At 36.0% G+C, this 144,179-nt stretch overlaps 2 protein-coding genes, 1 long non-coding RNA gene and 1 pseudogene across 5 annotated transcripts; 2 read left to right on the top strand and 2 right to left on the bottom strand.

The window, feature by feature from the left end:
• Positions 1 to 53,275: 53,275 nt before the first annotated feature.
• LOC482182 (sulfotransferase 1E1) lies at positions 53,276 to 73,552 on the top strand. Its single transcript, XM_038556241.1, has 8 exons — positions 53,276 to 53,402; positions 59,421 to 59,583; positions 62,554 to 62,679; positions 63,955 to 64,052; positions 67,601 to 67,727; positions 69,364 to 69,458; positions 69,861 to 70,041; positions 71,932 to 73,552. Exons 2-8 carry the CDS (start codon positions 59,436 to 59,438, stop codon positions 72,042 to 72,044), a joined length of 888 nt encoding a protein of 295 aa, XP_038412169.1. The 5' UTR covers positions 53,276 to 53,402; positions 59,421 to 59,435; the 3' UTR covers positions 72,045 to 73,552.
• A 9,553-nt stretch (positions 73,553 to 83,105) lies between these two features.
• On the bottom strand, positions 83,106 to 90,414 carry LOC100686131 (annotated as a pseudogene).
• A 291-nt stretch (positions 90,415 to 90,705) lies between these two features.
• Positions 90,706 to 126,960, top strand: SULT1D1 (sulfotransferase family, cytosolic, 1D, member 1). Of its 2 annotated transcripts, none has more exons than XM_038556239.1 (8): positions 90,706 to 90,859; positions 110,435 to 110,592; positions 113,793 to 113,918; positions 114,841 to 114,938; positions 119,090 to 119,216; positions 120,269 to 120,363; positions 123,871 to 124,051; positions 126,589 to 126,960. In XM_038556239.1, exons 2-8 carry the CDS (start codon positions 110,445 to 110,447, stop codon positions 126,699 to 126,701), a joined length of 888 nt encoding a protein of 295 aa, XP_038412167.1. In that variant the 5' UTR covers positions 90,706 to 90,859; positions 110,435 to 110,444; the 3' UTR covers positions 126,702 to 126,960. The 2 variants fall into 2 exon arrangements, with proteins under 2 accessions (XP_038412167.1, XP_038412168.1); XM_038556240.1 differs by having other exon boundaries at positions 123,871 to 124,131.
• On the bottom strand, positions 125,158 to 131,727 carry LOC102156718. 2 transcript variants are annotated; one of them, XR_005369073.1, is made up of 4 exons: positions 131,647 to 131,727; positions 127,751 to 127,868; positions 126,056 to 126,162; positions 125,158 to 125,340 (listed from the first exon to the last, which is right to left on the bottom strand). It is a non-coding gene; the product is annotated as an uncharacterized LOC102156718 (long non-coding RNA). The 2 variants fall into 2 exon arrangements; XR_005369072.1 differs by lacking the exon at positions 126,056 to 126,162.
• Between the last annotated feature and the right edge of the window lie 12,452 nt (positions 131,728 to 144,179).

Here is a 144,179-nt window from a genome sequence, read left to right as displayed (position 1 = left end):
TGGAATCTCAGAATTTGGGAGAGGAAAGGGCTAGAAAATTGTTACCTACTTGAATGATACAGTGTAATAGAATTTAGTTCTGTTACTGATCTGCTAATATTGATATATCAGTTCTTACCATTTAAAATATAATTTGGCAAAATTTATAAATACTTATCCTCAGGATTTGAAGCCATATTGAGCTCAGGAAAAAAAAAGTTAATCCTTTAATATTTGAAAAAGAAAAAGAGGTACAGAAAAATGTTGATCATCAAAGATAATACTATTATGCCTCATGATATGAATATGGGCACTGATCAATGGCTTAGGTAATGAGAAGAAAGACATACTTTGAAAATGAAATTCTAAAAGTGATATTTATATTTAATATTCATAAAACAAACATGGTTGCTAAATATGGTTGAAATTTCTAATTAGCAACCCTAGATCATTATCTAACCAGTAAATATCAAACCAGTAAATGGCTAGCATAAAACCACAGCAGCTACTGAGGTCCCTGACAGTCTCAATCAGAAATCAGTTTCACCCAGTTTTTGCTTTTGGACTTCGTTCTTTCTTACAATATATTTTGGCCTGATCTCATCGTTTGGTCCATGAGGTTCAAACCTATTTTTTCCCCTTACTAACCAGATGAAATTTGTACTATGCTTCATCCCCCCAATTCAGCTGATGATTCCAAGTCTTCCTTGATCCCTTGAGACTTCATCTTCAAATTTCCCTCTGTAACCACCTGTTTGCAGATGAGGCATTTGCTTTTGTGAGTAGCTAAATGGTCATAACGATCCTAAAGAGGCTTACCTATGCCTTTGGGCTCAAACTCAAACATATCAAAGATGAGAATAGAAGTGAATTTACTGTGTGACAGGATGTGGGAATTTAGAAGAAAAGAACATCAGGAATAGGAGTCATGAGGAGAAAGCAGAAGGGAGAGGAAATAGGGAAGATAAATTTTTGAACCTCTGGCTTACTCAGCACATTTACAGTATCTGAGATGGTTATCTAGTATCCCAAAGGCTGAATATTTTCTTTTGCTTGAAACATTCAAATGTTAAAAACATCAAAAATCTTTCATACATAATTCAGTAATTGTAGCCTCTCTTGATATAGCAGATAACTTGACAAATCCAGGTCTACCATACCACAGGGCTATATTGACAGTTCAGGTTGTAAGTAGTTGCTTTATACAGGGTATGCACTTTCATTTAACACACGTTCAACTAGACCCTTTCAACTTATATGCAGCCTGCTTTGTTCATTTCCTTTTGCTGTTAACTGCCTAGTCCCATAGAAATTTGAGTCTACACAAAGCCCAACGACTAAACTGTTATTTATTTACTTATGTATTCAAAAATACTTATTAATGATTTAGGCTGTGCAGATTAGTGTACAAATGATACTAAGATACTTTAAAATATGGGCCTTCTCTTTGTGGAAACTAGAGTATATGAAGGGAAATAAATGAGTGCAACATCAACTATAATAAAAGTAGAAGAAAGTAAGTCTTCCAAGAGATCTTATCACTATAAAGAAAAGAGAGAATGTATTTCCAGTTGGAATATTTGGGAAAGCTTGATGAACAGGGTAGAATCAGAACAGAAACTTGATAGATAACTGGTAGGTAAATATTATGGAGTTATGTTGAGAGGGTAAATATTATGTCTCTGTAAGACTGTCAGTATTAGGCATTACATGAAACTAATTTAGGTTTATTTATATGTATATGTATATATGTATATGCATATGTATGTAATTTATATATGTGTGTTATATTTATATTATTTATGTGACATATTTGTATGGTCTATATAGATGTAGAGATAATATCAATATTAATCACTTGTGTTTGTGTGTATCAGAAATTTTATTGGAAAGTCTCCAAGAAAAAAAAAAAAAAAAAAAAGGAAAGGCTCCAAGGTTTTTAATGATTATATTCTATACTCTTTTCCATGCACCTAGAAAATCACCATTAGATTGTTTAGTATAATAATAATAATTCACATTTATTGAATAATTAAAGTTCCAAGTACTTTATATAAATTATGCCTTTTATTCCTTAAACAACCTATAAAATTATGTGTAGTTTATAGATGTGGAGTCTGAGTCTAAGAGAGGTTGAACAATTTATCCATGGCAAGGTAGAAAGTGGCAAAGCCAGAATCTGAACCTAGATATTCAACCTCAGAGCTAACACTACCATGATATATAATGACTGATTCTGCAATAGCAACTTCTTTTATCAGTAGAAAAGAGTAAACATTCAAATCACAACTCAACAATTCACACAACTCAACAACTCAAAGACACATACTTTTTTCATCTGGTTTGTTAGTATCTTGAGCCGCCTTCTAGAAATGAATAGCACTACCCTCCTCTGAATTCTCAGGCGACTGTGATAAAAAAAAAAAAAAAAAAAAAAAAAAAAAAAAAAAAAAAAAAAAAAAAAAAAAAAAAAACAAGAATTTGAAATATTCTGGAACCTGTCCTGTTAAACATTAAATTATTCTCTTGAAATTAAAGAAATTACATCTTAATACAATATAATATGACATGTTAAATAAATGGGAATTTAAAGAAAAAATCATGTATTATATTAATCAGCTGGCTAACAAAACTATCTCCTTTATGATACTATTTTTAATTTAGTTTTTTATTTTAAGTAATCTTTACACTCAATGTGGGACCTGAACTCATGACCCTGAGATTAAGAATCACATGCTCCTGAAACTGAGCCAGCCAAGTGTCCTCTTTATGATACTAATATTAACAATGAATGTCCTCAGGAACCAGGGATGTAGGCTAAGGGTTCTTTGACTTGTCACTTTTCAGTAACCCCTACATTCAATTAAATACAAATTAATCAGAACTACCCTTTAAGTCTCTTGCAAATCAGCCAGGATCCTCTCCATTCCCTTCATTGCAATCTTCCCACCTTCACACCAACTCCATCTCTCTCCATTTGCTAGTCACCTCCTGACTGGACTTGACTTTTTCATATTGCAGCTTCAGTGATGTTTCTGAAGCTTAAATATGAAAATGTCGCTCTCCTGCCTTAACCCCTAAACCTTCCATAATCTCTAAGGCTATTTAGGTATCTCTCCTCTATACTCTTAACCTCTCATGCCTATCCTTAGCACAACACTTATCTCATTATAGTGGCCATTTACTTATTTTTTTCCAGGACTGTGAATTTCTTCGGAAGAAACAATAACAATAAAGGCTCGTTTAATCCCATATTCTACTGCTAGGCTTCCAAAAGTTTCTTGTAATAATGTCCTACACTTATGCTGCTTACATTCTTCCCATTCACTTCCTTATGTACTATAAATTTGAACTTTGCCTCATTATTGCCAGAAACTGCCTCCCCCAGGGTTACTAATGACCTTCTCTGGTGGGTTCCCAGTGGATACTCCTAGTCTATCCTGCTAAACTTCTGTGCAGCATTGGTGTCACTGATCTCCTGTTTTCAAAGAACACTCTCTTCAGATGTCATCCCTAAGAACACATCCTTCTGGTTTTCCTCTTTTCTCTCTCGTTTCCTTAGCTAGCTCTACTTCCTTAGCCATCCCTTATATACTGATATTTTCAGGGTTTTTTTTTTTTCTGAGGCATTGTAGTATATATTTCTTATGTGCAGTGGTACTCAATTTCTTTAGAATGCCATCTCTGCATTTTGCTAATTTCTCATATTATGACTCATCTTCTCATGGTGGAAATCTAAAATTTACTTTGTGAGCCTCCCTCACTGCTACAGTAAGACATGTGACCTGGGTTCTGCTCATTAGATTCATTCTCAAGGTACTACATATGGAAATTCAGTGAACATAAAGAAGCAGGTATCTGGGGAATTAACCTCTTAGTGAGTATGATGGTTGAGGGCACTAGTTTTTTGCTCTTCAGAGTGGTAGACTTTCTGGTGCTTTATCTCTAGTATCATTTATATGAACTATAAGTCCTCAGGGAACTGGCATAATCTGTGTGAGCTTCAGTATTTCCCTAGAAATGCTTTGTTTTAAGGTTTTAGCACTGTTCCTGTCTAGTGCTAGGCCTGGATCTCTGAACTAAATTTTGCAAACTACTAAATATCTTTTGATGCATTCTTTTCCTGCTTAAACACAGAATAGATTTTTATGTCAGCAACTGAGAATAGTGATCAATATAGCCTTGATTTTCTTCCTTCTTCCCTCCCTTCCTATTTTCCTTCTTTTCTACTCGCATGCATTCCTTGAGTGACCTGATTCACTTCTATGATTATAATGATTATTACTTTTTATTTGAAAAGACACCTGATTCATATGACCTGTGCAGACTGGTTTCTTAAGCTTCATATCCATATATAAAATATGCTCTGTACCTCTCTGCTTCATTTCTTTATTCAACAAGTAAAAAGTATGTGTTCACTATCTGCCAACATCAGACTAGGCTCTTTAAACACCAAAATGACTTAAGATAAGACTGAGTCTTGTCCTCACGAAAGCTGACTTAGTGGGTCAGGAGACACAATCAGCATAAACATATGCAAAAGTGCAATTTTGACAAGTTCAGCAATAGAGAGGTTGCATGGTGGTTTGGATGCTGTGAAAGAGATGCTTGATCTAGACATGACCTGTTAAAGTGTTTTTCCTGAGGAACTGGCTTTTAAAGCTGCAGTCAGTCAATAGAATGAGAGAGCTGAAATGAGTATTGAAGGGAAACTCTGGAAAAAATAGAGCATGACGTGCAAAGCCTATTGAAGAAAGATCAAGATGCAATTGGGGACTGGGAGGACCTGCTATTTGTTGGGGTGATATATGATATATGAGCTTGGCCATTCAGGGATTTGTGGGCCAATTTAAGGATTTGGCCTTAATCCTGAGAACAACAGGGAGCTATTGAAAGGTTTTAAGTGGGATTATGGTTGGAAGCAACAAGATCAGAAATATGTACTTCAAAGCTCACTCTGGCTTCATAGAGGAGTGAAAACAGGCAGACCAGTTCAGAACCTTTTGAAGTTATCCAAATAATAGATGATAATGTTAAAATAAGAAGGTTGGTGGGGATGGAAAAAAAACTGGACAGATTAAAGAGACTTTGAGCATGTAATGAACTTCACAGCAAGGATATGGAGGGTAAGGGAAATAACACACAGGTGTTAGACCTTTTCACTTGACAGTCAGTTCTGCAGAAAAGATCAGGAAAGCCTTACAGGCATGTCAAACTCAGTAAGTCTAAGAGGAACATACCACCTTCTGCCTGAGCCTAGCTCTTGTTTCTCTAGATCTCCCCTCGATTGTTCAGTTCAGACAGCTCTCTCTTTCCCCAACTGCCAATGTAGTACTTAATGGTTTTTTGAGTCTACCTACCAAATGTCCGATGTCTACGTACCAAGAGCATATTATGAAGGTGCACACATGAGCTGTGTCTTTCCACAATGTCCGCTTTATTCAATCATAAAGCAAGGTTAATCACAATTATAAAGCAGGTGCAGGATTCCAAATTCAATGACATTTCACCAGGTGATTAAACTTGGCTTCTTACACAGCACACAGAGCAGGGCATAAGAGAAACTACACAACAAACAAGGTAACAGAAGGGTGTAGAAAGTCAACAAACCAAACACAAAGTCAGTCTGTGGGTGCGCAGTTGAGATAAGGCCTCAGTCTGAAGTACCAGTCAGCTGTTAGCACTTACTACTTCTTGTGTTCAAGGAGTGAAGGATTTTGGTTCTTTTTGGAGATCAAGTGGGCAGAACTTTGGGTGACAGTTGCCTATTTCAAGTGGTCAGACATAGAGGGGGTCATGTCTGAAGACTCTGACAGTTTCCTGCCCAAATCCTTATTTTTAATGAGTCTCTGGCCCCTACAGACCTTCTCTGGTTCTACTTGTTATCAGTTCTGGGAGGTCAGCTGGTGCTGGTCCTGGCGATATCTTGTAACACAGAACCTTTAACTACTTGTATCATTGCCTGACACAGGACCCTACTTGACATGACAGACTCCATTTTTGTTCTCTACAGTGTGCCATCATCAATTCACTGAACAGTCATCCTTTCAGTCCTCTCATTGTCTCTAATATTGCTCCTATCTGATCTGTGTTCCAATAACAAGGAATCTCTCAAAATGCAAAGCTGATATGGTACCTGTTTTTCCATTGGCTCCCCATTGCTTATAGGATAATGGTTAACCATCTAAACTCACTCATAAATCCCTGCATGATATGACCATTGCTGACTTCTTTAGCCCCATCTCTCACCAACCAGCACACTCATCATTTCTGAAAGGTATATCCACAACAAATTTTTGGTTTCAATAATGCATGAAGCTCTTACTCCTTCATCCCTATGCATTAGTTTTTTCCTTCATGTAGAATATCTCCACGTTCTGTGACTTCACTACATCCCTGCTCTTCCTGGCCTTCCCCTGCTTTGTCACCATTTCCCTTCCATTGTTTAAGTGCGCCTACTTTGAGGTCTTTTGGACAGTGTTTAACTTCCACATAATCAACATTGTACTATATTGACACCATATTTTAATTGCCTACTTACACTTTTGTCTTCCCTTCTCGATTGTGAAATCTTTGAGGGCAAGAACAGACATCACTGTTTCATCAGCAACATTCAGCACTTGAAATATAAATTGAACTGAAATTGAGTTAGCTATTCATCCCTACCCCATAGTCTTAACATAAACTCAAAGAAACAAAGAAAGACATGCATGTAGGTAATAAATTTATTTGTGCATTTCATGTCTAGTAACTAATGATTTTAAATATCTAGAAGCTGATCCATTGGTGATAGGAATATCTAGACAAATCAAATTAGTAATGCTTTTTTTATCAGCAAAGACAAAATAATTCATATATCAAGTCATATGTTTGTGGAAGTTTTTTTTTAAGATTGTTATTTATTTATTCATGAGAGACACAGAGACAGAGAGAGAGGCAGAGACACAGGCAGAGGGAGGGAGAAGCAGGCTCCATGCCAGGAGCCTGACATGGGACTTGATCCCGGGGACAGGATCATGCCCCCGGCTGAAGGTGGCACTAAGCCACGGAGCCACTAAGGCTGCCCAATTTGTGGAAGTTTTAACTGAAGTATTTTGCTATGATCTTTAGTGATTGACAGATCTTTCAGGAAATTTTTAAATAAATTCATTTAATATTACTTCAGTCCAGTCCTGCCTGTCTAATTGAAGATGATTATTGCAGGACCTGTTTAGTTTTTCTCTTTTACTTAACATTTATTGATCTGAGCATATTATGTTGCTCTTTGGTGCCACCTAATGATCAAAGGTGATACTTCTTTCCTGAAAAGAAAAGAATCAAAATGAAAATAGATCTATTATTCTTTCTCAAATCTATAGGGTACCGAGTGGATTAAGTCTCCCTTGATTATGAATGTGTTTGTGTGTGCGTGTGTGTGTGTGTGTGTGTGTGTGAGAGAGAGAGAGAGAGAGAGAGACAGAGACAGAGACAGAGAGAGGAGAGTGAGAGAGGAGAGTGAGATGTAATGAAAGACTGAGACAGAGAAAAAAAGGAGGTGTAAGAGAGGAGAGGTGGTACTTTGTAGTTTCCAAATCTTAGTCCATTCATTTGATATTGTTTTGCCACCACAACTCTTCCCTAGTCACAAAATTCAAATATCTTCATTTAGAATGGTCAGAAAACACGTAACCTAGGGGGCAAAACTTGGAATTGCCTCAAGACTCATAGTATGCTTCACAGAGGTGTGTGGAGTTAAATTTCGAAGTCTGTGTTTTCCTCTTAGTTTTGTTTCTTTTCTGATGCTTCCCTTTAAAATCCTTAGGTTTTACCTCCTCCTACTGGAACTAAAGAGAATATCACTTGCAACACAAGCAGAAATGGAAATATCAACAATTCTTTGTCCTTTGAATATTTATTAGATCTCTCCTGTGAAACTGTCAAATCTGATACTTATTTTGTAAAGCACTAAATAGCTTACTAAGTTTCTTTAAAGGCTACAATATTATTTAATTGCTGAATAAATTATTAAATTTCTTAATGTGGCAATATAGTATTCAATAATCATTAAAGAAGTATAACAAAATAATGGTTTTGATGTTTTCATTTGTTGCTGATTAGAATCATATTTTGTAGAGAATGTTTTAATTTCATCTATTTTTTAAATTTGCTAACAAAAACAAAGGTGCCTATAGATGTCTTCATCACTTTCATGTTTAAATCACTTGTTCTCATTTCTGATACTGTTTATACATGTGATATTTTGTCTTTGTCCAATTTGCTTAGATGCAGATGCAGTGAAACGCCCATCCCATTTTAATATTTATGTTTATTTATTTAATTTTTTTTCCAACATACTTATTTTAATTTAATTTAATTTAATTTAATAATTTAATTTTATTTTATTTTATTATTTTATTTTATTTTATTTTATTTTATTTTATTCTGTTTTGGCAATAATACTTTTTATTTATTTAATTTTTATTTATTTTAAAAAAATTTTTATTGGAGTTCAATTTGCCAACATATAGCAAAAGACCCAGGGCTCATCCCGCCAAGTGCCCCCCTCAGTGCCCATCACCCAGTCCCCCGCCCACCTCCTCTTCTACAACCCCTTGTTCATTTCCCAGAGTTAGGAGTCTCTCATGTTTTGTCACCCTCACTGATATTTTCACTAATTTTCTCTACTTTCCCTTTATTCCCTTTCACTAATTTTTATATTCCTCAAATGAATGAGACCATATAATGTTTGTCCTTCTCCAATTGACTTACTTCACTCAGCATAATACCCTCCAGTTCCATCCACGTTGAAGCAAATGGTGGGTATTTGTCGTTTCTAAAGGCTGAGGAATATTCCATTGTATACATAGACCACATCTTCTTTATCCATCATCTTTCCATGGACACCGAGGCTCCTTCCACAATAGTTTGGCTATTGTGGCCATTGCTGATATAAACATTGGGGTGCAGGTGTCCCGGCGTTTCACTGCATCTGTATCTTTGGGGTAAATACCCAACAGTGCAATTGCTGGGTCGTAGGGCAGGTCTATTTTTAACTCTGAGGAACCTCCACACAGTTTTCCAGAGTGGCTGCACCAGTTCACATTCCCACCAACAGTGCAAGAGGGTTCCCCTTTCTCCACATCCTCTCCAATATTTGTTGTTTCCTGTCTTGTTAGTTTTCCCCATTCTCACTGGTGTGAGGTGGGATCTCATTGTGGTTTTGATTTGTATTTCCCTGATGGCAAGTGATGCAGAGCATTTTCTCATGTGCGTGTTGGCCATGTCTATGTCTTCCTCTGAGATTTCTGTCCATGTCTTCTGGCCTTTTCATGATTGGATTGTTTCTTTCTTGGGTGTTGAGTTTGGTACGTTCTTTATAGAGTTTGGAAACTAGCCCTTTATCTGATATGTCATTTGCAAATATCTTCTCCCATCCTGTAGGTTGTCTTAGTTTTGTTGACTGTTTCTATTGCTGTGCAGAAGCTTCTTATTTTGGTTAAGTCCCAATATTTCATATTTTTGCTTTTGTTTCTCTTGCCTTCACAGATGTATCTTGCAAGAAGTTGCTGTAGCCAAGTTCAAAAAGGGTGTTGCCTGTGTTCTCCTTTAGGATTTTGATGGAATCTTGTCTCACATTTAGATCTTTCATCCATTTTGAGTTTATCTTTGTGTATGGTGCAAGAGAGTGGTCTAGTTTCATTCTTCTGCATGTGGATGTTCAATTTTCCCAGCACCAGTTATTGAAGAGACTGTCCTTTTTCCAGTGGACAGTCTTTCCTGTTTTGTCAAATATTAGTTGACCATAAAGTTGAGAGCCCATTTCTGGATTCTCTATTCTGTTCCATTGATCTATGTGTCTGTTTTTTTTTGCCAGTACCACACTGTGTTGACGACCACAGCTTTTTAGTACATCCTGAAATCTGGCATTGTGATGCCACCAGCTATGGTTTTCTTTTTTAATATTCCCCTGGCTATTTGGGGTCTTTTTGGATTCCACACAAATCTTAAGATGATTTGTTTCAACTCTCTGAAAAAAGTCCATGGTATTTTGATAGGGATTGCATTGAACGAGTAAATTGACCTGGGTAGCATTGACATTTTCACAATATTAATTCTCCCAAGTTATGAGCATGGAATATTTTTCCATCTCTTTGTGTCTTCCTCCATTTCTTTCAGAAATGTTCTGTAGTTTTTAGGGTATCGATCCTTTACCCCTTTGGTTAGGTTTATTCCTAGGTATCTTATGCTTTTGGGTGCAATTGTAAATGGAATTGAGTCCTTAATTTCTCTTTCTTCAGACTCATTCTTAGTGTATAGAAATGCCACTGACTTCTGGGCATTGATTTTGTATCCTGCCACATTGCCGAATTGCTGTATGAGTTCTAGCAACCTGGGGTGGAGTCTTTTGGGTTTTCTGCGTACAGTATCATGTCATTTGAGAAGAGGGAGAGTTTGACTTCTTCTTTGCCAATTTGAATGCCTTTTATTCCTTTTTGTTGCCTGATTGCTGAGGCTAGGACTTCCAGTACTATGTTGAATAGCAGTGGTGAGAGTGGACATCCCTGTCTTGTTCCTGATCTTAGGAGAAAAGCTCCCAGTATTTCCCCATTGAGAATGATATTTGCTCTGGGCTTTTTAGATGGCTTTTAAGATGCAGAGGAATGTTCTCTCTATCCCTACACTCTGAAAAGTTTTCATCAAGATTGGCTGCTGTATTTTGTGAAATGCTTTCTCTGCATGAATCATATGGTTCTTGTTTTTCTCTTGTTGAGTAATATTTATTTAAAGAGAAAGATTACATGTCTTTGTTTTTTGTCTCTAAGTATTCTTTCATTTTCTGCTCTTGCTTGTAATTGTTTTCTGCATACTTGAAGTTTATTCTGATATATTGTTATTTTTTCTAACTTTTAAGTTGAACGATTATCTCATTATGTGTTTATTTTAATTGCCTTTTAATTTCAGAACAGCTTTATATTTATAGAAAAATTATGGAAGACAGTAGATTTCTCACATAACCCAACCCAATTTTCTCTTCTATTAACATATTGCATTACTATTGTGCATTTGTTACAGTGAATACACTAGTATTGATACATTATTATTAATTGAAATTCATATTTGATTCAGACTTTCTTAGTTTTTACTTAATATCCTTTTTTCTGTTCCAGGACCCTATCTAGGACACTACATACAAGCCCTTATGTCCCCTAGGCTCCCCTTGGCTGTAACAATTTTTCTTGGTTTTGATGACTGTGGAGGCCGAGAAAATTAAGGCCATTCCACTTTAAGTTCAGTGTTAGCACAAGTACAGCCATCCCAGGCCGCTGTGAATAAGAGCTGAACTTTACCTTACTTCAGTTACAGGAAGAAAACAGCTTGCAGCTTAATGTCCTAGAAAGCCCCATATTGGAATAAAAACAGAGCCCTAGCCAGTGGCAGGAAGCCCCTATTAGAATAAGAATAGAGCTCAATGCCCTTGAAGGCCCCATATCAAAATGTAAACAGAACTTGAGGAATTGCTCCAGCCCTTCTGGAGGTCCCCTAGACCAGCCCTTAAAACTAAGCTGAAACCCACCTCGGGGTCCAAGTCCCTGCTCGGCTGTGTCGGATGTACTTGGACCCAAGCTGGAGCTTGTAAATAAACCCTCGTGTGTTTGCAACGGTATCACCTCCTCGGTGGTTTCTCGGATTCGCAATCTTGGGCACAACAATGACCTTGATAATTTTGAGGATAATTGCCAGGTAGAATGTCTCTTACTTAGGATTTGTCTAATGTTTTCTCATCATTAGACTAAAGTCATGAGTTTTGGGGAGGAGCAGCACACAGAGTAAGTGCTATTTTCATTTCAGCATATCAAGGATATACACTATTAACATGAATTATCATTGTTGATGTTAACTTTAGCAAATCTAACACACAACTTGTGTTTGGATTTCATTCCCTCCTGAGTTTCTGATTCAGTAAGACTGAGGTAGACTAACAACTTTCCAAGTGATGTTGAGACTAATAGTCTGGGGACCATACTTTGTATAAGAACCACTATTGTAAAGGAAAAGAATGAATTGTGGGCAGTGACTGGCCCATAAAAGATGGTGAATTTTACTCTCTAGCACTATGCCTCAGTATATCTGATTTAAACAAACAAAACAAACAAAAAAATTTAAAATATTATTTAGAAAGATGACTACTATGCATTCTGGGACAATTATCCTGGCTCTCTTACCTTCTAGTTGAAGGATGATGCATGCATTCCTTATCAATTCTGTGCCTCTATTTCTTTATATACAAAATGTAGATGATAATTCTTTTGACTTGATAGAGCTTTCTGAGGACTGAAATAGTACTTGGCATATGGTAACATTCAATCTATGTTAGCTAGTAATATAATACAGTGGGGATGTCTCCTTAAAATGAAAGGGAAAATTATTAGGTGAGTATTGTCAAAGACCACCAGAGTTAATAAAATAATAGACCAGATTATTAACCATGATTTTATTGTTAATAGAATAGATGTGGGGAAACATATAGTAAGATTTTTATTTATAACCGAGTTGTAGTCAGAGTTGATTATGCCTGAAAATGCAAATGGCAAGTTTTATTCAAGCTTGCCCTTACAGAGCTGTGTGACGTTGTGGAGGCCGAGAAAATTAAGGCCATTCCACTTTAAGCTCAGCGTTAGCCCACGTCCAGCCATCCCATGCCCCTGTGAAGAAGAGCTGAACTTTACCTTACTTCAGTTACAGGAAGAAAACAGCTTACAGCTTAACACACTAGAAAGCCCCATATTAGAATGAGAACAGAGCCCAGGCCAAGGGCAGGAAGCCCCTATTAGAATGAGAACAGAGCTCAATGCCCTTGAGGGCCCCATATCAGAATGTAAACAGAACTTGAGAAATTCCTCCCCCCCTTCTGGAGGTCCCCTAGACCAGCCCTTAAAACTAAGCTGGAGCCCACCTGGGGGGTCCAAGTCCCTGCTCCGCTGTGTCGGGTGTACTTGGACCCAAGCTCGAGCTTGTAAATCAACCCTCGTGTGTTTGCAACAGTGTCGGCTCCTTGGTGGTTTCTCAGATTCGCAATCTTGGGCACAGCAACGTCATAGAATTTGACTTAATGTATGATATAAATATTCACAAATAAATCCAATTGTGACATTGCTGAAAAAAAATATTATTACAATTCCTTAAATGGGTTGATACTAGGCCTTAATTAGTTCCTCTACTTAATGTATCTGTTTATGTGATCTTTGGAATGAGTTAGACTAGTGGTTTTCAAATATAACATGCTTCAGAATCATCTCGAGGGCTAATTAAAATACAAATTATAGATGCCCCACTTTCAGAGTTTATGATTCACTGGGTTTGAGGTGGCATCTGAGATTTTGCATTTTTCAACTGTCAATGATATTGATGCTGCTGGTCCAGGGCTATCACATTTTGAGAACTGTTTGGTTAAAACTATGTGGGAAGACTATTACAAACCTGTGGCATCCTACAATCCTTTAACAATTCATGGATGCCTTTTAAGGTATGGGGTCTTTGGATAGACTGCCTTGCCTTGTCAGAGAATTGTAAAGACTTATTCACCTATTTCCATGTTCCTCTGGGAAAAAAAAAAAAAACTGCAGGTAACCCTCCTGACACATTGTTGCTGTCATGGGTGTGGCTAGAAGCTTCCCAAAGTAAAAAGCTAACCACCTCTGTGACTCTTCAAGCTTTGCTCTCACTGTTGCTCCAAGGACAGCCTTCTATCAAATGCGGCCAGTGATCTCCTCTCTATCAAATTAGTAAGGTTCAGGCCTTTTGCCTCCTGCCTCAAGCTTTTCTATTCTACCCAGAAATTGGTCTTAGAACTACTTAAAATGTCAATCTGAGCATTCAACTTCTTGCTTAAAAACTATAAAACTCTCCTGAATATCCTGCCTGCAGGATATACACCGAACACTTCACGTTTTGTCTTTGCCCACAGGACTCGCTAGCCATGTCTTGCATTACATTGATCCAAGCTGTGTGAAGTTCTCTTAATGCTCTAGTCTGTTTTCCTCATTGATCCTTATTAGCACTGCTTTATGGCCTGGGATGCTGTTTCTCTCCCATTCTACATCTGATTGGTGAGAGCCTGGGGCACTGATTCTCAGCTCGGACCTCATCTACTGCATGATTCTCAATTCCACAGGTAGAAGTGACCCAACCTTGTGCATAGTTCCATCTTAGATTTGTCACACTGTGTTTGACTTACCTGGGTACATATCTAAATATCTCTTCTGGGAGGAACCAGGTTATACCAGGTAACAGCTGCAAAGAGGACTTCTTTCAGAAAGTAAACATTTATTTGTCCACATTTGCAATTTAATGAGTCTGTGTGTCTTAGCAATACACTCAAGCAACTTTGAATATGCCAAATGTTTATTTTTTTTTTCCAAATACCACAATGGAAGTTGAATTGGGAGTATCTATTTTCTTGTTCTTCCAGCCTGGATCCTTCAGCAGGTTGGATTCTAGAATCATTTACCTATTCTGGGCTGAGTCACTGCAGCTCTGTAAGTCAATCTGCCCAAGGCAGAATTTCAGCACCACCATTCACCAAAGTTTTAGTGAAGTTATCCTAGAACCAAGCCTTATGTTATAATGTTGGACAAGGGGCTCTACCCTTTACTCTGATGCCTAACTGGGCCCTCTGCTCTGAATTTTCTCCTTGATTACCTTCAGATGTCCTATATCGGTGTCCATGTTTATGTTTTTTCTGTATGCATTGCTATTTCACTATGGAAAAGAACATTTCTGTGAGTGTGCTAAATGTGCTTATGCAGAGAGCAATTAACTCTCTATCTAGCCATTAGAAGCAGCTCATCAGACCTCTGCCTTTGGATGTCAAGAGTCTACAACATGACTTATAATTTGCCTTTCTGATTTCTTTATATTTACGTCATACATGGAGAAAAAGGTCAGATTTAACAGAAAATGCTTACTTATCAGCAAATAGAAGAAAGTCCTTGCAAAATCTAATCAGTTTGTTTATAAAGATATTAATGAAAGTTTCTTTCTTAAAAAGATGTGGAAAGGTCTGTTTAGTTCTGTTTGGTTTTATTTGTTTTTTCATTTTTACTGCTTGTCACTATAATAGTTCTTTTTAAAAAAACGCTACTTTGGGTTTTTTTTTCTATTTCCTTTGCATTGCATTTTCTCATGTCTATTTTTCTAGAATACTTATTAAATGGGTCTTTGAATATCTAGGTACCTTTGAATATCAGGTACATATTAATTCTTCTACATTTTATGTCTTCTTGACCTTTGCAGTAATCTGTCCCCCCAAAATTCTTTACTTCATCTCCTAGGTGGCTGATTTGAAATTTTACTTTAATATCTAGAGAATTTATTATTTCAATAATTATGTGATTAACTTCTAAGTGTAAAAATTTCTCCTTTTTCAAAGCAGCCAATTTTAAAATAGGTATAACATTCTACTGAATAATGATGAGCAAACCAATCATTCACCTTTTAAAGTTTTTTTGAGAGGGAGGGGTAAGATGGTGGAGGAGTAGGGGTCCTCAACTCACCTGGCCCCACCAACTCACCTAGATAACTTTCAAACCATCCTGAAACATCTCCATCCTGAGACCTAAAGAGAGAACAGCTGGAATGCAACAGAGAAAAGTTTTTGCTTCAAACAAGATAGGAAGGCGGGAAATAAACAAAAAACAAAAAAACAATAAAAAAAGAATAAAGTGAGGGAGGGGAACCACGAGTATTCAGGCTAAAGGGGAGCAGCAAAAGCCTCCAGGGCAGGAAAGCCCAGGCCCGGAGAAGCAGGAACTTTAAAAATCCACACTGGAGTTTTCCCTGATGGAAAAGTGCTTAGCAGGGAAATTGGACAGAACCGCAGGAAGGGCAGTGAAGCCTCCAGATTCCGGGAGTCACATAAGAGGAGCAGCGTCTGGGGGAAAGGCACTGCAAACCGTGGTCTGGTATCCGTAAAGGGCTGAGCACCACAGCCCTCTGGGACATTTGAGAGAAACCAGTGGGTTAGGTGGGCCTCCTCTGGATGGAGGTGGCTGTGCCCTATTCCCTGCAGGAGAGACAGTCGCTGGGAGCACAGTTCCAGCAGCACAAGGCCCCAGATCCCAGGGCTCCAAGTGGACACAGTTGGGATCCTGTGCTGCCCCCAGGACAGGTGGAGGCAGGGAGGGCTCAAGACAGCGAAGACTCTCCTGCTGCTGGGCGCCCCCACGCTGTGCAGATCAGTGCCCCCCACCACTCTGGGAGCATCCAGGCCAGTGCAGACTGGGAGACTGGTTAGTTACTGTGGGAGCTGACTCCAGAGCTAGAGATCTGGCCGCTGCCAGTGTTGTTCTTCCTCCTTGTTTCACTGTGTGCCTGGGAAAGGCAGAGCCATCAGGGAAGAGGGGCTTCACCAGGTAAACAGCTCCCACTGATCCCTGCACCTGGCAGGAGGCGGGGCAGCTTCCCCAGGCACACATACCTGAGAATCAGCACAGCAGGCCCCTCCCCCCAGAAGACCAGCTGGAAGGACAGGGGAAGAGCAAGTTCTTGACCAAGCATCACTGGAAAGCTCCAGAACTGAGGGAAAATAGGATATAGAACTAGAGGGTCCATTTTTTTTTCTTTTTTCTTTTTCCATTATGACTTATTTTTATTTTATTATTATTATTTTTTGAAGATTTTATTATTTATTCATGAGAGACACAGAGAGAAAGAGAGGCAGAGACACAAGCAGAAGAAGAAGCAGGGAGCCTCACGTGGGACTGGATCCTGGGTCTCCAGGGTCACGCCCTGGGCTGAAGGCGGCGCTAAACCGCTGAGCCACCCGGGCTGCCTTTGACTTATTTTTATATCAGACTAAAAATTTCCAATATTTTAACCTTTTCTCACCTTAACTTACAATATTTTACCAGCTCTTCATTTTTAAGTTTTTTCCTTTTTGACTTTCATATTTCTACAGTTACATGTCTTAGATATACTTTTCGCTTCTGGGTTCCCTTCAATGTATTTAATTTAATTTCAGTAGATATACAAGATATGTTTTTTTTTTATTATTTTTTTATTTTTTATTTTTAAATTTATTTCTGCCTCATTTTGTTTTATAATGGTGGAAGTTAGTACTTTCTAAAACACGACCAACATACACCCAGAACCAAGTGGAACACCATGTTAGTTTATTTTGTGAGATTATATTCTCTCTTCTTTTCCATTCTGCCTGCGGGACCAAGAAATTTAACAAAAATCCCCTACCCCTGGACAAGCAGAGCTGGACTAACTCCATTTTGTGCTACACCCACCATCTCATGTATAACCCCCACATGACCTGCTTATTGTTTAAGGCACTCCCCATCCTAGTCAAGCTGCTGAGCACACCCTTACTGGAAACCGGCTCATAAGAATGTAAACCCCACCTTTTGCCCGCCAAACCTGTGCACCAATTCTGACCAGAGTGATAGGCTAGTTCAAAAGGTCCCTGTAGGGTAAATTGTAATTCAATTGGCCACCTGCGTGTGAACCGACATGACTATGCAACTTTCTGTGTGCGTTACAATCTCATTGGCCATTGGTCCCTATAAAACTGTTACGCCTCTTTTTTTTTTTTTTAAAGATTTATTTTTGTTTATTTATGATAGACATAGAGAGAGAGAGAGAGGAAGAGACACAGGCAGAGGGAGAAGCAGGCTCCATGCAGGGAGCCCGACACGGGACTGATCCTGGGACTCCAGGATCGCACCCTGGGCCAAAGGCAGGCCCAAAACCGCTGAGCCACCCAGGGATCCCTGCTAGGCCTCTTAACCTTGGGGTCTAAGTCCCTGCTCCGCTGTGTCGAGTATACTTGGACCCTAGCTCAAGCTTGCAAATAAACCCTTGTTCACTTGCATGGGTGTCAGCTCCTTGGTGGTTTCTCAGATAGGCAATCTTGGACACAACACTGCCCGCCTCTTTTATCTTGTTTATGTTTTAGTGGTCAATGTTGGGGCTTTATAAGTATTGCTGGTTTATATAAATTTGGGTTTGAGCATCTTATAATTTACAGAACAAAATACACTCAGAGCCAAGAAGGTGACCCTTTAGAACCCCTTAGGTAGACTGCATTCTCTTCCCACTACCATTTCCTCACCACTACCATCCTTCCTCCTTTTCTTTTCAACTTCTTCCTCTTTTCTTTACTTTTTTTTTCTTTTTATTTTTTCTTCTTTGCTTTGATTTTTGGCTTTTTATTTTTGTTATTTTGTTTTAAAATTTGTTTTTCACTTTAGCGGTCCTTTTGTTTTATTTTGTTCTGTTATTTTATTTTATTTTATTTTATTTTATTTTATTTTATTTTTCTGGTTTCTGACCTCTTCAGAATCATCTAGGGTATATTTTACTCAGGTTCTGGTTGATATTTTTGACTCAGCCTGCTCATACAGCCAGTCTGCACTGGAGAAAATGAGGAGAAGGGAGATGTCACCACAAAATAAAGAACCGGAAACAGTATTCTCTGCCACAGAGTTACATACAGCATTTGGATTTCAATATGATATCAGAAATTCAATTCAGAAGTATAATTTTAAAGCCACTGGTGCTCTGGAAAAAAGCATAAAGGACTCTAGAGACTTAGTTACTGCAGAATTGAGATCTAATCAAGCTGAAATTAAAAATAGATTAAATGAGATGCAATCCAAACTGGATGTTCTGTTAGGGTTAATGAGGTGGAAGAGACAATGAGTGACATAGAAGACAGGTTGATGGCAAGGAAGAAAGCTGAGGAAAAAAGAGAAAAACAAGAGCCCATGAGGAATGGCTTAGGGAAATAAATGATAGCTTGAGAAGGAAGAATATACAACTAATTGGGATGCCAGAAGAGACAGAGACAGAGAGAGAGGAATACAAAATATATTTGAACAACTCATAGCTGAGAACTTCCTAAATCTGGGGAAGAAAACAGGCATTCAGATCCAAGAGATAGAGAGCACCTCTCAAAAAACCAATAAAAACCATTCAACACCTCAACATTTAATAGTGAAACTTGCAAATTTCAAAGATAAAGAGAAAATCCTTAAAGCAGCATGAGACAAGAGATTCTTAACTTATATGAGGAGAAAGATTCCCCATGTAAGTTAATCAGATTAATAGCAGACCTCTCCACAGAGACCTGGCAGGCCAGAAAGGGCTGGCAGGATATATTCAGGGTCCTAAATGAGAAGAACATGCAGCCAAGAATGCTCTATTCAGCAAGGCTCTCATTCAGAATAGAAGGAGAGATAAAGATAGGCAGAAACTGAAAGAATATGTGACCACTGAACCGGCTCTGCAAGAAATATTAAGGGAGACTCTGTAAAAGAAAGAGGAAGCCCAAGGTAATAAGCCACAAAAACAGGGACTGAATAGGTATTATGATGACACTAAATTCATATCTTTCAATGGTAACTCTGAATGTGAATGGGCTAAATGATCCTATCAAAAGACACAGGATATTGGACTGGATAAAAAAAAGCAAGACCCATCTATTTGCTGTCTACAAGAGACTAATTTTAGATCTAAGGACACCTACAGTCTGAAAATGAAAGGTTGGAGAACCATTTACCATTCAAATGGTTCTCAAAAGAAAGCTCCAGCAGCAATCCTCATATCAGATAAATTAAAATTTATCCCAAAGACAATAGTAGAGATGAAAAGGGACACTATATCATAATTAAAGGGTCTATCCAAAAGAAGACCTAATAATCATGAATATTTATGCCCCTAATGTGGGAGCTGTCAAGTATATCAATCAATTAATAACCAAAGTAAAGATGTACTTAGATAACAATACACTAATAGTAGGAGACTTCACATGGCACTTTCTGCAAGTGACAGATCTCCTAAGCACAACATCACTAAAAAACAAGAGCTTTAAATAATGCACTGGACCAGATGGATTTCACAGATATATAAAGAACTTTGCATCCAAATGCAACTGAATACACATTCTTCTCAAGTGCACATGGAACACTCTCCAGAATAGACCACATACTGGGTCACAAATCAGGTCTCAACCGACTCCAAAAATTGGGATTGTCCCCTGCATATTTTCAGATCACAATGCTTTGAAACTCAATCACAAGAAGAAATTTGGAAGAAACTCAAACACATGGAGATTAAAGGGCATCCTACTAAAAGATGAATGGATCAACCAGGAAATTAAAGAAGAATTAAAAAGATTCACATAAACTAATGAAAATTAAGATACAACCATTAAAAATCTTTGGGATGCAGCAAATGCAGTCCTATGAAGGAAATACATCACAATACAAAACCAGCAAGTAAAACCTACACCAGGCAGAAGAAGAGAGATAATAAAGACTCAAGCAGAACTCAATAAAATAGAGACTCGAAGAACTGTAGAACAGATCAACAAAACCAGGAGTTGGTTCTTTGAAAGAATTAATAAGGTAGATAAACCCCTACCCAGATTTATTAAAAATAAAAAAGACTCAAATTAATAAATTCATGCATGAAAGAGATCACAACCAACAGGAAATACAAATGATCTAAAAAACATATTATGGGCAGCTTTATGCCAACAAATGAGGCAATTTAGAAGAAATGGGTACCTTCCTGGAAAACCATAAATTACCAAAACTGGAACAGGAAGAAATAGAAAACCTGAACAGGCCAATAACAACCAAGGAAGCTAAAGCAGTTATCAAAACCCTCCCAAGACACAAAAGTTCAGGACCAGATGGCTTCCCAGGGGAATTCTATCAAAAGTTTAAATAAGAAATAATACCTACTCTACTAAAGCTGTTCCGAAGGGTAGAAAGGGACAGAATACTTTCAAACTCATTTTATGAGGCCAGCATCACCTTAATTCCAAAACCAAAGACTCCACCGAAAAGGAGAATTATATACCAATATCCCTGATGAACACAATCCCTGATGCAAAAATTCTCAACAAGATCCTACCAAATAGGATTCAAAAGTACATTCAGAAGATTACTCACCACGACCAAGTAGGATTTATCCCCGGGATGCAAGGCTGGTTCAACACTCATAAAGCAATCAATGTGATTGATCATATCAACAAGAGAAAAAACAAGAACCATATGATCCTCTCAATAGATGCAGAGAAAGCATTTCACAAAATACAGCATACAGCATCCAAAACTGATAAAAACTCCTCAGAGTGTAGGGATAGAGTGAACATTCCTCAGCATCTTAAAAGCCATTAACAAAAAGCCCACAGAAAATATTATTCTCAATGAGCAAACACTGGGAGCCTTTCCCCTAAGATCAGGAACAAGACAGGGATGTCCACTCTCACCACTGCTATTTAACATAGTACTGGAAGTCCTAGCCTCAGCAATCAGACAACAAAAAGAATAAAAGGCATTCAAATTGGCAAAGAAGAAGTCAAACTCTCCCTCTTCACAGATGACATGATACTGTACATAGAAAGCCCAAAAGCCTCCACCCCAAGATTGCTAGAACTCATACAGCAATTCGGTAGCGTGGCAGGATACAAAATCAATGCCCAGAAATCAGTGGCATTTCTATACACCAACAATGAGACTGAAGAAAGAGAAATTAAGGAGTCAATCCCATTTACAATTGCACCCAAAAGCATAAGATACCTAGGAATAAACCTAACCAAAGAGGTAAAGGATCTATACCCTAAAAACTTCAGAACACGGGCAGCCCGGGTGGCTCAGTGGTTTGGCACCTGCCTTCAGCCCAGGGCGTGGTCCTGGAGACCCAGAATCGAGTCCCACATCAGGCTCCCTGTGAGGAGCCTGCATCTCCCTCTGCCTTGTCTGTGCCTCTCTCTCTCTCTATGTGTGTCTCTCAGGAATAAATAAATAAAATATTTTTTAAAAAAAACTACAGAACACTTCTGAAAGAAATGGAGGAAGACACAAAGAGATAGAAAAAAATTCCATGCACATGGATCGGGAAGAATTAATATCGTGAAAATGTCTATGCTACCCAGGGCAATTTACACGTTCAATGCAATCCCTATCAAAATACTATGGACTTTCTTCAGAGAGTTGGAACAAATCATCTTAAGATTTGTGTGGAATCAGAAAGGACCCCAAATAGCCAGGGGAATATTGAGAAAGAAAACAGGAGCCAGGGGCATCACAATGCCAGATTTCAGGTTGTCCTACAAAGCTGTGGTCATCAAGACAGTGTGGTACTGGCACAAAAACAGACACAGAGATCAATGGAACAGAATAGAGAATCCAGAAATGGGCCCTCAACTCTATCGTCAACTAATAATTGACAAAGCAGGAAAGAACATCCCTGGAAAAAGGACAGTCTCTTCAATACATGGTGCTGGGAAAATTAGACATCCACATGCAGAAGAATGAAACTAGACCACTCTCTTGCACCACACACAAAGATAAACTCAAAATGGATGAAAGAAAAAAAAAAAAAAAGGATGAAAGATCTAAATGTGAGACAAGAGTCCATCAAAATTCTAGAGGAGAACACAGGCAACACCCTTTTTGAACTTGGCCACAGCAACTTCTCGCAAAATACATCTATGAAGGATCCTACGTATCCTATGAAGGATGCAGAGGAAACAAAAGCAATACTGAACTATTGGGCCTTAATCAGGATAAAAAGCTTCTGCACAGCCAAAGAAATAGTCAACAAAACTAAAAGACAACCTACAGGATGGGAGAAGATATTTGCAAATGACCTATCAGATAAAGGGCTAGTATCCAAGATCTATAAAGAACTTACCAAATTCAACACCCGAGAAACAAATAATCCAATCATGAAATGGCCAGAAGACATGAACAGAATTTTCACAGAGGAAGACATAGACATGGCCAACAAGCACATGAGAAAATGCTCTGCATCACTTGCCATCAGGGAAATACAAATCAAAACCACAATGAGATCCCACCTCACACCAGTGAGATTGGGGAAAATTAACAAGACAGGAAACCACAAATGTTGGAGAGGATGTGGGGAAAGGGGAACCCTCTTGCACTGTTGGTGGGAATGCAAGCTTGCAGCCACTCTGGAAAACAGTGTAGAGGTTTCTCAAATGTTAAAGAGAGCTACTCTAGACCCACCATTTGCACTACTGGGTATTTATCCCAAAGATACTGATGCAGTGACATGCTGGGACACCTGCACCCGAATGTTTACAGCAGCAATGTCCACAATAGCCAAACTGTGGGAAGGAGCAATGATGTCCTTTGACAGGTGAATGGATTATTATGCAGCCACCTGAAAAGACGAATACCCACCATTTGCTTCGATGTGGATGGAACTGGAGGGTGTTATGCTGAGCAAAGTAAGATAATCAGAGAAGGACAATCATCATATGGTTTGATATGCAATAGGCTCTAAAGTATAGTTAATGGTATTCTTGAGGTATAGATCACACTTAACAGCTAGAAAAAGTAAAACATATATTCAGTGAGTGTTTCTTTGTGGTGTACATCTTACTTCTGTTTGATAGTCAGTTTGTTTTCTTTAGTGGTCTTAAGTTACCAGAGTTTTTTGTTTTTGTTTTTGTTTTTAAGTTACCAGAGTTTGTACTTCTCTATCATATTTGTTCTAGAAATTTATGTTGCCTACTAAAATTTGATTATTGTAAATTCTGTTGTCAATTGAAATTTGTGCTGGAAAACCCCATTTTATTTTATTTTTTATTATTATTATTATTTAATTTTTATTTATTTATGATAGTCACACACAGAGAGAGAGAGAGAGAGAGGCAGAGACACAGGCAGAGGGAGAAGCAGGCTCCATGCACCGGGAGCCGATGTGGGATTCCATCCCAGGTCTCCAGGATCGCGCCCTGGGCCAAAGGCAGGCGCTAAACCGCTGCGCCACCCAGGGATCCCGAGGAAAACCCCGTTTTAGATAGCTTCACTCACAGCTTTTTTCCAGGAGAAATCTCCAGAATCAGAAGCAGAGCATTAGGACAGCTATTCAGGTTAAAAGCACAGTTGCCTCTACAGGTATCCTCCTTCTGTCAGCTTCTGCTATCTCTGATCTTGTGGTTGTCCTGTTCTGCTGAGATAACTCAGTATCTTTGAAGACTCTTGTCTCCAGGAGGTTGTAATTCTATGGACAATACAATCTCACTTGTTTTATATATTCCAGATAGTTGTCCCTATTTTGGTCATTTGGTGCTTATCAGATGTATGCTTATGGTTTTTCTATGATTTCAATATTATTTTGGAAAAATAATAATTCATTTTGGGAAAGTGAATAAGTAGATATATTTTCAATCAGCCTTCTTAGCCCAATAAGTGTTTATTTGTTTCCCAGATGTTTAAATATTTTAACATTCTGGACATAAGACATAAAAAGACTTACAAGATTTTTTTTTTTTTCATTCTGCATAAATACACTGTTCAATGGCTTTGGGACATAATGCATGCCTTTTACCTACTGGAGCTACTATAAAAGAATTGGACTGTAATGATAATCACTCAATTTTATTTCTTTTTTTTAAAGATTGATTGACTTATTTATTTATTTATTTATTTATTTATTTATTTATTTATTTATTTATTTATTTTAGACAGAGAGAGAGAGAGAGGGGCAGAGACACAGGCAGAGGGAGAAGCAGGCTCCACGCAGGGAGCCCGATGTGGGACTCGATCCGGGACTCCAGGATCATGCCCCGGGCCAAACCCCTGAGCCACTCAGGAATCCCCTCAATTTTATTTCTAAAGGGATATGCCTTCCAGGTAATCTCTAGAAAGCTTAATCTCAAAGTTAGTTGTTTCATCATTTAACACACAACTTTATTACTATCTAGCTAAGTATTATGTTCCTTTTCTCTTTTAAAAACACAAGGTTTTTTCCTCTTACACATCTCACCACAAATCATCATAAATATATTCATTTTTTTCCTCCTTCCCATTTCAAATCTCATGTTTTTTTAATGCTTTGACCATATTTTTTTTTCATTCTAAATGATTCCATACTTTGTTCCTCATTTTCCTCTAAGCAAAACAAAATAAACAACTCATAACATTTTTCTGCTTCTATATTCATACCTGGAAATAAAAAATTACCAGTGCCTCTCCTTGAATATAAAAGACACTCTCAGTATCCATCTTGAGGAACAGTCTCCCATTGTTTGCAAATTCTTTCTTTTGGGACTAAAAGTATAATAACATATGCTCAAGTGCTTTTCTATACTTGCAGATAATCGATTGTGGTTCAGAATGTAAAGGATGTGCTCTTATCTTACCGTTATTTCTACCGAAGGGCAAAGGTTCCCTATTTCAAGCATCTGAGACGATTTTCCAGATGAATTTATGACTGGGAAGGGCAAACTTACATATCGAGTTGATTTCAGAGTTCTGGGGAAGTGTTAAAGGAGGTTCAATTATACCTATGAATTAATAAGCTTTGTGAACACATAACTATCAGTGCAGTTAACTCCTGAGGCTCCAACATAAGCCTAAATAAAACCTAAGAGGATGTTCTAGAACATATAAAATCTCAAACATTGGTGCAGAATCAAGAAAACACAAGGTCTGTGTAAAATTAAGAACATACCAAATTGAATGGAGCTAAGATTTTTTGAAGTGCATTGGAAGTAAAGCTAAAGTAATGATTAAAATATATTACAGAAAGAATTAAACATCAGAGATTTAAGTATTTAATATGAAAAATTTAAATCATACTCAAATGTAAAGAATACAACATGATCCATCTACCCATCACCCAAGTTCAGCATCAACATTTTTCAAAGCTTGTTTCACTGATCCCATCCTCAGTTTGATTTTTCTTGGAGTATTTAAAAAAAAAAAAAAAAAAAAAAACTTTTTATAATTTTTTTTTCAATTTATGTATTTATTTTAGAGACAGAGAGGGAGAGCCTAGGGGAGGGGCAGAGGGCAATGAAGAGAGATGGGGCAGCCCGGGTGGCTCAGCGGTTTAGCGCTGCCTTCAGCCCAGGGTGTGATCCTGGAGACCCCGGATCCAGTCCAATGTCAGGCTTCCTGCATGGGGCCGGCTTCTCCCTCTGCCTGTGTCTCTGCTTCTCTCTCTGCCTCTCTGTCTCTGTGTCTCTCATGAATAAATAAAATCTTAAAAGGAAGAAGAAGAAGAAGAAGAAGAAGAAGAAGAAGAAGAAGAAGAAGAAGAAGAAGAAGAAGAAGAAGAAGAAGAAGAAGAAGAAGAAGAAGAAGAAGAAGAAGAAGAAGAAAAGAGATGCAGGGCTCTATGCAGGGCTTGACGTGGAGTCTCCATCTCACAATCCTGAGATCATGACCCTGAGCTGAAATCAAGAGCTAGACACTTACCTGCCTGAGCCACTCAGCCACTCCAATTTTTCTTGGAGTATTTTAAAGCAAATCCCAGATATCATGCCATTTTTCCCCTAAACACTGTAGTGTGAATCTCTAAAAAAGTATTTTCAAAAAATATAACAACTGCCATAGACTATGCCATACATAGATACTATATGTATCTCCAAAAGTTATATGTTGAAATTTTAATTCCTAACATGATGGTATTTGGAGATGGACCTTTGGGACATGATTAGGTCATGAAGATGAAGCCCTTTTGAGTGGGATCGGTGCCCTTATAAAATAGGCCACAGAGAACTTTCTTGCTCTTTCTGCCACATGAGGACACAGCAAGAAGACAGTTATCTATGACAAAGAAGAGGGCTCTTGAGCCAGATGCTGAATCTGCCAGCATCTTGTTCTTGGACTCTCAAGCCCCCATAACAGTGGGAAATAAATTTCTGTTGTTTATAAGCCATCTAGTCTATGGAAGTTCATTATAGCAGACAAAACGGACTAGGACAACCACAATGCCATTTTTATTCCCAGGAAAGTTAACGATATTTATTAAAACCATTTAACATCAAGTACTTATTCAAATGTTTCTGATAACCTTTAAGAAGTAATTTCTTTTTTTTTTTTTAACATCCTGATTATTTTATTTTATTTTATTTTTTTTTATGTATGATAGTCACAGAGAGAGAGAGGCAGAGACACAGGCAGAGGGAGAAGCAGGCTCCATGCACCGGGAGCCCGATGTGGGATTCGATCCTGGGTCTCCAGGATCACGCCCTGGGCCAAAGGCAGGCGCCAAACCGCTGCGCCACCCAGGGATCCCAAGAAGTAATTTCTTAATCTATTTTTCAAATCAGGATTTAAAAAGCTCTATTTTTAGTATCTTACTATTTTTTTCTGGAGTCTTTTCTTTAATCTAGAACACTATCAACTACTTTCATCATTGGTGTTGAAACATGGAAATATTATTCTTAATTTTTCTATGTATTTTGTTATATAGAATACAAATGTTTTCTTAAAAATATTGTGAGTTCTCTGTTACTGAAAACATGACTGAGATACTTATTTTATAAATCAAGTCTTCTTTTTTTTATAATTTTTTAAATTTATTTATGATAGTCACACAGAGACAGAGAGAGAGAGAGAGGCAGAGACACAGGCAGAGGGAGAAGCAGGCTCCATGCACCAGGAGCCCGATGTGGGATTCGATCCCAGGTCTCTAGGATCGCGCCCTGGGCCAAAGGCAGGCGCTAAACCGCTGCACCACCCAGGGATCCCTAAATCAAGTCTTCTTGTGATCTGATAATATTTTTTTATAGTACATCACAGAAATAAAAATTAAAAAATAGGGATCCCTGGGTGGCCCAGTGGTTTGGCGCCTGCCTTTGGCCCAGAGCACGATCTTGGAGTCCCGGAATTGAGTCCTGTGTCGGGTTCCCGGCATGGAGCCTGCTTCTCCCTCCTCCTATGTCTCTGCCTCTCTCTCTCTCTCTCTAGGTCTATCATGAATAAATAAATAAATAAATAAATAAATAAATAAATAAATAAATAAATATTTAAAAAATTTTAAAAAATAGTTTTAGGAACATATGTAGTTCCACACATTACTATATTTATAAATCATACAAAATACAATCTTCAGTGAAATCAGTTCATCACATTTTTACTAAGATAATGGTAAGAAATATTTTATGGAAAAACAAAAATTAAAGGAGAAAAATTACTTTCAACTCAAATTAGATTTCTAATGTTTTAAAAATAACATCAACTCTACAAATCACATTGTTCCCTTCTAATCAGTCATGCTAATAATAAGACATAGAAATGGCTCTGAATATGATAAATGGATTTGTTACACTTTAAACCATTTTCCTAAAATAAAGGATAATTTAAATCCTATAAGTTTATATTGCATTAAATCCTTAAGTTTGTATTGCATTAAAATGACTCTACATGAGGGCAGCCTGGGTGGCTCAGTGGCTTAGCGCTGCCTTCAGCCCATGGTGTGATCCTGGAGACCTGGGATGGAGTCCCACCATGTCAGGCTCCCTGCATGGGGTCTGCTTCTCCTTGGGGCCTGTGTCTCTGCCTCTCTCTCCCTCTCTCTTTCTGTGTCTCTCATGAATAAAAATCTTAAAAAAAAAAAACAAAAAACCTTTACATGAAAGACTAGCTAGGTTGCCTGGGTGGCTCAGTGGGTTAAGTATCTGCCTTTGGCTCAAGTCTTGATTCCAGAATCCCAGAATGGAGCCCCACATCTAGCCCCCACTCAGCAGGAACCTGCTTCCATTTTAGACTGGCATCTTTCAATTAACAATATGAATTTAAGGTTCCTCCATGTCTTTTCATTGATTGATAGCTCATTTGTTTTTATTGCTGAATAGTATTTAATGGTATGGATGTTCCACAGTTTATCTAGTCACCTATTGAGGGACATCTTGGCTGCTTCCAGCTTCTGCCAATTGTTAATAAAGCTGCTATAAAGATTCATGTGCACATTTTTGTATGGACGTATTAACTCATTTGGATAAATACCTAAGAGTGTGATTGATCAGATGGTAAGACTGTGTAGAGCCAACCTGTCTTCCAAAACTACATAATTTTGCATTCCCACCAACAACGAACAGGAGTCCTTACTGTTTCACATCCTCATCAGCACTTGATGTTTCCATTGTTTTGGATTTTGCTACTCTAATAGATGCATCCTAGTATATCTCACAATTGCAATTTGCAATTTCCTAATGGCATATGATGCTGAACATCTTCTCATATGCTTATTTGCCATCTATCTACCTGTCTTGCTGAGATGGCTGTTCAGATCTGTTATCCATTTTTTTTTTACAGTCATTTGTTGTTGTTGTTTTATTTTTTCGAGTTTTGAGAGCTCTTTGTATATTCTGAATAATAATTATTTATATGGCTACCTTTTTAAATTTTATTTTATTTTAAATTCTATTTATTTGAGAGACAGTAAGCTCAGGAGCATGAGCTGGGGGAGGACCAGAGAGGGGGAGAAGAGGGAGAAAGAGAGAGAGTCCCAAGCAGACTCCACACTGAGCTGCAGGGCTTCCAGAGCTCTATTTCAGAACTCTGAGCTCGTGACCCTGAGATCATTAACTGAGTGGAAACCAAGAGCCAGACACTCAACTGATTGAGCCACTCAGGTTTTTCTATATGACTGCTTTTCTAAAGCAATATTTACTTTTGTTAAAAATGCTAAAAATATGGGTTTTTTTTAAAAGGTGTTCTTTAGTGGAGTAAAATTATGAGAATTAAGAACAGTACTTCATTGTTGGTTTCTAAGCTATGTGTTACTGAACTTAAAAATTCAGCTCTCATATTTCTTTTTAGTGTTGGTCAGTTCTCATATTTCTGCTCCAACATAACCTATTGTTTATATTAATACACAACATTAGAATGTTTTAAAAATCATAACTGTAATGAAAAACTTGAGATAACATTATTTGCTAATTGCAACACCTTGAAATTAGTTCTACTTCCACATAGCAGTTTAAAACTCTTAAAAAAAAAAAAAACCTAATTACTTGGCATCAGCTTAAGGATTTTTCAATATCCTAAACTGCAACTTTTGGAATCAAAAAAGTATGAATATAGGAAGTATTTTTGATTTGTGAGGAATAAATAAAGGAAGAATAAAAAGGAAAAAATGAAGGAAGAAAAAAAAAAGAACTAAAATAGCAGTGGTTCCTGCAACCTGGTAAATATCCAACTAAATGTTCCATCTAAATAACATCTTATAAAGTAACATCTTATTTTTCTCTCTGATAGTTTATTAATGGGGATATAGGGTTGGGGGCAGGATTTTGTTTTCAGTCATGATAAAAAAACTATTTCTTAAGTTCATACTTGTAAAAGGAAAGCTTATGAGGGAATGCCATGAATGTAATTAAGAGATGAACCAGGATATAATCTTTTTGGAATTCCATGGTCTCCATAGACATGGTTCATTTGTTTCCTTTATGACAAAACACTTCAGATTCTGCCAAATTGTTCCTAATTGCATTTGCTCATGTTTACATCAAATGCACAGAACACTGTCTGTGTTGTTATTATTCCAGCAACATCACTGCGAATGATTCCTATTTAGGGGTGTTCCCCTTTCACTTAAACTACTAGGTACCCTGACCATGGCAAGAAGATAAGTGTCATATCTCGGTGGATCCAGTTATTAATCCATGCTCAACCAGAAACCCCCAGCTTTTCTAGTAGTTTTATAATGCTCGGATGCCCATAAACTGGCTTGAGCTATAGGGAGGGACTAGAATATTAATTGCTTCATTCCCTTCATATGATGTCAGATCCTGCCTTTGGGGAACAGCCCACAATGCAGAAAATGCCAGGGGTGGGATCATAGGAAGGGGTCAGCTGCTGCCGGGGCCACTGCCAGTGGGGAACTGCACTTGCCAAACCACGACCCAAGGCCATGGTTACAGGGTGCCTACTGCCTGAGCCTCCGGGCAGCTCACTTCCCATTCCTAAATCCCATTAGTCCTCGGGTCACTTCTTAGCAAATCCCTCACTTTAATTTTTGCCCAAGTAAATGGACCATATTGCCTGGATAGTTGCAAAAGCTCCAGTTATTCTTTCTGCTCTCCTCTCACCCCACCTCCAAGCTCATCTTTGTTTTTGACACAATGGCAAGGGTGAATCTTTTAAAATAGAATTTGGATCTCTTCGTGCCCTGCTTAGAACCATGTAATGAGCTCTCCCAGAATAGCCAAAGAAGTTGCAGTGGGCTACAAATCCTGTATCTGGCTCCCCATCTCTTACCTCATGTCCTCCTTCTTGTCCCTTTTTCTCCTGCATCCGTACTAACCCTGCTGCTCCTCAAACATACTGGGCATGTCCTTGACTTAGCACATTTGCATTAGCTGTGACCTCCTTTCTGGAGTGCTCTTTCCAAAATACCTTTAGGGCTCACTCAACTTATTTCGAGCTCTTCAGAAAGGACCTTCCTGGCCACCATATTTAAATAAAATATCCACACCCTACTATCCTGGTTTAAAACTATCCTTGGTTTAAAAAGTAAAGTTAATCACTATTTGATTTTCTGTTTGTTGGTTTGTCTATTGTCTGCCTCATCCCAAAAGACTGTGGATATTTAAACCTGTTTCTTGGTGCCTACTAAGCCCTTTATAGACACATGTGAAATAAATGAAGTGAAAATAATATCTTTCTTTTCTTTTTAAAGTATTTATTTATTTATTTGAGAGACAGAGAGTGAGGGAAGAGGCAGAGGGAGATGGAGAGAAGCAAACCAAACTCCAAAGCATGAAGCCTAATGTGGGCTTGATCACCACCACAGGATCATGACCTGAGCTGAAATCAAGGATTGGAGGCTTAACCGACTAGGCCACCCAGGCAACCCTATGAAAATAATGTCTTTCAATCTGTGTACTGAAAATGATGGGATTTAAAAAACCAGCTGGGAGACAGCCATCTTCAAACATACACACACACCCATACAATTGTGTACTAGCATACAATATAAATCCAAACAACTAGATAAAGCAAGTCACTATTTGATGCCACCCAATTTCACATCTTTTCTCAGAGGTCCTTGAAGATCAATTTGCAAGCATTTGCTTGTATGTATACATACAGTAAAACACATACACATAAATTAAGAAATATATATTTTGTTCATTTTACATTAAGGAGAATACACTATATGAATTGTTTTCCCCCCAATTTTTATCACTCAAGAATATTTTGAAGACAATTTATTTCAATAGATGCATATCATTATTTTTAAGTGCTAAGTCATTAGATGTCTTGTATCTGCTCTTCTCCCTATTTCTCATTTTCTTCTTTTAAGACATCTGAGTTGCCCTTGAAAGCCTCACTCAAAGGCTATCCCTTTCATGAAGGCTTTCCTTACCATCCAATCCACCATAACTCCTATTCTAATATCCTGTGAGGCAGGAGAAATAGAGGAATAACCACAGGATTAAGGGAATTGAACCATGTGCAGAGGGTGTACCCCTGGATGATAAATTAAGTCATAGTCTAGTGAAATGGGACTATGTGCTGGTAGGTGATTGTGGGCAGTATTCATACTCATGGGGGAAGAGTTTTAGGTGGGCAATCCCCAATGGTGGTGATATTTATAAACTGGAGAAAGGTGGGATGTAGGGCTTCTGGTCTATCCTTTTATGAAAAAGGATTTTCCCACTAATCAGAGTGGCTAGAGAAAGCATCAGATCCTAAAGGAGATAGAATTGAGGCACTTGTCAGAATCTCTTCCCGTTGAAGGTCAACACAGAATAGCAGTCCCAATATAAGGCTTACGGAAAAAGTAGTTTCTTGTGGATAAATACATTTTTGGGGTTAATGGAAAAGGTTGCAGTAATGTAGTGGATGAAGAAAAAACTTTTCTGATCATTAAATAACAAAAGTTTAACTGATTAAATATGATAAAATTGGCTTTATTCAACAATTCATGAATTTAGCAGCATCTCATCTAGCAATGAGCTTTAGAAAACAGCTGAGGAAAAGGAATGATTTTTAAGGGTGGAAAAGGGGCAGAAAAAGGAAATTATTTGCAAAGAGTGCATTGTTTCAGACAAGGTTGCCTTCCTTGGATAATGGAGGGCCTGTGGAGTGGGTAACCTCACTAGTGCTAACAAGGTAATTCCAGGTTGACTTGTTAAAGTTAGATTCAAGTTACATTCCTTACTAGGTGGGGGTGGGGGTGGGGGATAGGACTGAACGTGCAATTAGCTTAGGCAGTAAGTCTTGATTTGCTGAGGTGCTGTTTAGTGCAGTTGACTCCATTCTGAGCCTGATATCTCCTTTTTGATGTGAGGAATAACCTAGAATGAGAAAAATAATTAAAACCCTCTTCTCCTCAGGGCACTGGATGGCTCAGTTGGTTAGCTCAGGTCATATTCTCAGGGTCCTGGGATCCAGGCCCATGTCTGGCTCCCTGCTCAGCTGTTCCTTCCCCCTGCTCATATGCTCACTGTCTCACACAAATAAACAAATAAAATACATTTTTTAAAAACCCTCTTTTCCTCTCCCAAGCTCTAGCAAATTTGGTTCAAAAACTAGACATTGTTGCTGTAAATCTTTCATTTGCAACTGATCAAGGATGAGGAGAGTAAAGTCATTTACTTTACCATTATGATGAATGACACTTTCTGAGCTTCTTAAAGGTAACTACTGCTGATCAAAGTATGTGTGTCCAGTGACCAACATGATGTCTGGTACTTAGGTGATGCTTGGAAATTGCTTCTTGAATTAATTTTTAAAAATAATTATTTGAATTGCATTAAAAATGAGTCTTAGATTCATTTGCTCTCAACAGAGCTTAAAAAAAAACCCAGAAAATTAATATAACTGGCTACTTGTAAACTTTATGATCATTTTTTATTTTTATTGTGCTGCAAGCCAGAAATTCAAAAATGAAATAATGTTGTCTGGTGCAGATGTTGCAGATGTTGATATGTGCCACTTGAGAACAGTATGATCCTGTACTGCCAGTGACAAAGATGCTCTTCTTGACCAAACTTTCTTCAGGCTCCTCTGAGTCCTCTGCTCAATGAAGCCTGATCTTGGGCTTCACCTCAGTGCTTGTGGAGTCTAGTTTTGGCAAGTCCTGCCAAGTCACTTTAGTAAGAAACCCCAATGCTTAATATCTAATCACCCTCAATATCTGACCAAATTCCTCATCCTCGATTATCCCCCAGGGTAACATCTCATCATTCTGGCTACCTTCAGCAAGATCTGTTCAGTCAGTTTAGCAAAAAATTGCATTCTACCCTCTTAGTAATTGTCCATCTATTAATCCCCTCCCCCATAATGTGCACCTTATAAATCCCCATTTTTCCTTGCTGTTTTGGAAGCTGGGCCTAATCTCTCTCCTCTACTGCAAACCCCCCTTGTAGTAATCTCTATACATTGCAATCATCTGTGTCTGTCTTTCAGTCTTTAACAAGTTTCATGAATAATTTTTTCTTTAAAACTAGCTCATCTTAAAGCTTCAAAAAATTCTGGAGTTGATCAGGTGGCACGGTTTTCAACAGTAAACTAGGTAATTTTCTTTCTTTCTTTTGTTCATTCGTTCATTTGTTTGTTCATTCATTCATTCTTTAGTAGACTCCATGCCCAGCTTGGGGCTTGCTTGAACTCACAACCCTGAGATCAAGAGTCACATGCTTTACTGACTGAGCCAGACAGAGGTGCTGCCTCTACTTCTTTACATAGAAATGTACTACATAGATAAAAAAATAATAATTCAAAGAGTGAAAAGATATAGTTTTTACCCTCAAAGAGCTGGTATTTCTATAATTAACCAGTGATCTTTCCTTTTTGTTTTGTATAGCAATCTTATTCAAATCCTTCTTGGATCATGAGGCTTAAATATAGAAAGTTATGCTTATTTACATTATTTATTTATTTATTCATTCATTCATTCAATCATTCATTCATTCATGTGCCTTCTTTTTCTACTATATATCACAGAAAAATAAAAATTAATGAGGGACTGCTTCTAGGAAGTATAAAGAATGTTTACTTTTCATTTCATCTATTGAAATATTTTTGGTTTATATGGCTTTTTTTAATACAATGACTATATATGTCTTTTAAAATTAGAATATGAATGAGAGGAAAATACCTATAACATTTGGCATTAGCTTCTTTGTTTGGGTTAAGATTGGCCAAATCTGATCATGAGGAAGTAAATAGAAGGGCAAGAGTACTCAACTCATGTCTGCTTAGTAATCACCGTCAAAGTTCCACCTTCTCAGATGAAAGGCTGGCTTTGAAATGAAGCTGTCAGTGCAAGAACTTGCAAATTATAACTGAACCACCTGTTAGAAGAGATAATGAATTAAGCCAGCTATTCACCTAGCAACAATGACAACAAAAATGATATATGCCTAGTCATACTGCTGGAATCATGTAAGACTTTGTTAAAAAAAAAAAACGACAACCATGAAGCCTACAAAAAGATGCAAATGAAGACTTGAGTAATTGAAAGATTCTATGATTTTACACGGGAAGACACAAATTCATACACTTAACAATCTTTCCTAAGGTAACTAATAAAGCATTCAGTCTAAAATAATTCAGTTGAAGTACAATAGCTCATAGATGGCCTGACCTAACCCAAGGACAATATTTTAAATATACAGAGGAACAGATAGAAGCCACTCTCTTCAAACAGCTCTCCATAAATACTGCTTATCATAACCAGACTTTTTTTTTTTTAAGATTTTCTTTATTTATTCATGACAGACAGAGAGAGAGAGAGAGAGAGAGGCAGAGACACAGACAGAGAGAGAGAAGGAGAAGCAGGCTCCATGTAGGGAGCCCGACGTGAGACTTGATCTCTGGTCTGGGCCGAAGGCGGTGCCAAACCTTTAGGCCACCCGGGCTGCCCATAACCAGACTTTTGATAAGTACTGGAAAGAAGAGAATTCAAAGTCACTATTTCTGGCAAGTTATACTTAATTTCTTTTCTACGTGAACAAGATATGGAGGCAAGCATAAGGTAGAGGAAGCAATATGTTCTAACAAATTAGCAAAGAGAGAACATGGGCCTCTTCCTGTCTCCTTATACCTCTGGACTTAGACATTTGTTCTGCCAGTGTTCATTCTATACACATTAAAATAAAATGTGTTGATGTTTTCCAGTTTACAGAAATTTTAAATACCTCTTGCCACTTAGCAGGGGAGATAAATGGTATAATCTTTTATATTAAGAAATATTAGAGAGACACCTGGGTGGCTCAGTGATTGAGCATCTGCCTTTGGCTCAGGGTGTGATCTCAGAGTTCCAGGATCGAGTCCCACATCGGGCTCCTTGTGGGGAGCCTGCTTCTCCCTCTGCCTGTGTCTCTGCCTCTCTCTCTCTGTGTCTCTCATGAATAAATAAATAAAATCTTAAAAAAAATAAAAAAATAAGTATTAGACTAATTACCTTGCATTGCTCAGTTTATAGTAAGCAGGGTGAGCAGCCTCATTATCAGGTTTGTTCCCATTTGCTGTCCTATGTTGTATGGTATTCAATGAGGGCACTGTGACCTCTTGAACATTTCTTTCGTAATCCTCGTGTATTTACAATTTTGTGACATTGCTGAACTTTACCATGTTCCTGAAAAAGAGGGGGGTTGAAGAAATCCCTTCAGCATTTTGTGTCCTGGAAAAGGGCTTACTGCAGAGTATAATACCCTTTCCCATAGGACTCAGATAAGATTCAGGGATGGACCCTTGTTTACAGACAAGGCCAAACACAGACATTGCAGTTTCCTTTTCTTGCCCTGTAAGTGATTAGCTGAATGGGTGTCCAGCTGACCAATGGGAACAAAATACTTGTTAACTAAACTCTGGTTAAGATTCCTTCCTTCCTCCAGGACTCTGAACTCTCCCCTACCCTCAGCCTGAATCAGTTAATGACCTCTCCCTTAACAGCTCATTCTGAGAATAGACAGGCTGGCCTCAGGGTAAACACTGTCATCTGATATTCCCTCAACGCCACCCTCTCACCCTACTCCAAGCCTGGTTTTTGCTAGTGGTGTTGACCTCTTTGTGTGCAAGAAAAACCCCTTTGTGTAACTCTCCCTCTACCCCCTTTCTCAGTATTGAGACATAACTGACAAATACAAAGTGTATATATTTAAAGTGTGTAATGTAAGCACACACTGTGAAATGATTACTACAATCAAGCTAATGAGCACTTCTATCACCTCACATAGTTATCCCTCCTTTGTGTGTGTGTATGTGTGTGTGTGGTGAGAACACTGAAGATATACATTCTTAGCAAATTTCAAATATACAACGCAGTGCTATTTATTATAGTCACCATCTTTGATCCCCAGAATTTATTCATTTTCTAAACTGGAAGTTGGTATCCTTTGACCAACATCTCCCCATTGTCACCCCCTGGTGATTATCATCCTACTGAGTTTGATTTTTCAATTCCACAAATAAGTAAGATCATACAGTATTTATCTTGCCTAACTCTTATAATATTTGCTAATCTCATGGTCAGAATTTCCTCCTAGTGCAAAAGTCTCACCCCTGGGGCCCCCAGGACTTGGCAAGAATTATTTCAAATAAAATCCCTTCTTACTAAGTCCATATTTGTTTTTGGTTTAGAAGGTTCTCTCTGACATTACAATATCACAATCTAGAAAAAATGTTCTCCCTGTCACTGCCTAGGGCCTAGGTAAAAGCTTTTTTTATTTTTATTTTTTGAAATATTAATCTGACCTTGATATTCCCGTTTTTAGTTCTAAATTTTGAAATAAATAAATAAATAAATAAATAAATAAATAAATAAATAAATATTGGGTTAATTGCTGTTGCCCAATCCTCAAAATATCAGACCTGAACTTCCGTAGTCTTTTATGGCTCCCTACTTCTAAGTACATACACTTTAAAATTCTTAGATAAGAGAAGAAACTTTTGGTGTATTGTTGAAGTACGTTTTCTTTCTTGAATCTGTGCAAAAGGACATAAGTCCTATATGACTTTAGTGTCTTCTGTAATATTTTGCTAAAATGCAATGTTTTTCCCTTCATCTACATCACATACATTATGACCTATGTTGATGTGACCATTATTTATTTAATCAGATATGTTCATTTGGAAAAATCTAACTTTATTTTTTAGGACCCCTTTTTTAGTTGTCATTTTTTGGAAAGAACGGACAACTGCAAAACATCAGGGACTTACAACGAGAAAAATTAATCTCTTGGTCATGCTACTTGAGGACTGCCACTCAATTATAGCATAGCTGTGCTCTGCTGAATTTCATGTGTCTTCTCATTGGAGGATTGAAGGTGAAGGAACAAATGTTACCTAGGGCCTTATATTCTTATGGTAAATAAAGCAAGAGTGACAGCCAAAACACAAAGGTGTTCCAGACATAGCCTATTGTCATGTCTATTCATATTCAATTGGATAAAGCAAGTTACATGGTTAATTTTAAGATTATTGAAGTAGAGAGCTATATTTTACCTTCGGGTAGCAAGGACAGTACATTAATTTCCTTGGGCTGCCATAGCAAAGTACTGCAAAAGGAGAGGCTTAAAACAGCAGAAATTTATTCTCTCCCAGTTCTTGCTGATGTCAGCAAGGCCATTCTGTTGTGCCCAAGATTGCGAATCCGAGAAACCACCAAGGAGCCGACACCGATGCAAGTGCACGAGGGTTTATTAGCAAGCTCCAGCCTGGGTCCAAGTATACCAGACACAGCGGAGCAGGGACTTGGACCCCGAAGTGGGTTACAGCTGGGTTTTTAATAGGCTGGTCTAGGGGATTTTCAGAAGGGGGGGAGGAATTTCTCAAGTTCTGTTTACATTCTGATATGGGGCTTTCAAGGGCATTGAGCTCTGTTCTCAATCTAATATGGGACGTTCTACCATGGGCGTGGGTTCTGTTGTCTTTCTGATATGGGATTCTCTGCCAAGGACATTGAGGACATTCTGCAGTTTTTCCCGTAAAATTCAGCTCTTATTCACAGGGGCCTAAGATGGCTGTACTTGTGCTAATGCTAAACTTTAGGTCGGATGGCCTGAATTTTTCTCGGCCTCCACAATTCTTCCCTTGAGAATACTTCCTTACTCTTTTCTACCTTCTGGTGGCATTCATCAAGACTTGGAATTCCTTGGCTTGCAGGTCATAACTCTAGTCTCTATTTCTGTCTTCACATGGAATCCTTCCCCCATATCATATTGGATTATGCACTTTCCTCTCACTATAGTAAGATATTATCTTGATTAGTTGCATCTGTAATGACCCTAAGGTCACGTTCTGAAGAATCAGGAGTTAGAATTTTAATATCTATTTTGGGGGGACATAATTCAACCTATAACAGGTAGAAAGTCAAATAACTTCTTATAAACAAATTCTAAATCTACCACCATTTTTCTTCCATCTGCCCCATCCCTGACCTTTTAAGAATATAAACTATAAAACTTACCAGTAATTGGGGCACCTGGTGGCTCAGTGGTTAGGCATCTGCCTTTGGCTCAGGTCATGATCCCGGGGTCCTGGGATTGAGTCCCACATCAGGCTCCCCAGGGGGAGCCTGCTTCTTCCTCTGCCTATATCTCTGCCTTTGTCTCTCTCTCTGTCTCTCACAAATAAGTAAATAAAATATTTTTGTAAAAAAACCCAAAAACAAAAAAACAACTTACCAGTAATTGAGGAAGTAGAGAATGAGTTGAGATTCAAGACGGAATCCTTTCCTAAGAAACGGTTGAAGTAGTAGAAACTGGGCTTCTTACCATGTGGAGATCAGAGCAGAAACCTACTGGTACAGTGGACCGGCATAAATGGAAGCTATTTCTATAGCTTCTTACCTTCAGGACTTGCCCCTGGAATACCAGTCTCCTGGTTTTGTTGGTTCAAAGAAAGATTGGGGGGGTGGGTGCAATTCAAACATAGGATACCCAAGTCTCTGCACATGGAAGCAAAAGCCCTTAAGTAGGTGAGAATGATTCTGATGCCATGTGTTGCCCCTTTCAAAACTGACTCAAGTCTAACTAGGTGATCTCATCAGAGATAGAACTATAGGGAACTGGAAAAAGATAAGAGACATGATGCAGCAATGTAATGTTTTTAAATGTCACCAGGTGCCCCCAGGTTTGGGAATTACTGGACTAGACTGAACAACTGGGAGAAGTCTAAAAAGCAGTCTCCTTCCACCCTCCAAAAGGATTTCTTATGTACTATCACAGAGGCCATCAACAGGAATCTGATAGAAGTCCTAAGGACACACCTCAATCCCAGTCCAAGTCTTTCTGGTTTCCACAGCTGTGCATCTCCCAATCCTGCTAGGAAAGGAGAGGAAGTGAGAAGTGGAGGGACGAAGCTAGGGGTGGTGCAGGGAGATTAAGGATACTCAGTTGCTACAGTCCTTTGGTGCTGGGGTGTCGAATGAGTTCTTGGATTAGTTGATTTACATTCAAAACCCAAGTCTGGATATGCCTTGGTGGCTCAGCAGTTGAGCATCCACCTGATCTGAAGATCAGGGCGTGATCCGGGTCTGAGGATCCAGCTTGGCATTGGGCTCCCTGCAAGGAGCCTGCTTCTCCCTCTGTGTCTCTGCCTCTCTTTCTCTGTCTCTCAAGAATAAATAAATATCAAAAACAAAAACAAAAATAACCCAAGTCTGCCACCTAGTGACTATAAGTTTGTGCAACATAACTAACCTCACAGGGCTTCATTTTTTTGCCTTAAGAGGAGGATGATAGTACTAGTTTGTAAGGCTATTGTGAGGATGAAAAGCAATAATCTATGTAGAGCACAAAGCAGTTTCTGAGAAGCAATAAGCTCTTGTGAAACTTTATTATTATCATTATTTAGCTATGATTTAATTTTTTTTTTTTTTTTTAATTTATGATAGTCACAGAGAGAGAGAGAGAGAGAGAGAGAGGCAGAGACACAGGCAGAGGGAGAAGCAGGCTCCATGCAACGGGAGCCCGATGTGGGATTCGATCCCGGGTCTCCAGGATCGCGCCCTTGGCCAAAGGCAGGCGCCAAACCGCTGCGCCACCCAGGGATCCCCTATTTAGCTATGATTTAGCACTTTAACAAATCAAGTAAGGAACTTTTTCTTATGACCCCAAAGCTGCTTTATATCCCAGATTTCTCACATATTTTTTCACATAATCTGAATCCTCATCTGAGTACCTTATTTCCTTTATTTTTTTTAAATTTTTATTTATTTATGATAGTCACAGAGAGAGAGAGAGGCAGAGACATAGGCAGAGGGAGAAGCAGGCTCCATGCACCAGGAGCCTGATGTGGGATTCGATCCTGGGTCTCCAGGATCACTCCCTGGGCCAAAGGCAGGCGCTAAACCACTGCGTCACCCAGGGATCCCCCTTATTTCCTTTAAGATAGAAATTAGACTTGCTTTTTTTTTTTTTTTTTCCTGTTTTTCTGGGAACTAGTCCTGTTCCTGAGCTCCAGGTGTGTAGCAACACCTCTATCACCTGCTTTGCTCTTTCCGACCTATCTGGTGGCTATCACAGTACTGCCTGACCCTTGGAATACCAGACTCTCCCATGATCAAATTCCTGACTCCTGACACCCACATATGTATTACCTATTGCACCATGCTCTATTTCACCATCCTAGCAACTTCTGCCCATCTGCTGTGCAATTATTATTTATTTTTATCAAGATATCTAATTCAAATCGAAATCATTTTAAAGATGAAGAAAATACCTTCTTGAAAGGGTTTATGATTAGCCCATATTCTATCTCACTTTACCCTGAAGCTACTTCTTATAGCTGGATTCCAGTACCACAGTATCAACATTCCAATATCCACTTGCTGACCAAATCTGAGAATACAATTCTAGGACATATCTCTGTATGAAAAATGTAATGATCACAGATAACTATACATAAACTGTGTGGCACATAGTAGATGTAGTTCTATTTTTTCTTCTTCCAGTCATTGTTGCTGCCACAGATGCATAAGTAAAGAAAGAGCCCAGCAACTAGATATAGGTTAACATGGTACCAGTAACAAGGTTGACTTACTACAAAATAAGTATACTATTAATATTTTAAAAAATATTTTATAATTTGCTAAAGATTTGGAGTAGAGAGTTCAGGGAGGGGTAAAAGGAAAAAAAACTTAAACCTATGTATTGGTATCATCTTTGAGAATTAGACTCGCTGAGAAGGAAATGAATCAAATTAATAAAAGAAAAATGTAATTTCACAATCTTCCCACCAGCTGATACTTGCTTGAGTTCAAGAGAAAGAAATCCCCACAAAATAAATAGATCCACACACACACACAAAAATAGGTCATAATTTGAGGATTTTCAAAAGTCTTTATCAATTGATCAATGCCATTTTTAAAGATATAGTAATACTACACGAATTATGTGATGGCACAGGTAGAAAAAGAATGCAAATTATAGTCTATTTTACATGTAGTTTATTATTTTTTAAATGTACAAGGTTGTTAAAATAATTCAATAAGTCTAATTTGGAATTAACAGTATAATTTATAGTACAAAACTCCTAGTTTTAGTTTTAAAACTAACTCTAGGGGTGCCTGGGTGGTTCAGTTGGTTAAGCGTCTGACTTTGGCTGAGGTCATGATCTTGGCCTGGGATTGACTGGCATGGGCCCTGTGTCAGGTTCTAGCAGGAAGCCTGCTTCTCCCTCTCCTTTCCCTCTGCCCCTCCTCTACTGAAGCTCTTTCTGTCTCTCTCAAATAAATAAATACATTCTTTAAAAAAATCCTAACTCTAACAATTAGATAGCAAGCTATCTCTGATAGGAATGACAATGAAAAGGTAAACTAATAAATTTGACATTGACAAAAATGAATTCATGATTTTCTTTTACTAATATTAAACAAAGATGTTGAGTTTTGTAAATTGTTTTCAAATTCCTGACATTAAGATATCTGGCTTTTCAAAGTACCCATATGCTCAATTAAATGCTACCAAGAAGTTAATATTTATATCTTTCTTTTGTCATAAGACTCGCAGGGACTTTCCATAGGGAGAGAAGATAGTAGTCACCTACTTTTTTAGGCTCAGGGAATATTAAAAAGAGAGACTACATCAGTATATTAGAGCACAGTCATGTCCCTGGCTTCAGCTCTGACATGTAATTAGCATAGTGACTCCATCCTTGCAACAACAGAAATTGAACTGGAAGTCAACAACTCTTAAGCTTATTAGCGAAAGGAGGTCACAGGGCAGACTGCAGCCCCCAAAACTGGAGAGGCAGAGTACAAAGATCTTAAACTGGTAGGAACAATTAAATGGTAACTAGTAAAATGCTGGAGGCTGAGTGTGGATTAGTTTAACAGTTAAAAACTCCAGGGGGTCTAATCTTTTTTTTTTTTTTTTAGTCCACACATTTTATTTATTTATTTATTTATTTATTTATTTATTTATTTATTTATTTATTTAATTTTTTATTGGTGTTCAATTTACCAACATACAGAATAACCCCCAGTGCCCATCACCCATTCACTCCCACCCCCCCCCCCCCGCCCTCCTCCCCTTCTACCACCCCTAGTTCGTTTCCCAGAGTTAGGAGTCTTTACGTTCTGTCTCCCTTTCTGATATTTCCCACACATTTCTTCTCCCTTCCCTTATATTCCCTTTCACTATTATTTATATTCCCCAAATGAATGAGAACATATAATGTTTGTCCTTCTCCGACTGACTTACTTCACTCAGCATAATACCCTCCAGGTCCATCCACGTGGAAGCAAATGGTGGGTATTTGTCATTTCTAATAGCTGAGGAATATTCCATTGTATACATAAACCACATCTTCTTTATCCATCATCTTTCGATGGACGCCGAGGCTCCTTCCACAGTTTGGCTATTGTGGACATTGCTGCTAGAAACATTGGGTGCAGGTGTCCCGGCTTTTCATTTCATCTGTATCTTTGGGTTAAATCCCCAGCAGTGCAATTGCGGGGTCGTAGGGCAGGTCTATTTTTAACTCTTTGAGGAACCTCCATACAGTTTTCCGGAGTGGCTGCACCAGTTCACATTCCCACCAACAGTGCAAGAGGGTTCCCCTTTCTCCACGTCCTCTACAACATTTGTGGTTTCCTGCCTTGTTAATTTTCCCCATTCTCACTGGTGTGAGGTGGGATCTCATTGTGGTTTTGATTTGTATTTCCCTGATGGCAAGTGATGCAGAGCATTTTCTCATGTGCGTGTTGGCCATGTCTATGTCTTCCTCTGTGAGATTTCTGTTCATGTCTTTTGCCCATTTCATGATGGGATTGTTTGTTTCTCTGCTGTTGAGTTTAAGAAGTTCTTTGTAGATCTTGGAAACTAGCCCTTTATCTGATATGTCATTTGCAAATATCTTCTCCCATCTGTAGGTTGTCTTTTAGTTTTGTTGACTGTATGCTTTGCTGTGCAAAAGCTTCTTATCTTGATGAAGTCCCAATAGTTCATTTTTGCTTTTGTTTCTTTTGCCTTCGTGGATGTATCTTGCAAGAAGTTACTATGGCCGAGTTCAAAAAGGATGTTGCCTGTGTTCCCCTCTAGGATTTTGATGGAATCTTGTCTCACATTTAGATGTTTCTTCCATTTTGAGTTTATCTTTGTGTATGATGCAAGAGAGTGGTCTAGTTTCATTCTTCTGCATGTGGATGTCCAATTTTCCCAGCACCATTTATTGAAGAGACTGTCTTTCTTCCAGTGGATAGTCTTTCCTCCTTTATCGAATATTAGTTGACCATAAAGTTCAGGGTCCACTTCTGGATTCTCTATTCTGTTCCATTGATCTATGTGTGTGTTTTTGTGCCAGTACCACACTGTGTTGATGACCACAGCTTTGTAGTACAACCTGAAATCTGGCATCGTGATGCCCCCAGATATGGTTTTCTTTTTTAAAATTCCCCTGGCTATTTGGGGTCTTTTATGATTCCACACAAATCTTAAAATAATTTGTTCTAACTCTCTGAAGAAAGTCCATGGTATTTTGATAGGGATTGCATTAAACGTGTACATTGCCCTGGGTAACATGGACATTTTCACAATATTAATTCTGCCAATCCATGAGCATGGACTATTTTACCATCTGTTTGTGTCTTCCTCAATTTCCTTCAGAAATGTTCTATAGTTTGTAGGGTATAGATTAGGTTTATTCCTAGGTATCTTATGCTTTTGGGTATAATTGTAAATGGGACTGACTCCTTTATTTTTCTTTCTTCAGTCTCATTGTTAGTGTATAGAAATGCCATTGATTTCTGGGCATTGATTCTGTATCCTGCCACGCTACCGAATTGCTGTATGAGTTCTAGCAATCTTGGGGTGGAGTCTTTTGGGCTTTCTATGTACAGTATCATGTCATCTGTGAAGAGGGAGAGTTGGACTTCTTCTTGCCAATTTGAATGCCTTTTATTCTTTTTGTTGTCTGATTGCTGAGGCTAGGACTTCCAGTACTATGTTGAATAGCAGGGGTGAGAGTGGACATCCCTGCCGTGTTCCTGATCTTAGGAGAAAGGCTCCCAGTGCTTCCCCATTGAGAATGATATTTGCTGTGGGCTTTTTAGATGGCTTTTAAGATGCGGAGGAATGTTCCCTCTATCCCTACACTCTGAAGAGTTTTGATCAGGAATGGATGCTGTATTTTGTGAAATGCTTTCTCTGCATCTAATGAGAGGATCATATGGTTCTTGGTTTTTCTCTTGCTGATATGATGAATCACATTGATTGTTTTACGGGTGTTGAACCAGCCTTGTGTCCCGGGGATAAATCCTACTTGGTCATGGTGAATAATTTTCTTAATGTACTGTTGGATCTTATTGGCTAGTGTCTTGTTGAGAATTTTTGAATCCATGTTCATCAGGGATATTGGTCTGTAATTCTCCTTTTTGGTGAGGTCTTTGGTTTTGGAATTAAGGTGATGCTGGCCTCATAGAACGAATTTGGAAGTACTCCATCTCTTTCTATCTTTCCAAACAGCTTTAGGAGAATAGGTATTGTGTCTTCTTTAAATGTTTGATAGAATTCCCCTGGGAAGCCATCTGGCCCTGGACTTTTGTGTCTTGGGAGGTTTTTGATGACTGCTTCAATTTCTTCCCTGGTTATTGGCCTGTTCAGGTTTTCTATTTCTTCCTGTTCCAGTTTTGGTAGTTTGTGGCTTTCCAGGAATGCGTCCATTTCTTCTAGATTGCCTAATTTATTGGCGTATAGCTGTTCATAATATGTTTTTAAAATCGTTTGTATTTCCTTGGTGTTGGTAGTGATCTCTCCTTTCTCATTCATGATTTTATTAATTTGAGTCTTCTCTCTCTTCTTTTTAATAAGGCTGGCTAATGGTTTATCTATCTTATTAATTCTTTCAAAGAACCAACTCCTGGTTCTGTTGATCTGTTCCACAGTTCTTCTGGTCTCGATTTCATTGAGTTCTGCTCGAATCTTTATTAACTCTCTTCTTCTGCTGGGTGTAGGATCTATTTGCTGTTTTTTCTCTAGCTCCTTTATGTGTAAGGTTAGCTTTTGTATTTGAGTTCTTTCCAGTTTTTGGATGGATGCTTGTATTGTGATGTATTTCCCCCTTAGGTCTGCTTTTGCTGCATCCCAAAGATTTTGAACGGTTGTATCTTCATTCTCATTAGTTTCCATGAATCTTTTTAATTCTTCCTTAATTTCCTGGTTGACCCTTTTATCTTTTAGCAGGATGGTCCTTAACCTCCACGTGTTTGAGGTCCTTCCAAACTTCTTGTTGTGATTTAGTTCTAATTTCAAGGCATTATGGTCCGAGAATATGCAGGGGATGATCCCAATCTTTTGGTATCAGTTCAGACCCGATTTGTGACCCAGTATGTGGTCTATTCTGGAGAAAGTTCCATGTGCACTTGAGAAGAATGTGTATTCAGTTGAGTTTGGATGTAAAGTTCTGTAGATATCTGTGAAATCCATCTGGTCCAGTGTATCGTTTAAAGCTCTCATTTCTTTGGAGATGTTGTGTTTAGAAGACCTACTGAGTGTAGAAAGTGCTAGATTGAAGTCACCAAGTATAAGTGTATTATTATCTAAATACTTCTTCACTTTGGTTATTAATTGATTTATATATTTGGCAGCTCCCACATTCGGTGCATATATATTGAGGATTGTTAAGTCCTCTTGTTGAATAGATCCTTTAAGTATGAGATAGTGTCCCTCTTCATCTCTCACTACAGTCTTCGGGGTAAATTTTAGTTTATCTGATATAAGGATGGCTACCCCTGCTTTCTTTTGAGGACCATTCGAATGGTAAATGGTTCTCCAACCTTTTATTTTCAGGCTGTAGGTGTCCTTCTGTCTAAAATGAGTCTCTTGTAGACAGCAAATAGATGGGTCCTGCTTTTTCATCCAGTCTGAAACCCTGCACCTTTTGAGGGGGTCATTAAGCCCGTTCACGTTCAGAGTTACTATTGAGAGATATGAGTTTAGTGTCTTCATGATATTTATTCAGTCCTTGTTTTTGTGGATTGTTCCACTGAACTTCTTCTTAAAGGGGAATTTTAAGAGTCCCCCTTAAAATTTCTTGCCGAGCTGGCTTGGAGGTCACATATTCTTTCAGTTCCTGCCTGTCTTGAAGCTTTTATCTCTCCTTCCATTTTGAATGAGAGCCTTGCTGGATAAAGTATTCTTGGCTGCATGTTCTTCTCATTTAGGACCCTGAATATATCCTGCCAGCCCTTTCTGGCCTGCCAGGTCTCTGTGGAGAGGTCTGCTGTTACCCTAATACTCCTCCCCATAAAAGTCAGGGATTTCTTGTCTCTTGCTGCTTTAAGGATCTTCTCTTTATCTTTGGAATTTGCAAGCTTCACTATTAAATGTCGAGGTGTTGAACGATTTTTATTGATTTTGGGGGGGATCTCTCTATTTCCTGGATCTGAATGCCTGTTTCCCTTCCCAGATTAGGAAAGTTTTCACCTATGATTTGTTCAAATACATATTCTGGCCCTCTGGCCCTTTTGGCGCCCTCGGGAACCTCAATTAAACGTAGGTTTTTCTTCCTCAGGCTATCGTTTATTTCCCTTAATCTATCTTCATGGTCTTTTACTTGTTTGTCTCTTTTTTCGTCAGTTTTCCTCTTTGCTATCAACTTGTCTTCTATGTCACTCACTCGTTCTTCCACCTCGTTAACCCTCGTTGTTAGGACTTCTAGTTTGGATTGCATCTCATTCAATTGATTTTTAATTTCTGCCTGATTAGCTCTAAATTCTGCAGTCATGAAGTCTCTTGAGTCCCTTTTGCTTTTTTCTAGAGCCACCAGTAGCTGTATAATAGTGCTTCTGAATTGGCTTTCTGACATTGAATTGTAATCCAGAGTTTGTAACTGTGGGAGAGAGGACTGTTCTGATTCTTTCTTTTGAGGTGAGGTTTTCCTTCTAGTCATTTTGCTCAGTGCAGAGTGGCCAAAAGCAAGTTGTATTGGGTAAGGAGAAAAAGAGAGGAGAGAAAGAAGGAAAGAAAAGAGAAAGAAAAAAAAAGGAAGAAAAAAAGAAGAAAAAGAGAAAGAAAAAGAAAGAAAGGGAAAAAAGGGTGGGGGAAGCAAACAGAAATCAAAAAGAAAAAAACAAAACAAAAAGAAAAAAAAAAAAACCCACGGGGGAGTATCTTCTGACTGTATACTGTAAGTCCCTTAACTTCCCCTGGAACTGGTCCGTCTAGCTGGTCTAGGGGCCTGTCGTGCTGATTTTCAGGTGTTAGCACTTGGGGGAGCTGCTGTGTCCCTGCCTGGTGCAGGGCTCAGTGGGGGTTGTTTACCCCGTGAGGCTGCAGGAGGAACAACCGCAGTGGCGCGGCCAGCTCTGCAGCCCTGGAGTCAGCCCCCGCAGTAGCTCCGGAGCTCTCCGTCTGCAGGGCCTGGAGGCTCCGGGGCGGGGCCGCTGATCTGCTCAGCTGGGGCAGGAGCGTCCTCGCGGTCCTGGGCCCTCCCGGCCTCTGCCTGTCCCGGGGGAGGCCGGATCCTGGGCTGTGTTCCGGCGCCCTGTGCTCCGGAGCCTGCGCTGTTGGATTCGTGATCCCGCCCCGCAGCCCCCTCCACGGAGCCGCTGCCCTCCCAGCTCCCCCCTCCGAGCTGCTCCGGGTCCCGCCGTGCGCTGCAGCCCTTAGGGAGCTCGGCGCATCTCCCGGGGCGCAGGTGTCTGTTAGTGTCCCCGGGAGCCCGAGGGCATCCCCGCCCTCCTGGGTCCTGCTCCACCTCCCTGCGAGCCCCTTTCCCCCGGGAAGGTTGGTGCAGCTCCTGCGTCTCCGGGACGGGGCTCTCCTGTCCTGGGGACACTCGCCCCGGCCTCAGCCCGGCTCCTCTCGGGCCCCTCCCCCTTGGAGGCCTTTTGTGTCTTTATTTCTTTCTTCCCCGTCTTCCTACCTTGATAGAAGCGCAAACCTTTCTCACTGTAGCATTCCAGCTGGTCTCTCTTTAAGTCTCAGGCCGAATTCGTAGATTTTCAGGATGACTTGAAGGTTTTGTAGGTAACTTGGTGGGGAAAGGTGACTTGGGGACCCTGCTCTTCCCCTTCTTGCCCCTCCTCTCCCAGGGGGCCTAGTCTTAGGGAGCCTCCATGCTTTCATGAGCTTTACTTCTGGGAGTCTCACCAGCTTATCATGGTGAAGAATGAATGGAGAAAAATCTCCTTGAACTTCAAGCAGAGGAAAGGGGGTAAAGAACCATTTAAAAATAAACCTAGAGGTGCACCGGGGTGGCTCAGTCAGTTAAGCATCTACCCTCAGCTCAGGTCATGATCCTAGGGTCCTGGGATTGAGCCCTGCATTAGGCTCCCTGCGGGCTGGGGAATCTTCTTCTCCCTCTGCTCCTCCCCCTTATTTGTGCTCTCTCTCTCAAATAAATAAATAAAATCTTAATAAAATAAAATAAAATAAAAATAAACCTTTCCCCACCACAAAGTCTTACTCACTATGGAAAAAAATATTGCCAGAGACTTATTTAACCTTTCTGTCTCAAAAATGGGGAGAAGGGAAGACAAAAGAGGAGATAGAACGAGGACATTAGAGAAAATTGAGGTCTGTGACACTACAGCACATAATATCCCAAACTGAGAACACTAAATGCTGGTGATAATGTGGGTCAGTGACGACTTTTATTCACTGCTGGTGAGAATGCAAAATAGTACAGCCATTTGGCAGTTCCTTACAAAGCTAAACATAGTCTTACCATATGATCCAGCAATAGATTTCCTAATTATTTACCCAAATGAGGTAAAAACTTATGTCCACACAAAAGCCTGCACATTAATGTAATTACCAGATTTGTTCATAATTGCAAACATTGGAAACAGCCAAGATGTCCTTCAATAGGTGAAGGGATAAACTGTGGTTTATTCAGACAACTGGATAATATTGAATAGTAAAAAGAAATTAGCTATCAAGTCACCAAAAGACATAGAAGAACCTTGAATGTATATTGCTAAGTCAAAGAAGCCTGTCTGAAAAGGCTACATAACTGTTTGACTCCAACTCTGTGATGTTCTGGAAAAGACAAAATTACAGAGAAGGTAAAAAGATCAGTGGTTATCATAAGTTCAGGGGAGGAGACACAGGATTGGTAGGGAAAGCCCAAGAATTTTTAGGGGGTTGAAACTATTCCAAATAATACCATAATGGTGGGCAAGGGACATCATGCATTTGTCAATACCCATAGAACTTTACTATACAAAAAAGTGAACTTTAATGTAAACTATGGACTTTATTTAATACTAAAGTATCAATATTGGTTCATCAATTCTAACAAATGTACCACACTAATGCCAGATGTTAATAAGTAGGGGAAACTCTACAGGGGAGAAGAGATACAGCAGACCTCTCTGTATTTTCTGATCAATTTCTTTGTAAACCTAAAACTGTCCTAAAAGATAAAGTCTGTTAACAAAAATAGTTTTTAAAAAGTCACACTTCCACTCATCTTTTCATAATTAATATTGAAATCTTGTCATTTATAAAACAGACCCTCAAATTTTACCCCAAAACAAGTAAGTATGTAATACAGAAGGAAAAGAAAAAGCTCAATGGTCACAAACAGGGAACCACTGTTGTGTTGGGAACGTTTTGTCTCACAGATATACTAATCTCACATTTGTTTTCAGGGTTTTGGAGAATGACAGTGGTATGATATCAATTCTGCCCAAATTCTGAGTCCAGATAAACATTTTTTGGGGGGCAGCCCCGGTGGCTCAGCAGTTTAGCGCCGCCTTCAGCCCAGGGCCTGGTCCTGGAGACCCGGGATCGAGTCCCATGTCGGGCTCCCTGCATGGAGCCTGCTTCTCCCTCTGCCTGTGTCTCTGCCTCTCTCTCTCTCTTTCATTAATAAATAAATAAAATCTTTTAAAAAAACACATTTTTTTTTAAAAAATAGATGCTTATATGGGTTTTGTTTTGTTTCTCCTAGAATAAGTATACAAAGCAGGAAAGTTCAGACCAAGGACTCAATCACTTTTAACTTCTGTACTCATTGTTCATGGAGAAGAATGAAGGTCAATTAAGGTGACCATTTTGCCTACTGTTTTATTTTGACCAGCAAGTGAATCCTCATCATCTATAAGAATTTCTAAGGCTGACTGTTTTGGCCTTTGGAAGTTACCAACATCACATGATTTAGAAGCATTTGTAACATCCCTGCAGCTTATGGTTTACAAGTGAAAGATAAGAGACATGGCCTGAGGGTTAAACCTGTCAGGATAGCTTATACTTGTATCCTGACTTTTTTTTTTAAGTGTTCCATTTATTTATTCATGAGAGACACAGAGAGAGAGAGAGACAGACAGACAGACAGAAAGACAGAGACAGAGACACAGGCAGAGGGAGAAGCAGGCTCCATGCAGGGAGCCGGATGTGGGACTCGATCCTGGGGTCTCCAGGATCACGCCCTGAGCCGAAGGCAGAAGTGTTTAACCCCTGAGCCACCCAGGCGTCCCTGACTTTTTGAATAAAAGATTATTTTGGGTAAACAATAAAGGAAGTCTCAAGATCCTTATTATTATAAAAAAAAAAAAAAAGGGAGCCTTTAGTTTAGTGCCTTTCTGTGTCTGTCATGAATAAATAAATAAAACCTTTAAAAATAATAATAATAGTAAGTTAAGGTTTGCAACAGGGTTAAAAATGATAATCTATATATTAAATGTGTTTATCTCATAATTAATTTTTGAATGATTAAATGTTTTAACACACATTTTATTTAACTCAAAAAATAAAAAAAATAATAAGATGGTCAACTACAGAAAACCAAATAACATAAGATCTAAATTCAAGTCTGATTACTCCGCTGTACTTTGATTTTTATATCATGAAAAGCCTCATGTCTCAAAAACCGCTCAACTGTTGTTTTTTACTGTTGGTAGGGCCAGATTTTAGTGACCTCTATAACTAACAATTCTATTTTCTTAAACTTCTGCTGTCTTGAACCCATCAGCCACTTTCATTCAGCTAATACGCATCCAGCGCTTAGCGTGCTCAATGCCATGCAACATGCTAATTAGTGAGTAAAGAACCCTGTCCCTAAGTTACTGTACTATCAGGAAGCTGCACAAGTCAATTCTAATTACAGTGCAGGGGATTAAATGATAATGAGTTGAGTATAGGGTTTAAAGTTCACTGAGAAGGATACTCAGTTCTGCAAGAGTCATGTCATTTCTTTCAAAGGAAGCGCCATCTCATTAAAATTAAAAGACAAAAACAAGTCAGGTTTGGAGCTAACTGGATTGGAAGTATTGACGAGGGTTGAGAGGTGGGAGCAAGGGAGAATTTCTTCGGCTGAAGACAGGTGAGGCTCAGAAGCCTGAAAAAAAGAAAGGTGAAGGGTTCTTGGGCTCCACAAACCTTTAGACTTTTATTTTTTATATTCTTATATTTAAATTCAAATGGTGTCAGGGGTTAACTTTACATAGAAATTCCATACTGTCCCAATAAGCAAGTGACTGGGTGCAAAGAGAGGTGAGATTTTTTTTTAAGATAATAATTCAAAGGTGAGTGATGTCTACATTCTTTCCTTAGCTGTCATCTGTTTTTGATTTTCACAGCAGCTTCAGAGCTAAAAGCAAAGATCTTAAGTAGGAGGAGTTTTCTAGTGGACTTGTTAGGACACAACCAAGCACTACAAAGCCTTCTTTGACAGCTCTCAGTAAACTGAGCTACGTCTCCTGATCCAGGGTCCTCACGGCCCTCCTATTTTTTCTCTGTCCTTTCCTTCCCTCCTCTCACTCCTCCAGGAAATTTATTCTTTTGAAGATCAATCTCATTTCATTATTCTTCATTGAGTAAATAAGGGACCTCCCCCCTTCCCAGCTCCCTTATGTTTTGCTCCAAACTGCTTCTCCTTCATTTCCTCTTCATTTCCTCTCCCTCTCTTTCCTCAACCCACTGATAGCTATTGGCAAATTTAGGAATTTGATTTATGAGCCAGGAATGAAAAATAACAGCAGAGGTTTTTCACATTTCTGTATGAATGAGCATGACTCTGATTAAATGCATCAGCAGGTATGTATACATATCTGTGATACTCTTGCATCACAGACTCCAAAAAGCCAAGCCCCACAGTTTAATCCCCGCCTCCTTCTCTGGCATTAGGAATAAAAGCTCATCAGAAACATTCCAAATGCATAAGTGATGCATTTTGGTGGCCTAAAACCTGAGTGGAGATCGAAAATAACTAAATTGGATCACCCAGTATTTTTTCCCAGGATCATCTGGACAGGTTGTATTTTTACTATTACTATTTTTACTATTTAGATTTTAGATATAGGAAATTTAGGAGCAAATTATACAAAATTGTTAAAAAAGAAAAAAGAGAGAATAAAGCCTTTACTAATACTTTAGTTACTTAATAATGTAAAGCATTTTGAATGCTTTTTAAATCATTTGTTTGTCATTAAGAATAAATCTTGCATTATATTAGTGCTTCGTTGTTTAAGGAATTTTAACATAAAACTACAGTATCATAGTGACCCTGTAGGTTCTGCATGCTATATATATTCTCCATTTCACTAAGGAGGAAATAGAGCAAGTAGGGTAGAAATAGTTGAAGATAAAGCACAGTTTTAACAATTCTTTTTCAGGTTGGTATTTCTAGACAACAGTAACCTTTATACTCAGGGAATTAAACTGACAATTTCTAACTGAAATACATCCTTTGATAAAGAAGAGAGAAGCTAGAGACTTTTATTTTTTGTATTCTCATATTTAAATTCAAATGGTGTCAGGAGTTGACTTTACAAAGAAATTCTATACTGTCCCATTAAGCAGGTGACTGGGTGCAGAGAGATTTTTAAGATAATAATTCAAAGGTGATGTCTACATTCTCACATGTATGGAGGATGAGTCCATACATTGTGATAATTTACCAACAAATCTTAATAAGAAAAGAGATTTTATTATGTGCCACTCAGTTTAACTCTGAGACCAAAATAGAAGGGGCAGCCAGAAGTCAGCCAAGTGCAGAGTGATAAATCAGCTACTCCCAACTGACTGTAAGCCAGTTTTTGCTAAGTTGGCAGAAGACCAAGAAAATTGTTCACATGAATAAACAAATCAATAGGCTGGGCAAGTAACACCTGTTATACACTTTCTTCTGGTGAAAGATTTCTATTTTCTGAGAGCAAGGCAGATTTAGGGAACAAGCCGATTTATTAATAAGCCTAATTTCTAATCAAAATCTCATAATTTTGGTGAGAGTACATATAACATACCTGAGAGGGAGGTCTTGAAAGAGTTGAGCCTGCCATTAGGGACTGGGATTTTTTTCATGTTTAGTAAGAACATGCAGGACTAGTGTTGTTCTGGGATCCAAAACATATGGTGAGCCATTCTTTAGTCAAAAACAAACAAACAAATGAGAAACTCCTTCATTGTGTCTCTCTTCTGGTGTGTAATCTGAGGCCAAAGTGAAATAAATATCATATTGGGTTGTCCCAAAGACTTTTAGAGAAACAAACAAATAGAAATCACGTGTAAAAATCATGTTGGACATTTATAGATTTTATTCTCTCAGGTGAGAAAAACAGATTACTGATTATGTTTCTTCAGATAATTTTATATTTATGAAATATATTCTTGGGAATTTTGACGACACATATTTCCCCTGCTTAGAGGGGAGACGTTACCATGTAATGTGTAGTGTTTCTGAAAGGGTCCTAAGTATCTGGCTTCTTATCATGAACATGCTGTGGATTTCAAGATTTCAAACTCAATGACATTTCTACTATGTGATTAATCTGGCTTTTTATAGCATACAGAGCAGAACATAAGAAAAGCCACACAACAAACAAGATAACAGAATGGTGAAGCACCTGGGTAACAGTCTGTTGAGTGTCTGACTCTTGATTTCAGCTCAGGTCATGATCTCAGGATCATGAGATTGAGTCCTACATGGAGTTCCTCACTAAGTATGGAACCTGCTGGGGATTCTCTCTCTCCCTCTTCTTCTGTCCCCTCTCTCCCACCACCACTTCTTCTTTCTCTCTCTTAAAAAAAAAAAAGACAATAGAAGGGTGTAGGAGGTTAGTGAACCAATCTGAAGTCTGTGGGTTAGCATTTGAGACAAGGCCTTGGTCCAGTTCAGGTCAGTTCTCTGTTTCTTATGCTCAAGCAGTGAAGGATCTCAGTTCTGTTCAGAGAGCAAGTGGGCAAGAGCCTTGGATGGCAGCTGCCTTTTTAAAGTGGCCAGACATAGAGGGGGTTGTGTCTGAAGAGTCTGACAGCTTGTTGCCAAAATCCTCCCCTTTTTGAAGGGATTTAATCGGTCTCTGATCCCTGCAGATGTCCTCTGGTTCTGCTTGTTATCAGTTCAATTGACGCTGGTCCCAGTGATATGTCCTAGCTGTAGTACCTTTAATTGCTTGCATCATTGCTTGACATGAGAGACTCCATCCATCTTGCTCTACACACTTCTATGTATTACCATATGGATTTGGCATAATAACAATATAAGCTCATACTTATTAAACATTTATAATGAGAATTTATAATTTCTGTTAACTGTTTCAGGTAAGTATTATAATTTTTATTATTCTTGACTTGTAGTTCAGAAAATGGAGCACAGTTGAGCTGAAGTAATTTGCCAAGATAATACAATTTCAAATAGCAGAGCTAGGATTTAAACAAGATGGTCCACTTCAAGGCCCACACTCTTCTTTAAAAAAAAAAAAATCTTTTTAAAATTTATTTATTTGAAATATATATAGAGAGAGCACAGAGGGAGAGGGAGAAGCAGATTCTATGCTAAGCAGAGAGCCCAATACAGGGCTTGATCCCAGGATCCTGAGATCATGATCTGAGCTAAGGCAGATGCTTAACCAACTGAGCCACTCAGGCACTCCCATGACCCACACTCTTAGTAACTATATTCTATTCTCTGTTATGTTCACATTAGCCATCTAAATTAATATGATTATATAAACTTTTAACATATATATATTTCTCATTGTATGAGCACATTTAAATATTTAGGCAAGCATATCAACCATATCAACCATACCAACCGTGGCAAAAATTTGACACATTTGATTATATGAACAATAGACTTCTATGAAACACTATTAAAATAATTTATTAAGATAGCTTAAAGATTACTGGCATATAAGACAGAAATACCACACATATTTTCAATATAAAATCAACAATAAACTACTTGCTATGAAACAGTTAAGAAAAAGCAACAATCTTGATGGGCAAAATGGATCAAAATAATAAAATAATCAATATACTTATAAAAGAAGAAAAGATGAAAAATTATAAAATATCCCTGAAACACGGTTTTCCAATGATGGTGAGAATGTGAAAATACTGGCAATTTCATATAGTGTGCAAACTGGTATAATTTTAGTCATTAAAAAAAAGTTTAACAATGTTTTATATGGGCATACCTTTTTTTTTTTTTTGTAATTCCATTGTCACTGCAAAGATAAGTGTGAGATATACTCAAAGAGATGAATTACAGTACTATTTATATCTAAACAAAATTTGGGAAAAACAGGAATTTCCATTAGTAAAAAATCGTGTCATCTATGCTACACCCATACTAGTGACTGCTAGGTGTCATTTATAAGAATAAAGAGAATTTATGTATTAACATTTCACATTATATAATGAAAAAATAGAGCACAAAAAGAATGTAAAATATAATACAAATTAATTTAGATATGTAAATGTGTAGGTTAGTATCCAAACTCCACAAGGAGTTAACAAGCTCAACACCCAAAATACAAATAACCCAGTTAAGTAAGCAATGGGTAGAAAACATGATTTAATACTTTTCCAAAGAACACATCCAGATGGCTAACAGACACATGAAAAGATGCTTAATATTACTCAGGGGACTACAAATCAAAACCACAAGGAGATACCATCTCACACCTGTCAAAATGGCTAAAATTAACAGCACTAGAAACAACAGTTGTTAGCAAGGATGCAGAGAAAGGGGAACCATCTTATACTGTTGGTGGGAATGCAAACTGGTGCAGCCACTCTAGAGAACAGCATGGAGATTCCTTAAAATGTTAAACATAAAACTATTCTACAACCCAGTAAGGTGTTTACCCAAAGGATACAAAAATACAAATTCAAAGAAATATATCCACCCTGATGTTTATAGCAGCATTATTGGCAATAGTCAAAGAATGGAGAGGGCTCAAGTGTCCATGGACTGATGAATGGATAAAGAAAATGTGAGATAAATGATAGATAGATAGATAATAGATATAGATATATAATGGAATATTACTCAGCCATCAAAAGAATGAAACATCATGGATGAAGCTAGAGTATATTATGTTAAGTGAAATAAATCAGTCATAGAAAGATAAATACTGTATGATCTCACTCATATGTGGAATCTAAGAAAGAAAACAGATGAACATATGGGAAAGGGGAAAAGAAAAAAAAAAGAGAGAGGGAAATAAACCATAAGAGACTCTTAATGATACAGAACAAACTGAGGGTTGATGGAGAGTGGGTGGGGGATGGGCTAGATGGGTGATAGGTATTAAGGAGGGCATTTGTGATGATCAGTATTGAGGGTTGTACGTAAGTAATGAATCACAGAGTTCTACTCTAGAAACCAATATTGCACTGTATGTTAACAACCTAAAATTCAAATTTTAAAAAAATATATTTTTAAAAGAGTAAGTATGTGTCATTGTCATATCTCCAGAGCAAATCAAGGACATTTTGCCTCGAGGGTGTACTCAAGGTTATGGTTAAACAAAAGAAAAGAATGTGGGGAGGTGATGTGTTCAAGAAGGCTTCAGGTCACAGAGCAGTCATCATGGCAGATTTGTATTAGTCCAGTTCACAAAGATGAGTAAAGGGAGATCTAGAGAGGCTAATATCAAAGAAGGCTAAAATTCATTGAGATGCTATATTACAAACTCAGAATGAAGAAGAAAAGATAGTGAAAGAAGTTGAAAGTTAATGAAGGAAAGTTTGCTTAATTAAAAATCCTATGACCAACCCTGAACATGAAAGGTGTTGTCATGGGAATTATCAATGATAATCATCTTGCTTAACCTTATATGTTTCAGATAAGTCATTCAACGGGAAAATCTACCACCTTAGTGATCAAGTGTGAGAGTAAGGTAAAGGTAATGTGAGAGGTCCCAGAGGAATCTACTATAGCTTCAAGAATCCATGTCTTAGATATATCCATTTTGGTGTCATTAATTTCATCTTTTAAATACACTCATCAAGCATTTGAATCTTTTTGTTAAATGAAAAATATTCAGGAACTAAGGAAGCTATGACTTTGAGATCTGGCAGCAGCTATCAATTCTGATCATCAATCTTTTATTGTTATTTGATGTATACATATTAATCAGGGTGATTATTTGCCAAAATTTTATTGTATTTTTGAACTTCTTAGTCTTTTTACATACCCCATCAATTTTGACAAAGAAATGGAAGGCTCTGTTGTCTTTATTCATCATGGAATTCGCTATGCATATATTATGTATAAATATAATTCAAAATTTTTATAGTATTTATTTGAGAGAGAGCATTAGTGGGGAGAGGGGAAGAGCGGAAGAGAGACGCAGACTCCCCACTGAGCAGGACTTGATCCCAGGACCCCAGGATCATGACCTGAGTGGAAGGCAAAAGTTTAACCAAATGAGCCACCTAGGCATCACTAATGGTGTTTTTTTAGGTGCATGGAAGAGAGCATAGTATAATTATTAAAAATCTTGGGGATTATCCAAGGGTGCCTGTGTGGATCAGATTTTAAAATTTTTTGAAAAATAAATATAACACAAATGCTTCACATTATTTTTCATGTCGATTTTTTTAAGATTTATTTATTTTAGAGAAAAAGAGGGAGAGATGAGGGGTGGGCAGAGGGGGAGGAAGAGGAAATCCCAAGCAGATTCTGCATTGAGCATGTGGCGCTTGTTCCATTGTTTCATGACCTGAACTGAAACCAAGAGTCAGACGCTTAACCAATTGAACCACCCAGGTGCCCCTAGTTTTTACATAGTTTTAAATACTTTATAGTGCTTTGTACTTTATTATTCTTTTATCTTGTTAGGCTTACCTTCTTAATAGGATTAGAAATTCCCAAAGCACCAAGACTATATTATACAGTTCTTTAATATGCATTTAGTCTACATGCTCAATAGCTAAGAAATGCTGGAAACTCCAGAGAACCTCAATGTACAGAGCTATTATTAATTTTAAAACATTTAGAAGTACATATAAAGTGGAAAACATACCTTTTTTGTTTCAGTGCACCATCTTTAGGATGGAGCCTTCCAAACCTGACTATTGTACATTCTTTGGCAAAATCCATGGAATTCTAATGTATAAAGACTTCATGAAATATTGGGATGATGTGGAGACATTCCAGGCAAGACCAGATGATATTGTCATTGCCACCTATCCCAAATCTGGTAAGTTTCTTTATTATGTTAATGTTGTTCTCATCTATAAATTGCAAACCCACCTTGAATGGTAAATATTAAGCTGTTCACTTTTACCACATTCATTCTTCATATTAAAGTCCAGATATAGTAGTTTTAGTATAGATATGGCAAAAAGTGGATATTCAATTCTAAGAGCACAATCTGTACCTGTAACTTGAGCAGCACATTGACAGTAGTATTGTTGGCCACTTTAGAAAACTATGTGATATAAATAGATTACTATAGAACCAAAACTAAAATTTTAAACTACCAACTCTGCTTACCTAATGTCACTATTATCATTGTTGTATAAACAGAGTAGAAGTTATTTTTGCAAACTTTTAAAAAATTCTTTTTCAGCTAACCAGGTCTCCTTCCTTAAATCTGTCCCCCAAACTTCTTTTTTAAGCAACATCTTTTTTTTTTCCCCCCTGAGATTAGCTCAACTGTTAATCATAGTTCTGGAGTCTCACAATCATACACCTTTAGAAATTAGAAAGATCCTACCTAGACTTCTCTATCTGGTTGTTACATTTAACACTTACATAAGTTAAATACTAAGTAGATCTCACTCCATTATTATCTTACTCCACCACTGTAGGAATTCTTCCCAAACACACCCTGATAATCTCATTCTCTTGATTAATTTATGTCATTGCCCTTCCAGACTTTTTTAAAACCTTAAACTCAAATGTGGCATTTTATGCTTGGCATATTCTTGCCTCTTCAGCCTTCTGCCCACCTGTTTCTTCTTCAATTCTGTCTTCATAATTTATTTCCAATTCTTTCCCTCACCACTGTACCATTCTTAAGTGTCTGACCTTTGATTGGAAAAAAAAAAATTCTGTCTGGTAGAACCCTTCTCTACCTCACAAACCTGGTGAACTAATCTCAATAATACGTTAAGGCTAAGTTGAATCCTCATGTTGTCTCGAAGGCATTTCTTGTAAAAACATCACAGAGGGAGCAGCATGCTTACTTAAATGTTCCCCCTTTGCAGTTCTTTCAATTCCTGTGCCCACTTGTATTATAGCATCATAAGAAAAAAGAAGTGTTGTAATTATTGGGCACTGTTTCCAACTCATAAAAGTGCCTTTGAGCACCAAAAGGCAAAGATCAGATATGTTCTTTTCTGTATCCTCTGTCTTGGGTCTCAGTTCGAGGCATCAGAAGCTATCAGTAAAATGTGTAGTTGAACCATGCTTGAGTATATCATCTATTATTATTTTTTTCTCCTTATTTTTTTTCTTTTTTCCAAATTTACATTTTTATTTTGGTACAGTATTTGCATATATCTATTAGACAGAAAAGAAAGTCCAAATCCTATGCTCAAACTACATGTCTTTGAAGAATAGGTCTCTGTAACACATGAAACACTATCATAGTGAATATATCTTATTTAATTGTGTATTCTTGGCATTTAGCATAGTGACTAGCAGATACTCAATATATATGTGTTGAAAACAATTAATGAATGACACCTCCCTGCTCACATTATCCCAAAAAAGTAGGGAACACCTCTTCTCATTGACCTGTCTCTTCATCATTTCTTTGCATATTTTTCCCATTTCTGTTTCCCGTTTATTCATTCAGCGAATTTTTTTTAATCTTTTTTTTAAATTTTTTTAAATTTATTTATGATATATAGAGAGAGGCAGAGACACAGGCAGAGGGAGAAGCAGGCTCCATGCACCAGGAGCCCAATGTGGGATTCGATCCCGGGTCTCCAGGATCGTGCCCTGGGCCAAAGGCAGGCGCTAAACCGCTGCGCCACCCAGGGATCCCAAATTTTTATTGAGTTCCTGCTACGTGTCAAGTGTGATATTAGCCACTAGAGATATAGTGATGAATAAAACACATTTAAACTCTACCCTCTCAGATTTTATAATCCAGTAGGAAGTATAAATCAATTAGATGGCAGATATATTACAGAATGAATGTGCCTTGGTTGAAGAAAGTCCACCAAGGTATTGAGAGAACATATGAGAGGAGGACCTTGCCTGGGGCTCCTCAGAGGCTTCTTAGAGTCAGCAAAGCAAAGCAAAAACATAAGAGATTCAGCTCCTAGAAGAGTGTTCCAGGCTGAAAGAATAGCACATACATGGGCATGGGAGGTTCTGAGGGCATGCTTACTTTCTGGCTTCTTCAACTCTTTCCATTCTTCCTTCTTGACCATCTGTATTTAGTCCATTCTTCAAGACTTACCTGAAAGCTTTTTCCCTCTATTCCCCAATACTCATCTTTTCTTTCTTTGAATTAAACTCAGCATTCAATTGTGTATTATTTTCACTTGTACAACTTTAGTCAGCTTAAATATATTTATTGTTAACTTATCCTAGATGTCAGGGGATGCCTGGGTGGCTCAGTAGTTAAGTGTCTGCTTTCGTCTCAGGGCGTGATCCTAGAGTCCCAGAATCAAGTCCCACATCAGGCTCCTTGCATGGGGCCTGCCTCTCCCTCTGCCATTTCTCTGCCTCTATCTCTCTCTAGTCTCTCATGAATAAATAAATAAAATCCTTAAAGAAACAACAACAACAAAAAACTTGTCCTAGGGGTCAGGAGCTATATCTTATTTATCTTTGTTTTACCTGATAATGACTAATTAAATACAATACTTTTCATATAGTAAGAATTCAACAAATCAAGCCTCCTTACTTTTTAGATTTCAAAATTTAAATCCCCAACTGCTTACACAATGTCCCAATTCATCATGGACAAATTTGGATTCCTACCACAGCTGTGTCTTACTACAATATTTATCCTCATTTATTGAAGCTATTTTGGGGTCTTGCATGATTAAATATTAGAAGAAATGTTTCTTGAGTTCTGTGGCTATTCTGACATCTTTCAAATAATATTGCATTAGTACATTCCTACTTTGTCCAGTTATAAATACACTACTTGCATTGTCAGCCTGACATGGTCAGTGGAACACTGAGGTTTGTCTAATTTTTACAGGTACAACCTGGGTTAGTGAAATTGTATACATGATCTGCAAAGAGGGTGATGTGGAAAAATGCAAAGAAGATGTCATTTTTAATCGAATACCTTATTTGGAATGCAGAAAAGAAAATCTCATGAATGGTAATGTTTAAGTAGATTTTTAAAAGTAGATTTTAAAAGCTATGTACATATATTTTAAAGTATGGATATAGACAGTGCAAGAAAGACTGTTAAGTAAGAAAGACAATTAGTATTATGTCCTCTCCATGGAAAGCATGTAAATTTAAATTTAAATCTTGAGGTAACTGGGTGACGGGTACTGAGGAGGGCATTTGATGGGATGAGCACTGAGTATCATACTATGTGTTGGAAAATAGAACCTCAATAAAAATGAAAACAAAAACAAAAAACAAACAAAAAATAAATAAATCTTGAAAAAGTTTATAGTATAGCATTTGTCTGAAATAGAGTGAGTAAGGATAGCTCTTATATGCCTTCAGTAGAGCCTAGTAATATGTGAGCATTTATCTTTATATGAACTGAATGTGATAATACATTAAAAACTAGAAAAATATCCACAAAACTTTCAAGAATATATACAAAAAGATATTCATCACAGATTCTTTTAATGTTGTGCAAAATTAGAAACAATGTTTTAGTCAACAAAAGAATAGTTTAAAGTAATAGCAGTATGTAAATCATTAAAAATTTTAGGATGTTTTATGTTTCTTCACATCGCAGTTTTGGTAAAATATATTGAGGAAAATATCAATTAGAAAGTATTAAAAATTCCATCTGCATGTGTGGTATTTAGGTGGTTCTGAGACTGGTCATATTGATCCACAGTTGATGCTTGAACAATGCTGGGGTTAGAGATACCACATCTCACAGAATAAAAAATCTGCACATTAACTTTTGACTCTCTTCAAATTTAACTATTAATTGGAAGCCTTACTAATTACAAAAACTGTTGATGAATGCATATTTTGTGTGTTATATATGTATTATATACTGTACCCTTACAATAAGGTAAGATAGAGAAAAGCAAACGTTATTAAGAAAATTATAAGTAAGAGAAATTATATTTATACTACTGAACTGTAAAAAAAAAACCATGTATAAGTGGACTGGTGCAGTTCAAGCACATGTTGTTCAAGGGGCAGCTGTATTTATATGGAAGACTGACTACCAAAATGTTAATAATGATTTTCCCAGAATGGTGAAATTTTATTTTGTCTTATTTTTTATTTACAATTTCCTCTATCTAAACTTCTGTCATGGTATGTATTGTTGTTATTACTATGAATACAATATGGAATCTTAAAGTTAATTTCATTTTTAATATGTCTGTAAAATCCATATAAATATCATGTTTGAAGTTGTATATATTCTTTAATTTAAAAAAAAAAAAAACAGGAGTAAAACAATTAAAACAGATGGCATCTCCTAGAGTAGTGAAGACCCATCTGCCAGTTGAACTTCTTCCAGCCTCATTTTGGGAAAAGAACTGTAAGGTAACCAGAGTCAAATATTCTTAAAATTTCACATTTGTTTGTTCTTTTATGGAATTGACAGATATTTAATAAATGTGGATTAAGATCAGTAGAGTCAGAGTCTAGATTTCAACTCCAACTCTAGGGATGATTTGGATACTATAAGCCACAGCTTCCTCATCTGTAAGAGAAGGTTAATACCATCTTCTTTATGGAGTTGTTATAAGGATTAAATGAAGTAATGCTTGTTAAGTGCTTAATAAAGTATCTAGTATATTGTTAACAATAAATGGTAGCTTCTTTTGTATTTGTTGTTATTACTAATGGTATTGGACGTATTCCTTTTTGCAAACTATCGTGCTTGGCATAATAAAGCATGCAAGTGAACTAGTCAAAGATAAGCCAGACAAGTGTCATATAATAATTATTTACCAAGTTCCTATCATGTGATGTGCCTATCATGTGCCAGCAACACAATGATTAATAAGACACATGCAATCTTTGTCTTCAAAGATCCAGTGGGGGAAAGGGGCAAACAGACAATGTAGGAGGTGTCACAGGTCAAGTAAGAAGAGAATTCTAGCCCAGACATTGAGAGCAGGGCCGGTGTCTAAAAGCAGGTAACATCTCAGCTGATATTTAAAAGATGTACAGGAGTTAGTTCTTATAATCCCAGAGGCAACCGCAGTGAGGATCTGAAACAAGTTCAGTTTAGCTGCAAGGTTGAATGTACACATTGACTGGATAAATGAAAGGAGATAAACTAAAGCTTGACCACAACAGACAATGAAGCTAAGTTAAGAAGTTTGAATGATATTTGATAGCAATGAGTTACAGACCTTTTAAGTTGATGATTGACTTTATCGGTTTTGCTTTTTACAAACAGTGATACATGTAACCCTAAAATATTAAGTCTTGGATCATTGATGCTGTTTCTCAAGACCTTTCTAGCTTTTCTTAGGATAAGCTATGACCCATATATACTACACAAATGAGATGTTGAAGTACTATATGCAGTCATAATAACAAAATAGGGGGCTGGCTTATCACAGTCATGAAACATTTTTACTGTACATTGTGCTCCATAGTTACTTGGTTTATTTGACATTTTTATGGAGATCCATGGTCCGGAATTCTAAAGATTCTAATGTTTCTTGTTTGTTTTTTAACTTTTATCGAAAGCAATTCTAGATAGAACATATACATCTTGCTGATATTATTCCATACATAAGTTTTCTTTCATTAGTGAATGCCATTTATGTATTTTGCAGGAGATGTGTAATCATTTTTCAAGAGATTTGACCAAGTCACATTTTTCCTTTGCAGAATGGGCTGTAGCCCCTTCAATTATCAAATGAAAATAGATACATTTGCAATAGTCTTAGTATTTTTTTGCAATGTTTACTAAATTGCTTAATCTTCACAAAACTGCTCATCACCTCAGAGATGCATCAAACAAGTGGATTAGTGTCCTGAGTATTTCTGGAATAATTCACTGGGAGACAAGTAGATAGATGGATTGAAACTATTTGTAAAAGTGTATCTGGAATGGTGAGCCAGAAGTGAGATGTGATTTTTTCAAAAGTAGAGGGGAACAGGGCTCAAACCAATAGATAAGAGAAATAATTGAAATAAAAAAATTTGAGGCCCTAGAATTGTTGCAGGACACGTATATTGGGAATAACTAATAAGGAAGAAGGGAAGAGTAAACTGTCTTGGAAGAATACATGATGTTCCAGAATAGGGCTTCAAAAGTGAAACCTTTAGGGTTTCATGACAAGATTCACAATTTGGTCATAAAAGTGGTTAGCTGAAGTAAAAATAAAAGTAACAATCAATGATTACAAGACCATAGAGAATCAGATGGTTCATGCATGCAGATACTAAAATTACACTGGATGAGGACAAGATTAAGAATGGAGAATAATACTATAAGGCAGATGTTCACATTTTCAATTACAGCAAGAGAATGACCACAAGTTTATAAAGGCTTTAGCTGGGAAATGTATGAACTGAATATCACAGGAACAGAGGTTTTTCAAGTGTAAGATTTTTAAAGATTCTATTTATTTGAGAGTGAAAAAGAAAGCACAAGTTGAGGGGAGAGGGAGAAACAGGCTTCCCATGGAGCAAGGAGCCCAAGGTAGGACTCAATCCCAGGACCCTGAGCCAAAGGCAGATGCTTAACCGACTGAGCCACCCAGGCATCCCTCAAATGTAGAATGTTTCAAATGGATTATGATCCCAAGTGAATTGTGGGTAAACTAGCAACTTTGACTGTAGGCAAAGTCCTGTTTTCAGGAAAGACCTAGATTTTCCTCCAAGACAGGAAGAGCATGTGTGGTAAAAAGTGGGATATAGAATAGTTTCTGCCAAAACACAGATAAGATAAACTAATGGGAGTTTAGGGGAAGAGGGATTACTTTTGTTCACCCTATCCCATCTGGGGAAATAAAAAGCTTCACAGAGACCTGGAGCCAAGCTTTAAATATGGATCCTATTTTGAGATGTAAAGAATATTCAAGACAGAGGGAGATGCAAGCAGTAAAAATGAAGAAAAGCAAGCAGTAAAAATTCTGAAGTAAATCCATGGATATAGTGGCAAAGCTATATGTAAAAAGCTAATATGCAAAAGGAAGTAGGAAGAGTATTAAATTAGGTTGGAAAAGTTCATAAGGCTAATGATAGCTTTGATAAGAAAAGAAAGTTCACTTTTTATTTATAGGAGGTTTATCTCGCAGGACCTTAAAATGAGAGCCATATTTTTTTTAAAAATATTTTTTGAGAGACAGTGAGAGGGCTATATTTCTTAAAATAAACTAGAGGATTTCTTTAAAATTGTTTGACAGTATAGAAACTTGAAGAGTTAAGACAAGCTAGTGAGCCAAATCAAATTCAGTAAAGAGCGGTGAGTCATGAGTAGCCTTCCCTGGTGGCAATGGGTCAGGTGCCTGAAGATGGAAGTGGAGCCCATGGAGATACTGGAGGTTACTTCTGCAGATCTTTTCCTGCAGCATTGAGTATGAGACCTAGGAGAGATCATAAAGTTCTGGCCCAACTCACTTATTGTACAGAAAATTTAGAGCCAAAATTGGTGCTTTGCACAAGATGATAGAACTTTTTAGTGCCAGATGGGCAATTAAAACTAAGGCTTCCTGATAGCTATTTCTGATTGGTGATTCTTCTGTATGTAATAAGGAAACTCAACAAGATGTTGGTGAAGATTATTTTTTCACTGAGACCAATAAGCATATAATTAGACCCTCAATAAACATGTTCTTGCCTTCTAAGATTACATGAAATTTGTAACATTAAGATGAGTTATAAAATGTGAAAATGGCATGAAAAATAAAAAATGAGAACTAGCCCTGAACAACTGTACAAAGGATGCTGTCATGTCAAGTTGCTGAAGAATTTTTCTTCTTTATAATTTTTTATATTTTAAACACTATCTACAGGGAATATGTATGATACTTGCAGTTGAAAGCATTAAGTGTTTTCTTTTTACATCTTGATGAGACTACATTTGAAAAAAATTAGTGATTTAATATATAATTTCATCTTCTTAGGTGATCTATCTTTGCCGGAATGCCAAAGATGTAGTTGTTTCTTATTATTATTTCTTTCGAATGATAACGGCTCATCCAGACCCTGGATCTTTTCAAGAGTTTGTGGAAAAATTCATGGATGGACAAGGTAAAGGCAGCTTCTTTTCTCTCAATTCTTTCAAGGTAAATTATACAAGACAAATGACATTTCTGAGCAAAAATTTTTGTTGTCTGCTCTGATCTGTTATCTTCCCTGATCCTTAATTAAAACACAGAAATTCCTAAAGCCTTTGAACTCTAGAACAAGCATAAGGTTTCCAGATGTGGATGGCAAATTGCAGAATCTGGACACTTCAGTTCAGTGCCTAAAAATAAATATATAAAAGTGTGTTTGGAGGTTAGAATAAGAGATTTTCCTCTCTAAGACAGATTCGGTGTTCAATTCTTTCATTTCTATTGGAAAAAAAAAAAAGTGTTTCACAACTTTACAACTCTACTGAATAAGGGGGCAAGGAAATAGAGAAGAGAGAATGCTCACTTGTTTCCAAGGAAAGTTTCATATGCTTTATGGGGTCAGAATTCACAAAGAAGTCTGAATATCTACAAAGTTCTTATTCTTTCCACTCAGGGTATAGTCTGAATGTTTCAACTAGATTTCTCAAAACCATACAAGAATTACTTGAGCAGAAATTCTGGGAAATTTTACCTTTTTATTTAACTCCAGACTACAGCAACTATTTAAAATTGAGGAAGAAAGTGTTCAGGAAAGTCCAGTATTATGTAAAGAAGGCCATTCTGATCCTGTAGCAATAATTGCAGGAAAATTGATAATAATATCATCTTTATATCCATACAAGATATTATTGACTCATAAAAGTAGAATATATGTACTTTATGTTTGTTGCATTTTGGAAAAAATTCTGCTAAAGCATCATGAATTAAACATATGCCTCAAGATCATCAAAATTCCCATCGTAAGGCAGAGAAAGATAATATTGCACCTCTGCAAAATGGATGAATAAGATCACTATAATTATCATTATCTCAGTTTTTCTGTTAAGAACAATTGCCAATAGAGTCAAAGAACAGAAGTGATAGTTAATGACAATACAAAGCAGAATACTTTGACTCACATAGCATTACATTATTCTGTCAGCATTTTATTGGGTGAAACACTGGGATATGCATGAGACAAGATAAGGGAAGAGAGATACAGCATTTCAGCATATCACATCATCTTCAAAATCTTCTTTTTTGAAATGAGAATAACACTAAAGGCCCTGACAAAACATCCCTACTATATAAACTGCAAGTAGTATAATAAAAAATTACATAGTTACTAGCTTTAGTTGCCAAAGCTAATTTGTAAATGGTAAATTGGAGACCTAGACTGAATTCAGATTAAAAAATTATTAATAATTCTACTAACTCAACTCTCTTCACTGACAACTTGATTTTACACACACACACAAACACACATACTTCAAAAATGCTCCTATAAGCTCTGAATCAAGTTAATGGGACAGGGATTTCCTGCACTTTTTATGTGTCATAAACAATTTCAGAATGATGAAAGTTTAGAGTAGGTTCCTGCACATGGATTACTCAACAAACTTTGCCTCTCTTGCTGCAGAGAAATTTGCTTAAGATGTGTGACTGATCCTAGGTTTCATTCCATGATCATTTATTTGTATTTATTTGTTGCTTCTGTTGTTTGAATACTCATTTTCAAGCTGTATAAGGATGCTACTATGCCCTTATATTATTTTTATCTCTAACTTTAGTGCCATATGGTTCCTGGTATAAACATGCAAAATCTTGGTGGGAAAAGAGAAAGAATCCACATGTGCTATTTCTTTTCTATGAAGACATGAAGGAGGTGAGAAATTGAAAACATATGGGCTATTGTACATCTGAGACTAATATAACATTTTATGTTATTTAAATAAACATTTTACAAAAAGAAAACATATGGGCAATTTAGTGATTTCTAAAATATTAGCATTTGACAACACTCTAGATATAAAAATCTGTCTTTGAATAGATAATGCAGCCACCTCCAAATAGTATTTAACTTTAGTAATTACTTAATTACTAAAGTAATTAATCACTAATTAATTAGTAATTAGTTACTAATTAGTAATTAGTTACTAATTAATTTAGTAATTATTTAAAATAATTAATTTTAAATACCTCCAAAATGTATTTAACTTTATTTATTTATTTATTTTTTGGTATTTAACTTTAGTAATTAAGTCTTCAAAATATTTTTTCTTCTTAGGATATCAGAAAAGAGGTGATAAAAGTGATGCAATTTCTTGGAAGGCAGCCAACAGAGGAGCTTGTGGACAAGATTGTACAGCATACTTCATTCCAGGAGATGAAGAACAATCCATCTACCAATTATACAACAGTACCAGATGAAATCATGAACCAAAAAGTTTCTCCCTTCATGAGAAAGGGTGAGAAAGTCATGCAATTTGCCTCAGTTGCTATCAGAAGTTACATGTTGAAATTGTTATAGGCAAACACCTATTAAAGTCTATTCTTGCCTTGTGGACCCAGTTGGTTTTCTTCAGAGCTGTTGCACATTTGACCAATCTTTTTACTGAGTTACCAGTTCTGTAGAGGCATTAAAATGGTACTACTACTACGACTACTAAATTGCTACTACTTCATGATTACTTATTATATGCAGCATATTAAGAATGGCCAGCAGCCACCCCAGCCTCAACACTAATACCACACCCTACTAGCTATTATATATAAAGCCTGTATGCCTTGGTGATGTACCGTGTATGTTATATAAATGTATATAATTTTAAAATTCTAATTCTCTTCAAATTAAAATCAGACACTCAAAAGAAAACTTCTATTATTATCTCATTTTGAAATGAGGAAATAAGCCTAGAATAATTAGCTTTTCCTTGACCAAGTGGCAAATATTTTTCAAGACCAAGTGGCAAGACCCAAATTCATCAAATTGTACAAATATATACAGTTCTTTGTATATCAGATAACCTCATTAAACCTGTTTTAAAAGGATTACATTTCAAAGCACTTGCTGGAAAATACAGCTTTGTTTAGCAAAATATCAAAATACAGTGAAGTGACATTCTGTTGGAAGGAGGAATGGTCTGATGAGATGTGGTCAGTTTATAAATCCAAAGGCATGTAGAATATGTAGAGTATTGGGGCATGGGTCTACTTGTAAGTGAAGCAGAAACAGAATAGAGAAAATCTTGCTCTTTAGACCAAACTTTTAGTGACAGTGTCAGAAATTTTTAAGATAGTAAGAATAACAAACCTGCCACTGGCACCAACAGAAAGCCCCTGAAAAGAGAGTTGGCATATGGATTATATTTTAATTGTTTAGTTTTCAGATGATCTCAGTCTTCTTTTTCATAATGTCCACATATATTTTTAAGATAACATAATGGACTTAAAATAGTTATCCTTGTAAAGGGCTGCTTTGTGCTATGCCCTTAGACCCTACCCAATTCTCAACATACATTTTCTGTCTTTGGGGGTTATTTTACTGGGAAAGTTTAGAGCTCCTTGAACTAAGGGGAAGGGAACTACTAATCTAAAATACTCCTTCTGCTAGGGGAAGGTTAGATGTGATGGAAAACAAAAGAAAAGAACCTACTAGTCTTGCAGTAACACAAGGTGGAAAATGCTGAGAAACTTACATGTCAATGGCAGCAAAAATGGAGAGAAAGCAATGGATAGGAAGAAAGTCTGAATATGAGTATAGAATTAGATGTAGTTGAGGACAACTTCCAAATTTATGCTTTGGATACCTGGTGCTGACTTTAACAGCTTATGGAAAAGGACACAAAGAAAACACAATTTTGTGGGGAAGAAAATGAATTTAATTTTGAACTAAGTTGAATTTGAGCTAGTTGTATGGAATCCAGGTGGAAATATCATATTGACAGTTGGCCATGGAGACATAAGCCTGGATTTGAAGTTAGTATGAAGATGATAGTTGAAATTTGGAGAGCGTGGCTAAGCATGGACCTCATCTTAGGAGCTCTAGTATTTCAGGGACAATTAGAGAAGAAAAATTAAGTAGCATAAGAAGAAAGAATCAGAGAAAGAAATTTGCTGGGTCTTATTTGTTAAGAATCAGGACAAATCTTTCTTTGCAAGCTTGAATATACATATTTGTGTGTGTATATATATATGTATGTATGTAAACACATACTATTTATGGTATATATTTTATTTATAATTGAAGATTTAAGAATAGAATTTGATCAGGTATTAATGAAAGTAATGAGTATTAGAAAATTTCATAATTATGGCTAGAAAACATAATTTTTTTACTGTTTGCTCTTCTGTTATAGGGATTGCTGGAGACTGGAAGAATCACTTTACTGTAGCCCTGAATGAGAAATTCGATATACATTATGAGCAGCAAATGAAGGGGTCCACACTGAAGTTAAGAACTGAAATTTAAGAAGGATTTTCTTAATATACCTAAAATTAAATATATCTAAGATTTCTTCTCATATTCTTCACTTTTTTTCAAATTTTAAATTGTTAGGTGCTTAGGTGGCTCAGTCGCTTAAGTGTCCCACTCTTGATTTTGGCTCAGGTTCATGATCTCAGGGTAATGAGATCAAGCCTTGCATTGAGCTCTGCACTGAGTATGGAACCTGCTTCAGAGTTTCTTTCTTTCTCCCTCTTCTCCTGTCCATCCCCCCACTTGTGCTCTCCCTCCCTCTTTCTCTTTCTCTACAAAAAAAAAAAAAAAATTCGATTGGTAGAGAACTATATAAAGGATCATGATCAGATTCACATGATTATTAAGATGCTCATATAAAAACAAGAAGTTTTTTCCCTGTTATGATTTTTTTTTCAAATACTACACAAATCTCTAATCTATAAATTATTACAAATCTCTGATTTATGTGTATGATGTAGGAACACACAGATAGTTTGAATTGTCAGAATCACACTCCAAATTCTTTATTTTTGTAGTTACTTTTTTCCATTTAGTAACACATTTAGCATATGCATATATTTATATATACATATATGCACAAATATATATATTAATAACTGTGCCTGAACTTTGAAGACCTTGGGAGAAAAAATTAAAGAATAAATACATTTGGGGTAATAACTATACCTACTATTTCCTTCTTGATATCCTTTCATTTTCTGCAAACTGGCTTAATTTGGAATTTACCTTAGTCTAATATAAATTTGGACAGAACAGATTTCCAGATGTATGTCAGTAATCCTAGTGAGTACTATTTATGCTTGAATGTCTTGAGAAATATTTATGCTCCAGAGGTCCTTTTCTCCTATATGCAATGTAATGAATACAAGTTCGGTAAAGTTTTAAAGAATGTGATATTTGCCTGTAAAAAACAAAGCAAAAATAAAAGTAAGAAGAGGAATTATTATTTTCTATTTAAGCACTGCTGTTTTGGCTTGTGTCTCCTATTTTTCTGTATTTTATTGATGATTTTTTTCTATATTATGCTTATTATAACACTCAATGCTTCCTTTCTCTAAGTTGGAAGACACACAAGATTGTGAAAAAAAATCAGTGTCTTTAGAATATTACATCTTTTATTATTAAGCTAAAAGATAGAGATAAACTGATAGGATTTGTGCTCTTATTCCTTGAAGAAAAATTTAGGGATTTCTCAGCACTCTGTTCAATAATTATAATTTTTCAGAATCAAAGCAATTTTTTTAAAAAAATGTGTAACAGTTACACATAATGCAAAAATTGGAGAATCTCAAAAACTATTAAGATTTGGTTGGGGTGGGATGTGAGGTAGAATTTCAGTCTATAAAAGAAACAATTGTTATTATTTTTTAAATATTTATTCTGTCATGGTTGTTTTTCATTTATCATTATAGTTTATAATAACAGCTTTTTAACTGTGTAGTTTGTAAAACTAATTGTTGGTCTTGCCTACATATTAAAACTAAACAAGAATAAACTCATGTATCTTTCTGACTTTAGTTCTTTAGTGAACCAATGTATTCCAAATTGGCCTGACTGAAATTTGGACCAATCATATTTCCCCATAGTATGTCCAGAAATATTTGTAACTTTCTTGGAGAAAGAAAGAGACTAGGATCTGCTTAAAATTCAGATAGGAACTTAAAACCCTCTGAGTTCCTTTGTCGTCTTCCCTAACCTGGACTTAACGTCTGTGTGAGCTGGAGACAGTTTAGAGCCTTGGACAGCATCATGAGGTGGGATTACAAGGGTAGCCCTTGTAGCTTTGGTTCTGTGCCTCCAGGAAAGCTAGAAATGTCTAATTATCTTAGTCTTTAAGGCTTCCCAATAATTAAATCTCTAGAACAATATCTTCAGGACAAGTGCTAGATATTTAGAAACACGAAGGCTTGTTGACTGATTGATTAATACCATGTTGAGACCAGAAAGTGTTTAGTAAGCATTTACTTATGAGTATTTTAACTGCATATAACTTGAACCATGCCACAGAGTTTCTTTATGTGACTAAAACACCTGAGAATTCAATTTGGACAACAAAATAAAAAATAGAATAGTACTAGATTATAATCCACATAGATATAAATATCTACAAATCCATACTGATATAAATTAATTGAATAAGTAATTAAGTGTGTTATATATATATATATATATATATATATATATATATATCCATATAGAAGAATTCCAGCTATTGGACAACTCCCCATTCTATCCCTTAAGTGCAGGATTCAATAGTGACTTCCCTCAAAAGAGTATGGAAAGGATGAAGGATAGGATGGTGTAGAAAAAGTAACTTTACAGTGGAGAAACTTGACAAATACTATCTCAGCTCGTTGATCAAGGTTAAGATCTTCAGTAATAAGATGTAATTATAGACATGTCCTTGGTATATGATGAAAATGGCTCTTAACTTTGTTGATCTTTCCCCCTCCTCCAAACCTAAAACCATTGTATAACCACAGAAAAAAAACATCAGATAAAATCAGGTTGAAGTAAGGACAATACAAAAAATACCTGACCAGTTCTTTTCAATTTTATCAAGGCCATAAAAAACAGGGAAAATCTGAGAAACTGTCATAGTCAAGAGGAGTCTAAAGACATTACTCTTAAATATAATGTGGTACCCTAGATGTGATCCTGAGACAAGAAAAGGAATTAGACTAACATTTATAAAATTCTAATGAATATGGCCTTTAGGATATAATAATGTGTCAACTTTAATTCATTAGTATGCAACAAATGTACCATAGAAGTATAAGAGGTTAATAATAGGGGAAAATGGATGCTGAACATACAGAAACTCTTTGGAGTTCTTTCTTTCCTGTTACTTTTTTTTTCTGTAAAATTCCAGATAGTAAATATTCCCAATTTAGCAGGATATATGGTTATGTTACAATTATTCAACTCTGTCTTTGTAGCTTAAAGGCAGCCATAAACAACAACACATAAATGAATGAGTGTGTCACCTTTGTTAAAATAAAATTTAATTACAAAAGCAAATGGAAATGTAGATTTGGCCTAAGGGTTATAGTTGCCAGCCTTTCCTCTAGATAATAACTTTTCTTTCTTCCATTTTTAGAAGTGAAGAGATATCTCCCATTTTTAGAAAGCCTAGGAATGCATCAAATGGTATATTTTATCTGGAACTTACTTGCTCTTTGTTGACTGTCTTTCAGAATATCTAGATAGCCACATTGCTAGAAGCAAGTGTCTTAGAGCTTATATTAAGTACATGAGTCTATTAAGACAAGTGTTGGGAGTTAAAACTTTTATCTTGACTTAATCTGTACCCATAATTAAACATCACATTTTTTAAAAAATTATAAGTATTAAAATTAGAATGAGTGCTACAGGGATTTTTGCTATTTCCTTTAACCACAAATGAAAGAAAAATAGCTCTTCCACCCTCAACAAGAAATATGCTCTTTCCTTAAAATCTGAATTTCTTTTACTATGGATGAACAGTCTTTGGTATCTGAGTAATGCCAACTCTCTACTTGTGCACTAGATTCAACTGTCATCTACTCTAGCAATTAACATTTCTCTTCTGTATCCTCACTATTTTCTCTTCTTGCTTGATCAATTCCCATCAACAAAAATGTTGGAATATCTTACAAATGAAAGCACAACAAATATTTGCATCTAATATTTTCCAGAGTGCTCGCTTCGGCAGCACATATACTAATATTTTCCAGATATTTCTACATTTTTCTGTTCTTCTTTATGTTGGAAGCATTAAAGAATGATCTATAATCACTGTATCTAGTTTTTCATTTTACTCTCCTCCTACTCTTTTCCTACTGTATCTTTCTGAATATTTCATTAAATCATTTTATTAAACATTTACAAATACAAAAGAATATACCTATTCATACAAACATATGCATTTGTCTAAATATATGGTATAAAGAATAAAAGCAAAAAGAACACCACTGTGCCACTATCAGCCTAAGAAATGGAGCACTAATCAATACCAGTGAAGACCCTCTGCATGTCTTCCCAGTCCCATTCCTTTATATCTCCTGTGCATATGTAATATAACCACTATGTTTTTGTTTTTGTTTTTTTTTTTAAGATTTAATTTTTTTAAGTACCTCTACACTCAGTGTAGGGGCTTAAACTTAAACCCTAAGATCAAGAGTTGGATGCCCTACCTACTGAGCCAGCCACGCACCCCACATAATCACTGTTTTGAATTTTGTATTTAATATTCCTTGGATTTCCTTTATAGCTTAACACGCTTGCATGTTAACCCATAGCCTTTTGCTGATTGGGAAATTTTAATTGCATATAAAGACTATCATATTCAGTGTGTTCTTTTGTGACGTGCCTTTATCATGGCTCAAGGTCATGTTATTAAGATTCTACTTATGTTGACATTTGAAGCTATAGAACATTTATTTGCACTATGTTTGTAGTACTATATTTACTCATTTTCATATTGATGGATATTTGAGTAGTAGAAAACTTCCTTTTATGCAATAATATTTTGAATATTTATGTATATATGTTCTTAAAAAATGTCTTGTTTTTCCACATACAAGTCAATTGACTGAATTGTCAGTTCTGTAGATTTTCATTGTTTATTTTTTCTTTATTTAAAGATTTTATTTATTTATTCATGAGACACACAGAGAGAAAGAGACAGAGGCAGAGACACAGGCAGAGGGATAAACAGGCTCTATGCAGGGAGCCCAACACGGGACTCGATCAGGGGTGTCCAGGATCACACCCAGGGCCGAAGGCGGTGCTAAACCGCTGAGCCATCCGGGCTGCCCAATTTTCATTGTTCTTAATCCTGACTTATTTTCTCAGGATGCTAACATTTATTGTTGTCATATTTTTAATATTTGCTATCTTCAGGGAATAAAATTACATTTCACTGTGGTGGTTTTATTTCATATTTCCCTTATTAATTATGGCTATTCCAGAACACAGGAGTTCAAGTTCAAGGAGAAGTTCAAGGAGAAGGCTATACATATTGCTAGTGTCATGGCAAAGGGTAATTAGATGGCAGAAGCATGAGCTCTTAAAGCTTTGGTACAACAATGATATCTCTCATTTTTATCACATTTTATAGGCCTAAATTCAAAACCTGTGATAATATTTTCTTCCTCTAGAGAAAAATATTCATTTATTCCTGCCATATGCCTAAGGAAATGCCTAAAATCATTTGACTTCTAGGGATTGAGATGTTTCAAACATCTTTAAGTGGTTTATTTCCAATTTAGCCCTACTTCTTTTTTATAATAATTCATTGTAGCATAATTTCAAACTTAGAGAAATTAAAAGAGTGATATGAAATATCATACACCTGCTTCATGCATGTTTTTCAATTATTAGCATTTCACCACATGCATTCTCTCTCCTACTCTCTCTGTGTGTATACACACCCACCCTCACTCATTTGTTCACACACACACACACACACACACACACACATATGTTCAGTCATTCACTATCACTATTCTTTTCCTGAACTGAGATCAAGCTTTATATAATCACCCTCAAATATACCAGCATGTAATTCCCCCAAATAGGGGCATCTTTCTACATAACCATAGCTACCCAAATCAGGAAATCAACACTGATGTAATGCCATCATGCAATTCTTATATCATATTCATATCCATCCAAACTGTTCCATCCATTTTCTTTCTGCTCTAGGATCCAATCCAAAATGGTGTGCTCCATTTAATTGTTATATTTTTATTGTTTCGTTAAAACCTCAGCCGTTACTCTGCATTTTCTGTGTCTCACAACTTTTGTCATTTTAGAATGTAGGGTTTTAATTTTGTTGAATATCTCTCAACCTTGTGCATCTCAACACTCAGGAGATACATTCCAGGCAGGAGTAGAACAGAAAAGATATTGTGACTTTCTCCACATCGTATCAGGGGGTATGCAATACTGGCCTGTTCCATCACTGATGTTGCCAAACTTGATCATTTGGTTAAATTGGTGCCTGACCCATTTCTCTAGCACAATGCCACCTTTTCTATCTTTAAAATTTTATTGATGGTTTCTATTTCTGTCATTCTTAATTTATTACAAGGCATTATAAGAAACAACTTTTCCTTTCTCCTCATTTATTCATTCATATCAACAAGTTCATGACTCCCTATTTAGTTCAAAGCTATAATATAGCATATCATGATTTATTTTGATACCCTATCCCAGATCTATCCAGTGGGAGTCCCTTCAAGCTGGCTTTGTGTTTTTTTTATATTTCCCATTATCCTTTGAGAATTCCTTTATTTTATGGATTTTATGTATTTTCCTTCACTCAACTCTGAAATCAGCTGTTTATTCAAGAAATTTGAGTTCCTTTTAATGGAGGATAAAATTTAGAAATTAAGACCTGGGTGATTTTTGTGCTCCTTGTTACTAAGTTGCTGTTGCTTCTAGGCCATCTTAGTGCAGAGCTACCTGACACTGTTTCTCAATATTTCAATCTCTCTCTTTCTTCATATATACATTGATTATATCAATATTTACAATATCAATCCAAAACCCCAAAGATATTGTCTAGCCCTCTTATTTTCTAAAATTGTAAATTTGTTTCCACTATCTTTAATGTATTTATTTGTTTCCTCAATTCCCCGAACCCCATGATCATGCTGGCCACCTTCCCTATCCTCCTACTTGACTCCTGGCCTCACTGCCACTTTCTCATTCTACAGCACACTGTTGTCTGCAGGACCCCAGTACCTTCTTAGCCCTTAGCAATGCTACCACTTTCAAGAGGGAGGGGAGGGGGGAGGAGATGAATTTACACTTACTTTTGTGGCCTAAGGTTTTCAGGATTCATTTAAAAACATAGGGTTATACAAAACTTCCTCCTCAATCCCATCTTTTTCTGGGATCTGGAATCCAACTTTTATATTCCTAAGCCCACAAGGCTCTCAAAAGCTCTGTTCGATTTCTCAGTCATCTTTCAGAAAATCAGAAAAAAGGCCTGTGGGAATAGCAGGGTTCAATTTTGTAGATTTTATTTCTTTTCTATTTTAGCCCAGGATTTTAAAATTTTATCATTAATTCACCAAAGTAAAATAAACTCAAAAGAAGCAGAAAAAAATACTAAAAATTAAAATCACACAACATGAAATAACCTGAATAGTCCTTAACCAGTTCAAAAAATGAATTTTTAATTAAGAGACTCTTGAAAAGAAAATGCCTATTTTCAGATGGCGTCAGTGCAGTATTTTGCACTGACATTTAAAGAAAAGTTAAGATCAATTTTAAAGAAAAGTTACATTTAAAGAAAACATTTAAAGAAAAGTTAAGATCAATTTTACATAAGCTTTTCCAAAATATAAAAGAGAGAATACTTTCCAACTCATATTATAAACCCAGCATAACCATGGTACAAAAAACAAAGACAGTACAAAGAAAGAAAAGTATAGACCACTATCTCTCATGAACTTACAAAATTTCTTTTTTTTTTTTTTTAAAGTTTCAGTTTATTTTATTTATGATAGTCACACACAGAGAGAGAGAGAGAGAGAGGCAGAGACACAGGCAGAGGGAGAAGCAGGCTCCATGCACCGGGAGCCCGACGTGGGATTCGATCCCGGGTCTCCAGGATCGTGCCCTGGGCCAAAGGCAGGGACCAAACCGCTGCGCCACCCAGGGATCCCTATTTCTTAACAAAAATATTAGCAAACTGATTCTAATAATATAAAAAGTATTACACACTATGTCGAACTGGAATTTTAGTCACATACGTAAGGTTGTTTCAGTATAGCCCGCTATATTAATAAACTAGAGAAGAATTATCATAATGTCATATCAATTGATGCAGGAAAAGCATTTGATAAAATTCAATGTTTGGTGATAAAACCTCAGCAATTTGGGAAAGAGGAGAACTACATCTACTTGATCCACAATTTCTAAGAAAAAATAATCTATGGTTAACATCATACCTAATTGTTGAAGACAATTTCATCTTAAAACTAGGAACAAGGCAAGAATGGCTGTTTTGATCATTTAAGTCATTAAACTTAATAGAAGTTTTGGACACTGCAATAAGGCAAGAAAAAAAAAGAAATAAAAATTATACAAATTGTAAAAAAGGAAATAAGTCTGCCATGTTGATAAATGGTGTTGGAAAAACCACACAGCAACATGCAAAAGGATGAAACTGGACCACTATCTTACACCATACTAAAAAATTAACTTAAAGTGTATTAAAGACTTGAACATAAGATCTGAGATCATAAAACTCCCAGAAGAAAATGTAGGCAGTAAGCTCCATGACATCAGTTTTGGTGATGATTTTATAGATCTAACTTTAAAGAAAATAAAAATATATATTCCAAAAGATATCTACAACCTCATGTTCATTGCAGCATTATTCTTAATAAGCAAGCTGTGGAAACAGTGGATGTATGAATGGATAAAGAAAATGAGTGGATATATATATATATATATATATATACGCACACACACACATATAGTGTGTGTAGTATTTATATATATACATACATACATTATACATATATATATGTAGTATTATTTATCCATAAAACATGAAGTTTTGCCATTTGGGGCAACATGGATGAAGTTTGAGGGCATTATGCTTAAGTGAAACAATTCAGACAAAGAAAGATAAACACCCTATGATCTCATTTATTTGTGAAACCTAAAAAAAAAAAAAAGAACCTAACCACACAAAAAACCCATAAGGTCATAGATCAGAGAACAGATTTGTGGTAACCAGAGGCAGAGCTGGGGATGAACAAAATGAGTGAAGATGGTCAAAAGGTACAAACTTCTAGTTATAGTTATGGGATGTAATGTACAGCATGATGACTATAGTTAATAATACTGTATTGTATATTTGAAAGTTGCTAAGAGAGTACATTTTAAAAATTCTCATCATGAGAAAAAATTTATTCCTATGTATGGTGACAGATGTTAAGTAGACTTATAGTAGTGATTTTTGCAATAATACAAATATCAAATTATTATGTTGTATACCTAAAATCAATATAATGTAATATGTCAATTTTACTTCAACTAAATAAATTATCTTTTTAACATCTGAAAATAAAAACAAATTACAGATAAAGTTGCCATGTTATAAGTATACATATCTCTGTAGATAGACCCTAATGGCAAAGAAATGAAGTCATCTGTCATTGACTAGAATGGAACTGAGGCTTCTTGCCAACAACCAAGTCAAGCATCTTAGAATTGAATTCTCCAATACAAATCAAGCCTTAAAATTATTGGAGCACCAACCAACAATTTGACTATAAACTTGTGAGAACCCTAAGAGAGAACCATCCTGCTAATCATTTCCAGGTTTCTAACTTTCCAAAACTGTGTAAGATAATAAATATTTGTTGTTTTAAGCCACTGTATTTTGGGGTAATTTGTTACACTACAATATGTAACTAATCCAATGTGGAATAGGATATTGCAAATACTAAGTGTATCTCTCCAGAGAATACTAATCACAAAGAAAGAGAAATGTTAAAATTAAGATATAAAAAGCCATCAGACTCTAGCTTGACCAAACAATCAAGAACAATATTTACTTTGTCTCTCTCTAACCCAAACCAAGTTAAACTCCATAAAGGCAGAGAGTTTGTTTTATTCATTGATCAAAGCAAAGAGTATGGGAAGGAGACTTATTCACTACGGTACTAACGAGTATTTGATGAATGAATGTCTACTCAGGTACATATGCATATCTATTATTAGCGAGAATTTAAAAAAATAAATTCCTTACTTATTTACCAGTGAAAATGTTATTTTTTTCATTTATGTCAATTTTTGAAACCATTGGACATAATTTTAACTGAATTATGTAGTACTTTTGTTCAAATCTCTAAATATCAAAGCCAAATTTGTCTATAAAAGGCCATATTTATTTCTTTTTCTTTTTTATTCTAGTTTTTATTTAAATTCCAATTCATTGACATACAGTGTAATGTTAGTTACAGGTATAGAATTTAGGGATTCATCACTTATATCAATAAATGCCCAGTGCTCATAACAAGTGCCCTTCTCTATATGTATTACCCATTTAACCCATCTCCCCATCCACTTTCCCTCCAATAACCCTCACTTTGTTCTCTATAGTTGAGTCTGTTTCTGATTAGTCCCTCTTACACCTCACCCCATGTTCATTTGTTTTGTTTCTTAAATTCTACATATGAATGAAATCCTATGGTATTTGTCCTTCTCTGACTGGTCTATTTTGCTTACGATAATACTCACTAGCTCCATCCACATCATTGCAAATGACAAGATTTCATTCTTATTCTTTTCAGTGACTAATATATATATATATTATATACATATATATTATATACACACATATACACATTATATTAACATATATTAATTATATATAATATACATGATTATATATTATATAATTAATAATATAATAAAAGTAATATGTGTGTGTGTATATATATATATATATATATATATATATATATATATATATATAACTTCTTTTTATCCATTTGAGTCTTTTGATAATTTGGCTATTGTTGGTATTGCTGCTATAAACTTTAGGATGCATGTATCCCTTCAAATCAATATTTTTTTATCCTTTGGATAAATACCTAGTAGTGCAATTGCTGGATCATAGGGTAGCTCTGTTTTTAACTTTCTGAGGAATCTCCCATCTTTCTTTCCAGAGTGGCTACACCAATTTGCATTCCTACCAACAGTGTGAGAAGATTCTCCTTTCTCTGCTTCCTCACAACCCCCTGTCATTGCCTATGTTGTTAATTTTGGCCATTCTGACTGGTGTGAGGTGATATCTTATTGTAGTTTTGGTTTATATTTCCCAGATGATAAGTAATGTGGTTTTTTTTTGGGGGGGGGGACTGGCAGCAGCTTTATTTGGGAAAAGACACTTGAATTGGCTTTCAGTTGGGGGCATGGACAAGAAGGGGTACCCAGAGCAGTAGACTCCCTCTAAGGGTAGGCTGAGGACTGGGACTGAGCCTTAGGTGGGTCTCTGGTAGGCAAGGCTCCCCTGCATAGCGCCTTCCCCCAAAGACTTTATGGGGGCCACAAGAGCAAGGAGGCTGGGAGGGCCCACGGTGGCTGTTCACTTGGGCAGGAGTCAGATGACTCATACACCAGCTTCCCATCTGAGTCTTGATCTTTTTCACAACCACAGCCTTGCAGGAGCTGTTGCAGCTGAAGGCACCGCCAGGGCCAAAGCTGGACTGGAAGGAGATCTGGCCATAGTTGAGGCCAGGGCTTGTGAGGCCCCCATAGGAAGTTCAGGCCACCTGAGTAGCTGCTGGTGGTCAACGTCTGGATACTCATGTTCTGCATCCCAGACTCCAGCCGGCTCTCCTCGCCCTCCAGCAGCTTGCGGTGGGTGCGATCTCGATGTCCAGGGCCAGCTTGACATTCATGAGCTCCTGCTACTCGCAGCTGCCGGGCCATGTCCTGCTTGGCTTGCTGCAGGGCGGCCTCCAGCTCGGCCAGCTTGGCATTGGCATCCTTGATGGCCAGCTCCCCGCGCTGCTCGGCATCCGTGACGGCAGCCTCCAGGGCAGCCCTCTGGTTTTTGAGGGTTTGGATCTCAGCCGGAGCTGATGCTTGGGTTCGTCTCGGAAATCTCTGCGTGCGGCAGAGGTCATCCCCATGCTTCCCAGCCAATGTCTGCAGCTCCTCGTACTTGATCTGGTGCATGGTCTCGGCCTCCGCCCGGCTGCGGCTGGCCATGTCCTCGTACTGGGCCTTGACCTCGGCGGTGATGCCGTCCAGGTCCAGGGAGCAGCCGTTGTCCATGGGCAGCACCGCAGGCGGGTCCCAGATCTGGGACTGCAGCTCATGGATCTCCTCTTAGAGGTTGATCTTGTGGGTCAGCCCTTCCAGGCGGGACTCCAGTTCCATCTTGTTCATGTAAGCTTCATCCACATCCTCCTTGATGAGAACAAATTCATCCTCCCTGTCTGCACGCAGTTTGATCTCATCCTGTATTTATTCTTGAAGTCCTCCACGAGCGCCTGCGTGTTGCCAAGCTCCACTTCCAGCTTCAGCTTCTCCTGCCCCAGGGTGTCCAGCTGCCTCCGGAGGTTGTTGATGGAGCTCTCAAACATGTTGTCTGTGTTGTTCCGACTGGTTTTCTGCTGCAGCAGGAGGCCCCACTTGGTCTCCAGGATTTTGTTCTACTGCTCCAGGTGTCTGACCTTGTCGATGAAGGAGGCAAACTGGATGTTGAGGCTCTGCTCCCTCCTGAGTGCGCACCGCCTGGATGTTGGGGTCCCCCTCCAGCTTAAGGGGGCTCAGCAGGCTCTAATTCACTGAGACAGCCGTGATGCCCCCCATGCCCCGGGCCCGTCGTAGCCCCCGACCACACTCATGCTGCTGTTCAGGCCACCCCGGAAGCTGCGGCTGCTGCTGCCCACCCAGGAGAAGGTGGAGGAGCTGATGCGGGAGCCAGGCCCTGTCATGTAGGAGTGGCTGCTGAAGACCTGGGGAGCGGAGGTGGACACCTTGTAGGACTCCTGAGTCACCCTGATGGCATGGTGGAGGCTGCTGCTGAGGCTGGTGTGGAGGCAAGGAGGCTGAACCTGACAGAAGTTCCAGAAGGAGTGCGAGGAGCTGCTTCTAGGTGGGGATGATGAGTAATGTTGAGCATATTTTTATTTATCTGTTAGCCATCTGTATGCCTTCTTTGAAAAGATGTCTATTCCTGTCTTCTGCCCATCTTTTAACTAGATTATTTGCTTCTTTTGGATGTTTGGTTTTTTAAGTTCCTTACATATTTTGGATACTAACCCTTTATCAGATGTGTCATTTGCAAATATCATCTCCCATTCTGTAGGTTGCTTTTTAGTTTTGTTGATTGTTTCCTGCGCTGTGCATAAAATTGTACCGTAATAGTTCATTTTTGCTTTTATTTCCCTTGCCTCAGGAGACATATTTAGTAAGAAGTTGCTATGACCAATATCAAAGAAGTTATTGCCTGTGTTCTCTATGATTTTGATGATCTCCTGTCTCACTTTTAGGTCTTTGATACATCTTGAATTTATTTTTGTTGTCCAGTTTCATTCTTTTACACGTTGCTGTCCAATTTTTCCAACACCACTAATTTAAGAGACTGTCTTTTTTCCATTGGATATTATTTCCTGCTTTGTTGAAGATTAGTTGGCCTTATAACTGTGGTTCATTTCTGGGTTTTCTATTCTGTTCCATTGATCTATAAGTCTGTTTTTGTGCCACTACTATACTGTCTTGATGACTACAGCTTTGTAATATAACGTGAAGTCTGAAACTGTGATGCCTCCTATCTTTGCTTTTCTTTCACAAGATTAATTTTGTTATCTGGAGTCTTTTGTGGTTCCATACAAATGTTAGGATTTTTTGTTCTAGCTCTGTGAAAAAATGTTGATGGTATTTTGATAATGGTTGCATTGTATGTGTAGACTGCTTTGGGTAGCATAGACATTTTAACAATACTTGTTGTTTTGATCCATGAGCATGGAATGTTTTTCCACTTTTTTTGTGTCATCTTTGATTGCTTTCATTAGTGCGTTATAGTTTTCAGAGTACAGATCTTTTGCCTTTTTAGACTTATTCCTAGGTATCTTATGGTTTTTGGTATAATTGTAAATGGGATTGACTCCTTGATTTCTCTTTCCTCACTTCATTATTGGTATATAGAAATGAAACAGATTTCTGTACATTGATTTTGTATCCTGCAGCTTTACTGAACTCATGTATGAGTTCTCGTAATTTTTTTAGTGGAGTCTTTGGGTTTTCTATATAGCGTATCATGTCATCTGCAAATAGTGAAAAGTTTGACTTCTTCCTTGCTGATTCAATGCATTTGATTTCTTTTTGTTATCTGATTGCTAACTACTGTGGCTAGGACTTCCAGTACTGTGTCAAACATCAGTGGTGAGGAACACCTGGATAGCTCAGTAGTTGAGCATCTGCCTTTGGTCAGGACATGATCCCTGTCTGGGGATCAAGTCTTACATCGGCCTCTCTGTGAGGAGCCTACTTCTCCCTCTGCCTATGGCTCTGCCTCTCTTTGTGTCTCTCATGAATAAATAAATAATTTTTTTAAAAAAATTTAAAAAATAAACACCAGTGGTGAGTGTAGACATCCCTGTCTTGTTCCTGACAGTAGAGGAAAAACTCTCAGTCATTCTTCATTGAGGATGATATCAACTGTGGGTCTTTCATATGTAACCTTGATAATGTTGAGGTATGTTTCCTCTATCGCTACTTTGTTGAGGGTTTTTATTAAGAATGCTGTTGTACTTTGTCAAATGCTTTTTCTGCATCTATTGAGAAGATCATATGGCTCTTGTCCTTTCTTTTATTAATGTGATGTATCACACTGATTTGCAAATATTGAACCACACTTGTAGCCCAGGAATAAATCCTACTTGACTGTGGTGAATAATTCTTTTAATGAACTTTGGGATTCAACTGGCTAGAATTTTTGCAGCCATGTTCATCAGGGATATTGGCCTATAGTTATTTTTTTAGTGAATTCTCTGTCTGGTTTTGGAATCTGGGTAATGTTGGCCTCATAGAATAAGTTTGGAAGTTTTCCTTCCATTTCTATTTTTTGGAGTTGTTTGAAAAGAGTGGGTATTTAATTCTTTAAACATTTGGTAGAATTTACCTGTGAAGCCATCTGGCTCTGGACTTTTGTTTCTTGGGAGATTTTTGATTACCAATTTAATTTCTTAGCTGGTTGTGGGTCTTTTCAAGTTTTCTATTTCTTCCTATTTCAGTTTTGGTAGTTTATATGTTTCTAGGAATTTATCCATTTCTTCCAGATGGTCAAATTTGTCGGCATATAGTTTTTCATATATTCTTGTATAATTGTTTGTCGTTTCATGTTTTTGGTTGTTATTTTTCCCCTCTCATTTGTGATTTTATTTATTTGGGTCCTTTTTCTTATCTTTTTGACAAGTCTGGCTAGGAGTTTATCAATTTTATTTTATTTTATTTTTTTTGTTTTTTAAATTTATTTATTTATGATAGTCACAGAGAGAGAGAGAGGCAGAGACACAGGCAGAGGGAGAAGCAGACTCCATGCACCGGGAGCCCGACGTGGGATTCGATCCCGGGTCTCCAGGATCGCGCCCTGGGCCAAAGGCAGGCGCCAAACCGCTGCGCCACCCAGGGATCCCGAGTTTATCAATTTTATTTATTTATTTTTATTTTTTGTGAAGAACCATCTCCTAGTTTCTTTGATCTGTTCTACTTTTTTTTTTTAGTTTCTAGATCATTTATTTCTGCTCTAATTTTCATTATTTCTCTTCTGTTGGCTTTGGTTTTGTTTATGTTCCTTTTCTAGCTCCTTTAGGTATAAGGGAAGGTTGTGTATTTGAGATTTTTCTTTCTTCTTGAGGAAAGTTTGCATTGCTATGTACTTCCCTCCTATGAACCCTTTGGCTGCATCTCAAAGATTTTGGATTAGCATGTTTTCATTTTCATTTGCTTCCATGTATTTTTTTTTATTATTATTTCTTAATTTCCTGGTTGAGCCATTCATTCTTTAGTAGGATGTTCCTTAACCTCCATGTACTTGTGATCTTTCCAATATTTTTCTTGTGGTTGACTTCAAGTTTCATAGCATTGTGGTCAGAAAGGATGCACGGTATGACCTTAATCTTGTTGTGCTTATTGAGGCCTGATTTGTGACCCAATTTGCGATCTATTCTAGAGAATGTCCCATGTGCACTTGAAAAGAATGTGTATTCTGCTGCTTTAGGATGAAATGTTCTGAATATATCTGGTAAGTACATCTAGTCCAGTGTGTTATTCAAGCTATTGTTTCCTTGTTGATTTTCTGCTTAGATAATCAGTCTGTTGCAGGAGTGTGGTGTTAAAGTCCCCTACTATTATTATCAATGAGTTTCTTTTTGTTTGTTAATAGCTTTATATATTTGGGTGCTCCCAAGATGGGGGCATAAATATTTACAATCATTAGATCTTGTTTTCTATGAAAAGAGACTGTATTAGTCTGCTTTACTAGAGAAATGAAACAATCTCAAATTTCTTATTAACTACAACAAAGGGTTATTCCTTGTTCATGGTGCTTTTACTCTGCCATGGTTCCAGACTTTAGACAGGCTGAAATCTGATACATGTGTTTTTCATTTTAGGTTTCAGGCTGAAGGAGCAGCCCTTTTATGAACATGCTCATTCTCAAGGTAGACAAAAAATGAGAGATCCATAGTAAAATGCAATGTTTCTCAAAGTGTCTTTGGCATGTTCTGACTTCTATTCACATTTAATTGGTCAAAAAAATCATGACCTAAATCCAAAGTCATTCATTGGGCAGGAAAGTATTCTCCTTCCATAGGCAAAGTGGAAGACAGTAAATATTTGCACACATTAGTATATCAACTCTCATGGTTTTCTCTCACATTTTTTTACAGCCTTTTATTATCAAAATTGATGACATTGATTTGATATCCTACAGGAAGAATTTTACTATCAAGAGTTCAAGCATTCCCCAGTTTTGCTCTTAACCCTTGCCAATACTTAAAACTCAGTCAGTTATTTATTTTCTTCTGGTGAAAATGCTGAAGTCATCACATAAGGCTCACACAAAGGCCTGTGAAATTCCCCGTATCATACCTTACCATAGCATACCTTGCTCCATACCTTAAAGATTATTCAGAGTACATACTACATACATACTAACATGATTATAAGAAACCAGAGATTTAAGCTTGAGATATCTTGCCCTAAGGTTCAGTCTTGTCCAAAGATTTATGTGAGTACTATGTGATGAATTGTTTAAAGAGGGTAAGGTTGATGAAATCCACTGTTGTGTTACCACCATCCCTCAAACACTTATAGTCTCATGCAATGTATAATTTATCTTTAAAGAATATCTTTCCACTTATTACAATAATGATTTATGTCTGTGCATTTTTAAAAATATTTTATTTATTATTCATGAGATTCAGAGAGAGAGAGAGAGAGAGAGAGATAGGCAGAGACACAGGCAGATGGAAAAGCAGGCTCCATGCAAGGAGCCTGATGCAGGACTCAATCCCAGGACTCCAGGATCACACCTGGGCCAAAGGCAGGCACTAAACGGCTGAGCCACCAAGGGATCCCTCTGTGCATGTTTTGTGTATAGTCACACATGTTCCGCATTCACAATGTTCTGCAAATTTGTAAAATTTATTCCTAAATAATATTTATTTATGAAATGTATTCCTACAAGAGAAGAATATTTAAAATATTGTTTCAGCGATCTAATTGAAATGCTTTTTTAGACAAATAACAATTAATTAGAGTTTGGGAAAGTAGACCCTCTGAAAAGTGGGGCAAGTTTACTATGCTGGATACCTTTAGTTTACCCCTCCAGATTCCATCCTGTTTTCTGCCCTGCAAGGCTAATGTGTATGGATTACATCAACAGGATGCTAGGCTCTCCAGTTTCTATTTGGCAGGAGATCTGAAGGAGAGAGGAGAATAGTGTTAAGTTGATTATTTCCCTGGGTCTTTCTCATGAGGTCAAATTAAGTGGGCTATATTCTTCTATCAAGCTAACTTGAAGGGCCTCTCATCACTTAATTATCTTTTCATTAATGACACATTTTCCTCAGCAGCATCTAGTGACCCTAAATCCTGAATCCTGGAATTGCAATTATTCTAGAACATAAATCTCCAATATCCTTCAAGGAACATAACTGGAGGCATGATAAAATCCTGAGGATCATTTTCTAGGTGCAAAGCCTGAAGGGGAGGCACACTAGAAATATTTCCCTCTTTTTTCAGATTAATCTGTAAAAAGTATCCAATTGTCTCCAGGTATTTTGCCTTCCTGAAATTCCATAGCAGTGTGACATTCAGGCTGTTTCTTAGTTTCTTCCCTAAGCAGACTACAAGATAAAATCTTAACAAAGCTTTTTCCGCTAGTGTCAAAGGCACTCTTTGAGATGTTCACAGAGGATGATAATATATCTTTATACTTAATCACATCTTTATATTTTGTCGAATGACAGGGTTCAACTTCAAATTCCATTTTTGTACAGATTGATAAACTCATAGATTTAAATAACTTTGACTTTTGTTAGCAGCATAATTTCAAGACCTAGAGACAAAAAGGAACCATGTCATAGGTAATATTTTGATCAAATGCAAAATGACAAGAGTTTCAAACTATTTTTTCCTATTTTGAAACAGAGCTTTCACCACAATCACCACTATTACTAGGTGGCTAAAAAAAGTAATATATAGATCTGCCTCTGGATATTACAGGCATCATTTAAAGAACAGAATATATTACAATTTTCTTGGCCTCACAGCCTTCTCCCTTTGCTCCTATACAGGGACCATGTTCTTGCTGGTCTAACTTGCCCATGCAGTTCTAGAGGTACAGATAAATCACCTTTAAGTGAGGGTTTCTAATAAGAGCACTTGAGTCATGAAACAGCATCTGTGTTTTGTGTGGATTTTACAGTTGAAATGAGAAGCAAAAGTAAAAGTAAAGGGCTTCCTTTACTATACATAATTATTGAATGGCAGTTAATTCCAGAGGCCAGGCTTAGATATCCAAGGGCTCTTTGTTTCTATCTACCACCACAAGTAGCAACAAAAAGCCTCCCTTAAGCATTTACTATTTAAACCAATTGCAGTCTTTGTAAAGTTAATCATTAACCTCATACAGCTCTACAGACTTCTTTTGCCCTCTTAATGCTTAAAACAGATTATCTTGGCTGACTGAACAATATAGAGAGGGAAATTTCCAGTAACCAATTCCTGTAGAAACAAAATCTGGACCTCTAGTTCTTCAAGACAGGCATCTGGTAAGTAATTCATCAACTTTAAAGTGCCCATATTTTGTATAAAACTAAATTTAACAACTGAAAAATTAGAAAATGAGAAATGGAAAATTCTAGTGTGGATGTTTTGTTATAAAAACAGAAATATTCAGAAATTCTTAGGTCCAGATTTTCTATCATAAATTCACAGGATTATTTTTCATATTTAAGATTGTGTGAGGTAGTCTGCTAATTTTAGCTTCATAAAGCTAAAAATATTTTTAAAGGCTATTAGTCTTCCATCTTCTCAGTATTTCTGTTTAGTTCAAAGAAATATTCTTGTATGGTTCACGGCTAGGTTAAATTATTTAAAAATCTTTATGTAACAATATGAAGATCAGATCTATATACAATCAGATACAAGTCAGCTTTGGTTTACTTCTTGAGATTACCAAAGAATTGTATTGTATAGATAGAGTTAGATAAATTCATTTTCCATTGATAACTACCTTATTTTCTTTTTCCAAAAGTAATTTGATTATGTGGCATGTTTTTCACTACAATTCATATGTGATCTTTTTTATCTTTAGAGAACCACTACAGTAATGTGTTCTTCAATTTCTAGAAATTTATTACTTTCTTAAAGGTATCTTTCTTTTTTTTTAAAGATTTATTTATTTATTCATGAGAGACACACAGAGAGAGAGAGAGAGAGAGAGAGAGAGAGAGGCAGAGACACAGGCAGAGGGAGAAGTATGCTCCATGCACAGATCCTGATGTGGGACTCGATCCCGGGACTCCAAGATCACTCCCTGGGCTGAAGGCAGACACTAAACTGCTGAGCCACCCAGAGATCCCCTCTTAAAAGTTTTGAAACAAAATTTGAGATATGTTATTTTTTTTAAATGCACCCTTCTATAATCACTTCAGAATGGTCTTTTCTATATCTAGTTGATTTATTATCAAAGCAATATTCTAAGAACCCCACATCAGGAGAGAAGTTATTTTACATCATTAAATTGTAGTAATAAGAATATTTAGCATTATATTTTAATAACAGATAAAAAGCCAAATATTTTAAATTGAAGCAATTCTAGTAAGTCAGATTAATCTATTTAGGCTAATTCCTGTGACCAGTCAATACAAGTTTTTAAGTGGATAAATGTTTACAGTCACTTTCATTTTTCTAAAAAGATAGAAATATTTTCCTCAGGTGCATGAACATTTATAAGCCCAAGTGTTCTGAAAATGTGCCAAAATTATATTTTTACTTTTTGGTATGTAGATTTTTGGTTATCAATATTTATAAAACTATATTGAACTTCACTTTTATTATATCCCCCACTGAATATGGGGACAAGTAGTTGAAGCCTGTGATATTATATGACACCTAAAGTTCCAGATATACTAAAAGACTAAAAGAAGCATTTTATGTGGTTAAAAAAAAAGTTCACTTGGGGTCGCATGACTCAGTTAGAATTTTGTGATAGCTCAGAGTACGCAGAGGGTATTTTTCAACAACAATTGGACTCTGTTTTCTTTGGAATGTTGGCAAATTTATATCTTTCTTCATTGCATCTAAGAGCAACTTCCTCTTGTGTTCTGAAACTTGATAGAAATAAACTTGAAAGAGTTTGAAATTGATTTCAAAAGTCATTAGGAAGTAGCTTTCCAAAGCTTTTATAAATTTGTAGAATACTTTCAAGGATCTGTGTCCAGGCAGAACCTAATATGTTCCAGTCTAAGATGCACAAGTAAGACAAAGTCATCTACTTCTATGAAGGACTGAAGCTTTACTAAGCTTCACAATGTACACATCTCATCGAATCTCATAGTACCACATCCTGAGAATAGACTTTAGAGAGGAGGAGGAGGAGTAGTGGAGAAAACACTAATCTTCCCTAGAGAAAAGAAACTCAATGTTTTGGAAAAGATTTATTGATAAGGGATCGGACATTGCCCAGGTGATTTTCTTTAGGTCTCATCCAGCTCCCTATGGACAACTTTAGTTGTCCCCCTCCAGATTCCATCCTGTTTTCTGCCCTGCAAGGCTAATGTGTATGGATTACATCATGTGTGGCCTCTAGGGAACAAAGGTCTCACAGGATAAACAGCTCACACTGAGCCCAAAAAGAGATGGGATATCTCTTGGCAATGTAGATTTAAGGCTTGATATAACTCCAGTCTTCTCAAGTTAGCAGAAATCAATGCTTTCAGCCTGTATAAATGTCATTATTTCTCAAAGACTGGGAATTTTGTATCCTAGCCTCCAAAGAATGTTTTGCTACAAAAATTACATTTCTCATGGAAGTTGTAGACAGACAAGGAAGAAGGAAACATTTTAAAGGAGAATGATGAAATGCTTCTGTTAACAGAAGTGCTTGAATTGGTTTAACATTCAGACAGAATAAATATATATGTGTATATATCATACACATATCATATATCAATTTTTTTTTTTTTTATTTTTTTTTCAATTTTTATTTTTTATTTTTATTGATTGATTGATTGATTGATTTAAGACACACACAGAGAGAAAGAGAGAGAGGCAGAGACACAGGCAGAGGGAGAAGCAGGCTCCATGCAGGGAGCCCTACGTGGGACTTGATCCTGGGTCTCCAGGATCACACCCTGGGCAGAAAGCGGTGCTAAACCGCTGAGCCACCCAGGTTGCCCCATATATCAATTTTTAAAGGATGAGTTTAGAAACAGAAAACAAATAGAGGCCAAAAAAATAACAATGCTATTATCTCATAAGACAGGAGTCAAAACAAAAATGATGAAGTAAGGGAAGAGGCAAGATGGTGGAAGAGTAGGGGGTCCTCCTTTTCTCTGGTCCCCCAAACTTACCTAGATAACTTTCAGACCATCCTGAACATCAATGAATTCAACCTGAGATGTAAAGTGAGAACAGCTGGAATGCTACAGAGAGAAAAGTGATCACTTCTGATAAAGTAGGAATGTGGAGAAGAGAAACAGAGGGGGTATATCAGAAGATAAATGTAGGGGAGGAGGGTAAAGAGCCTCTATAAGCTGCTGCAGGAAAGAAGGGCAGCATATAATCAGGACCTTTAGAATTTGCTCCTGAGAAAGTCTCTCCTGCCTGAAAAGTGCTCAGTAGGGAAATAGGGAAGAATCACAGGAGGTCAGTGAAGTCTCAATATCTCAGATACACAGTAAGAATAGGGGCGGCAGGAAGAAAGCTCAACTTGTGTCATAAACTGCAAACCGAGGTCAGGTTGTGGGACTGATGATGTCCTAGGTCCTGGTAAAGGACTGGAACACAGCAACCCTCCCAGGTCATCTGGAAGAGGTGTACCGGATGCACAGTCCATAGTCTAACAGCTGAGCACTCTCTACTCCAGGGCTTGGCAACAAACAGAATTGGGCTATCCTCTGTTCCCTCCAGGAGAGGCAGAACCAGGGAGTGCACAGGATGATGAAAGTTCTCCCACTGTTAGCTGCCCTCCAATTTGTATGAATCAGGGCTCCCACGCCTGCCCCCAGGAGGATCTGAGCCAGTGTGCACTGAGAAACTGCAGTTCAGTACACATGGGGAGCTCTTGGCTCCGGAACTAGAGATCTGGCCACCGCCATTTTAATTTTTTTCTTTTCGCATTTCACCTGGGAGAGGTGTGGCCTCTAGGGAACAAAGGTCTCACAGGATAAACAGCTCACACTGAGCCCAAAAAGAGATGGGGTATCTCTACCCAGGCACAGACACCTAAGAGTCAGTATAGCAGGCCCCTCCTCGAGAAGGCCAGATGGAAAAACAAGGGATGAGCAAGTTTATTGACCAAGCAGCCCTGGAAACTCCAGGACTGAGGAAAAATAGTATATAGATCTCAAGGTTTCTCCCTTATGATTTGTTTATCTTTTAGGTTAAAAATTTCCAATATTCTTTCATGCAGCCAAGAATACTTTACCTGGCAAGGCTGTCATTTAGAATAGAAGGAGAGATAAAGAGCTTCCAGGATAAACAGAAACTGAAAGAATATGTGACCACCAAACCAGCTTTGCAAGAAATATTAAGGGGGACCCTATAAGCAAAGGAGGGAACCCAAGGAAACAATCCTCAGGAACAGGGACTATATAGGTAATGCTATGACACTAAATTCATAACTTTTTAAATAGTTACTCTGAATGTGAATGGGCTAAATGATCCCATCAAAAGACACAGGGTATCAGACTGGATAAAAAAGCAAGATCTATCTATATGCTGTCAACAAGAGATTCATTTTAGACCTAAGGACATCTCTAGACCGAAAATGAGGCAACGAAGAACAATTTTTACCATGTATATGGTCCTCAAAAGAAAACTGAAGTAGCAATCCTCATATTGGATAAATTAGATTTTAAACCAAAGATTGTAGAAAGAGATGAAGGGGGACACTAAACCATACTTAAAAGGCCTATCCAACAAGGAGACCTAACGATTATGAATATTTATGCCCCTAATGTGGGATCAGCCAATTATATCAATCAATTGGTTACCAAAGTAAAGATATACATAGATAATAATACACTAATAGTAGGAGACTTCAACACAGCACTCCCCACAAAGGACAGATCTTCTAAGCAGAGGATCACCAAAGAAATAAGAGCCTTGAATAACACACTGAACCAAATGGAATTCACAGATATATACAGAACATTCCATCCTAATACAACTGAGTACACATTCTTCTTCTGTGCACATGGAATTTTCTCCAGAATAGACCACATGCTGGGTCACAAATCAGATCCTAACTGATACCAAAAGATTGGGATTATCCCCTGCATATTTTCAGACCACAATGCTTTGAAACTAGAATCAATCACAAGAAGAAATTTGGAAGGAACTCAAACACTTGGAGATTAAAGAGCATCTACTAAAATATGAATAGGTCAACCAAGAAATTAGAGAAGAATTAAAAAGTTTCATGGAAACTAATGAAAATGAAAGCATAACTGTTCAAAATATTTGGGATACAGCAAAGGCAGTTCAAAGAGGGAAATACATCTCAATAGAAGCCTCCCTCAAAAAATTGGAAAAATCTCAAATACACAAGCTAACCTTACCCCTAAAGGAACTGGAGAAAGAACAGCAAATAAAGCCTAAATCAAACAGCAGAAGAGAGATAATAAAGAATAGAGCAGAACTCAATGAAATAGAGACCAGAAGAACTGTAGAACAGATTAATGAAACCAGATAGGAGCATGGTCTTTGAAAGAATTAATAAGATAGATAAACCCCTAGTCAAAAAAGATCAAGTATTAGGTGAATCTATGATAATAAATATTATATTACATAATAAACACAATCACCATTTTATATTTCAGAGAGCATATATTCAAAGTAAAAAGAAAAACTCACATACTGTGGATGTTAAAAGTTTTGAGAGAAATTGACAGAAACGTACAGAGGGAAGTATTACACAATATTAATCTGAGAGATTAAATTTTAAAAATAGTTTGAAAATTTAAAAATATGATATTGAACTCATTTGTATATATATACATATATAAACACACACATTTATGCTTATACTACAATAAATAATACAACTTGCAGCAAAATGACCATGTATTAACATGGAATCAAAATCACATATGAAATACACAATTTATGATGTTTACATCTTCTAGACCAACAAATAGAGAATCTAATTAAAAATTGTAAAATAAAACAAATTAAATTAACAATTTAAAGCTGAATTAAATATATTTTCCTTAAAATACTCTATTGGGTTAGTAATCATCATATAATTAAATACAAATTATATAGTAAATAATAAAAACTAGAAATATTAAAGTCTCTGGGATTTGGCCAAAACTGGCCAGGGATAAATTCAGAAATTTAAATGCTTTCATATTAAATTAAAGAAAAAAAAAAAACCCTGATTACTCATTGAAAAACAACAACAACAAAAAACAAAAAAGGAACAGGATGGTCTTCAGAATCCATGAAACTGGTTATGACTGGTTTTGAGTATAGATAATATACAGTGTTAAGTTAATTTCAGGAGTACAACTCAGTGATTTGACAAGTTTAGACACTATGCTATGTTCACCACAAGTGTAGATACCATCTGTCTTATTACATCATGATTAAAATATCATTGCCTATTCCTTATGCTATACCTTTTATTCCCATGATATATTCATTTCATATCTAGAAGCCCATATCTCCCTCACTCTTTCACCATTTTGCCCACCCCCACCCCCATCCCTTCTGGTAACCATCAATTTGTTCTCTGTATTTATAGTTCTGATTTGCTTTTTGTTTGTTTATTCTCCTTTTTTTTTTAATTTTAGATTTGAATCATGTGGTATTCTCCAACTTATTTCACTTAGCATAATACACACTAGGTCCATCCATATTGTGTCAAATGGCACAATCTCATCTTTTTTTATGGCTGAGAAATATTCTACATCCTCTTTATCCATTTGTCTATTGATGTACACTTAAGTTGTTTCCATATCTTGGCTATTGTAGATAATGTTACAATAAACATAGGATAAGCATTTAGCTTTTCAAACTGGTGTTTTTGTTTTCTTTGGGAAAATACCCAATTTTGGAGTTATTGGATCATATGGTATTTCTATTTTTAATTTTTTGAGGAAACTCCATACGTTTTTCTGCACTGGCTGCACAAATAATACATTCCCACCAACAATGTACATGGATTCCTTTTTCTTCACATCCTCACCAACACTTGTTTCTTGTCATTTTGATTTTAGCCATTCTAAGTATTGTAAAGTAATAGCTCATTGTGGCTTTGATTTGAATTTGCCTGATGATTAGTGAGGTTGAGCATCATTTCATGAGTCTGTTGGCCATCTGTATGTTCTGTTTGGAAAAATATTTATTCAAGTCCTCTGCCTATTTTTTAAACAGCTGGCTTAGGGTTGTTTTTTGTTTTTTTTGTTTGGTATTGAGTTGTATAAATCCTTTTATATTTTGGATATTAACCTCTTATTGTATGTATCATTTGCAAATATCTTCTCCTATTCAATAGGTTGTTTTTTGTTGGTGGTGGTGGTTTCTTTTGCTGTTCAACAGCTTTTTATTTTGATGTAATCCTAATAGTTTATTTTTGTTTTGTTTCCCTTGCCTTAGAAGGCATACCTAGAAAAATGGTGCTATGGCTGATGTCAGAGAAATTATTGTCCGTGGTTGATTCCTTATGTCACTATGTACGTGTTGTTTGACTTTAGGAGTTGCTCATAAATCTCTAAGCTTCAGTTTCCTTTTCTTAAGAGAAAGGTAAATAATATCTATCTCAAATATTACTAAAAGGTGAATTATTATTATAGTTACTTTTTTATTGTTAATATTTCATTGATCTTTACTTTGTCAAGCATATTGACATGTTTCAAGTACTTTACTCATTTAATTCTTACAACTATCCAATGTGATGGGACATAAAATAATTCCCATTTTACAGATGAGGACAATATGGCAAATAAAATTTACATAAATTATTCAAAATCACACTTGAAAGATCCTTTTGAAAAATGGCTCCAATCCATTTTATGTGCTCCTTAAATGTTTATTTCTCTACTTTCTCCCATCTGCCCTTGCCTATTTTTTATCTTACAAAAATAGGAAAATTTGTTTAACTTTCTAACCAACTCTGCAGATATTGACTATTTCTCTGCAGGAGAAATCCAAAACTCCTACTTTTCAGGTAAAATCATATAGCACCAAGGTGACAGAAAAATCGATTTTTAAAAAAGAAACAAAGACAAGCACACACATACACAATTATATTTTTGAGGAAGATACATTTGTTATCCTATTCCTAACACATATTTCATTTAGGCTTACAAACAAGCCAACCCTATTACAAAGCAGAGTTGTTTATGTTTTCAGGGACTGAGATGATGACCTCACTGATCTCTTTCATTACTATGGTACTGAAGAGCAGTTTTCTGGATTTTATTAGGCCCCGGGGGATCCCAAATGGAGAAGAGTATAATTAACTCTTTACCATCAAATACTTACATTAAATGATCCTGGCAATAAAAGAGTGCTTGGTAGCAAACGGCATCCAGTACTTCCTGCCTAAGTACAAAGAATTGCCTGAGGATATCAAGTAATAGAGTACATTTATTTTGGGAATATCTGTATGAGATGGAGGAGACAGGCAAGTGCGATTATCTCAAGTAGCAAGCACTTTTAAGGTTAATAACTTTTTCAAGACTGATTATAAAGCACAGATTAAATATAAAAATTTAGGCTCCTAATCTCTTTTTTGGGACTGAATCAAGTATGTAGAATTGTTCTCCAGGTGAAAGAGAATGTATTTTTTTTTTTTTATGATTTGAATCAGGATTGAAATTTTAAAAAGAGAGTGAATTTTGAGAATTTGATGGTATAAATGGTGATAATATGATAACACTATTAGAAGTACATGCCAGACAGCATGCTGCATTTCATATAATTAACTTGCTTCATTTATGAGATTTTTTCAAGTTTTATTTAAATTCCTGTTAGTTTCATTTATGAGATTATAATAATGACAATGACACAATGACAATGATTCTGTGAAATGGGTAATATCTGGTCAGATAAAGAATTGGATGCTCAGAACTGTTCCCTTGCCCAAAGCCACATTGTTGGTAAGTTCTAGACTTTTCTAACAGTGGCCTTTCCAGCAACAAAGCTGAGTGTTTTCACACATTAGATGTGTTAATACCCAGGATTTGAAATCTGATTTTACTGAATATACATTTTGTGTCATAGGGTAAGTTACTTAAACTCTGAAATTTCCAATGGTGATATGAATTTCAGAGCTATTATTAAGTTGGAGTGGAAATAGACAATATGGAAATTCTAATGCCTATAAGTGCACATAAATCTTAATATTCTTCATACATTACACCTTAATGTTAACCCATGTTACTTTAGCCATTTGTTTTGATAATATAAACCAAGATCATTTGTAAGATATAATGTGTGGGAAAAGAACATGGCCTCATTTCTACATATACAGCAAACAAACTAAAAACAACCATCAAAAGGCACATAATTGGATAATTGATTACACTGATAAACGGCAAGGGTCATGTGAAAAATGCAGAATACTCTGTATTATTTTTGATATTTTATAAATGAGAAGCTTTTTTAAATGTGCACTTTGAGTTTTGATAAAAACAAAGCATCATTTTACTTAGTAGTATCCTAACAGAATTTGTTGGTAATAGAGGAGTGTTCTGTTAAATAGCTCCCCCCTTTCTTGTTCCTACTGTTGTGACTTAAAGCATATAGTTGGGCAAACAGAGAATGTTCATTTTACTTAGAAGTATCATGTTAGAGGTGAAACAAACTGGAGTGATCATTTTGACCATTAAGAGACTCACATATATAGTATTTCTATTGTTAAAATAGTGAGTTTTTATACATTTAAAAAAGTTAATAAAATTTATCCCATTTAGGTCAAGAATTTGTTGAATATCAAAATATTATCACTTCCCAGGAGAATAATGTATTGACTATTATGAGTTTAATATTATTTTTTTTATGATTAAAGCACATCATATCCTCAGGTAAAATATTTCATTATTTTAACTCAGTAATGGGCATGAAAGTCAATTGTTTTGTTCAGGTTAAGATAGGCTAACATTGACTTTTATCAGTGTGAAGAATATTAAGGAGTTTCCAAGGGCTTATAATTACCTTCCAGAGGAAGTTATATTCCAAGGGACATTTTCAGAGAAGTAAACAAAAGAGACCTAAGGGAAACAACCATCTCATTTCAACATATCCTGAGCTCTCACCAACTCAATTTCTCTCACATAGTAAGTCATATGCAACTCGAAGGTATTATTCTTCTAATGATTTTTTGGCTCTAATTCTTAACTTTAGGATACTCATTTAAAGCTCTTGAGAGTTTAAAGGTAAGTTAAATTTGACTGCATATTTTACACAAATACTTTAACTTGGGCTTTTTTAGGAGTCATAATGCTAATTTAGAATATTGAAGTCATGCAAAATCTGAATCAGATTTAGGAGATATTAAAATACAGACATGTAATTAGTTCACCTTTATCTAAAATAACCAAATATCATTAAAAACACAAATATTGCAAAAGTTACAAAAAAGTGTATATAAATTAAAACATTTCATTATATAATTTTCACACATGAAACAAAGTTAAAAATGTACAATTTCTCCTGTTAGAAATCGTTCCAAATAAAATTTTATACAATCAGATAAAATATATGAGTAAATGAGGATAAACTATTAAATCATTAACATGATTCAGTTTTTCTAAAAATCATTTCATATGCATTTTAGTAAATAATATCTCTATGTATTTATAAAGCACTTTATTGTGTGTGAGATATTGACCAAAAGGAATACTATGTTTTCCTCTTTTCTACCTAGAATATTCTTCTGTATCTTTAATTAGCTAAATCTCATGGTCAAAATCAAATCACACCATTTGTACTACAGATCTGGTGACCACTTCCACATTATTGGACACTTTTTAAATGTCATTTTATATTAGAATTTAAGTCTTCAGTGTTTATATTACAAGGTAGTATAGAATAGTGATTAAGATCACTGGTCCTACAGTCAAACTATCTGGGTTCAAACCCAGTCCTGCCACCACTGACAGTGTGCCCGGGGCAAATTACTTAAGTTTCTCTGTGTTAATTTCCCCTTTGTAAATGGGTATAATAGGATTTAGAAGGTTTTTATGAGGTGCAAATAACAAAATATGTGCACTAAAAGCAGGGCTGTGTGTCTGTGTACATGTGTGTAAATGGGTGTGCATTTTGAATAATGATTTAGAATGTAAGTTTCTTGTTGATTGAGTTTATGATCTACTGATACTTCTCAGCATATCCCAAAGTGCTAGCTTAATAATTAAAATTACAGTGGTAAGATAAAAAACTAATCTCTGATTATTCTACCTAGAATACTACAGAAGCTTCATTTTATTTTAATATACATTTATTAACATCAATAAAGTGAAAACTTTAGAATTACAGAATCAAATATATGTTCCAATATTGGGACAATGAATCTAAAATTCTAACTAGGGAAACAGACATTGTAAACACACTAAATATGTAAAATAGTATCAGTATATTAAGGATATGGAAATGGAGAAAAGACAGTAATTAATTTTGTCTTTAGGTCATGAGGAAGTCTTCTCAGAGGATGTGAAATTTGTGCAAGATTTTGAGGAATGAATGAGTTTCAGATACACAAGAGTATCAGCTCAAAGACAGAAAATGCAGGTGCAATAGCTAGATGTGGAGATATCTATACAGATGTAGATATGTACATCTAATGTCCAAATGAGGAAGAGATAAACAGAGGGTCACAGAGGTTGATGTGAAAACCGGGGAAAAGCTCTTTCAACTCTATCCTTTCGATTTTGGGGCCAGTTTTAGAGATCCCACTTGTAGTTGGCATGTGGAGGGGAGGAACTGAGCTTGGAGATAAGAAACTAAAACTAGTTTTAAGATCATTGCTACAGTACAGGGTGGATGATGAAAAGGACAAAATCAAGGCAAATTTGGAGGCAATTGTAATAATGATAATATTAATAATGGCTACTACTTACCAAATATACCCCATGTCTTATCAATATACACATTATATCCATCATCTCATTTCACCATCACAATAGCTCTATAAACTAAATAAATCATTACTTCTGTTTTAAGATTAGGAAATTGAAACTTGGGTTTATGATTTGCCCAGTGTCACAGTGGTAGTACGTGACAGATCTGGCAAATGTATCTAGAGACGTTATAGTCTAGACCACTAAGCTAGTTCATAAAAAGAAGATGCTTTTCCCAGGAATACATGAAAGATAAAAATAATCAGATCTGTGAGACAGTTGGATTTAGGAGATTCAAGAAGAAGGTAGAATCTAAGATGACTTAATAGATTTTTTACATGAATGGTGGGATAAAATGAGTTACACAAAGAATCCAGGATGAGAACTGGTTAGTGGAGAACAAGGCTAATGAGTTAAACTGTGGTTAGTGAATTTGAAGAAATTGAGGAACACTTGGATAAAAATGGGCAATGGCAGTTGAATAAATAGGTCTAGAGCTCAGAACAAAGGGGATCCCTGGGTGGCTCAGCGGTTTAGTGCCGCCTGCAGCCCAGGGCGTGATCCTGGAGACCTGGGATCGAGCCCCATGTCATGCTCCCTGCATGGAGCCTGCTTCTCCCTCTGCCTGTGTCTCTGCCTCTCTCTCTCTCTCTGTGTGTCTCTCATGAATAAATAAATAAAATCTTAAAAAAAAGTTTGTCAAAAAATTATTAAAAAGTTTTATAGCACTTCCCTAAATAGGATCACAAATTATTATGAAGCAGTACTTAAAAGATAAATAAACTTTTACTGGAGGCCAAAAGTCCAAGAAAATTTTGTCCATTAGCACAGAGAAAACTAAATTTTAATTTTGTACTAGCTTACTTTTGATATTTAAACTCACTTTTAAATAAATTCATTTTAATCTTAGCTAGCTTATTATATTTTTATTAACTATAATATATGAAACATAATAATTATATTAGCTTTATATATTTATATTAAAATTTCCTCTCAGGTTCCTGGGTAGCTCAGTGGTTGAGTGTCTGCCTTTGGCTCAAGTCGTAATCCCGGGTCCTGGGATTGAGTCCTGGATTGGGCTCCTGCGGGGAGCCTGCTTCTCCCTCTGCCTATGTCTCTACCTCCTTCTGTGTCTCTCATGAATAAATAAATGAAATCTTTAAAAATAAAATAAAATATAAAATAAAATAAAATAAAATAAAATAAAATAAAATAAAATAAAATAAATTCCCTCTCAAAATTCTTTTCCCAAGACCTTCTACAACTTTTTTTTTTAACATTATGATTTTTTCCTTTGTTTTCTCTTTAAACAACCAGCCTTGCTTTAGGATGAAATTACTTTCTTTTCCCTCAACAACAACAAAAAATGCATTTCTTTTCTCAAACCTTCTCTTACTAAAAATACATCATATTTTACTGGCAAAAAGAGACATGTTTCTTATTTCTAGTAGCTTTAATTACATATATTAATTAGAAATTTTAACCTTTAGAAACCATAATTTCTAATGAAAACTAAGAAATAAGCAATTGTGAACTGTTTGCTATACCAGAATTCTTTAGATTGGCAAATTTATGAATATACTTCATAATTGCTAAAAGCATATGCCTTTTTCAGTTTCCCAATGTAGTATTAACACATCCAAATATCTTTTAGTTTCTCTGCAATAAGAAGCCAAAAGTAGATATACCTAGGTTCAGTAATTAATGTTTTAGTATTTTGTCATATTTGGAAATTATCTAGGTATTAATTTAACTTAACTTATTTAATTTAGCTCAACTTTAAAGTTTGAGCTTACCAAAAGGATTTTAGAAAAATAAGCAGATATAAATGCTGCTGAAAAGAATTGCTTCTAGAGCTAACTTTTGTTTTGCAAAAGGATTTGTAAGAGGAGTATAGTTTTTTCTCAATTCCAGAAAGAATAAAGTAGTAACTTAAGTGACATTTTAGGTTGATCTGTATATCATATTATCCTCAATTTGCTTCTTTCCCTCTGCATATTTTTTTTAAATTTTAAATATTTCTGACAATATTGAATAACGCCTCTCAGGTGTAAGATGGGTCCTTAAAGACGGTGCAAATAATATCATCTTCTCAAAAACCAGAGTCACTTACAAAATAGCAAAAAAACAAAACAAAACAAAATCAACAACCTGCAAGATCTGGGCAGGCAGAAAGCCAAGCATAGTTATGCAAATGAGACAAGCAAGAACATCATAGCTACCCCTGAGATAGAAAAGTTCAATGAACAATGGGTTTGGATTTGGAAAGGAAAGGTAATGTGATATTTTACTTTGCAATCTCTACTGAACACTACAAACAGAGATTAGGAAGAATTGATTCAAAGAGAAATAAGTCAGAGAAAGACAAATGCCATATGATTTCACTCACATGTGGAATTTAAGAAACAAAACTGATGAATATAGAGGAAGGGGGGAAAAGGGAGGGAAACAGACTGTAAGAAACTCTTAACTATAGAGAACAAACTGAGGGTTGATGGAGGGGAGATGGGCAAGGGGATGGGCTAAATGGGTGATGAGTATTAAATAGGGCACTTATTATGACGAGCACTGGGTGGGTTTTTTTTTAAGATTTTATTTATTTATTTGACAGAGAATGAGAGGGAGAGAGAGAGAAAGCACAAGCAAGGGGAGCCACCAAGGGAGAGGGAGAAGCAGGGAGCCTGACATGGGACTACATGCAGGACCCTGGGATTATGGCCTGAGTCAAAGGCAGCGAATTAACTGACTGAGCTACCCAGGTGCCCCTAGTGCTGAGTGTTTTGTGTAAGTGATGAATCACTAAATTCTACTCCTGAAACCAATATTACAGTATATGTTAGCTAACTAGAATTTAAATAAAAACTTGAAATAAAAAATAGATAAATAAATGGATAATAGAAAAATTACATTAATTGTGATATTAACATTAGCTTGTTTTATGGCATGCTGATTTTTTAAGCCAGATTATTATACTACTATCAAGTAGAAGGTAGGGGAATTTTAGATATTTAATAGTAATTTAAAAAAATACCATATACACCATTCATTAAGATAAATTATGCACATTTCCCTCTTGTTTTTTTTTTATTTTTTTACTCAATATATTACTATAGACATTTGGAGTCTATTTTTTTTAAATTAAAATTATATGAAAATATAAAAAAAAAGAAAACAAAAGAAAAGGAAGAACTGATTCTGGTAAGAATTTTTACCTTTTGCCACATGCAGAATGAAACTGTACCATTTCCTAATACCATACATAAAAATAGACTCAAAATGGATGAAAGACCTAAATGTGAGACAGGAATCCTTCGAAATCCTAGAGGAGAACTCAGGCAGCAACCCCTGTGACCTTGACCTCAGCAACCTCTTTCTAGACATGTCTCCAAAGGAAAGGGAAGCTAAGGCAAAAATGAACTATTGGGACGTCATCAAGATTAAAATCTTTTGCACAGCAAAGAAAGCAGCCAACAAAACCAAAAGACAACAGAATGTGAGAAGATATCTGAAAATGTCTTATCAGAAAAGAGCTAGTATCCAAAAATCTATAAAAAAAAAACTTAAGAAACTCAACACTCAAAACCAAATAATCCAGTCAAGAAATGGGCAGAAAACATGAACAGATATTTCTCCAAAGAAGACATACAAATGGCCAATAGGCATGAAAAAATGCTTCACATCATTTGGCAGCAGGATAGTACAAATCAAAACCACAATGAGATACCACCTCACACCAGTAAAAATGGCTACAGTTAACAAGTCAGGAAACAACAGATGTTGGCAAGGATGTGGAGAAAGGGGAACCCTCTCACACTGCTGGTGGGAATGCAAGCTGGTACAGCCACTCCAGAAAACAATATGAGGATTCCTCAAAAAGTTAAAAAAAAAAAAAAGCTACCCTACAACCCAGTAATTACAACTACTTGAGCACTTGCAACCTAATTTATAGCAGCAATGTCCACAATAACCAAACTACGGAAAGACCTGAGATGTCCATTGACAGATGAATGGATAAAGAAGACATACATACAATGGAATACTACTCAGCCATCAAAAAAAAAAAGAAATCTTGCCATTTGCAACAACATGGATGGAACTAGAAGGTATGATGCTAAGCGCAATAAGTCAGAGAAAGACAGCTATCATATGATCCCACTCATATGTGAAATTTAAGAAACAAAACAGAGGATCATAGGGAAAGAGAAAAAAAAAAGATGAAATCAGAGAGGGAGACACACCATGAAAGACTCTTAATCATAGGAAACAAACTGAAGGTTGCTGGAGGAGCAGGGGGTAGGGAGATGCGGTGATTGGGTGATGGACATTAAGGAGGGCATGTGATATAATGAGCACTGGGTATTATATAAGCTTGATGAATCACTGAACTCTACCTATGAAACCAATAATACACTATATGTTAATTAATTGAATTTATGTTTTTAATGAGAAAAAAAATTACATTTTGCTGGCTTCTACTTCAACCTGTGCCCACTAATTTTTATATATTTTTGGTCTCCAAAATCCCTCTAGCAAAGCCTTTATTTACACAAAACAAGACAAGCAAACTTGTGCACCTTAACACACCTGCAGTAATCAAAAAGTGTCATTGTGGACTGGCCAAGAGAAGTCCCCATGCACTACATCAGCAATCCTGAATGTGGACTGAACCAGCAGACTCCATTCAGGGAGACTGGGCAGGAAATGGGGAAAGGACCAAACCAGTAAACTCCAGTAAATAAGGACTTTATTCTGGAACTGGGGAAGAGATTCCAACATGGTCTTATGGACTGAATCAAGGGCTAGGGACGTGCTCCATTAAAGCCTCCTGTGAGTCTAGACTGACTTACTAACCCTGGACTGGAAAGCCAATTAGATCAATGGCTTGAATGCAAGAACAGAGCTGAAACCAAGAGGACTTACCAACAGGCCTCTGAAAGGGCAAGGGCAAGAAAAACAGTGAACTCAAAAGGGCTTTTGGATGTTATACCTGTGTTTCTTGTCCCTGAATGTCATTCACTTTGGCTCTCAAATCTGTTAAGAAACAAAATTCAACGGAATAAATTTTAAGATCTAATTTATTGAATGATTCATGTTTTGCATAGCCTCCCACTTAGCACTTAGAGAAGAGCTCCCTTGGCTTACAAAGCGACAAAGGTGTTGTGAATACATGGCATTTTCTCTGCCACAGTCTTGCCTGGCAACAGTGTTTGGTACCCAGTACTTCCCAGCAAATACTATTTAAAAAAAAAAAAAGAATGTTATTTATCAGCTGGGGGGCGGGGGGATGTCTAACCATGAACTTTTAAAACTTTGTTTCTTATATTTCTTATGCTTTCTTTTCACAGGCAGATACCCTTGAAAAGTAACAATTTTTTTTAAAAATTTTATTTATTTATTCATGAGAGACGCAGAGAAAGAGAGAGGCAGAGAGACAGGCAGAGAGTGAAGCAGGCTCCATGCAGGGAGCCTGATGTGGGACTCGATCCCGGGTGTCCAGGATCACGCCCTGGGCTGAAGGCAGGAACTAAACCGCTGAGCCATCCAGGGATCCCCAAAGTAACAAATATTAACAGGAAATATGGTAGTACCAATACCATCAAATCATAACCCAGTGCTGTCACAAATTTACTTTTGAGGTCTGGCAAACCCAAGAATCAACTTAATATTTATTACCTATTGTATTGGAACTCTGTGGTATTTATAAATCCCAAGACTTTTGGTAAGAGCAAAATAATAATAATATTTAAATATATACTCCTTCCCAGTGATGCTCAGGAACATCCCAGAACCACTAATGTATTACTACCCTCTCATATTAGGACAGAACTATTGTTAAAATTATGCCTGGTGGCAGGTCAATGGGCTCTCTTGTTTGGGTGGAGAAGAGCCAGAAACCTACTATATCTCAGACACGCTTAATTACACAGAAAAAAAATCCTGAAGTCTCTAGTTTCTTACCACATAATTTGGCAAAGTATTTACACACTCCTCATCAGCGCTCCATGCTCATAGGCCTTATTTTTCTTTGTCAGCTTAAGGTGATTGCATGTGCTTTTTTCCTGGCTGGGAATTTCGCCTCTTCTCCAGATTAATTCTCACTTATTTCCCAGGGCAAACATTTCTAAGCAGCTTGACTCTGTCAAGTTCCTTCTATTTATAGATATATCTCTGCTTCATAGCACTTACCACCAATGAAAATTTCAACTTGTTGGTATGATTGTTTGGTCAGTATCTATCTTTCCCCCTCACTTCTAAGGACCATGAAGATAGCCACAAGTTTTTATATTCATTAGATTCCACAGTGCACAGTGTCTGCCAGATATTCAATAAGTATTTTTGAATTAATTATTTTTGCCTTCACAACATTGTCCTTTATGTTAGTACGTACAAGTGTAATGAAAAACAAAGCAGAACAAATAACAAAATCAATAGCAACAACACTTTGTTCTAGAAAACGAAAAGTTGGTAGCTAGCCAAGCAAGGACTTGCACATTTCCTCTTTTGTTCTATGATACATTTTGACATAGTGAAGAATATAGCTGGGATTAGCCTGGGTAGTATGGACATTTTAACAATATTAATTTTTACAATCTGTGAACACAGAATATCTTTCCATTTATTTGTGTCTTCTTCAATTTATTTCATTAATGTTGTATAGTTTTCAGTGTACAGTTCTTTTACCTCTTTGTTAAATTTATTCTGAGGTATCATTTTTGATGCGATTATAAATGGGTTGTCCTCTTAATTAATTTTCCTGATAGTTTGTTAGTGTATAGAACACAAAAGATTTTTGTATATTGTTTTTGTATCCTGTATCTTTGTAACTTTTTAAAATAAAAAGTATTTTGCATGAGGCAGGATAGGGGTGGAGTTGGAAGACTTGAAAAGAAATGAAGGTAAGAAATCGCATATCAGAAAAGGTGCAGGTTAAATCATGGCCACTGACTCCAGAGACTTCTGATTTTAATCTGAGAAGAGAGGTTCAGCAAGTGCTGGTGGGCCTCATGAAGCCTCATAAACCTGAGCTTGTTGGAAAGTCTCTGTTTTTCTAGAACTACAGAGAAAGCAGAATAACTGCTTCGGTTCCTGTGAAATTGGGAAAACAACATCTTTTGAAGTAGGACTTAGGATATATATCCAAGCTCTTCCACTTCTTATAAGGAGAGCTAAAAAGATATGAAAGTATCTTCATTAGAGCAATGCTCAGAATAGGAAATGACATGTCACCAGTGTTCAAGTTCATCAGAGCACTCTATCTCCAATACTTCACCTACCTCCAGTTTGTTTCTTTTACCCAGCCTTGGTGTCAGTTCCTCTTTCCCACCCCTCCTCTGTGGTCTCCTCCTTGTGGTCTGTTACATATAATTTAGATAGAATAATTTACCTGTCACAGCTAGTAACTTAAAGGAAGGAAGTACTGTGTTAAGCTACTCTTCAGTTTTCAGTTAAGAAGACCCAGTGCAGTTATGGGGCTTGTTTAAATCCTCCCTGCAATGAATGGGCAGCACGTTGGTTACACTCCCCTTACTCCAAAGTCCAGTGCTTTTGTTATCTATCCCAGCAATCTTTGCCTGAGGAAATGAGGTGTATAATTCAATATACCAATGGAAAGTGCTGATGATATTTAACATGTAAACAGCATATATGAAATAAATCCTGTGAGATCTTATTAATTTTGACACTCTTCCTTCTTCCACTCTTTCTTAATGCACAGGAATGTGATCTAGTGCTGTTGGATCTATAGTAATACAACTAATTTATTTAATAAAATATCTATTTTTTAAGGATTTCATTTATTTACTTGAGAGAAGAGAGAAGAAAGAGAGAGACAGCAGGAACAGGGGTGGGGAGTGACAGAGGGAATGGGAGAAACAGACTCCCCCGTTCAGCAGGGAGCCTTAGAGCTCTATCCCAGGACCCTGGGATCATGATCTGAGCCTAAGGCAGATGCTTAACTACCTGAGCCACCCAGGAGCCCCAATTTATTTTTACTTTTATTAATGTTATTAAAACAAAGACTTCTTAACATGCTTCCCTTTGTTTAAAATCTAGTTTCTGAAAAATGGACAAGAAGCCGGATATCTACCGGAGGGAGTTAGTGGATGTTCAGGGTGTCCCCCTCTTCTGGAGCATTGCTGAGGAGTGGTCCCAGGTGGAGTCATTTGAGGCCCGACCTGATGACCTTCTGATCTCAACCTACCCCAAATCTGGTATGATCTTTTTATTTATTTGTACTCACTGATGCGTACTTTTACACATAGACCCATATATATAAGCCCACTGATCTTCTAATCATTAGTCAAGGGAATGCAGTAGCAGTTGCCGGGAGAATTTTGTCTCAAATCAGATAAACTGACTATTCTAAAAGGCCTGCAAATGAATGGGGGCTAACCTGTGGGAAAAGTGATGCTGTCATTTTATTTTCCTTTTCAAATTCAAATAAAAATTCTTAAAACTGCATATCTTAGATGATTTGGATACATTGGAATTACATACCTATACCTTCTATGCATTTCGATGTTTACATATTTTATCTATTGTATTTTAAATATATTTTGTAAAATGTTAATATTTTATTATTTTAAAATTTTTATTTTATAAATGCATTTAGAAATATTTTGTTACAAAGTTAAACAGCTGCTGACCTTAATAGATGATCTCAGAAAGGAGAAATTAAGATGACTCAATAAGAATCAATAATTTTTATTTTTCCAGATCTTTTTATGACAGTCTTCTAATTTATCCAGTGATAAAGGTCAGAGAGATATCAGATAATTGGTTTTCTCTTGCCTTTTATCCAATTAACTTACTTGAGCTCCTAATCAATCAACCGTTCCAATTGCTAAATTCTCTAAAGTCTACTTTCCTTTATATTTCTCCTTCATTTCTTAAAGGAATTAAGGACAAGAAGTTTTTAATAAGTACATTGACTACTAATGTTTTTATATTATAAATATTAAAAATACTACATAGGGCTATGTAACAAAGCCTGGGAAGAAACACCTGAATTTTTGAAGGTTGTAATATCAAAATTATAATACTCCAGGAAACCTATCAGGAAATAAGCAAATGTACAATACAGACCTTTGAAGAAATAGAAAACAAACTTGTTTTGGTAAAAGCTTTGTTTTTTCTTTCTTACTATTTACATTGCTCTCCGAGCTGATTCACCAAGCCCAAATTGTTTGGGACCCAAACTACCTTTCATCTCCTTGTTGAGATACAAGTTGAGAAAAGGCAAGGCACCTAGAGAAAAATGCACATGCATCTTTTTGTTGTTGTTATTTTAAAAATTATGCTCGCAAGCAGGAAACCATTAAAATCACCTTTGGAAGGTACCATTATACAAACAATTCATTTATGAAAGTGCTCTTTGAAGCTGGATTTCTTCTGTCATATTAAAAGATAGGTGGCTAGATGGCTACACATAAAATAATTATGTGGTCATTTTTTTCTTTGATTTTTTTTTCTTTTACTAACTGTTGAGAACATGTCTTAAAGTTATTAATATATCGATTCCTTGTTAATTTTGTTGTAAAGGATCCAAGCTAACTTACTCCATATATGAGGCAAATCATGTGCTTCTTTTTTTTTTTTTTTTTTTTGCAAAAATTACAGAATATCAACATTTCCAATTTGAAGCATAGCTAAAATGGCATTTCTTTCCATTAGATTTCAGTGGCTACAATTTGAGCCATCCACCGACAGGAAATGAAATGTATTCTACTGTACTTTGGAATATAGGTCTCTTTTTCTTCAGACTACAAAATCTTCAAGGATAGTATCAATTTGACCCACCTTTTTTCTTAGCACTGTAATAGTCTGTGTTATAAGGATGAGAGAGATAGTCTCATACTAATGATTTAGGGATAAGGAAGGGGCACCTGGGTGGCTCAGTACTTGGCTCACCCACCCCTTGGCTCAGGTCATGATCCTGTGGCCCTGGGATCAAGTCCCACATCAGGGTCCCTACAGGGAGCCTGCTTCTCCCTCTGCCTATGTCTCTGCCTCTCTTTCTTTGTCTCTCATGAATAAATAAAGTCTTAAAAAAAAGAAAGGATGAGGAGGAAGAACTGTCCATCAGAAAGGACTAAAAGAGAGGCCTAAAGTAATTTATGGAACCTATCCAAAGGCACATGCTTATGCAGGTCATTCACCAAATATCTATTCAGTGCATAGATTAATTATTTAATTTAATTTTTTAGTTTCCACTCATGAATATTCAATTTAGAGACTATCATTCATTACATGTTTGGTAAAGAGGAAGGGATGGAAACAGTTAAAAAGATATTTTCCTCCTATCTTTTAATTGCTTTTTTAGCCCAGCATCAATAATCTGATCATTGAATACTGTAGGAAGTCAAATAGGCCATATACTTATATAGAGATTTATGATGATATTATCTCTCTATAAACTTATAAGTGGAAAATGTATTTAATAGTGAACATCATAGCTTAGCCTAGCCTACCTTAAATGTGCTCAGAACACTGACATTAGCTTGCATTTGGGAAAAATTATCTAACACAAAGTCTATTTTAAAATAAAGTGTTGAATATCTCATGTAATCTATTGAATACTATACCATAAGTGAAAAAAAGAATGATTGTGTGGTATAGACTGGTTATAAGGTTTTCATTGTTTGCCCTCATTATTGTCTGGCTGCCTGGGAGCTGCAATGCAGCATCACGAGAGAGAGAGCTTCATATTGCTTATCACTAGCCCAGAAGAAGATCGAAATTTGAAATTCAAAGGTCATTTCCACTAAACACTTGAATTTCACATCATTGTGAAGTTTAAAAATTGTAAGTTGAACTATTTTAAATAGGGGGCTATCTGTATTTTGAATACCTTTCTCAAGATTAATGAGACACAATCTTATAAAGACCAGAGTGACTCCATCCACTTAACAATCTACTGTCTTATGTTTGTGAATAACACACTATTCATCACAAATGCATCACAAAGTTCTCTTTATCCTTTTTTCACACCTCCACCAAATGTTTTTTTTCCCTCAAATACTCTTCAATCCTAAAGTCTAATAATATTTTTAATATTAAAAAGAAATTTACAAATTGCTAGTCGGACCAATTGAAATCCACCTCTTCCTTCTCCATTCCACTCAGGAGGGTGTGCTACATGATTTATACACTGTCTCTTAAATTACCCATGTTTTACTTCCTTATTATGGCTTAACTTTATGATTATTTTAATCAAATTTACTCTCTCACATTCACACATACACAATACATATATATACGTTCAAGATAGATAAAAATGTCTCGTTGGAAAAAGAGAATGGAAAGGAAGATATTTTTGTTTTTGATGTTATACAACTTCTCTACCTATATTGACCCTCTTATACTCTTTTTGACAGAAAAGTTTAAAGGTGTTTCATTTTTTTTCCTTTAGGGACAACCTGGGTCAGCGAAATATTGGATTTGATCTATAACAATGGAGATGTGGAGAAATGTAAGCGGGATGCAATATACAAACGAGTGCCGTTCATGGAATTGATAATTCCTGGATTCGAGAATGGTATTTTCCCTGAATGTTCCTTTTCATCTTGGAATAAATCCCCCTAACATTTTGTGGTGACAAGAGGAGTCATGATGGAATTGATATAGACAGACCTTGGACATTTGAATCATAAATGTCTATAGTAGAAGAAGAATTTGATTCTACTAATAACCGTATTATATGCCTCTTACACTCAAAGACAATATCTGCATAAGAGAAAATTTTGATGAGTGTATTTTTTTCTTAATAGCACAGATGGAAGTCTTCAGCATTTAAATGTACAATCATTATATACAGAAAATTCAATGTTTGTTCCAGAATAAGATCATGTCTACTGCTTATTAGCTGATATTCACAGACCTGAGAAACAGAATTATGGGTGGTCTTGCATTATTAAAATTTTAAGGATTAGTTATAAACCTTATGGCTTAGTTTGATCTTATAAATTAAATAAAGAAAGCTGGAAAGGGATTTTGAAATATTCTAGTTCAATTTCCTCATATTGTAAATGAGTACAAGAGAAGATAAATGAAGGAAAATTTTGGATGTCTTGACATTGGCCTATTGATGTTTCTACCTCAGCAAGACATTATATATGAGGCTGGCTGCCTGGGAGCCTGGCCCATTAAATATGTTATATATATATATATATATATATATATATATATATATATATATATGATTTTACAGTTATTGTCTGTTATACATAGAAAATAAAACATACATATATACATACATTTTCTATGCATAGAAAATAAAACAGCATAACTAACCAGAATTTATCATTTTTTTTATCTTGTTGTAGATATTATAGATCTCCAATGCTATATAGTCATTTCAAGCCATATAGTGGGGTTAATGTTTACAAAGCCTTAGATTATATTGTAATTGACCTTTGTGATTCCACATTTATAATAGAATTTAACTTTTGTTCTTGCAGGTATAGAGGATTTGAAAAAAATGCAGCCTCCTAGATTAGTGAAAACACACCTACCTGTTCAACTTCTCCCTTCTTCATTTTGGAAGAATAACTGCAAGGTAGCAAGTTAAAAAAAAAAAAAAAAAAAAAAAGAAATCCTTATTTGTGCTGAAATTTCTTTTACTCATCATGCAGAAATTATGACGGGAGATTCCCACCTCTGGATAAAGCATGCCAAAAATAATGATGTGGTCTCTATATCCAATGGTTGAAATAATACCATTGGAGACCAGTGCGATAGATATATAGATATAGACTTAGTGCCCAAGCACTGGTTATCTCGAGGTTTTCTGTTCTCTAAAATTTCTCTTTCTATCAAAATCTCTTCACTCAGTATCTACTTTTAAATATTTAATTATTTAAATAATACTAGAAATGCTTCCTCATGAATTCAATATAATTGTAATTTATAAATATGGATTTATAATTATATATAAGTGGATTTGTTTTAGGCTTCTTTTTAAAATAACCATTTTAATTCAAGTATAACATTTATGGAAAAATGCACATAAATCCTAGGCACACATCTTGATGAATTTTTACAAAGTGAGTGTACCCATGAAACCAGCACCCAGATCAAGAAATAGAACATTACCAGCCACCCAAAAGCTCTGTTTTTTCACATTCTGGCAACAATCCCTATCTTCAAAGAGAACTACTATCCTGATGTTTTTACCATAAATTAGTTTGCCAATTTTGTTTGCAATAGGAAAATATATATAATCTTGAATATTTAATTTATTTCATTGAACATAATATTTATTAGATCAATTCTTATTCTTGTAACTTTGTTTTTGTTTTTTTTAATGTAACCTGCTGGATCACAAAATGTGGTACCCTGAGCAAAAATAGCAGGTTAGAGAAGCAAATCTCAGGCTAAATTCAGACTAGCGAATCAAAGACTGTGGGGATGAGGTTCAGATCTGAGTTTTAATAAAACCTCTAGGTGAATTTGAGCCATGATAATGTTTGAAAACCACTGATATAAGGCATTCCATTATGTCTACTTGAATATTTCACGACCTACTTACCCACAGTACTATTATTGGTGGACAGTTGGGTGGTTGCTGTTGTCAGTAATTTAAAAAGTACTTCAATGCACATTCTTATATAAGTTTCCATTACACATACACATACATTTACATATTTCTCTTGGTTTTATATCTTGGAATGGAATTAAGGTGTCCATTTGTCCAGCTTTAGGCAATCTAAGACTTTGCTGAGTTTGATATTTTCAAATATCTTTTCAAATCACTTGGATCAATTTACACTTTGACCAGTAGTGTGAGAGTTTAAGTTACTCTATATCCTCATTAACAAACATATAGCTACAAATATTTATTTTTAGACATACTAGTAGATGTATGGTGGCATTTCACTGTGGTTTTCTTTGTATTTCCCTAATGACTAATAATTAAAGGACTTTTACATAGCTTAGATACCTTCTCCGAGGTATCTGTTCAAGTGCCATGCCTTTTTTCCTATAAGGGCTTCTTTTCTTCTATTATTTAGGTAGAAATTCTTATATATTCTGGTACAATTCCTTTGATGAAATCATTGGACATTTTATATCTTAATTCATTCTATTTTTCCTTTTTTTTACTTTCTTAACTTCTTTTAAAAATTCTTAATTTTGAGGTTGGTCATTATATCAGTTTTTCCTTTATTTTCTATTTTTTGGTGTGTATTTGTTTAAAAAATGCCTTCCCCAAAGTTATGAAGATATTCCCACTTCTGTTTACTTCTATTGGCTTTATTGTTTCGGTTATCACGTTAGATCTAAGAATCTATTTAATATCTATAAGTATCAATGTCCTTTTTAAAATTTTCTGATATAATAGTAATTCTCTCTTTTCCTCTCTTTTTCATGCACACACACACAAACACACTATTTTCTGAATGTTTATTACTAGCATATGGACAACTAAATCTTTTATCCTGTAAACTTGCTGAATTCACATACTAGACCTAACAGATTTTTTTTGGTAGATCCAATTCATTGTTCTACATAGATGTTCATGCTTTTAGAAAATAAAAAATACGAAATATTCTTACTTCTTTTTTCCTAATCTGGATGCTTTTTACTTATTTTTCTTGACTTATTAAACTGGATAGAACATCTAATATAATACTGAATAGGAGTGAGGAGATGCTCTTGTCTTGCCCTTGATCTTAAGGAATATTCATATGGTGATGTCACCTAGAGGTTTTTTTGTATATTCCACTGACCTAACTGAGGAAGTTCTGTTCTATTCTTACTTTGCTGAGTTTTTAACAGGAATACATGTTGGATTTTGTCTAATGTTTTTTTCTGTGTCTATTAAGACCAATCATATGATTTTCCATTATTTTAGTCTGTTACTATGATTAGTTATGTCAGTTGACTTTGAAGTGTTAAAACAATCTTTCACACCTTTTATTTAATTATTGATTGTATTAATTTATGATATGTGTTAATAGTTGTCTTTTATATATTATTGGGGCCAATTTGCTGATTTTTAAAATAATTTGTGTCTTCGGGAGATATGGACCTGTACTTTCTTTCCATTGTAATATCTTTATCCTTAGAGAATAATCTCTTTGGTATTAGAGTAATTCTGGCTTCATTAAATGAGTTGGAAGGTATTTATTCTTTTTCAATTTACTGGAAGTATTTGGTTGGAATTGGTACTGTTTCATTCTTAATATTTTGTTCAATTCACCAGCAAAGCAATCTAGGCCTGGAATTTTCTTCATCTGAAAAGATTTGTAACCATAAATTCAATGCCTTTCATATAAATATTTATGTCTTCCATGTTCCTCAATGTATTTCATTATTCAGATCATGTATTTTTCCTTGCATGCTCTTTCGTAGTTTATGCATTTTAAAGACTTGATCCATTTCACTTAAACTGTTAAATTTTTGTAATAAAGTTGTTATGATATTCCTTTAAAATTCTTCTCATATATGCAAAATCTGTACTAATGTCACTTTCTCATTTTTCATATTTTTCTATCAGCTATAGAGAGAAGGATGTTGAAATCTGACTATATTTTTTTTAATTTCTCCTTGGAATTCCATTGGAATTCTGTTTTAGCTTCCTGTAAGCAAAATTCTTTAATAAGTACATAATCAATAAACATTTATAGAAGTGCTACTGTGTATGTACCAGATATTGTAATTGTCATTATAAATGCAAACACAAATAAGACATCCTCTGCCATCTGAGTATGTTATCTTGTTTAATTTTTATGAATACTATTGGGCTTTGTCTTCTTGCCAGTCACTTTCCTTTGCCCATATTATGCAATGGCTTAATATGTCAGTGATCTCTGCAGTGTATGTCATATGGTATAAGAAGTAAGCTTAATGGATTTCAGTGGACTTACCTGAAAACCTAATTACCACTGAGACATAGCAATGTCATTTCTATTGGAAAATATGTTCGAAATTTCTGTTTTCAAACAGATTTAAGGCTCTATGCATAAAGTAAATTTTAATCTCACACAAAATTATAAACAGCAATAATTGGTATGTAGCCATGATCATGAACAGAATGAAGAATGTTTAATCATTGTTGATTAAATGTACCCAGATTATAATTTATTTTCAGTTAAAAAGAAGACATTTTTTTCAGCTTTAAAAGTTTTACTTTAGGGATACCTAGGTGGCTCAGTCAGTTAAGGTTTCAACTCTTGATTTCAGCTCAGGTCATGATCTCATGGTCTTGAGATTGAGTCCAGCATTGGGCTCTGTGTTGGGTGTGAAACCTGCTTGGTATTCTCTCTTTCCCTCTCCTGCTGCCCCTTACCTTCTCTTTATCCCTCCTCTAAAGAAAACAACAAAAAAAATTAAAAATAAAAGAATGTTTATCTTTTTCATGTTTTGTAACTTTTATGTTTCTTTTTACATGTCTTAATAAGTGATATACAAAAATTCTTAATTTAAGAACAATATTAGCTCATTTTTGTTAATTTAATATTTATTGTAATTATTTGGTTTTCTGTGTTTTGAGATGTTCTTTTCAAAGGCTGAAGAGAAACAGGGTGTGAAAGTACAAGTCTTATGTTAAAATGATACATAATCGTGAATATTCCATGTCAGGATATACATGTAAATGCTGAGATCAGGAAGTAGAAAAGAAATAATCAGCATTCTTGCAAGATAAGCAAAAGTTTACCAACTATTAAATAATATAAATGAAATGACGATTGCCATATCTCCCCACAGATGGTGTATGTTGCACGAAATGCTAAAGATGTGGCTGTATCTTACTATTATTTCTACCAGATGGCAAAAATACACCCAAAGGCTGGTACCTGGGAGGAATTCCTGGATAAATTCATGACTGGGAAGGGTAGGTTCAACTCTTACTTTAATCAAGGAGTTCTATAGTGAAAAGTCTTTTTGCCAGGAGATAGAACAGTTAAACATAAATCTGCGTTTATTATAAACCTAATATTTGCCTAGCACTCCACTAATGTATTAGGTAGACTATAGAGGAAGCAGAATATATAGTTGTCTCTTCCTTTTAAGAACTTTTGGCAGGGACGCGTGGGTGGATCAGCGGTTGAGCATCTATCTTTAGCTCAGGGCGTGATTCCAGGGTTCCCGCATTGGACTCCCTGTGAGGAGCTTGCTTCTCCCTCTGCCTATGTCTCTGCCTCTCTCTCTGTCACTCATGAATAAATAAAATCTTAAAAAAAAAAAAAAAGAACTTTTGGGAAACATGTTAACACAGATATTTCAGTTCTTAGTCTTATTTCATTAGTGCTTAGTGACAACTTTTCTTCTCTTGCTGTGCGGCTGTTGTATTGTTTTGATTTTATACATATTTCTTGGATTCTCTTTTCTTTACCATTCCCTTATTTTTACTATATAAACCGAAAATTCTAGGGTGATGATTTTAGCCTCAAGGCTCTGTTTCTCTACCTTTGTATTCTTTCTTCCAGGAAAACATTTATGCCAATAGTAGTAGCTCTACTTAAAATTCTCATATAAACATTCTTCTATTAAAAACTCTTTCCAAGGCAAGAACATCTCAATGATATCTTGCAAACCTTTACTCCTGTTGCTACTTGGACTATTCTCTGTCCATGGAATGTCTACTCACTCTTATCAAAACCTGATTCTTCTTCTTAGACCCAAATACACTCTCTTCCCCCACAGCCCTTCATTAACTTCTTCATCTCTATGATTTTCTCTCCCTTTCTCCTTCTTCTATGAACTTCCCTGCTACTCCCTCCTAAATAGATTACAAATTCAATGAGAACAGGGTTAATTATCCTACCATCCCTCTTTCTTGAACTAATAAGTGTGTTTGGGTTGGTAATAATGACTTGGAATAATATTTAACAATTCTTTACATAAATAGTTCTAATTTTCCAAACACTGTGTCTTTCACCTTAGTGGCTTTTGGTTCTTGGTATGACCATGTGAAGGGCTGGTGGGAGAAGAGGAATGATTATCGTATCTTTTATCTATTTTATGAAGACATGAAAGAGGTAAGAGGCAACTATAATTTTTTTTAATTTTGGGGGGAAACCTCAGATTCATCTTTCTTTGTATCACTACTGCCTCCTGCTCTAGTTTAGGCAACTATCTTATTTGAAGTACCTCGTTTTGCTTCTATTGTCCACTCAGAGAAAATTATCTGGAAATATAAATGAGAGTATGCCCACTTCTTCAAATCTGTCAATGATTTCTGTTTCTACGTGAAATACAAAATCATTAAGATAATTTAAAGTTCAGCATTATTTAGTCCCTATCTCTCCAACCTCTTCTGCTGTCACTTTTCCTTTTCTTACTAAGTGAGCCTGTCCAAAATATTTTTTCCCACTATTTTCAAATTATCTTTTTCTCATCCTTCATGTCTTAACTTAAATGTTAACACTCCAGAGTTCTTTCATGTCCATAATGTCAAATAATCCACCTTTTATTATCTGTTAAAATCTCTTTTGCTATTGTTCTTTTCATATCATTTACTACCACTCATTATTTGACATATGTGTTTCTTATGTTTTCTTGCCCTACTCTAATATAATGTAAGCTCCTTGGATGTAGGGATTAAAATGATTTTATTTGTGATTGTTTCCCCAAGGGGTAAGCACAGTAAAGAAAACATGTAATTTAATTTATAAGACATCTAGTTTTTATTTTTTCATCTTCTATCTGGTTATTAGTGTGAAAATTAATTCATTCTCCAATTTGATCAAAAATTTATCCTGATCTGATTATTCAAATAGTCCATTTAAGAAATGTTCTGCATTTCTTAAGTTGAATGTGTTTCAGGCAGCTTGTTCACACCTAAATTCCTTTAGATAACTATGACTACCCTTCATCTCTTATTCGGGAAATCTGTTCTATGGCCTCTAGGGAAATTGCCTTACCCAGCTAAAGTGACCCCCTCTGGCAGATTCATTAGATTCCCAGATTCTTCTACATCCTGTTTAAACCAGTTTTTACCAGTCACTCTGGATTAAAGGGTGACCAATTACTCTAATTATGTGTCTTGAAGCAACAAGGGGGGGTGGCTGGGGTGGATCCTGAAGAGGATAGGTGTTATCAGGAAAGAAAATCTTCCATGTTAGATCATAATAAGGTCTTTAAGCAAAAGAAGTTTAGTGTCCTTAAATATGAGTGGAGAGGCTCAAAATTACTCAAGAGTTCCAGAGTCTCTGTGCCATCAAATCCATCCCAAATATTCCCATTCCAAGCCTGAATGGTGTACATTTTTCCCATCACTTTCATTTAACTTTCACAGGATAGACTTGACACAATTTGGACTTCAATTTTCACTGTGATTCTTCTCCTTGAATAAAATGTGTGCTGATCTCCACCAAGTTTATTTCTGCTTATACAAGAAATAGATTATTTTAGAGCCACTACAGAAATTCTCTGATTCTGTTTCCATGAATTGAGATGGGTAGCTCAATAAACCTAAACAGATTGCTTTTCTGCCTGATTTCATGAGGTCACTAAGATTATGGCTTTCAGCTTCAGTTTGATTTGGACCATCAAGAAGATCATCTCTGTAGTGGGTAACAGGGCACAAACTATTTGGTCTGAATGCTACTTTTTCACTATTCTTACAAGGTATCTTATGGAGTCTGGAGCACAGAAATCATAAGGAATACATCAAATGTATCTCTCCTTTTCATTGTTGCCTCTTTCTCTTCCATACCATTCCTTAGGCTGGAAATGGACAGGATTTTGTTTACTTTACCTCATATATTTATACTATCAAAAAATCTAGGTAGGAGAGAGAGATAGAAAGAGTATTTTCTTTCCACTATCACTCTCTGAGATAAATAATCTGTTTTTTTTAAATTGTGCCATAATTGATATATAACATAATATTAACAATCTAATGATTCAATATATGTATATATTATGAAAAGATCACAGTAATTCTAGCTGATATCCATCACCATACGTTGTTATTTTTTCCTTGTGATGAGAACTTTTAACATCTACTCTTTTAGCAGCTTTCAAATATACGATGCAGCATTGTTTGTTAACTACAGTTATTGTTGACTGCAGTTCCTGATCTTAGAGGAAAAGCTTTCAGCTCTTCAATATTGAATATATTAGTTATGGGCTTGTCATATACAGCCTTCATAATTGTGGTATATTCCCTCTACACCACTTTGTTGAGAGTTTCTATCATAAATTGATGTTGAATTTTGCCAAATGCTTTTTCTGCATCTTTTGAAATGACCATATGATTTACACCCTTCATTTTGTTAATATCGTCTATCACATTGATTGATTTGCTAATGTTCAACAATTTTTGCATCACTGGGATAAATCCCATTTGATCACGGATTAAAACCTTTTAATGTGCTGTTAAATTTTGTTTGCTAATATTTTGCCCAGGATTCTTGCATTGATTTTTACCAAAAATGTTAATCTGCTATTTTCTTGTGTTATTCTCATCTGGTTTTGGTATATGAGTAATGCTGGCCTTGTAAAATGGGTTTGGAAGTATTACTCCTTCTTCTACTTTTTTGGAAGAGTTTAAGAAGGATGAGTATTTTTTAAATGCTTGGTGGATAGGAGTGCTTGGGTGGCTCAGTCGATTATGCCTTAGGCTCAGGTCTTGGGCCCAGGATCCAGCTCCCTGCTTAGCTGGGAGCCTACTTCTCCCTCTCCCTCTGCACCTCACCACCCGCCCCCTCTGCTCGTGTTCTTTCTCTCTCTTCTCTCTAATAAATAAATAAATAAATAAATAAATAAATAAATAAAATCTTTAAAAAAACATTTTTGGTAGGTAATCTATTCTTGATATTAGATATGATTTTAAAAAGGAGATCAAGGATTTTGAACATTATACCTTATAATAATAGTAGCTTGCTTTATTACCACTTGTTATTCTACAGATTAATTATATTTTTGAGTGTGAAAGATTGAATATTAACCCATTTTTCTGCATTTTTTGAAACAAAATTATGGGTATTAAGGAGAGCACTTGCTATGATGAGCGCTGGGTTTTTTTTTAAGTTTTTTTTTAATTTTTTATTTATTTATGATAGTCACACACACACAGAGAGAGAAGCAGAGACATAGGCAGAGGGAGAAGCAGGCTCCTTGTACCCGGAGCCCGACGTGGGATTCGATCCCGGGTCTCCAGGATCGCACCCTGGGCCAAAGGCAGGTGCTAAACTGCTGCGCCACCCAGGGATCCCGAGTGCTGGGTATTATATGTAAGAGATGCATCACCAAATCCTATTCCTGAAACCAATGTTACACTATATATTAACTAACTAGAATTTAAATTTAAAAATTTGAGAAAGAAAAAAACAAACAAACAAAATTTACTCTTCTTTTTAGCAGATGATTGCCTGGCCAAGACTAGGACATGTACTTTGGAATGCAAAATAAAAAGTGCACATAAAAATATAAAATAATTTCCTTTACCACATTGACATATGTAGAACTTTATTAAATGCATTGCCTATTTTATGATTAAATCTCTCTGAAATAATTCTTTCTCTTTATATTTTTTTTAGAATCCAAAACATGAAATTCAGAAGTTGTTACAGTTTCTAGAGAAAGATTTGTCAGAAGAAACTGTGGATAAAATCCTCTATCACAGCTCTTTCAATGTGATGAAACAGAATCCAAGTACAAATTATACCACTATACCAGATTTTGATATGGATCATTCTGTATCTCCTTTCATGAGAAAGGGTGAGAAATCATATACTAGTTTCTATACAGCTTGCTAATTACAGTCATGGATCATTCTGTATCTCCTTTCATGAGAAAGGGTGAGAAATCATATACTAGTTTCTATACAGCTTGCTAATTACAGTCATGGAGAGTATAGCCATATTATAGGAAATGGAAAGAGATTGAATATGATGGCAAGAAAAAAGAAAATTAGGAACAACAACAACAAAAAAAACTTAGGGGATATTAATAATTTGTGGCAAATAAACTATAATTTCTATAAGCCTAACATGTAAGGCAAACCTTCTAAGGAGAAATGTTTACTCAAGAGCTGATGTATTGATAAGCATGAGTCTTGGCCTCCTTTGCTATATCAGAAGAATGCCTTTCATTTGTCTGAACTCTCTAAATATTCTTCATATTCCTTAAAATTTTTGCTGTGGTGAGTAGTCAGCTTAAATGATGTTAGGCATACCAAGTGAATGATGAAAAGTGTCAATTCCTTGAGGTTGTTGCTATGATATGGTAAATCATTGCATCTCTAGCATTATCTCAATGTATATATAACTAGCATCTTGCAAAAATAGTCACTTAATAAAAATATGTTAAATTGAATTGCATGTTGAGAGAGAGAAAGAGACAGAGAGACAGACAGAGAAGCATAGATTCTGTTACTTATGTATGTATTAGCTCTGCTGTGAAACAAACAACTCCATGGGGCACCTGAGTGGCTCAGTCAGTTAAGCATCTGCCTTTGCTCAAGTTATGATCCCAGGGTTCTGGGATGGAGTCCTGCATCAAGCTCTCTGTTCAGTGGGGAGCTTGCTTGTCCCTTTTCCTCTGCCTCTCCCCCTGCTTGTTCGTCTCTTGTTCTCTCAAATAAGTAAATGAAATCTTTTTTTATTTTTATTTTTTAAGATTTTATTTATTTGAGAGAGAGAGAGAGAAAGAGCATGAGTGGGGTGGATAGGGAGAAGCAGGCTCTCTACTAAGCAGGAAGCCTGATGTGGGGCTTCATCCTAGGACCCTGGGATTATGACCTAAAATGAAGGCAGACACTTAACTAACTGACCACCTAGGCACCCTGAAACTTAAAAAAAAAAAAAAGACTTCAAGAATCTCAGTGGCTTAAAACCACAAGTTTTATTTTTTGTTTAACGTTGGTGAATGTGGGCCATACATCAGTTTTGCTTATTCTTTTGAATCTGTTCAGTTTTACTTGGTTTTCATGGTCTCAGTTTCTTATGTCTTCTCTTTCTGAAATCCAGGCTGAAAAAGCTACCCATTTGTGGGATATGCCCAATATTCTAGTAGACAGGAAAACAAAAGAGGTGTTGGAAACTTACAATGCCTTTAAAGTTGCTATTTAGATGTGGTATATATTGCACAGATTCAAATTCTATTAACCAAAGCAAAAGAAAAATTGAAGCCCAAAGTTAATGAGGCAAAGAGGAGTCATACAACACATGTCAGTGGGCAGAGGTATAAAATCTTACAGTAGAGAGTGGAAAATTATTAATATAATCTAAGACAATTTTGGAGAAACAAGTACTTTGGTAAGAACTTATATAGGGACTATTAAGGGTAATTTCATTAATTATGATGTATCTTTGTGCCTCCAGAGGTGGTTTTTTTTTTTTTTTAGAAAGTTAGAAAGTATGCCATGGGTAAGTCTTTCTAGGAATATTTGGATCTCAGCCAGGTATGATTTTTGCCTTCCAGGAAATGTTTGACAACATCCAAAGACATTTTTGATAGTTCTGACTAAGAGTATGCTATAGGCATATAATGGGTACAGGCTGAGAATCCTGCTGAAAACACACTATAATACACAGAGCAACTCCCACATCCACCCAGCCAGTTGTCTGGCTTTGAATGTCAACAGTGGAAATATAAACAAATAAAATAAAATGCCAAAGTTGAGAAATCCTGGGACAGATGAACAAAGTTATTTTGCCATATTTTCTCCCCCACTCCCTTTTTTCTCCCTAAAACTAGGCTTGCAAATGAATTCTGGATTACCTGTGAGAAATGCCATTGTTTTTATCAGATATTCTTTGCAAATACTATGTCCCTTGTCTTTCCTTAAAGGTTTTAGATATGGTTAGTCTTTTGAAGACTGAGCAATCCTGTAATAACACATATGTTTAATTACATTTAACCCAGTCACTTCCAAATCTTACTTGATCATAGAAATTTTTTCATAAGTTATCACTTAACATTGGAAAATATAGTTTTAAAAGGACTGAAAAATTATCTCTTTTTTTGTTAACAAAGCTCTTAGGGCCAAAAAATATAGATTTTGAGACATTGGATTTTCTCCCAGTGACATTTCTTGAAACTATTGAAGGGATTACTTCTTTATATAGGATACTGGAAAAAATCCATGGGGATTTTTAGAAAACTAAGAAGGCCCAAGAGTTTGAAAGGATGGAGTAATGAAATGGATATGAAAACGTTGAAGATTTAAAAATACACGTGTGGTAATTCAAATGAAAACTGATCTAAGGAAATTTTATAGTAGTCTCAAATGTACATTTAATCTTTCTTTTCAGGTATTTCAGGAGATTGGAAAAACCAATTCACCGTAGCCCAGTATGAAAGATTTGAAAGAGATTATGAAAAGAAAATGAAAGGTTCTACACTGCGGTTTCGTTCAGAGATTTAAGAAGTCCTGCTCTTTCTCCGACTTGTTTAACTGACACTTAAATTAAAAGAAAAAATATCCCTTCAAACATTTAGTGACAAGAATTCTGTATGTTAATTTTCTCTATTTACTAATATTAGTGGTTTGTAATAGAATATTCAAAGAATTTCAAAGTCTACATATAAAAAACCAATACTGTCTGTATGATTTTAATTACCTTCCACAATGTTCTTACTCTTCTTAAAGACAAAATAATAAAACAAAGTTTAAAATCTATAAATACACCTGCTTTATTTTTTAAATTCAAGTTTTGGGTCACTGGACTTGCACAGCAGATATTTAGGGGAGTCTTCAAGATGGGTGAATTAGAACCAAATATCCCCTTAAAAAGGTTTTAATTTCTCCTTGTTATATGTTTAGACGGATACCAGAGTAATATAAGAACAATGACATTTTTGTGCAAGGAATTTACTGAAGTATATTGCCCTAGAATGGTTTACTGTAGATTCCATTTGGATAGTTTATCAAAATCAATCTTAGTCTCCCGCTATAGTTTGTATGTTCATGATCTTAAACAGCAACAAGAAAGAAGTAAACAAACGTGTTACCAAAGTATTGCTTGCATAATAATGCAGTAGTTACGTAAACAAAGTCATCAGTTACCATAATATCAGACTAATAAATTGTGTATAAATATTGTGCCTCAGAGATGACAAAATATAAAACATGGGTCCTGAATTCAAAGATCTTTAGGCCAGGATAGCAATAAAAAGAATATACAGAGAAATAATTGTAAGAAAAACATAAGAAATAGCCACAATATCAAGAGCTGATATTTATTGAGAGCTGTGTGTCATACATCATGCTATACAACTTTCATGGCTTCACTTTAACTGATCTTCATTCAATTCTTTAAAAAGGTATTCTAATTTTTCCTACATTTCCTAGTCAGTAACCTGGCAGTGCACTTAACCACAAAAAGCAGAAAGAAAGGACAATTTGGTTCTGATCTTTTTTTTTTTTTTTTTAACAGGTATTCACTCTTATCCCCACATTCCTTATTAACTTACCCTGTACTGTCTCTCTTCCATGTTTGCAAATTGCTGCTACTGCACGTTAATCATACCTCATGACATCCAGCCAATCCAGGTGTGTTTACACATTTACAAAGATCATTGAAAATCTCCTCTGATGGGGAAAATAACAGTTGTCAAATTTCATGCATTTGAAAACAATAAGAGAAACTGCTTTGTTTCAAAAACCTTCACATTGGAATAAATAATAACTATTCTTTGATTTTGTTTTTATTTTTTTCTTGACTATGATATATATACAGAGTAGAGATTTAATAATAAAATAATCGATATTGGATGTCACAAGCTGAGTTTTCAAACTTCTTTTAATCCATATTTATTTCCTATTTTGACTTACCTTAGATCTCGAAGTACCTGTCACTTTTCTTCACATTATAGATATTCTAAATAATTATGACTGGGGAGTCTGGATGGCTCAGTTGGTTAAGCACCCAACTCTTGATTTTGGCTTGGATCATTAACTCGGGACTGTGAGATGGAGACCCCCGCCCCCTCCCGCAGGCTCCCTGCTCAGCAGGGAATCTGCTCTCTCCTCTCCTCTGCCTCTCCCCCTGTGCTCACTCTCCAAGAAAAATAAATAAATCTTTAAAAAAATAAGTAAAAATAATAATAGTAATGACGTCTTTAAAGATAGAGAAAATCACAAAGAATTTAAATGATTTTCCCTAAATCATATATTAGGATGTAGTGAGATTTGTTCTATAATACAAATAACTGACACTGGTTTTCCAATACAATGTCGTTGAAATGAACCATCGGGAAGTTGCCATCCCAAACTTCTGCCGAATATCCTCTATGTCATGTGTTTCCTTTATTCAATGAAGATATAAAATTGTATTTTAAGGGACACCTGGGTGGTTCAGGGGTTAAGTGTCTGTCTTTGGCTCAGGGCATGATCCCAGGATCTGGGATCCAGTGCCACATTGAACTCCTTGCGGGGAGCCTGCTTCTTCTGCCTATGTCTGCATCTCTCTCTGTCTCTCATGAATAAATAAATAAAATCTTTAAAAAAAATGAATAAATAAAATTGTATTTTGAATACATCAAGATATTACTTTTGGCCTAAAATATGCTAGTTTTCAGGGGTTTTATTATATTTTGGTTTTGGAGAGCAACAGTGGAGAATCAAAAAATATAGCCAACATGCAACTGTGGACAAAACATAATTCGTATTCAATATTAGTGCTGCAACTATAAACATGGTAGGCTTTGATAAGGCAAACAATCCCATAAACTATAGCAACCACATACCCTGGATTTTCATAACAGTCTCATTTCAGATGTTTGCCTTCTTTTTCTCATATATATGCAGGTAATTTTCAGATCACATTGCCAATATTTTGATTCAGAAAACATTAGCACTGCATTTGTAATTCTTGACTTAATATGACAATCACACTTTTCTGAGCATTAAAAATATTAAATACTGTTTACTTACAACACTCAGTTGAAATGGAAGAGTTTGAGAGGACTTACCTAAAATCTACATTTGATTTGCTCTGCAAATGATGTGAAGTACCTTTTCACTGATAAATACTATAATCTCATGTAATTTCATCAACCTGGTCCTTTTCAACTCTCAACTATTCTAGTATTTATAATAACCATCAAGAGTTTTAATTTGAAGAGAGGAGATTTCAGTTTATTGAAAATAGCAGCTGAGTAATTGAGTTTGGTATGTTCATAATCTCTATTAGGAAATGTGGTATTGTACTTTGAGTACCTTACATTCACCTAAAACAATTAAGACAGTTGCTGCAATACTATTCTAGACAGTGTCACATGACACTTCTCAAAGTAAAATAAAAAAATAATAGATATTCAAGATCAAGACTGTAGGTGGCTGCTTTTATGTTTCAGTAAATGATGTGTTTTCACTTTTATTGTGATATTAATTTAGCAAACTAATGACATAATTTTCATATCTTGTGATATTGATTTAGCAAACTACGCATAATTATAAATAGACTTATTCTTGTTGATTAAATATAATTGTATAAAGCCTGAAAAATGTTTCATAAATCAGTAACTACATAATATTGTTATAAGATTACCATATAATGGTAATAATGATATTAATTATAAATTATAATACCATATAATTATATTACATGTTATAATAATGCATGTGTGTGTGTGTGTGTATACCAACCTAGGTATTCTCTTGGGATATATATTGCTATATATATATTGATTATACAGAGCCTAAAGAAAGAGAAAGAAATCAGAGCTGCTCCTCGGGAAGAAGAATATGAATAAAAATATATATGATTTAAATTAATATATATTCTATTCAGAATGGCAACATTTAGAAAAATTAAAACCATAAAAATAAATAGAATTCTTAAGGGATCATTGAAAGGGACTGTTTCTCTAAAGCACACTATCCCATACTTGATTTTCACTGGTTTCCATCAACCAATTAATGAACAAATTAATGATCTATGTTCCTATATAACACTAGTCAATGTTAGAAACAAATGCAGAGCACATGGCTCCTTTCTTTGGGAAATTTACAAATGAATAAATCAAAGAGAGATATGGGGCTACATATTAAGTGTCAGTTTGTTTTGTTCAGACATTAAATATCTCTGAAATTCTGATATGGTATTATTTAGCTGTGAGAGACAGTATATATTGCCTGTCAACATTGTTTTTGTCTCTAGAAGGAAAGAGGGGCATTTTCTTTAGAATTTTATAGAACTTTTTAGACAATTAACTGTCATTAATCTATACACCAAAAGATAGAGACCAGGAAGATGTGGGGAGAATTATTAGAATCAAAATTAATAGATACAGACCAGAATGTCCATACTAAATGTTAAAGAAAACAAAGGAAGAATTAGTTAAAGTAGTTTTAAAGAATTAGTAAGATAGGGAGAGAAGGAGGAGGAAAAGAGGAAGAGAAACAGAGAAGATTAAAGAATGAGATAGAGAATTCCATTTTATATATATGGTTTCTCTCCTACAAGATCACATCCAAAGAGGGGAAGTAACTTACCTTCTGTTGTTTCCAATTTCTTAAGGAGATAAAATTTTTCAACATGAAAAATCGGCATTTTTTATACTAACTAAATCTTTTTAGTAAATATAGAATTACATGTGATTCCTTGAACAATTTACACCAAAAATAAACTAGCTTTACAAATCATGTCCATTAGTATGTCCTGTATTTTCATTTTTTCAAAGTGGAAAGAAAAATATAAGTACTATGCTGAAGAAAGTGAGAAAATATTCAAGTTTTAATCTCAACCAAGGACTTTAAGAAAGACTCTACCAATGAAAATATAAGGGTTTTTAACTTTAACCAAAAGTATGGGGAATCCCTGAAAAATTTTAACCAAAATTGTCACAGCCAGATTTATTCTTTTAAGGTAACTTAAAAATGGATTGTATACTTGGTATAATATTTATATATAAAATACATAAACGTGTATAATTTATGTATATAATTATATGTAAACATATATCAACGCATCTACTATTCTCACACACAGTAGTTTTACTGTCCTAAACATCCTGTTTTGCCTATTCATTCCCTCTTCCGCACTAACATCTGTCTCGATAATTTTGTCATTTTCAGAATGTCATATAATTAGAACTGTATAGTATATAGTATTTAGTTTTCCTCCATGTTTTTTTGTGGCTTGGTAGTCCATTTCTTTGGAGTGCTGGAGTTTAATTATCCATTCTCCTACCATAGGACATCTTAGTTGTTTCCAACTTTTGGTCATTATAAATAAAACTGTTCTAAACATCCCTGCACATTTTTATGTTGACAAAAATATTCAAGTTTTTGGGGACAGTGCCACAGAGTGTGATTGTTGGAGCATATGGTAAGAGTGTGTTTAGTTTTATAAGTAACTGCCAACCTGTCTTCCACAGTGGATGTGCCGTTTCGCATTCTCACAGGCAATGAATGAGAGTTCCTGTTGCCAGGATTTGACGTTGTCAGGATTCTAGATTCTGATCATTCTAATAGGTTTTTATAGCAGTATCTCACTGTTGTTTTAATTTGCATTTCCCTGATGACATATGATGTGGAGCATCTTTTCATCATTTTATTTGACATCTGTATCATTTCTTTGATGAGGTGCATGCTAACTAAGGTCTTTGGCCCATTTTTTAACTGGGTTATTTATTTACTTATTTTTAAATTTTAAGAGTTTTTTTGGGAAAAAAAGTTTTTTGGTTCATTTTGGAAAATAGTCCTTTATCAGATATGCCTTTTGCAAATACTTTCATCCATGCTGTGGCTTGTCTTTTTATTCTTTTGACAGTGTGTTTCAAAGACCAAAAAGTTTTTTTAATCTTCAGAATTCTAGTTTCTCAATTCTTCCTTTCATGGATTGTGTCTTTGGTGTCATAACTAAAAAGTTATCACAATGTGTAAGGTCGTTGACATTTTTTTCCTATGTTATATCCTAGAAGTTTATACTTTTCATTTTACATTTAGATCTGTGATCCATTTTGAGTTAATTTTTGTGAAGTGTTTAAGGTCTGTGTCCAGTAGTTTGCAATTTTAGAATAAAATTTATATCATTATTCAGTGATTTACTTTTCCTTAGAAATGGTAGGTGTCTTCAAGTGTTTTTTAACTAATCTCAATATACTGAATAATTTTTTTGGATTAGTATTTTGCAGGTATATATATATATATATATATATATATATATATATATCATCCTTTTATTTCTAGTCTTACCATTCTTTATGCTTTATGTATTTTCTTGTAAAAGACTTTTGCTACATCTTTTTTCCTGATCTAGTCATCTGTATTTTGATAGTAAATTTAATCCCTTTTTATTATAATTGCAAATACATTTGGATTTGTTTCTGCCATTTTATTTTATGCTTATATTTATTCTTTCTCATCTTCTTTCTCTGTCTCCTTTCAGTTTCTTTCCTCACTTCTTGCTTCTTTTGGATTGATTTTTCCTTATTCATGCTTCCACTTCTACTTGCTTCAAAATTATATGCTTCATTATCATTATTAATTTAGTAACTCTTCTCAAAATTTTTCATGCGGTAATTAACAAGATTTAAACATAATCAAAATCTTGAACTTTCCCCTCCAACTAATATAAGGAACTTAGATCCTTTTAAATTAATATGCTAATTTTGTCTTGTATTTAAGTTTTGTTATATAGTCTTAATCCTATAAATCCCAGATTGTTTTAGTTTTATACAATTAGGACTTGTTTATAATAACCGTCATGCTTTCTTAACATGCCTTCTTGAACATCTACCAGGATTGCTTTCTCTCTTTAATTTTACTCTTTAACATTTCTCGTAGTGGAGTTCCACTGGCGGTGAATGCTTGGCTTTTAAAATCATAAAATGTCTTAGCCTTGCTCTTAAAAATTATTTTGCTACACACAATTCAAATTGCACAGATATTTTCTGACAGCACTTCAGTATGTTATTCTATAGCCCCTACCTTTTATCATTGCTTGTGAATTTAATTGGCAGCCCAATTATTATTCCTTTATGTGTCATCTTTTTTTCTTGCTTCTAAGATATTTTCTTCCTTTTGATATTTGCAAGTTCACACCTGTAAGTTTTAAAAATATGTATCTTTTCTGCAACATGTTGTGTATCTTGAGCCTGGGAAGCCACATATTTCATTATTTCTGGAATTTTCATCCACAATTTCTTTAAATAACTTATCTCCCCTATTCTTTCTATTCTCTCCTGTTCGAACTTTAATTACACATATGTTAGAATTTCCCATTTTATCCTATTTTCTACATCTCTGTTCTTTTACTCTTCCTTTTCACAGGCTCTCTTGGGGTCATTCTTTTTTAGGACTCTTCAGTTATTTAGTGTCGTTCTGTTGTACTGTTATGTTGTTCGACAATCCATTGAATTTTTTATTTCTATGATTTTAATTTTTAAAATTAGTTTCAGTATTTTCTTGCAGCTGCAGAGTAATTTTGATAGTTTAATGTTTATTGATATCTTATTTCTTAAAATGTTTTATCTTAATTAGTTTAAACTCTGATAAAAGCAACACTGAATATTATTGAAAAACTTAGATCTTTCCACAAATCTCTTTTCTGTAGTGGATTATTTCCTCCGATATTACACAATTTTATTGTGAGGTAATAGTTGGACGAATTTTACAGATTGGAATCCAAAGACACTCATACTAAGACAGTATTCTGTAGAAAATATTTGTATTTGCAGTTCTCAGGCATCAGTAGCCACTACTAGCCAGGAGCTAGTAGTGCAGCTTAATACTAGGGCTTCCATTTGCAGGTCTGTGTAGACAGTGCACATTTGATCACAGACCCACATAGAGGCAGGCTTCTGATAACAAATCCTAACAAGGTACTATTAATATTATCAACTCACAGTCTTACCAGAGAGGGGTATCTTTCATTGCAGGGTTTCCCTGACTTCATTAGCTCTGCAGTATCTGTTGCTATAAAGGTTTTTCTAAACGTTAGTTTGCCACAGTGCAAAATCCTATTTTGTGTTTTCATTCTTTCCATCTGATTTCTCACGACTCCTGGTGACTAGAGGTTACTACATAATGGCACAAAATAAAATGTCTTATGTATTTTTTTTGCCAAAAAAATGAAAGAAACAAGGACCACATAAAAATTTAGAAATGCAGTTTGAAGAAGCACTGGCTTTGGCACTGTGGAGTTTAGGGACACTCCTCATTTAAGGAAATGTCAAAAAAGAGTAACATCTGTGCCCATACAGTTCTGACAGTCAAATAACTTGCACTGATATGCGTGATCCACTCACATTGCCTTGTTAGATATCTGCTAAAGATTTTAAATGAGACTGATATATCAAAACCATATTTTAACTCAGCAATCCATGAGGTACTTTTCTTTGGAGAGTGAATACACTCTCAATAAAACAGAAGTTATAATTTTTATTGCTGTGTCTTTCATAAGAGCCCTGTCCAAAGCACTATGAGGGCTTCGGAATTCCCATAAGCAATTTTGGTAACAGCAAATGTGAACAATGTGGGGAGCAGTGGATGCCTATAGTGTCTGAGTTTGGGGGGTTTGGCGGTTAAAAGAAAATAATAAGAAAACTAGAGAGAGGAAGGATACAGACAACCACTGACACCTTACACTGCCCATATAAGCACATAGTAGCAATCCCAGGTGTCCTGATGGAGCTTTCTGAGGCAATGGAATGGAAAACTTAAAACACAATTTCTAAAGCCTGCTCTCTAAAGCAAAGCAGATTTAGGACAGTTGAGACGGAAGCCAGTTGTGGATGACAGTTTCATGGGAATAAAGTTACTCTTGTTGTGGACAAAACTCTGAGCATAACTGCATCTGGCTTATTAAAAATTCAGTGAAATAGCTAATTTCTGTCTGTCACTGCTCATAAACCATATCCATTGTCCCAACCTATCCTGCTAGTGAATTAGAAAGTGAATGCTGGATGATTAATGATAAGAGTTCATATTTGCATAGTACTTCCTACCACTAGAGAATGGTACTAAGTGCTTCATGAACACATGTTGAAGTTTGCATAATTTTTATGAATTTAATACATTTCCCCTTTTTATATGAGACACGGCTGAAACAGAGATAATATGCAGCTTCCCTAATGTCCAACAGAACTGGTATTTGAATCCAGGCAATACTGCTTCACTACACAATCCTACTTCATTTTGAACAAAGTCAGTGCTTTATAAATTAGAAAATTGGCACTGGACAAATTAAGGAGTGTTTCCCAGACTATGCAGATAGCAAAGTGACAGCCACAAGCTTAGGAAATACCTTCAGTTCTGACCTTCAGCCTTAAATCTCTAATATAATTGGCTGAAAATGATGCAGACCAGATATTAAAGGGGATTTTTTTTATTTTTTTCAAAGACTTATTTTATTTATTTGAAAGAGAGAGAGAGCAGGGGGAGGGGCAGAGGGACAGAAATCTCAAGCAAAAACCCCACTGAGCACAGAGCATGATACAGCGCTTGATCCACAGCCCTGATATCATGACCTGAGGTGAAATCAAGAGTCCAACACTTAACCAACTATACTACCCAGGCCCCCCAGTGAAGAGGATTTAAAAAAGAAGTCATGGCATAACAAAACAGGTTATATTCTGGACAAAGGAGACACAGATAGTGTGAGTGAGGTAAGGTATGAGTTATAATACACCATTCTACACTTTCTATGCCTTTACCTCCTACAGATTTTTTTTTAAAGATTTTATTTATTTATTCATGAGAGACACAGAGAGAGAGAGGCAGAGACACAGGCAGAGGGAGAAGCAGGTTCCATGTAGGGAGCCCGATGTGAGACTCGATCCCAGGACTTCAGGACCACTCCCTGGGCTGAGGGCAGATGCCCAACCATGGTGTCACCCAGGCGTCCCTACCACCTACAGATTTTCAGTGGAGTCAGGTTGTCTCAGAGAGTTACAGTTCTTTAGGAAAAGTTAAAAATGATACCAAGAATAGTAAATACATGAGCCATGCATATTTACAGAAGTTTGAATCACCATTCTGTGTTTCTTTCCTGGTTAAATTTATTATTTTCTGGATACATTGAGATATTCATAGGGTGTATATTCAACTTGCCACATCAATTAATATACCGTATAGTTAGGGGACATGATGTTAAGCTCTTTATTTCTTTAGAAGTATACAAAACCATTCAAAGATCTCAAGTGAATTTAAACTTTGTAAAGTTCAGTAACTATAAGACATAGTATCACCCTGATTTTACCAAAAGCAAAATGAAAAATTTATTATTATACTTTCTAAAGGAAAAAATTTTATTTCATGAAGGTAAAATAAAAGCAACCAGAACATTTGTTCATTAAGCAAACATCTTAGACTACTTGCTCTGATATGTTTACCTCATCCAGTTATGAAAGTTAAAATTCTTAAAAGCACTAATACAACTTCTTCTAAAGCAGCAAATAATGGCAATTATTTGCAAAAACAATTTGAGTAAAAATCTAGAAGGTAGGTGCCTAAGAGGCAGCAGAAAACTTTTCTAAGAACTTATTCGGCTATGAAATTACAATTTCTAAAAATGCCTTTAAAAATTGACTAGTATAGTATTTTTGACTCACTTGTTGATGTATGTCCAAAGAACTACTACTTAATCTAAAACACAAATTATTAAATATCTCTTTTATAAAAAACTTATACCAAGCAATGTATTCAATATTGCATTCCCAACAATGCATTCCCTGAGGTTGAGAGTGGACAAAGTTCAGATATGGGGTGGGTGTCTCAGAAGCCATAGAGATCAGAGAGGAAGAAACAATGGAGCAAAGGTTGAGATACTAAAGTTCAAATTAAATGTTAACAGAAACTGTCATTTCCATGTTTTGCTGAGATAGCTATGAGGTCTCAGGCCAAAAGTTTACTTCCTCAAGGCAGCTTTTGTTGTTTCTTTTTCAGGAAGTGGAAACCACAGGCAGAAGTATGGAGGGTGCAGGCAGTTGTTCTGCATATGGAGGGTGCAGGCAGTTGTTCCGTTCCGCTTTCCTAGGTCTGCTAAAGGAGAGTCCACCTGTGTTTCTTCCCCCACTTCCATCAAGAGGAGGGAAGGTCTCCAAATCAAGCCCTTTAACATTATAATGAACAAGGATGGGATCATGCTCTTTGTATCTTTCTGAATCAGACTGTGTGTGTGTGTGTGTGTGTGTGTGTGTGTGTTGGGGTAGGGTGGGATGGGGTGGGGTGTGAGTAAATGGGAAGAAGATCGGTCATCAAGTAGCAGGTTTTCTTATTTCCTTCTCTAAGGCCAAGAGAAGGCCGGGGGTTATACAAAACCCACAGCTATCAAACAGGACTTTTTTCCATCGCAGCTAAAAAAACCAACACTTCTATGGCACCCAAGATTGCAACTTTTGGTACTGAGAAATTCACATTCACTATCTATTGTTCTGTAAAATCACTGTAACTAACAAAGAGAAAGAAAAAAAAAAGAATACATATTCATATACACAACCCCAAGAACCTTGTCTTGCCTAACCAAAAAACCTCCCTTTCTTGAGAAAGAAAAGAATATATTTGATTGGTGGAAGTTATATATGAGAATTGACCTTTTAAAAAAGACTATTTATTTGAGAGAAGGATAAAGAGCATGAGTGGGGGGAGGGGCAGAGAGAGAAGCAGGCTCCCCACCGAGCAGAGGCTGGATGAGTGGCTCCATTATGGGACTCTGGGATCATAACCTCAGCCAAAGGCAAATGCCTAACTGACAGAGCCACCCAGAGAATTTACTTTTGTGCTCATTGTGGTTTCAGTAGAGTTTATCCAACAAGTGACAAACAAGTGGAAGAATTTGAACTTGTTCATGATCTTATCACTGTAGTATGTTCTTTTTATTTATTTTTGTTTTTGTTTTTGTTTTTGTTTCTGTTTTTGTGCTGTGTTCCCACTGTGTTCCCAAGGCTGATTACTTGGCCTTTGGACCAAATTAACAATTAGAGGTAAAATAATTGTAAGATTAATTACATGTTAGTATTTACCAAACACAATTGTCTAAATAAAATTAAGATACTTCTTATATTTAAGACTAAAAACTCCTATTACTATATCATATAACTATGGTTATTAACATAAATCTAAAAGACTTTCATTCATCAAGACATTTAGCAAGTGCATTCTAAGGGTCATGATTAGTGCTAGTCTATAGCACCAGCATATACATTGCGTATGTTGTGCACTCTACAATTCCAGGTCATTCATGTTGCAGTACACAACCTGGAGTCCCTAAGTGAGACCCTGAAAGACAACTGGCTTATGAAAAGGAATAAGACTCAGGTTTTGCCATCATCAAAGGACTTTGAACTACTGTTGAACAAGTTGACTCTTTTTCTTTCGAAGACATCTAAAGAAAAAAATCCAGATTCGATCAGCCCACTTTTGGATATTTTCAGTTAGTTCCCAATTTAATAACTTTTATTTCTTGTACATATTTCTAATCCAATAATGACCCTTCACTGCTATCATTCTTCTTGTTCATTAAAGATGACTGAGGTAAACAGGGATGTCAATATTCAAATGAGGGACTTCTCCAATTCTGAAGAGGGAAGTGAGGAGAAAGAACTTTGGTGACATGTGTCAGTGTAACCTGCTCTCAGACAAGGAAGTAGATTCATGGCTGTCCTAATCCCTGCCTTCTCACGTAAATGAGCTATGATGACACAAGGAATTTCAAGGAAGTGACTCTTACCATTTTTTTTTTTTTTTTTTATCATGGAAGGAAAGAGATGGCCTTATGCTCAAGAATTGCTGGGGAATTATAGGGAAACAGTAGTTGCACAAAAGATTGACTTCTTCTTCAGATTCACACATTCATAAGAAGGGTAACTGAGAAAAAATATACATGCAGAAACCACTGGTAGAAAAACAAAGAAATTTGGAGAATGTAGATAGATATTAGAATATTAATTTGCACACTCTTAAATAAGGAAAATAAAAATAAATGTGGTCAAAATGTAAAAGGGACCTAGGAAAAACATAATTTGAGAAAACTGTCACTGAATGAGTTAAGTATCACAAAATAGCACTTCTAGTTCTAACATTTCCTCTCACTTTCCATTTTTTAACTAGCTGTTTAAAACTTTTAGGACATGGGACACCTGGATGGCTCAGTTGTTGAGAAACTGCCTTTGGCTCAGGGCATGGTCACGGGGTCCTGGGATCAAGTTAAGCTCCTCAAAGGGAGGCTGTTTCTCCCTCTGCCTATGTCTCTGCCTCTCTCTCTGTGTCTCACATGAATAAATAAATAAAATATCTTTAAAAACCCTTTAGAATGTTTATACAGTATTACTAAGTTTACAATTTTATAATGTTATTTTTATAAATATGCAGTAAAAAATACCATGCACTGCAGTCATTATAAGCATGCATGGCTGCAACTTAGAGCCTCTTTTCCTTACCAATGCATATATAGAAAGCAAGTATGTATTCAGCATTTCTTTGTAATTGCCTTTCATATGCCATTTTTTAAAGTATAAGATACATTATTTGTCTCAAAGGAACTTACCTTCTTATAAAATAAGTAATAAAAAAGTAAAATTTAAAAAAAAATTTATTAATAAATACTAAGGTATTTTGCAAAGGTAAATTGCATGCCACAATTCCTTTTTTTTTTTTTTTTTTAAGATTTTAATTTATTTGACAGAGAGGCAGAGAACACAAACAGGGGGAGCAACAGGCAGTAGGAGAGGGAGAAGCAGGCTCCTGGCTGAGCAAGGAGCCCCATGGGATCATGACCTGAGCCAAAGGCAGACACTTAACCAACTGAGACAGCCAGGTACCCCTGAATACCACAATTCCTGTCAAGAAAATAAACACAATTAAAATGACAAGTTTGGGAAATATTTTTTTCTATTTATGGAAGAAAAATTATTATTATCCTTAATATATAGAGTTCCTAAAATGATTGGAACACAAATATTTTAATAGAAAAATAGGAAAAGATTAATAAGTTTACCCACTTCCTTAAAAACAACATTAAATCAGGATAGACTGAAAAAAAGTCAAGCTCAGACATAAGTAAGGAAATGCCAACTAAAATAAGGAGATGATTGACAGTTTTTGCCAATATGATTATACAATCCGATAAAGTTTGCCATGTCAAATGTTGGTTACTAGGATAGATAAAAGGCGCATTGGTATTTTGCTGATGAGTATTTAAAGTAGTACAAACTTGGGCTCAAGGCGTGATCTTGGGGCCTGGGATGGAGTCCTGCATTTGGCTCCCTGCAGGGAGGCTGCTTCTCCCTCTGCCTGTGTGTCTGCCTCTCTCTCTCTGTGTGTCTTATGAATAATAAATTACTTAAATTAATAAAAATAAAAGTAAATAAAGTGGTACAAACTTTACAAAATACATAACTTTGATTAGCAATTCTGCTTCTAAAATTATTTCTGAAGAAATGATTTTTGTTTATAGTAAAATTCAGGATGCCTGGGTGTCTCAGTCAGTTAAGTGACCAACTCTTGATTTTGGCTCCATCATTATCTCAGGGTCCTGAGATGGATCTCATGTCAGGCTCTCCACTTAGCACAGAGTCTGCTTAGGATACTCTCTGTCTCCCTCTGGCCTTCTCTTCCCCACTGGCATGTACCTAGGCTCTCTGTTTCTTAAAACAAAAACAGGGACGCCTGGGTGGCTCAGCGGTTGAGGGTCTGCCTTCAGCCCAGGGCATGATCCTGGAGTCCTGGGATCGAGTCTCACATCAGGCTCCCTGCATGGAGCTTGCTTCTCCCTCTGCCTATGTCTCTGCCTTTCTCTATGTGTCTATCATGAATAAATAAATAAAATCTATAAAATATTAAAAAATTTTAAAAATTAAAAAATGAAACAAAAACAGCAAAATTCAGTTTAAACTTCTCTGTATAATATAATTTCATGTTGAGGGGAAAATATAAAGATTTTTTAGAATATTCTTTAAATACCCCAATTTTTTTGGCTTTTTACCTTTCATTTTAATTTTTATTTATTTATTTATTTATGTATTTAAATTCAATTAACATATAATGTATTAATGGTTTCAGAGGTAGAGGTCAGCGATTCATCAGTCTATATAATACACACTGTAAATTACATCATGTGGCTTCCTTAATGTTCATCAGCCAGATATCCTATCCCCTCACTTCCTCCCCTCCAGTGACCCTTAGTTTGTGTCCTGTAATTAATAGACTCTTATGGTTTATCTGCCTCTCTAATTTCATCTGGTTTTATTTTTCCCTCCCCTCCCCTGTGATCCTCTGTTTTATTTCTTAAATCCCATATATGAGTGAGATCATACAATAATTGTCTTTCTCTGATTGACATATTTTGCTCAGCATAATATTCTCTAGGTCCATCCACATCATTGCAATGGCAAGATTTCATTTTTTGATGGCCGAGTAGCATTCCACTGTGTATATATGCCACATCTTCTTTATCCATTCATCTGTCAATGGACATCTGGGCTTTTTACTTAGTTTGGCTATTGTGGACATTACTGTTATAAACATTGGGGTGCAGGTGGCTCTTCACTTCAGATCACTACATTTGTATCTTTGTGGTAAATACCCAGTAGTGCAATTGCTGGGTCACAGGGTAGCTCTATGTTCAAGTTTTCAAGGAATCTCCATCATGTTTTCCAGAGTGGCTACAACCAGCTTGCATTCCCAAGCATAGTGTAAGAGGGTTCCCCTTTCTCCACATCCTCTCCAACATCTGTCCTTTCTTGACTTATTCATTTTAGCCATTCTGACTGGCGTGAGGTGACATCTCATTGTGGTTTTGATTTGTATTTCCCTGATGCCAAGTGATTTGAGCATTTTTTCACGTGTCTGTTGGCCTTGTGTATGTCTTCTACATGTCTGTTCATGTCTTCTGCTCATTTCTTGACTGGATTATTTGTTCTTTGTGTGTTAAGTTTGATAAGTTCTTTATAGATTTTGGATACTAGTCCTTTATCTGATAAGACATTTGAAAAAATCTTCTCCCGGTCTGTCAGTTGTCTTTTGGTATTGTCAACTGTTTCTTTTGCTGTGCAAAAGCTTTTTATCTTGATGAAGTCCCAATAGTTCATTTTTGCCTTTGTTTCCCTTGCCTTTGGACACATATCTAGCAAGAGGTTGCTGCAGCAGAAGTAAAAGAGAATTGTGCCTGTGTTCTGCAATTTTGATGGATTTGTGTCTCACATTTAGGTCTTTCATCCATATTGAGTCTACTTTTGTGTGTGGTGTAAGAAAATGGTCCAGTTTCACTCTTCTGTGTGTAGCTGTTTGATATTCCCAACACCATTTCTTGGACTGCCTTTTTTCCATTGGATATTCTTTCCTATTTTGTTACAGATTAGTTGACCATAAAGTTGAGGGTCCATTTCTGGATTCTCTGTTCTGTTCCATTTATCTATGTGTCTGTTTTTCTGCCAGTATCATACTATCTTGATGATTACAGCTTTGAAATATAACTTTAAGTCCAGAATTGTGATGCCACCAGCTTTGGCTTTCTCTTTCAATAGTTGCTTGGCTATTCGGGGTCTTTTCTGGTTCCAAACAAATTTTAGGATTATTTCTTCCATATCGGTGAAAAATAGTGATGGTATTTTGATAAGGATTGCATTGAATGTATAGATTGCTCTAGGTAGCATAGACATTTTAACAATATTCATTCTTCCAATCCATGAGCCTGGAACATTTTTCCATTTCTTTGTGTCTTCCTTAATTTCTCATGAAACAGAATTTTTTCATAAAATTTCTCATGAAAGAAATTAAGGAAGATACAGATCCTTTGGCTCTTTGGTTAGGTTTATTCCTAGGTATCTTATGGTTTTGTGTGCAATTGTAAATGGGATTGATTCCTCAATTTCTCTTACTTTTGTCTCACTGTTGGTTCTAGCAATTTGGGGGTGGAGTCTTTTGGGTTTTCTACATTGAGTATCATGTCATGTGAAGAGTGAGAGTTTGACTTCTTCCTTTCCAATCTGGATGCCTTTAATTTCTTTTGTTGCCTGATTGCTGAGTCTAGGACTTCTAGTACTATGTTGAATAGCGGTGATGAGAGTGGACAACCCTGTCATGTTCCTGACCTTAGGGGAACAGCTCTGTTTCTCCCCATTAAGAATGATATTCACTGCAGGCTTTTCATATTTGGCTATTATGATATTGCTGTACATTCCTTCTATCCCTACACTGTGAAGAGTTTTAATCAAGAAGGGATGCTGTACTTTGTCAAATGCTTTCTCTGCATCAATTGAGAAGATCATATGATTCTTGTCCTTTCTTTTATTAATGTAATGTATCAAATGGATTGACTTGTTGATGTTGAACTGCCCTTGCAGCCCAAGAATAAATCATACTTGGTCATGGTGAATAATCCTTTTAATGTACTAGTGGATCCTATTGACTAGTATTTTAGTGAGAATTTTGGCATCCATGTTCATCAGGTATATTGGTTTGTAATTCTCCTTTTTGGTGGGGTCTTTGTCTGGTTTCGGAATCAAGGTATTGCTGGTCTCATAGAGAGATTCTGGAAGTTTTCCTTCCATTTCTATTTTTTGAAATAGCTTCAGAAAAATTTCATTAATTCTTATTAAAATATTTTGTAGAATTCCCCTGGGAAACCATCTGGCCCTGGACTCTTGTTTTTTGGGAGGCTTTTGATAATTGGTTCAATATTCTTGCTGGTTATGGGTCTTCTATTCCTCCTGTTTTAGTTTTGGTAGTTTATGTATCATAGATACTTGCTTTTGCAACTCCAGACTTATCATCCCTTTTTAAAGGTAATATTGAAGATCTTCTAACAAAAGATTAAGGTAAATGTGAGCCTAGGTATGGAGAGGAGGGCAAGTTCTGAAGCAGAGCCCAAATCATGTATGCCAAGAATAAAATTTTTTTTAAATATCATATTTCATCTTAAAATCTACATAAAGCCCTGGGATGGAATTCCATATT

The sequence above is a fragment of the Canis lupus genome, chromosome 13, assembly GCF_011100685.1.
Source record: "Canis lupus familiaris isolate Mischka breed German Shepherd chromosome 13, alternate assembly UU_Cfam_GSD_1.0, whole genome shotgun sequence".
NCBI lineage: Eukaryota > Metazoa > Chordata > Mammalia > Carnivora > Canidae > Canis > Canis lupus.
This window is presented reverse-complemented; position numbering and strand designations above follow the sequence as displayed.

Bases quoted from the DNA above. Each gene is read 5' to 3' on its own strand.
- SULT1D1 (XM_038556239.1), top strand. From the start codon at position 110,445: ATGGACAAGAAGCCGGATATCTACCGGAGGGAGTTAGTGGATGTTCAG. The intron at 113,919-114,840 runs GTATTTTCCCTG...TTGTTCTTGCAG, and splicing joins AATTCCTGGATTCGAGAATG to GTATAGAGGATTTGAAAAAA. The intron at 120,364-123,870 runs GTAAGAGGCAAC...TATTTTTTTTAG, and splicing joins TTTATGAAGACATGAAAGAG to AATCCAAAACATGAAATTCA.
- LOC482182 (XM_038556241.1), top strand. From the start codon at position 59,436: ATGGAGCCTTCCAAACCTGACTATTGTACATTCTTTGGCAAAATCCAT. The intron at 59,584-62,553 runs GTAAGTTTCTTT...TAATTTTTACAG, and splicing joins TGCCACCTATCCCAAATCTG to GTACAACCTGGGTTAGTGAA. The intron at 67,728-69,363 runs GTAAAGGCAGCT...CTCTAACTTTAG, and splicing joins AAAATTCATGGATGGACAAG to TGCCATATGGTTCCTGGTAT.